The 114,499-nt window shown below is 45.4% G+C and overlaps 1 protein-coding gene across 1 annotated transcript; it reads right to left on the bottom strand.

Moving 5' to 3' along the window:
* Window positions 1-11,063: 11,063 nt before the first annotated feature.
* Window positions 11,064-74,128, bottom strand: SYT6 (synaptotagmin 6). The gene is made up of 7 exons (XM_039912741.1): window positions 74,019-74,128; window positions 58,491-58,751; window positions 52,703-53,261; window positions 26,322-26,442; window positions 20,547-20,718; window positions 19,697-19,847; window positions 11,064-12,370 (listed from the first exon to the last, which is right to left on the bottom strand). The coding sequence occupies exons 1-7, from the start codon at window positions 74,126-74,128 to the stop codon at window positions 12,299-12,301; spliced, it is 1,446 nt and encodes a 481-aa protein (XP_039768675.1). The 3' UTR covers window positions 11,064-12,298.
* Window positions 74,129-114,499: the final 40,371 nt, after the last annotated feature.

Below are 114,499 nucleotides of genomic sequence, written 5' to 3'. Positions count from 1 at the left end.
TTTACAAGATGAGGTAACTGAGGCACAGAGAAGTGAAGTGACTTGCCCATGGTCACACAGCTGACAAGTGGCAGGGCTGGGATTCGAACCCATGACCTCTGACTCCCAAGCCCGGGCTCTTTCCACTGAACCACACTGGTTCTCTGGATGCTTAAGTTCTCCTGTTTTGGGAGGAGTATTAACTTTATCGTACCACTAATGGTCTATTTAGTAGATTCCTGCCAAAATTGTGCACACATATGCATAACTGTTGTTAGTGATCTGTGAAGACACCATTGACAAGGAAATCACCATATGAGGCAGGAGGCGTTGAAAAGGCTAATGAAGGACCACAGTTCTTACTGCATTTGGTAAACAGATTACTCCTTGCTGTGTTTTCATGATTATTGTTTGCAGTACCTGATGCTGGTTTTACTTTTGCCTCCTTGTCTCCTCATCCTTTCTGCTTGAAAAGAACTAAAATTTAACTGTGGTGAATCGTAGTAATCTGTTGCAACTGATTCTCGGATTTCAGCTGGGGTGCAAGCACAATCTGAGACTTTGTTATACTGTATTCTTAGAATGGATCTTTGACAACTCCTTGCTTTCAGTTTTCCCAGTGTCCGCTCATCATTTAGCAGTTGTTTGAGCATCTTGCTGCTATCCTAGAACGAGTCGTCTACAATCGATGCTTAGAATTCCTTAACTCCCATTCTCTCTTAGACCCCCTCCAATCTGGCTTCCGTCCCCTCCTCTCTACCGAGACTGCTCTCTCTAAGGTAACCCATGACCTCCTTCTTGCCAAATCCAATGGCTCCTACTCCTTTCTGATCCTCCTTGACCTCTCTGCTGCCTTTGACACTGTCGACCATCCCCTCCTCCTCCATACCTTATCTCACCTTGGCTTCACGGACTCCGTCCTCTCCTGGTTCTCCTCTTACCTCTCTGGCCGGTCATTCTCGGTCTCCTTCGCTGGAGCCTCCTCCCCTCACATCCTTTAACTGTTGGAGTTCCTCAAGGGTCAGTTCTTGGTCCTCTTCTGTTCTCTATTTACACTCACTCCCTCGGTGAACTCATTCGCTCTCACGGCTTTGACTACCATCTCTACGCAGATGACACGCAGATCTACATCTCCGCCCCGTCCTCTCCCCCTCCCTTCAGGCTCGCATCTCCTCCTGCCTCCGGGACATCTCCACCTGGATGTCGGCCCGCCACCTAAAACTCGACATGAGCAAGACTGAGCTCCTCATCTTCCCTCCCAAACCCGGTCCTCTCCCAGACTTCTCTATCACCGTGGATGGCACGACCATCCTTCCTGTCTCTCAGGCCCGCGATCTCGATGTCATCCTTGACTCGTCTCTCTCGTTCACCCCACGTATCCTATCCGTTACCGAGACCTGCCGGTTTCACCTCTACAATATCGCCAAGATCCGCCCTTTCCTCTCCACCCAAACGGCTACCTTACTGCTACGGGCTCTCATTATATCCCGGCTAGACTACTGTGTCAGCCTTCTCTCTGACCTCCCTTCCTCCTCTCTTGCCCCGCTCCAGTCTATTCTTCACTCCGCTGCCCGGCTCATCTTCCTGCAGAAACGATCTTGGCATGTCACTCCCCTTCTTAAACAACTCCAGTGGTTGCCTATCGACCTCCGCTCCAAACAAAAACTCCTCACTCTAGGCTTCAAGGCTCTACATCACCTTGCCCCTTTCTACCTCTCCTCCCTTCTCTCTTTCTACCGCCCACCCTGCACGCTCCGCTCCTCTGCCGCCCACCTCCTCGCCGTCCTTTGGTCTCGCCTATCCCGCCGTCGACCCCTGGGCCATGTCCTCCCACGGTCCTGGAACGCCCTCCCTCCTCACCTCCGCCAAACTGATTCTGTTCCCCTCTTCAAAACCCTACTTAAAACTCACCTCCTCCAAGAGGCCTTCCCAGACTGAGCTCCTCTTCTCCCTCTACTCCCTCTACCACCCCCCTTCACCTCTCCGCAGTTAAACCCTCTTTTTCCCCTTTCCCTCTGCTCCTCCCCCTCCCCCTTCCCATCCCTTCAGCACTGTACTCGTCCGCTCAACTGTATATATTTCCATTACCCTATTTATTTTGTTAATGAAATGTACATCGCTTTGATTCTATTTAGTTGCCATTGTTTTTATGAGATGTTCTTCCCCTTGACTCTATTTATTGCCATTGTTCTTGTCTGTCCATCTCCCCGATTAGACTGTAAGCCCGTCAAACGGCAGGGACTGTCTCTATCTGTTGCCGACTTGTTCATTCCAAGCACTTAGTACAGTGCTCTGCACATAGTAAGCGCTCATTAAATACTATTGAATGAATGAATGAATATCCATTCTCCTCACAGGCCCAGACCAGTTGGGTTGAGGTAAGCATAGCTTCAATCCTAGGAATCTGATTTTGTTCTAGGACTTTGCTGCTTGTGATCCTGTCTTATTATTTAATGTGGGGTACAATCTATACGTGATAGAGAAGGAACTGTTTTAAGGAGTTGGATGGGGCATCTGTGAGGAGTCTAGGTCTCATAGATATAAAATAGGTTAGTCAGCACCACAGCTTTGAAGGTCTTTTGTTTAGCCTGGAACCTAATACCATGCTGCCAACAGTTTTTTCTTTAAATTATTTTTTATGGTACCTGTTAAGCGCTTACTATGTGTCAAACGCTGTTCTAAGTGCTGGGGTAGATACAAGTTAATTAGGTTGAACACAGTCCCAGTTCTGCATGGGTCTCCCAGTTTAAGTAGGAGGGAGAATAGGAAAACTGAAGCACAGAGAAGTTGTGACTTGCCCTAGGTCACACAGCAAGCAATTCTCGGAACCAGGTTTAGAACTTGGGTCTTTCTGACTCCCAGGCCCATTCTCTCTCCAATAGGCCATTCCGCTTTCTCTTCTATGTATATCAATTATTGAATGCCTTTCTTTAGTACTTTTTCTGCTGCTCCAAATCTGTTGAGTCGGAAGTTTCTTAAAGGAGTGGAAGCATATTTTAACACCTGAATCCATGTTTCTTGTTGAGTCCTGCATCAGTATTAATCTTTCATCATCACAGTTCATCATTATTGGGACATATGTGCTCATGATCGTGGCAAACTACTTTCATTTCAAAGACAGAATTCAGATGGTCACATGTCTCTGGGCAGATTTAGAAGTCCCCCTATTAGTGAATGCAAACCCCACGCTAGGCCATCCCAAAGGAGGTGTTTCCATTATCTTGGGGAGCTGTCCTTCTTCTGGTAATCTAGTCATTCTTAGTTTGGGATGTCAACTCCATTCTGGATTAATTCATGTACCACAGGAACTGTTCATATATGTCAGTGATTATTTTTGCCTTCCACACATTAAACTGTGAGCCTTCTAATCCCCGAGGGGCAGGGATCATGTCTAATTCCCACCTGTGTATTCACTACCAGCCCTTAGTCAATCAATAGATCAATTATAATAATAACTGTGGAATTTGTTAAGCTCTTACTGTGCACCGGGCACTGTACTAAGTGCTGGGGTGGATATAAGCAAATCAGATTGGACACGGTTCTGTCCCCCATGGGGCTCACAATCTCAATCCCCATTTTACAGATGAGGTAACTGAGGCCCAGAGAAGTGAAGTGACTTGTCCAAGGTCACACAGCAGACAAGTAGCAGAGCTGGAATTAGAACCTGTGTCCTTCTGACTCCTAAGCCTGTGCTCTATCCACTACGCTATGCTGCTTCTCTACAGTATGCTGCTTGATATTGATTCAGTACATACTGTGTGCTGAGCACTGTACTAAAAGCTTGGGAAAGTAAAATATTGCAGAGTTGGAAGACACATTCCCCACCCACAAGGAGCTGACAGTCTGTGGGTGAAACAGACATTAAAATAAATTGCAGATAAGTACAAGAGTGCTGTGAACTGAGAGTGGGGTGACTATCCATTGGTTAAATGGTACAGATCCAAGTGCAGAGGTGATGCAGACCGGACTGTAAACTCGTTACAGGCAGGGAACAGGTCTGCTAATTCTCTTGTATTGTACTCTCCTTAGTACAGCACTTAGTAAGTGTTCAGTAAATACAATTGATTGATTGAGAGGGAATAGGGGAAATAAGGGTTTAGTTGGGGAAGGCCTCTTGAAGGAGATATTTTCATAAGGCTTTGAAGATGGGGAGAATGGTAGTCTGTCATATATCTAGTTATCGTGATTATGTTGTCTTGTTTTTGTCCGTCTGTCTCCCCCAGTTAGACTGTAAGCCTGTCATTGGGCAGGGACTGTCTCTATGTGTTGCCGAATTGTACATTCCAAGCGCTTAGTACAGTGCTCTGCACATAGTAAGCACTCAATAAATACTATTGAATGAATGAATGAAGGGGGAGGGAGCTCTAGGCCAGAGACAGGACATGGACAAAGACTTGGTGCTATTTAGTACAGGGCTCTTGCACAAAGTAAGTGCTGAGTAGCTACTATTAGTATTTAAATGATCTCCAGGTAATCTGAAAGAGTTAATGCTTCTTTCAGAGTACCCAACTCACTAGCATGGACTAGCCTTATATATCGGGAGCCCTGGGCTCAATATTATTAATAACAAAGATCTAATTTAGCAACTTGCTTTTTTGCTGTGTTTTCATCAGTCATTTACTCGTTCAGGCATGTTGCTAGTCTGCTGTCATCTCTAATCGGCTTTCTCTCTGTAAGTCATTTAACAGTTGGGTAACCTGAGTTTCACTGAACCCTGTGTTGAGCTGACTTGTGACCTCATAACTAGGCACAAGTATTAATAAGCTGGGTTGCTAGGCAATGACAACTTCTGCAAGCTGCTGTCCCCTTGGTTTCTTATTGTAATCTTGAATGCAGACCTGCAGGAATGTGTAGCTTCCAAATGACTCACTTCTCATGCTGAAACAGCATAGGTTAGTGGTTCCAGCTTGGGCCTGGGAGTCAGAAGGACCTGGGTTCTAATTCCGGTTCTGCCTGGGAGTCAGAAGACCTGTGTCACCTTGGGTAAATCACTTAACTTCTCTGGGCCTCAGTTACCTCATCTGTATAGAGGGGATTAAGAGTATGAACCCCATGTGGGACAGGGACTGTGTCCAACCTGATCAGCCTGTATTTACCCCAGAGTTTAGAACAGTGCTTGGTACATGGTAAACACTTAACAAGAACCATTGTTTAATAAATGTTTAATTTATTATTCCAAGTAGTGTGTGAGCAGCAGGAAATTTCTATTAGGTTAAAATGTATTTTTGTTAGAAGGCATTTGCAAAGTATTTCTGCTTTCAGGAAATTGGCTTTGGGACCCAAAGAGGGAAGTGTTATCCTGTGAGACAAAAACTTTACTCTCTGCAGGTGTGAAGTTATATATGCCTCTGCCTTAAGGGAGCCTGGATTTAGAAGGAGCTATTTGTTTAATAGCTAAGGAAACATCCAATTCTTGTGACTTTGATGACATTGGGAGACACACATTTTATAATACACAAGTGTGTGCTTAGCCATATGGGAAACAACTGTTACTCAGGAAGAAAAAAAGAAACAAGCCCTCCTGTGGTCCATATGATTGAAGGAAAATGATATCTGTAGGAAACAAAGATTAAAGATAGAATGTTTGCTCATGTCCCATGTGTGTTCTGACTACAAAGTTTCAGGTTCATAAAATGACAAGAGAAATGGGCAAGAGGCAGAGACCAAATAGTACTGCACCTTCTGGCAGTTTTGGGAGTGGGAAGAGCCAAAGTAATGTTGACTGATGGCAATTTAAAATTTGCTGAAGTCAGTAATTGGCGAAGACAAAACCCTGCATTACTAGCTGGCAGGATGAAAGAGGGGACTGGAAGGCAAAAGATCACCTTTAAAAAAAAGACCAAGCTCAACTGGGTAAAGAGAACAGGAAAGCCTGTAAAGAACATTAGGGTAGGTACAGAAGGAAATCAGAGAGACCAAAGGGGAGTTTAAAGAAAGCTGTCAATGGCTACATTCCTTGGAGGAGATACCTGATGATTCTAAAGAGCACTCAGGGATAGAAAGTGGATGACTGAAAGGCTCAAATAATGTTTTAGCTTTGGTTCTTATTAGGGCAAATGTTGTGAGATCATCACACTAGAACTGTAGTAGACTGGGGTCAGGGGAATTGGTTCAGAGTGATTACCACATCAGATGTTTTGGACCTAAATGAATAAACTAGATGTGAACAAATAACTGAGATTGGATGGCTTCCACTCTAGAGTTCTGAAGAAATTTAGATAGAAAGTAATGGAACTCCTGAAGAGAGAATATAACCTATTATTAGAAGCAGCCACCATATCAGAGAATTTTCAGATTTCAATGTAACTCTAAAAGAAGAGTTCCAGAGTTGATTCTGAGAATAATAGAATACTGGTTTCGTTTCCCTTTTGGAAAATTAATAAAATTTTAACTTTTTTAGTATCCTCAAGCATTTTTCCTACTACAGGATGTGTTACCCTGGGTCCTTTCTGTAAGGGAAGGGGTTTAATAAGTACGTGCATAGAGAGAAACCAATAGATATACAGAGTCAGGTTTTTTTTTAAGATGTTTAAGTATTTACTATGTGCCGGGCACTGTACTAAACTCTGGTGTAGAGACAAGCACATCAGATTGGACACAGTCCCTGCCCTGCAGAAGGCTCACAGTCTCAATCCCCATTTTACAGATGAGGTATCTGAGGAACAGAGAAGGTAAGTGACTTGCCCAAGGTCACACAGCAGGTTAGTGGTGGAGCTGGGATTGGAACAGAGGTCCTTCTGCCTTTTAGTCCTAGGTTCTATCCACTAGGCCACGCTCCTTCTCAGTTCTGCTACAATGCATGTTTTCATTAGAAGATTTAGATATTGTCTAATAATCAGGGAACTCTCTTCCCACAGCTTGAACAGCTTGAACCCATTATGATAAAATGATCAAAGAGCTAGTGTCGGTAATAAGTGGTGCAAGAAAGGAATGGTTGCTTCTGTGTACTCTATGCAAAGCATTTCTTTATGGAGAAGCAGCGTGGCTCAGTGGAAAGAGCATGGGCTTTGGAGCCAGCGGTCATGGGTTCGAATCCCAGCTCTGCCACTTGTCAGCTGTGTGACTGTGGGCAAGTCACAACTTCTCTGTGCCTCAGTTACCTCATCTATAAAATGGGGATTAAGACTGTGAGCCCCACGTGGGACAACCTGATTCCCCTGTGTCTACCCCAGTGCTTAGAACAGTGCTCTGCACATAGTAAGCGTTTAACAAATACCAACATTATTATTATTATTGTCATATTTTTTCAATTTTACAGTATTTAGCGGGATAAAATGAGTGGCAAGGATATAACGTGATCGATGCAAAAATAATTTAGGCATTTATATTGAAAAATGTTGGTTATGGTGGTATCTTCAAACCATTTGCATCCTAACTCATTAATTTCCATTAAGTTATTTGCTACTAGTCAATGTTCTCAAAGCACAAGATTCTTTGAGAACACAACTACCATATTTTCACAGAAATTCTTGTATCTAGATTTTTAAAAGAATTGTGATGGGTTCTATTCTGCAGGTTTTATAAATGGAGTCGTCACAGGATTAGAGAAAATGCTTGGTCACTGATAGAAAAATGGCAAGCAGGAAACAAAGGTTAAGGATAAAATGGGGCTTTTCAGAAAAGAGAAGTGTACATTGGGGTGCCCCAAGGACCGGGTTAGAACCAATTTTGTTTAACATCTTCATAAATTATCTGGAAGAGCCAAGTCTGTAATGAAATATCAAAGTTCGCAGATGAAACTTGGCCCTGCTGAAGGTTAAGCTGCAGGAAGACCTCATAAAGCTGAAAGACTAGGCTGAAAAATGGCAAATGAGTTTCATTGCAAGAAAGTGCAGTGGCATGCACCTGAGGGAAAATAATCCAAAATACGCTGCATGAATTTCAGTTAGGAGCTATGAGTTCCAGCTCAGGAAAGATTTCAATGTCAAGGTTGACTTTTTTTTTTTCTAGTATTGTTCCAAAGTAAAGGGGCAGTCATTAAAGGCCATCCAAATTCTAGTCATCATAAGGAAAGGGATAGAAAACAAAGCAACAGATATAGTTTTGTTACTGTATAAAACTATGGCTTTCCTGCACATAGACTGTGTCATGCATAATTCCCTTTCCATTCCACTAACCACTCCTGATCAGTTTCTTTGGCTGGTCTTTCTTTTCCTCACCTCCCCACTTACAATGCTCAGTTTGTCCTCTATTCTTCTTGCTCTATTTTCCTTTCTGGAAGATCTTCTCCCACTCACATGTTTTCAGTAACATCCAAGGCAGATGACTCCCAAAATCTACATCTCCAACTCTATCCACTCAATTTATAATTTTTCATTTCCTCCTGTTGCTGGAATATCTTCACCTGGGACCTTAAACTCAATTTGTCAAAAACTGAGCTCATCTTCCCTCCTAAATCACCCCCGTTCATAACTTAACCATTACTGTCCAAACACCAACCATCCTTCCAATCCCAGAAATTTATAACCTCAGTGTCATCGTCGATTTCTTTCTTCCTACACTGAATATGCCTGCCCTTTTCTCTGCAGCCTCAATGTCTTGTCTTAGGCCTTTGAGTCATTTCCGACCCATAGTGACATCATGGGCACATCTTCCCCAGAGCACTCTGCTCTCCGTCTGCAATCATTCTGGTAGTTTATCCATAGAGTTTCTTTGTAAAAATATGAAAGTGGTTTACCACTGCCACCTTCTGAGCGGTAAACTAGAGTCTCCGCCCTCGACTCTCTTCTATGCTGCTGCTGCCCAGATGGGCAGATTGCCTTCCACTAGCTAGTCACTACCCAAGATAGGAATGGAATGGGTAGGCCTCTGCTTGACTCTCCCTCCAATAGCCGAGACTGGTAGAGTACTGAAAACTCTCCAGGTGCGGCGCTGAGCGGGGGCAGCCTTATTACCACCACCCAAATTCCAGCCCTTTCGATCTCCTGGATCAGTTACCCTAATAGCCTCCTTACCTGCCTTTCTGCCTCTAGCCTCTCCTACATACCACTGCACATAGCATCTTTATAAACACAATTCTAGACATATCACTGCTGTCCTCAAAACCTCCAATAGCTACCTATTTCTACTCACCTGAAAGAAAAATCCCAACTGTTAATATTAAGGTTCCCTACCAGCTATCTCTCTTACTTATCTTCTCTTTTCTTCCACTACATCCCAATTCACATGCTTCATTCTTTCAGCGTTAGCCTGTCTCACTTGCAGCTCTCTCATTTCTGATCCACTCCTCGTACTTTCCTCCCTGAATAGAACTCCTCTCACCCAAAGCCCTCCTTCATTTTAGCCACCTCCTCCAAGAAACATACTTAGAACAAAATCCCCACCTTTTGGGGGGGAGGGCACCCAATAGTCATTTTAGCACTTTAAACAAATCGTACTTATGCTTACATGCAATAGTATGCTTAATATATGTTTGTATATATACTATGCACATATTTTCACATATATCTCATAATGTGTAATATTAATGCATATGCATATACTCTGCATGTATAATATGTTTAAAAGTGCTAAAAATATAACTGTTTATTAGTTAATTCATTGAGACTTTAATAATTTGCATCTCTCTCATTTTCTTGCCTAATGCATATTTGGCATTCTGTTTCTGCTTGTCTCCTTTGTTATATTGTAAACTCCTTGGGCATCAGGCCTGGGATTTTTATTATTGCATATTTCCCAAGCACCTAGAGTGTCCATAAGCACTGTACACAGTAAGACGTTCAATTTAATGCTGTGGATATTGAGGATGAAATTCTTGTCATTGCATCTTAAGGGTATAATAGAGAGCTGGAAAAGGTCTAGGAAAGGGCAATCATGATGAGATGGATGGAAAAGTTTCCACATGAGGATTGATTAAAAGGATTAAGATCTTTTATTCTGGAAAGAAAAAGGCCAAGAAGGATGTGAAAAATATGGACAGGGCAGACCCAAAATTGTTGCCTACTATATTCCACAAGGGGAGAGGAAGCACTCATTGAAGCTTGAAAGTGGTTGGTTCAAAATAAAATGAAACATTTCTTAATATATTAGGTGTACTCTCCCAAGTGCTTAGCATAGAGCACTGCACAGAGGAAGCGCTCAACTGATTGATTAGTAAATATGTGAAGTTTATTACCACAGGAAGTTGTGCAGGCGTAATACCAGTAGATTCCTGAAAAGCTTTGAGAAATTTATGGAAGGGAGGATTGCAGTGAAGTGCTAGTAGTGAAACGAGAAGACTCATGGAGGATTTCAAATAGATTCGTAGGTTTTCGGTCCATAAATTATTAGTGAGAAAAGTTAAGGATGTTGGATGAAACATCCGTAACCATTAGGATGAAGGCGAAGGAAGAAGACTATCAGGTGGTTCCCCTGAACATCTGGTTGCAATTGGAAGAGACTAAATTCAGGATTGGGTGGATCAATCCAGGTATAGTATCGTGCCTGGTCAAATCCTGTGAACATTGAAATTCTCAATTTAGAAATAAAGCCATCTTGATTGGATAGGATAAAAGGGACCATGTTACCTCTACTACCGTTTCATGTGAAAGAAAAGAATGTTGGTATACTAAAGAACCAGAATACTCTTTTTTCTAAAAAAAGATTAAACCCATCTCCTTCCCACAAGGGTGTAGGTTTGAATTGGTAAGTGTCAGTCTCTGAAATCAGGGTGGAAATTTTCGGAAAACTAGTGATGAGAACCTCTGAGGCTAACATACAGTTGGGAGTCTCTGAGAACGGGTTGAATTAGTTTAAGTTCAAAAGGTTCAAAATGAGTTCCTCTCTGATATGAAGTCTTAGGAATGGAGAACATTGCCATCAGTGATTTCCGCAGGCTCGGCTGCCAGTGATTTCTACGGGCTCCCATTCCATGTAAATCCAGGTTTTACTTTATTTTAGTTGCCATTCCTATAGCATATGGTTTGTATAAAGAATAAGACACAAGGTTGATGAATGGGTTTTATGTATTTATCCTTTTGGGGGACTTCATTTGACTTGTCTCCATCAAGTCATCCTTACAAGGTCCTGGAGGTCAGCCCAGGTCAGTTATGCGGTGGTATAGAAATTAATGTCTAATGTGCCCACTGATGTCATTCAAACTGATATTGACAGAATGGCCTTGGTTTATTGGGAGCAAAATTCATTACTGCATTAATTTGAATCAACATAAATGTGCCATGGTGATACAGAGGAATATCAGTTTTTCAACTGAATTTGGCTTCAAGTAAAGACCTAAAGGAAAACTACTAACACTGAAACAAATAACACTACTTAGCAATATACAGAACTAAATGTGTAAGATGAAAATTACCCAAAAGTCCAGTTGAAATAGGTTAGCTGACTTAGTGCCAATGGAGAAGACAGTTCTTATACAGCTGGAGGGACCAAAGCACCACCTGGAACCTGAAACTTATGGAAGTAGCAAAACTTCAATTTTCAAAAATGAGCATTTTATCTGGGTTTACGTTTTATTATTTTCTGCTTTCTTCAAACAGATGGTGACCCCTCAGGGAAATTAAAAAAATATATTATTTAGAATCCATTTTGTTCATCTGCACTATGCCTCACTTTCTTTGTAATTAGGGAGATTTCCAAAACAGAGTTCTTGTTTTCAAACAAATGTGACCAATAATTGTCAAGATCCAGAGAACATATGGTATATATTGAGTTTCAGCAGAATCATTTCTGAAGAGAGTGTTTTAGTTTCCATGAGGAGCCGACACATCTTTAATTCATGAGAAAAGCAAATTAGGGGCACCCTGCACAACCATCTGAATGCTCAAGAACACTTCGAAGTTGCTGTGAATTCAAAGTTTGTACACGAGTCTGTGAATCTTCCTTCATTTATCACATGGGCAATGTGGCCAAGTGTCACGATTAGCCTAATAAAGACCTTCTCATATATACCATTCCCAAAGGACTCTAAAGCTGTAGCCACAGACCAATTCCATTTTCTTCTCCTGGTGGTTTGAGCTTTGTGGAGGTTTAGAAGAGCTGAAACTTGTCCACTTCCACAGAAAATACTGCTATTTTATACTATATTTTAAAGAACAAAAATCTGGGGTTTCCATCCACCATTTCTTCTTCTTCTGGACAGCAGATCCATAAAAGTGAAAACCACAAAAACATCACCTTGGGAGACAGAAAAGACTAAGACAAATCTGACCACACGACAAGTTTCTCTGCCTGGACCAGCGCAGGAACAGTGAAGACTCTGGAGCAAGTGACTTTCTGTAGCTGCTGCTGTTGTTGCTGCTGCTGAGCAGCCCTGTAGTTAGACTGCAGAACAAGTGCAAAAATAACATTGCTTAGTCCTATTTGTTTTCCACCATTGTGCATCTCACGGTGTTGGAGGTGGTTTCGGAGATGGGCACGATCCCTGGCTGTCAAAGCTTGCAGCTCGGCCCTGCCACTGAAAAGAAGAGAGAGAGCAGTGTGATTCTGGGAACAATGAGGTCTTAGATTTCAGCCTCCAAAAGAACATCTCATTCCATGCATTGAATTCACCTTTCCCAGCTTCTCATAAGCTGCACTGAGTTTTGCTGAAGGCCATGCACAGAAATAAGTAAATAGATTAACAGTTCCCATTTTAGAATTCTCAGTTTGGAGATCCTGGTTTATTGCAGAGATAATTCAATCCCTCTTTATGGTTTTGCTTTTCGTTTCTAATGTGGAGGACTATTTTTGTGGTGGTTGGTTTTAATGATGGAGTACTGCAGAGTACGCCAGCTATTCTTGCAGCCTGGAAATCCGATTATACTAGTAGTGGAAGGCAGCAAGTGGTGTGGGCTCTGATTATTGAAAACCCTTGGTCATGAATTATTAGCAATTTGTCTGGGAGCTGTTAGTTCTTCTCAAAACTAATATTTCTCTAGCTGCGAGCCACTCTTCCCTCTCTGATTTATCCTACTTCATTACATTTGAATGTGCAGAGTTATACATTCCACAGGGACAGTGGGTCAGGGAAGGGTGGTGAGCCTGCCACAGGCTCCAAAACCTAGGAAGTACTCCCTCCCGTCTCATTTCGCGTCTCAAACCCCCTCTCTTCTTCTGCCAAACTAACGAGGACACGTCTTCCCTCGAGAGATGCCTCCCTTACTCATATTGCACTTACTTACTCTAGGCCCTCTTCCCCATGATGGAGGGTGGAGTGTAATGGAGGGGGAGGGATTGGGAAATGGGATTGGAGAGAGGAGATGGCTGTTTTTCAAATGAAAAATCAGATTATGGCAGTGATGAAAAGCAGCGTGGTTTTCCTCTCCTTGGAGGGCCCCGTGGAATAGAAATTCAGGGAGAAGACCATCACAGGCAACATTGTAACCAATGTACTCCCTGTCAGGTCCTCCCCACACAGAGTCAGCTTGGGTGAAGAGGAATCCCTGCTGCCTAGCTGGAAAACCTGCTTTTCCCCTTTCCCACAGTTTCCTGGAGATGCCGAGGACTGTGAAATCAAGCCGTCACTTTGAGTGGTGTCCATTTTCCTGGCCAGGTTCTCTTAAGTCATAATCTCCTTTTGATCCAGTCATCTCTCGGGAAGACCTAGGGATGGCCTAAGGAGACATCTTGCTTACCCCAGCTAAACTGAGCAACAAGCAGTGTGGCACAGAGGGAACGGATGGAAATCTCAGCATCTGGGGAGCAGAGACTCAGAACCAGTAAAACCTGTTATTCCTCTCTGCTAAGAACAACAGATATATCCATTTGACATCTATTGCCCCTCAGAGGACCACCAGCACCCATGCATCAGTATGAGTTTTTCCCAGGCTACCCAGCATCATCAATACAAATAAATGGAAAGTTTCTTGCAATGCCGATGTGCTGTGCAGATCCCAAATCACCACCACCCAACTCAACTATTCCAGAGGAATTGAGGTAGGCTGGGATGCAGACAATCTCAGCTGCCATCAGCACTTTAATAAGAGTAATTTGTGCATTTCCCAGCTGTGGATTCTGGTTTCAGAAAGTACTGATAACAACTGAGTAATCATTTTAGCTCTGAAATTGGTTGTCAGGTTCATCCTTGAACTCTTGGTTCCAAACCAGTGGTACTTACTCCTAACTCCAGATGACAGTCTCTTTGCTTGCAGCATCCACATGAATGAAATCACAATCGAGGGTTTCCCTGCTGAAATATTTTAAATAAATAAATGTCTGGTTGCTAATGGCCAAAAGCGTCTATGGTAAAATCGGACTTACATGTTAACCAGAAGGTGAAAAGGGATTTCTACCCTTTCCTTCAAACACATTTCAGAATTTCTACTTGCTCTGTTTCTCCTTTTGTCTGTAAAAGGTACACTGTAATTTCAGATTTCTCCCAGGGGTAAGATTGCCACTTAAACAACTTGATTGATACGTCAAACTAGAGATAGGAAACTACAGAGACTTCAAGGAACCTTCTATACAGTAAGGTAGAAGTCATACTGGGTTCAATTGTTTGTCTAGGACAAATGGGGAAAATCCCCTGACTCCCTTGCTATTTCCTGATTATCCACATAGAAATAAACACACAGGGGAGTCCATTTTTGTCATCACTGTCAAAACAAACAATGCAAGGAGGATCTTCAAAGAGTACTAGAGAGGGGGCCAGAAGCAGATGCTGACTGGCAACAGAATTATTGTTCAGGGTGATCACATTAGGTGACCCTTCATGATCTTGAAATTATCTTGAAATGGGACACATGTTCCTGAGAAAAATCACTGAAGCTTGACTCTCTCTGATAAGATGCCTCAACGAAGCCAATTGGCCAATCTAAGCACTTGGTATTGAGACTTAATTAACATACTAGAGCTGGAAATGTGCAGACATGGTTAGGAGCATTGATGACAGCTGCCAAAGAAGAGCTCTAGCTGTGATTCAATTAATTTTTATTCATAAACATACCTAATGGAGAAAATGTCTTTTTCCAGTCATTTTTTTTCTTTCTGCAACATCCTTTTAAACCCCAAACAAGAGAGCAAGGGTTATGCCCTTTGCTTTTACTAGAAAAAAATAATCATCATAGCACTATTTATACAGAACTTTTCTTCTGAAAAAGTTGAGTGCTTTATAAATATTATCTCACTCATCTCTCTCTGATTTAGGGAACAAATGCTGTTTCTGCACTTCACAGGTTGGGAACTGGGAATGTTTCTTTTCTTAAGATCTCATAGTAAATGGGAAGGAGACTAGAATTAGACCCAGGAATCTAGGCTGCCCTCATGGTTTATTTCACTTTGCCTTTCATTTTCCCCTCACCCAGAGATAACACATACCTAGATCTTACTTTCTGCCAATTGTGTCAGAGGTACATATTTGTTTTCATGGCATGATTTTTGCATCTAGTTTAATAGCACTACCAAGAAGAAAGACTGCCCCAACCCCAAACCTTAGTAAACACTGCCATGTTTATGGAGCACATGAATATTCAAAAGTGTCTGCTGTGGCAGAAATCTTGCAGGTATATAGGTTGAGTGTACCTGCCACCCATTTCATCATGGGTACTGCTGACTAAGTAAAGACTGGGTGAGAAAGTAGGGAGATGTTAAGGAATCTATAGCTTTGATCATATTAGGTGAAATTAAAAGTTTGTGACCATCAAAAATATTCTAACTCTGCCTTAACCATCAAAATTATGATAACTAAGACATACTCTGTGTGGGAAAATCATTTTTATTTATCTTTACAGTACTCTTGGCTATTATACTATTCAAGGAAAATCACAATAATTTTGCTGTCAGTAACTATTTAAATTATGTTGTTATGAGTTCAATGCTGCATACTCTGTTTAAAATTCACTGTTACAGTAAGTTCCCTGTTCAAATAAGTTACATGTGTATGATGCTAATGAACTACTGATATAGATATGGCTGGAAGCACAATGTCATGGAAGTGCCAGGGGAAAGAATGCAAGGATGGTCGATTTGAAATGGCCAGTGGGTGGCATGAGGCATTGCCACCAAATACTCTGATTATTATAAGCAGAGTACCGTGGCAACCAAAATGGTATGAAAAGTATTTGGAATGAAATACGTACACTCAACTTGGGCTGGGTTTTCTCCAGGTCTCTGAAAGAGATTCCATTACTATTATTATTAGTATTATTGTTATTATTGTTACTAAGAGGAGTCACCCTCCAGGTGGTACCAGTTATGGGGTGCAGTGGGTCTTTTACACAAAAAAATTGTATCATATGTTTAGGAGTGAAATGGGAGGATTCTCCCCCTGGTTCACTGGTGTGTCTCTACAGCCACTATTAGAAGCTCCTGGTCCTCTTTGATTATATGGAAGTGCATCACACTATGTAAACTCCAAAGGGTTATTGCTTCTTATTATCCCAATGGGCCCTTTAGGTGCTTTTTTGCAAGGTACTTCAATTGCCAGAAGTGTAGGAGGAACACTTATAATATGCATCAGTAAAATTCTATACTGCTAAGAAGAACTTGATTTTTCAGCTTCTTGACAGATAGATACTGATGTGAATTGGGCAGAAATATAGGTGGGATGATTGGGATGAAGGGGAGAAAGTTCAGAAGTTGAGTATTAGAAGACAGAATAGAAAACCCACAGATTATGAATCACTGTCATTTAAAAATTTTTTTTAGTTTTTCTGTATTCTTTTATTTCCCTCAAAGTTCAACTCCAATGGTCCTACTTTTAATGAGGTTATGTTCACCTTGAAAGGCAGGGACTGGGAGAACTGAGCCTCCCTGATCTCAGCACTGCTGAACTACCCATCCAACTTGAACCTTCTGGGTTATCACTCTCCAGTGCTTTCTGGCCAGAATCTGATCAGATGACCGATGTTGGGTTAGAGGCAAGCTACTCAGAATTTGTATACAAGAAAGTTACATTAAGAAGAAGCTATGAAGGTCATTTAACCTATTTGCTTGCTTTCCTGTAGGATATACTGAAAATATATCAATCTTATCCCATTCCATGAGATCCATCACCAGGGAAGAAAATTTCCTAACCTCCCTTCAGGACTTTTTCTGACATGACTGGTATAGCAATACATATGTGTATTTTTTACACCCATTCCTGCCGAGTTAGGTTGCAAAAGCAGAAACATGTAAGAGAACTAAGGAAGAATTTTTAATATGAGAGAAAGCCTTCTCATCAATGAAGAACTAAGACAACGGTCTGCAAAGACTCTGCTACAAAAGCCAACAAAAAGCAGAAACTGAAGTATTTGCATGAGAAGTTTTTGCACCTATAACCTTACTCCCTAATGGAAATCTGAATGGCCCCAAAGGGAAGGAAGAAGCTTTACCAATTAAGAGTCCTCTACCAAGTGAGGAAAAATCAATTAGTTTCCTGCCCACATGTTTTTTCCCTATTGGTCTAACTTGCCTGGCAGTTACCTGGATTACCCACTTTCACTGATATGCTTAGTTCTCCTAACACATTTTTTTGCCACATACTTTTGACAGGAAGCAGTGGCAAAATTAGAACACATTCTTCCAGCAATGTGCATCTGTGCAAGTAAAGACATCATGCCTTTTGGAAGAAACAACATGTGCATAGGTTCAGCTTTGGACATGGGGGTAAGTTTCCCTTATGCAAGAATGCAACCCCTGCATTTGTAGGAGAACTGAATGTCCATGGTTTTCTGGTTTTCTGCAAGTGACACTTTAGGTCAAATAATTGAAGTGGACCACACACACAACAGAGAGGGATCTCTCTGCCTTGTGGTTCCAGGCAGATGGGGTGAGGGACTGGGAGGAAGTTACTCTGTTGTTGGTTTTTTTTATGGCATTTGTTAAGTGCTTACTATGTGCCAGGCACTGTACTATGCTCTGGGGTAGATTCAAGGTTGGACAAAGTCCATGTCCCACATGAGGCTTACATTCTTAATCCCCATTTTACAGAGGAGATAACTGAGGCATAGCAAAGTGAAGTGACTTTCCCAAAGGCATACAAGAGATGAGTGGCAGAGCTGGGATTAGAAGTAAGGTCCTTATGACTCCTAGTCCTGTGCTCTATCCGTAAACCAAAAATTTTCTGATAAACCCTGCACAGCTAGCCAGAGACTTACCAGTTCTGAAGCCTAATCGAAATCAGGCAAGCAGGGTTGAAGGAGCTGGCCACCCTGTTGAGGAGAGGGGGCCCTCTTGTCCCTGATACAGTCTCAGTTCATTTCTGCTGCACCAATTTCCCTAGGTTTCAGCCTCCCAACTACTACTGTTAGAATCTGATTCCACAGAAAGGCTCTGGGCCACTGGGGCTTGCTGTCTTGCATTTTTGTCCTAAAGGGATCCAAGAAAGGGCATTTTCTATCAGGAATCTTACTTTTCCTTTATCTGTCTCTGTCGTGAAGCTCAGCCAATGAAACACTTAGGCAACTGGTGTCATTTCACTCTAAGAACTTCATCTGAATAGAAACGGGATTTCCACCCTGGGACTTTACTCCTAGATAGCATAGATTTTAGGACGAGTGCAGATAAAATGGCAATCCTGGGTGTGGCAGAGAAAGGGGGACATAAAGGAGCTGGGGGAAGCCTATTTTTAATCTCTGCATCGGCATGTTCTGCAACCTATGTCCCGCCCCGAGGTTGAATTTCCCACCCATGGGCCATCTTTTTCATGGAGTGGCCTCAAGGAGTTCTGCTCATACGAGTTCTCCTCAAGATGAGCAATAGCACAGGAAGCTTTGTAAAAGGTTCTCAGGACCCAGTGCAGCTGGGCCATCAGTCCAGCAATCACAGGATCTTTCTCACTTCCTAGTGGAAAAAACTATGAGTTGCTTTCCAGTTTCAGCCCTACTGGCCTTTATGCAGGTAACTTCCTACCCTTTGACTTTTTGAGCTCTCCCTCAGCTATTGTTTTCCATTCCTGAAACCAGTGATGGAAATTTCAAAAAGCATTTCTAATAACATCAGCAGCCCCAAGGGTAAGTGAGAAGCAGGGTGGCTCAGGGGATAGTGCAGAGGCCCGAGAGTCAGATGGATCTGGGTTCTAATCCTGGCTCTGCCACTTATCCGCTGTGTGACCTTGGGCAAGTCACAATTTCTCTGTGCCTCACTTCCCTCACCTAGAAAATAGGGATTAAGACTGTGAGACCTATGTGGGACAGGGACTGTGTCCAAACCAATTACTTTGCGTCTACCCCAGTGCTTAGTTCAGTGTCTGGAATATAGTAATCACTTAAGAAATACCACAGTTATTATTAAATACTCCTCCTGCTCCAGTGGTGAAAGGACTTTCCGGGGTGGAGGAGGGCCAGCCAGCCATTGAAGATGACTTCAGGCACACAGCCCGGGATCTTGAGACAAAGTAAAGTGGCAGAGGCAAACAAGAGAAGCAGCGTCGCTCAGTGGAAAGAGCCCAGGCTTGGGAATCAGAGGTCGTGGGTTCTAATCCCCGCTCTGCCACTTGTCACCTGTGTGACTTTGGACAAGTCACTTAACTTCTCTGGGCCTCAGTTACCTCAACTGTAAAACAGGTATGAAGATTGAGCCTCACGTGGGACAACCTGATTACCTTATATCTACACAGCGCTTAGAACAGTGCTTGGCATATAGTAAGCGCTTAACAAATACCATCACTATTATAGAGATGTCTCAGGCTGGGGGACGGGGATGACCATTCCTGGACTTGTTCTTATACCGAGATGAGGTCCAACCAGTTTTGGCTAATTTCCAGCACTGGGTGAAAGATTTATTCCTTGAATCCAAGTAAAAGCTTACTGCCATTCTCAAGCCAGTTCAGCCATGCACAACACATGCGGCCCAGGTGGGGGACAGGACCGGCCACACCCACCTCTTTGAAGGATTTCTTTACCTCTACCAGGGAGTGCCAATGAGCAATTGGTTTCCTCGGGTAGGCCAACATCTCATTCCAGTGGTCCCTTCCCAGGCCTTCGGCATTGATCCCTACTCGGCAGACACCTATAATCTCATTGTGGCCTACTCTGGAAAGGAGACAGAGAATCACAACATTGGTAATCGTGTCAGCTCCCGGTGGGCGAGGGTTAGGTCTTTTTAAATTACTGGAGAACTGCGGTGCTCCTTGCATAAAAGGGAATCCAACAGATGCTAGTCTAAATTTTAAATTCTGAAGACGGTAATTCAACTTGGTTGAAGGAGAAACCGAGATGCTAGTGAGGTTTAGGGCTTTGCTCCACCGAACCAAATTTTCTTGAGCTTGAAATTGGACTTTCAATCTCTCTGGAATCTTTCTAGCTCAAGAGGAACGGGAGAGGCACAGAGCCACAACAGGAAGTATTTAAGTAAAACATCTTTGGAATTATTCTGAATCTCAAATACGGCTTGGGGGTTGGAAATTGCCTTGAATTTGGGATCAAGTCTGTTTATACTTGAGCTTAACTTGGTTCACTGGTCTATTCACTGCTTAAAGAGACTAATATTGCTTGGACTATTTGCAGGAGATGCATAAACTTTTAAAATGACACTTTCTGGGCCCTCTGACCTTGGGTTTCAGAAAGCCTGGAAGTTCTCTTCTAAAGTGTCTGTGCAATACACTTAACCTCTGGGAAGAAGCTTATTTTTTCAAGTTCGAATGACCCCAGGGTTCCTAGAGTCCAGAAGGGGAAAAGCTATGCCAAGTGGAGATTTTTCTCTTTTCCTATCTCTCTAGGGCTGACACCTACCGATCATAATCCATAACGGAGATAAGTAGGCTGACTTGGTCCATGTTCTCTGGTGGAATGTCAAAGATAATTGCCTCATTGTAGGTTGGATTAAGTGTATTCTTCTTTATCGTTGTTTTCTTCTTCTTTAGTCTTCGCCCATCACAGAGCAGAGATACTTTCACGTAAGGATCTGTGAGGGAGAGAAGGTGGAGGGTAGTGGCTCTTTTAAAGCAGATGTTCATGAAACACTGCAGCGAAAGATTGAACACAAGCTCTCCTGCCCCTCTTCAGTACTGCACCGGAGGTTAGGAAGAAATGGCACCACCTTGCATTTCTATAGGACTCTTCTCCAAGGGTCCTCAGCTTTTAAACAAATATGGTCTCTCATTCTCAGAATCCAGGGGTTAAAATTTTTCAGACTTTTACTAGGGAGGAAACCGACAAAATGACTTGCTCAGGGTCAAAATGAGAATTGGTGGGGGAATCAGAAGTCTTGATTCCTAGCCCCGTGTTCTTCTAGCTCACATTGCTTACTAGGCCCAAGAGAGTAGGTAAACTGAATAAAGTTACTTGGTTCCTTTCACCTACTTGGATTCCTGTCCTCTGGGGTTTCTGCCAACATCATTAACCAACGGATTTTAGTTGAGAGGTATAAATAGAACACATTTAAGCCTAACATTGGAATGAAATGAACAGAAACAATCGGGGAACTCTTTCTGTCCCCTAGCGGACAGCATAATTATGGGGCTCATTGTCCCTTGGAGAAAAGAGATGAAAAAGCCTGTTCTCATCTTCCCTGGAAGTCTCTCCTGGCCCCTAAAGAGGTGGTTGAATGGTGGGCAGTGGGAAGTTTGACTGACAAATGCACGATTCAAGGCAGTCTGAGCATCTTCCTTCCTAATGATCATCACCACTTCCAGCCTGCCTCTCCTTCCCCAAGTCACTCATTAGTTCTTCATAATGATATTCCAGAAACATCTGATCCTTGAAATTTTCTTTGCAGCCAAATGAAGGAATCTATTGTGCCTTTCCACACAGGTGTCTGTGTCACCTTCCTAATTATTGTTTATATTCTGCAGCACAGGAAACAGGGGAGCGACATATATGATAACAGCTTTTAAGAAGCAGATGTCCTGAAACACCTTTTTTAGAAACTGGGATGCACATTAGATCGGGAAGTCCACTGCTCAGCTAGTCCTCCTGAGACTTGAAATCTAGGCCTTTGATTTTGTTGCTCATTAATATTCCACTCCCAAATACTCCAATTTTCACTTTTCCCCAAGGAACCATTCGATTAGGGGACTGAGTGCAAATCTCCAATAAAAAATGAGGGCGGGAACTGCAATCAATCAATGGTATTTACTGAGAATTGCTGTGTGCAGAGAACTATACTAAACACTTAGGAAAGTATAGTACTATACAGTTGGTAGACACGATTCCTGCCCACGAAGAGCTCACAGCCTACGGGGGCAGACAGACAAAATAAATTAAAGAGAGGGGAGTTAGTAGAGTATAAGGAGTGCCAACTAGGAACATATTTCTGATCAGAAAGCATGTATCCTTAAAGACATTTCCATAAAGTTTTACTTACAACTTTGCAGTGGCAGATATTTTTTTAAGTCAGGAAAACCTAACCTGAGGAGAGCAGGCTACAGTGAAGAAGCTGCTGAACGGCCCTGTGGTTGTCCACCTGGAAAGTTTTGATGGCAGAGGAGAGACTAGGAGAATGGAATCTTGATTAAAGGGATTGAGCCCAGCAGCTCTGACAACTGAAGAAGGTAGAATGAATATTCTCTGACTCAACAGGCTCTGGCCCCTTACAAGACCTCCTGCCCAGTGTCCCGGGCCAGGCCTTCTTTCTTGCAGAGCAGACCTAGCCCCAGCTCTGTTCCAGCCTTCATTCAGTAGCCTGGAGCAGCTCAATTTATCAGGGGAGGAGCAGTTCATCTTAGTGGAGTGTGCCCAGCACTGAGAATCAAGAGAAGTGGGTTCTAATCCCAGCTCAGCCAGTGGCCAAATGTGTCATCTGCCACTGTGTCATAAGTCACTTAACTTCTCTAGGCCTCAGTTTCCTCATCTGTAAAAGGAGCATAAAAATAGACTGCGAGCTTTGTAAGGAGCAGAGATTGTGTCTGATCTCCTAACTTTGAATCTACCCGGCTGTTTAGCATCTTGTATGTGCTTAATAAATGCAATAATAATAAGGATTACCCAAATCACACTGCCAAGTTTCTGCAGGCTTGAGGTTCCTTAGTCCTGTCTGAGTCACTCCCCACTGCCAGCCTTACCCTCTCCTCCTTTGCTTTCCCACAGTCCAAAACAAAAGCAAGGGGCCAACGTATAGTGCTGATTTTCTGTCTGGCAGTAACTGAGAAACTTCTCCACGTCTGTAGAAATGAAGCGGAGACATGACTTTTTTTATGCCTGCTATGGGAAAGTGGCTGAGAACTATCTTGCTAGTTGAGGATGATCCATTGTGATGGCCCTCGCCCCCAGAGATAACTCCTGCCAATGAACAGAAATCCCAGCCTCACAGAGAGAGATATGGGCATTGAACAAGCTGTTTATCGCAATCAGATAGACAGGGAAAAACCTGAGTGTGTCTTAAAGTGCGGAGTGATTAGAAGGCCTTTGTGGCAGGGCTGGATTTATCCGCCTTATCAATAGCTCTTTGCTACACCCAAGTTTCCTGTTTTCTTTGTGGAAGCAGTAATTTATGTGACTCTCGGGATTTAGTGAGTGATACGTGGGCCTCTTTTAGGGCTGTTTTTTTCTACTCAGGGCAAGGGGAGCAAGAACAATCCCATTATCAAAAGTCCATGTCAGAGGAATTGACACTGACACATCACTCTAATAGTAAAATCAAATCTCAGCATTTTGCTTATCTCAGTCTTTCTAGGGGACAAAATCTTGATTCTCTTGCCCAGTAACAAAGGCATCCAACCTTCAGGGAAGTTCAAACCCAAGTGGAAGAGCAGTGTTTAGTATCCTCTTTTTGCAGACTGACATTTTTGTGGCAAAAATTCCAATTCCTATAAAGAGATTGGAGCAATATTTTAAGAATCAAACAAATTGAACCCCAGAGGCTTAGTAAAAGAATAAGGTGGGAAGAAAAGACAACTTCATAAACAAAACAAAACCCTTCAGATTTGGAACTGATTTCATGGGATTTTTTTATTTTTTATTTGTGTCAATTCTGCACCAATTTAAATTAAGGAAGATGATTTAAAGATTTATGCATCAAAACTCTATTTCCCTGACTAGTTTCAACAGCCTGTGGTTAATTTTGATAGTGAAATTAAATATTCATTATGTGTATTTTGTGGAAGTAATTTCAGTCTCCAAGGGTTTTTGGGACATGGAGAGGGTTAAATTCCAAGTCTAACTTTTAAAAGCACAATAAATAGAATGGGCAATGGGAGAAGAATTGGAACCATCGTTTTTCTGCCTAAATCAGGGGCAGAGTTTGGCAAGCTGCCTTGGAAGTGTGAGCACAGTACAGAGAAGAGACAATGGAGACCGCTGCAAAATCACGGACTGATTCAACACACAATAAATACTTACCACTACTAAGCTGCCTTTCTATGAAAACCACAATTTTCAGGGCCTACCTCATTTCCTTTCAAAGGCATTAGGCTATTCCTGGACAAAGATAGGGTCAGTTGGACTGTTCTTTCTTAATTATGTCTGAGATGGTATTAAACAATTTTCTTGTACGATGCAAACCACTTTGCACCTATTTGCCCTTAAGGGGTAGTGAAGACCCAAAGGGAATTCTCAGTTCCATCCCAAATCAGAGGCCTCTCTTGGCTTCATTGTATTCCTCTATCAAAGAAGAGACTTATTGCTTAGGCAGAATGAGAGAGGGAGACTGAGAAAACCAAAGATAAACAGCGAAGCCTAGTGAAAAGACCTTGGGCCTGAGAGTCTATAGACCTGGGTTCTAATTCAGCTTACTGCGTGACCTTGGGCAAGTCACTTAACTTCTCTAAGCCTCAATTTCCTCATCTATAAAATGGGGATCAAATACCTATTCTTAGATTGTGAGCCCCCTGAAAGAGAGGGACCATGTCTAATTCCTATCTGGGTATTCTCTCTGTTCACAGTAAGTGCTTAATAAATATGATTACTACTGTTACTTTGAGTGTGGGTCCCATGTGGGACAGGGACCGTATCTGATCTGATTGTATTGTATCTACTTCAGGGTTTTGTAAAACATTTGGCATATGTGCTTAACAAATACCACAATTATTATTATTATTATATTTGGAGAAAGCTATTTATTATGTGGCAGCTCAGAGGAACCTTCCACCTCCATTTACCACATTCTAATCCTCTATTCTGAAAAACCTGGATGTGGAAAGGAAACCCAAATGGTGACTACTCTGGTGATGACCAAGGAGACAAAATTTCTGCCTTTCCTAGTTAGTCCTGGCTGATTTCTTACTGATTGCTCCTTAGAGACCTTCTGAGAATCAGTCAATCAATCAGTTGTATTTATTGAGCATCTACTGTGTGCCGAGCACTATACTAAGCACTTGGGAGAGTATGACATAACAATACAGCAGGGTTGGTAGACACATTCCTTGCCCACAACCGATTACAGTCTAGAGGGGGAGACAGGCATTAATGTAAGTAATTCAATTACAGATATGTACATAAGTGCTGTGGAGTTGCTGGGGTGGTGAATGAAGGGAGCAAATCAGGGTGATGCAGAAGGGAGTGGGAGAAGAGGAAATGAGGGCTTAGGGAAGGCCTCTTGGCAGAGATGTGCCTTCAATAATGCTTTGAAAGTGGGAAGAGTAATTTTCTATTGGATATGAAGAGGGAGGCTGTTCCAGGCCAGAGCCAGGACAAGGGCGAAAGGTCAAGGGTCAGATAGAAGTGATAGAGGTGCAGTGAGTAGGTTGTAGTAGGAGAGTAGTGAGGTAGGTGGGGGCAAGTTGATTGCTTTAAAGCACTTAATCATTTACCATTGGGTAAGAAGTTTCTGTTTGATGTGGAGATGGATGGATGAACTCCTGGAGTTCTCAAGGAGGGGGGAAACATGGTCTGAACATTTTTGTAGAAAAATGATTTGGGCAGCAGAGTGAAGTATGGGCTGGAATGGGATAGGACAGGAGGCAGGGAAGTCAGCAAGTAGGCTGATACATTAATCAAGGCGGGATAGGATAAGTGCTCAGATTAATGGGGTAGCTGTTTGGATGGAGAGGAAAGAGCGGATTTTAGTGACACTTTGGGGGTTGAACCAACAGGATTTATTGATAGATTGAATACACTGGGTTGAAAGAGAGATAGTCAGTGATAACGCCAAGGCTATGGGCTTGTGAGACAGGAAGGATGGTAGTACCATCTACAGTGATGGGTAAACCACAAGGAGGACAGGGTTTGGATAGGAAGACAAATTCTGTTTTGGACATGTTAAGTTTGAGGTGATGGTAGGACACTCAAGTAGAGATGTCCTGAAGGCAGGAGGAAATGTGAGATTGAACCAAGTGTCCAGGGAGGCCTAATTCAGTTGTTTTAAAACAGAGTTGCCTTTGGGTAGCTAGGTGGGTTTAGGTCTGTAAATACACATGCAAAAATCTATAAGCAGAACTTCCTTCATGCCCCAGATTTACAGAAAATCCCCTCCCCTTTGCCACCTCCTCATTCCTTCTTCCATATCCACCCTCTATAATCACTGTCTGTCTTCCTTTTTATGCCCAGGTGAACATGACTCCTGATATCATAAGTAACATGAGTGGGTGAAGGCAGAAGGAACAAAATTTAAAAAGGCAGTGAGACTCAAACCTGAGTAGCCTGTGATGTCCATAGCTTTGAGGTTCCGACACTTAATCACAGTAAGGGTGAGGCGACCTGCAGTTGGTAGATAGCAGAGGGAGAACATGATTTCTCCCAGATCCACACTTTCCTGAAATATAACAAAAAACACTGGATCAGGGCTAGAGCAAGCACTAGGCAAACCCCCATTTTCCCCTTTCATCTTTCTGGAAACTCATTATTTATCATTAACTTCTTGCTTCCCACCAATCTCTTATCTACCACAGACACTCTGTGTATAACTCTTACCTCCTAAAACTTTCCCTCTTTCCTTGTTTATATTAATGTCTGCCTCTTCCGCTAGACTGTAAGAGAAGCAGCATGGCCTAATGGAAAAACCATGGGCCTGGGAGTCTGAGGATCTGGGTTCTAATCCCAGCTGCACTACTTGTATGTATTTAACTTCTCTGTGCCTCAGTTACCTCAACTATAAAATAGGGATTAAGACTGTGAGCCCTATGAGGGACAGGGAGTGTGTCCAAACTGATTAGTTTATATTTACCCCAGGGCTTAGTACAGTACTTGGCATAGAGTAAGCACTTAACAAATACCATAAAAAAATGTTCATGGTGAACAGAGAACATGTCTACAAACTCTTTACTCTCCCAAACACTTAGTACAGTGCTCTGCACACAGTAAACACTCAATTAATACCATTGATGGACAAATTTATTCTCCAAATGCATTGAAACCACCCAACTTGCAGTCCTTGAGAATGGAGAAAGAGGGAAGTAACTCTCCACATGGCTATGGCATTGTTGACGCATTCTCTGCTATCCAGAATTCTGATGGTATTTCTTTAACTCTGACCCCTTCATAAATCCTGTAATAGTGAGTACAAGTATTTTCCAAATGCTTACTGTGGGTAAAGCACTGTTAAGTGCTGAGGTAGGTACACTACGAGCAATTGGACCCAATTCCTTTCCCACATGGACCTCACAGTCTAGGTATGAGGGAAAAAAGATATTGAATCCTCATTTTAAAGATAAGAAAACAGGCCCAGAGAAGTTAAGTGATTTGCCCCAAATCATACAGCAGGCAAGCGGCAGAGGTGGTATTAGAACCCAAGCTCTCTGACCCCCGGTTCCGTGTTTCCTCCATTAGGCCATGCTGCCTGGTGAAACCAATCCACAAGCAGATGTCCAGCCTTCCCCTTGAGGGGCAGAATTACATGGGTGCCCAGGCTCAAGTTCCAGGAGAAAACTTCAGAGATTGCCTTTGTTTAGGGAGGCCGTCTTTGGGTCTAGATGCCTTCCCGTGAGGTCCCTTGTCTGGGGGAGGAGCAGTTGTAATAAATCTCAATGTTCCAGACTTTCTGCTTGAGAAGGAAATCACAGAGACCACGGCAATGCAAGAACTTCAATTCCCTAAAACTTTTCTGGGCCCAGTCTTGGAGTAGAACCTGGGGGGTAAGGGTTAGCATGGATCTTGCTCATCAGACCTGGCTATTTCTTGCTGGTAACCTCTTACCTTTCCTAGCAGATCCAGCCAGTAGGCCAAGGCTCAAGAACAGATATTCAAGGCTTCAGAAATATTGCTCTCAGCCTTTACGGCCTCCAGTCCTGAAGGTTCTGCCAGCTCCTGCCTCTATCCTCCTCTACCATCTCCCTGACTGCTCTCCTCTAGGTGGCACTGGCCCCTTCCCTTTGGTTCACCTCCTACAGTCTCTTCATCATTCCCCCAGCTGATTGAATCACCCAGGGCAGACACAGGCAGGTTCGTGGGCATTCATGGGAGGGCTAGGTCATGAATCCAATTGCCATTCTGATATAATATGCAAAACCGAAGCTCAGGATCCCCCTGCTGAGAGCAAATCCTGCTCTGACCAGCTGGTATTCCAGCATAGAGGGCCCAGAGAATTCAGTGGGCACTAAGCAGAAAGCATATTCGTGCCCATTTTCCTTCCCTCCCCCGACAGAATAGTAATAATAATAATGATAATGTTGGTATTTGTTAAGAGCTTACTGTGTGCCGAGCACTGTTCTAAGCACTGGGGTAGATACAGGGTAATCAGATTGTCCCACGTGAGGCTCACAGTTAACCCCCATTTTACAGATGAGGTAACTGAGGCACAGAGAACTAAAGTGACTTGCCCACAGTCACACAGCTGACAAGTGGCAGCGCCGGGATTCGAACTCATGATCTCTGACTCCCAAGCCCGTGATCTTTCCACTGAGCCACGCTGCTTCTGAAGCATCAGAAGGGGGTATGCATGAGTTTAGGTTGGGAAAAAAGTACATTTCAAAGTGCTATTCAGATTCTACCATACCTCTCTTTTCCCAACAACCCGCTCTAATGAAGGAATGGAGAAAGGGGCCATGCCCCTAGAGAACCAGAGTCATGTTGGCTTTGTTAGAGACTCCGAGCGCTATCATCTCTGAACGGTCTGACTGTTTTTGGCATTGTTTACAGATGTGTTGGTCCCTGAGTACTGCCTCCAAGATTCCGAGACTACCCTGGGTCTGCCTGAACTAGTTCCTGAGGATAATTTCCACCAGGGAGAAACAAATCCTGAGTGGCAGACACCCCTTGCTTCATGAAAGCCTCTTCCCCTCCAGTCATAGAAGGACTTCAGGGTCTAGAGATGGGGTAGTAGATTCCATGAAAAAAACTGCTTAACTGCCACTTTTCTGCAACAATCCTAAGAGAAGTTCCACTGTGACATAGCTTTAATTAGACATCACTCCCACACTCTGCATCAGTAATCATATTTGATTCATTTCTTATCCAAGGACTCAGGCAGATTCACGCCAAGTTAGCTATTCATGACTCTGTGTAAGTGGACAGGATACTGCTACCTCAAACATGAAGGCAGCCAGAGGAAGCCACTATTCGTTTTAGGAATATAAATAATCTCGTTCTAAGTAAATAAGAAGGAGGCTAAATAACCCAGAAAGTCAACATTTCCTGATAGGCCACTTTCTCACCCCAGAAAGTCTTTAGTATCATTTTTAAATCGTTCTACCCTTCTGGCCCTAAAACCTCTGACTTTCTGTCTTATAGATGTTTCTGCTTAATAACTCTCTGCAGGATTCCTTACCACACTAGCCTCTTTTTCCAGAAAGTTTCAATCTACCCAAATTCTGTGTTCTCTTGGTCTGTTCACCATCCTTTTATTCTGGAAGCAGCATGGCTCAGTGGAAAAGAGCCTGGGCTTCGGAGTCAGAGGTCATGAGTTCGATTCCCGGCTCTGCCACTTGTCAGCTGTGTGACTTTGGGCAAGTCACTTAACTTCTCGGTGCCTCAGTTACCTCATCTGTAAAATGGGGATTAACTGTGAGGCTCATGTGGGACAACCTGATTACCCTGTATTTACCCCAGCACTTAGAACAGTGCTCTGCACATAGTAAGCGCTTAACAAATACCAACATTATTAATTAGACTTGTTCTAGATGCTTTACTTTAATAAGAGCAAGCATTACAGAGGCTACATGGCATCACATCAGATCACTGCCTTTGTCTTTTACCTGGCTTCTGGAGTAGGCTGCTTCAGGACTGACTACCAGCTGGTAATTAGTTCCCCAGACCTGGAGTGGTGACTTGGGAACAGAAATCAGCTTTATATTCTTGGCTCTCCTGCTCTATCTTCTATTTTCCTGCTCTCTACTACACCCAGACCGCACACTTCACTCCTCTAGTGCCAACTTACTCTCTGTACCTCAATCTTGTCTATTTGGCCACTGATCTCTCGCCCACATCCTGCCTTTGGCCTGGAATGCCCTCCCTCTTCATATCCAACAGACAACTATTCTCCCCACCTTCAAAGCCTTACTGAAGGCACATTTCCTCTGAGAGGCCTCCTCTGACTAAGCCCTTGTTTCCTCTTCTCCCACTCCCTTCTGCATCACCTTGATTTGCTTCCTTTATTCACCGCCCCTTCACTCCCTCAGCACTTACGTACATATCCATGATTTATTTATATTGTCTGTCTCCCCCTCTACACTGTAAAGTCGTTGTGTTATATTGTACTCTCCCAAGTGCTTAATACAGTCCTTTGCACACAGTAAGTGGTCAATAAATTTGATTGATTCATTGGTTGATTGGCCGGCTAAGGGTGTAGAACAGGAGCTGTTTAGGAGGATATATGTTACTCAGAGCAAGGACTGGGTCTCTGTGCCCTTTCCCTTGGAAATCCTTAAGCATATTGTGTGCAAAGAGGAGCACCCAGTTATGCGGCAAAAAACAGAAACACTTTCATGCATAGGTTGGCCACTCTATCATCAGAACATCAAGCCTTTTACTGGACTTCTGAGTGTCCCAGCATGGTTATTCACTTGCTCTCCTCTGACTCAACAAAAATAATTTGGTTAAATGCTCTTTGACATAATGAACATGGATAACTGGTCTCAAGAAAAGCAGGCTCTCCAAATGAAAAAAGGTAGAAATGTAGACATCTCATGCTATCTCACACAAACTGAATGTATTCACCATCCTAGCTGGTGTGTTTTTGTGGGTGATGAACTCAACAGGTTACAGCTTCCCTTGTGCCCTATCCTATTTACAAAGACTCTTCTCTGAGTAGCTAAAATATTGTCACAGAATTCTGTGACCTAAGCAGCATGCTGACCAATGAGACAGTGTTAGACAAGAAAGTGGAATATTGAATCAAGAAGGCCAGCATATCCTTTGGGAAACTATCAAACAGAATTTGGTTGCATTGTGGTAACAGGCTTCGGGACAAATTCAAAATCTACAGAGCTGTAGCGGTGTCCAACCTCGTCTCCAGGTCTGAGACTTGGACTCTGCACAGGGGTCACAATGTCATTTATGGGCTATTCTCAACATCAAATGCCAAGACAGGATCACAAACAGTGAAGTTCTGGAAAAAAGCCTGTCTCCTAACATTACATACATGCTCATCTCAACCCACCTGTGTTGGGTGGGAACCATGAGAAGAAGCTACAACAGCAGAATACCCAAACAGCTACAACAGGGAGAACTGAAATTGGGAAACCAAGAGTAAGGAGGATAGAAGAAATGTTTTAAGGACATAGTAACACAGAGCCTCAGATTTTGCTACTTCCCAGCTTAAAACTAGGAATCAAATGCCAAGGCTAGACCAGGATGATCCACTCCTATTAAGAAATGAACGACTCTTTTTGAGAAAAGGCTTTGGAAAGAGCAAGAGACAAGAAGACAGAAGAGAAAGCAGACCTGAGTGCTGCCAACATCAAACCTGGTAACACAATGAGGGACGGCCATTTTGTGCTCAAAATCTTGCTGGGACTGTGGGTTCTGCATTGGCCTTTTCAGTGTCTCTCTCTCTCACCCACACGCACACACTCATAGGTGAATTTCACTATCAGTGGCTTCTTTGAATATAAAGGGCATAATATTATATTATTACTTGCCCCATTGAAAAACATCAGTGGAAAATGATCATTTTCCAACTTTGGGGTTCACACAGAGGGAATTCTGATCCTTCCCTCCTTCTGAAAAAAGCCCTTCTGATAACTTAATCATGAAGTTGGTTGTCTATATCTCCCATTATCAGCCAGCAAATGGCCTTTCCACTTTTAAGTAAGCCACAACCAACAAAAATCAACTGTTTGGCCAGGAGGAGCATTATGACAGGGCAGAAGAGATATCAAAGTTAGACCACAGAGTGAAATTCTCTGTTTGGCTCCGGCTCTCCCAGTGCCTTATGGACCACTCCACTCTTGGAATCAGGGACAAGTGCTGTTTCAGCCACCCTTGTTTTTCAGGATGAGTTTGAGTGAAGGCTGACATTAGCTCCATCAGGCTTGGATGGGGTTTGGTTTCTTCCTGGCTTCTTGGACCACTAGGCCCTCGGGTTTTCTGCAGGGTGTGTGGAGGTGTTTTTTGTTTTAAGAGGGGTGTGGCTGTGTGATACCTTGGGCTTTGTGTTTCGAGCCCTGGATATGTAGAATTCATTTCGTGCTCTGCATCTGCTGCCGTAGCGTTCTCCCTCAAATGTTTCCACCCCGAGGGTTTGCAGCTTTATGAATAAATGATAACCTGGAAAGAGGTGTCTTAAGTGATGCTCTAATAAACTCCAGCTCTGTTGACTCCCGCAGGGGTGAAGAGCTCTGAAAAGTCTGGCGAGAGCCCTCAAGGATGAGAAGGTACCATGCCTGCTGACTGTTGACGTTGGAGAGCGTTTCCGTGGTTGGGCTCAGTTCTGGCCGACTAGTCAAGAGATGAAGCCAATCAGCAGGAGGCAAGGCAAGTCTTCTATCTCAGCTTCTCCAGGGAAACAGACGGCTTTATTTAGGAAAATTTTCCTGTGAATGTGACCTTGAAAAGAGGCTGGGTGTATCATCTGTACCGTTACTTTTGGGCAAATACCTATGAGTCAGAATCACCAGATTTCTTTCCCAAAGTGGGTGGGTGGGAGGGACAAGTTTCAGTATTTTTTAGTAAGATGAGAACAAGGTCACAAAGACTGAGCAGGGCCAAAAAACCCAACCATAAGGGGCAAAGGGGAAGGAGAGAGGGAGGAAGGAAAAGAGGAAGAGAGAAAGAAAGGAAGAGAAAGAGAGAGGGGAGAGGGAGATATTCCAGGAAGAGAAAGTAGGTAGCAGAGTTGGTAGGTTAGCCTAGAGTCAGCCCTCTCACTGACCATCTTTATTGAAAAGAGAAAAAGGGAGTAAGAAGCACACGAATGAAGTTAACAATTAAGAATCCATCTTCATTTCCTGCTCTAAATTGCCATGCAGCGAGGCTGTCAGGCAACTCATGAGCTCCATTAGGGAGGGAATGGATGTCTCAGTGGGTCAGATGTGAACTCTTCTTCCATCTGTGCATGAACTGTGGGAGCTGAGTATCTGGGGGTAAGAGGGGCCATGGCCCAGGGGAGTGAAGTCCACATCTCCTCTTGTGACCCCACTGAGGAATCAAACAGAATGACCTTAACTGGGAACAGTTGTCCCTGCGAGAGTCCAACAGTCAGGGTCTTCTTTGGGGCATTAACACCAGGCTCCAGGACAGCTGACTGTAGGTTTCTCATTTCTGCCTCCTCTTTTCCATATGTTCTGCCTGTATTCCTCAAACCTTACCTACTTCAGTGAATCCTCGGGCTAATGGGTGCCTGGCATCCTTTGCCCAAGACATAATTGAGTCTGGAAAGAGCCAGGGGAAATCCACAGCCTTGGGGCTGGCTAGCTCAGCAAATGGCCAAGTGGTGACCCCTCCAGTTGTGAGGGCAGGAGGGTGGGATAAAGTGAGCAACCCCAGGCTGCTCTGGGAAGAAGCCCAAAGGAATTTCTGCGACTCAGGTCAGCTCTCAGATCTATGCAGAGTGCTGAGACTCATATGCCTAGACTCAGCTGGAGAGTTGAGAAGTCCCAAGCTTGAGGCTATCCAGTGAAAGCACTTAGTACAGTGCTCTGCATAAGGTAAGGGCTCAATAAATATGACTGTCTGACTGAAAAAGGCCCCTCTGCTTCCGATCAGAGTTACCTGGGCAGTCAATAGTGACAGCAGACCTATCTCCATCGTTTTCACACGTAGGATCCCATAAACTCTGAAGAAGAAACCACTGGGGTTTGCAGTATTTAAGAGTCTCCCAGTCCTCAAATAATAGAGACAAATTGATGGTGTCAGGAGTATTACAGATTGCGAGAATATCCATCTGTTGCTCACTCAAATCTCCCCTGTACCAGCACACTGGTCTCAGGCTGTCATATCTCAGGAAGAGTGCCTGTTATGTCATCATCTCACTAAGTGCTAAATTGCTCAAAAGGACAGTGCTGTGTGGGAGAGAGAGAAGGGAGGAAGGCAGGTTGGGGGAGAATCATCAGCTTGGAAGGTCTTACCCCTTGAAACAGCAAAGATGAACAGCTCCTGCCTATTTCTGACACGCTTAAGGATAGTGAAAGGCTTCACTGATCAGGGTAAAGCCCCTTTCTTCACTCTCCTATTCTCTCCTCCCTACCCTGTCTGCTCCATCCCCACAGGGAGAAGAGAAGAATCTCATATTCATTGAAATTCCATTTATGGTGCTATTACTACTATTATTATTGTTATATATATTAAGCACTTACTATTTCCCAAACACTGTTCTGGGGTAGATACAAGGTTATCAGGTTAGACACAGACCCTGACCCATATGGGGCTCATAGTCTAGGTGGGAGGGAGTAGGGTTTAATATCATTTTACAGATGAAGAAACTGAGGCACAGAGAAGTCAAGTGACTTGTCCAATGTCACATAGCAGACAAAGGTCAGAGGCAGAATTCAAACCCAGGTCCCCTGATCCCAGGCCCATGCTCTTTCCATTAGGCCGCAGTGCTGTGTAAAGAGGATGATTTTCCATTGACTGTTGGAGATTGTTTTTCCTTGCTGCTACTTTCCTTCTCTTACCAAGTGTTTGCTTTTTTCCTGCAACACCTCTGGTTAGAAGGAAAATGGCACTTTCCAGTTTACTCCTATCTTTATCGAGGTAGGGTGGGAAGTGGATGTCTGAACGGAGGGGACTCCATGGTCCATCCTTGGAATCCCATGACAGTAAGGTCCTTCAAGAGGTCATTTCATCTATCTGCTTTGGAGGTGGACTACACACAATACCCTCCCCCAACCTCCCAGTAATCCCTCAACCATTCACTGTTCAATGTGTTCCAGTATCTCCCAACCCTGTCGGGAATTTCTTCTTATCAACTAACTTAAATCCAGTCTGCTGCTGCATAATGCCATTCCCTGTAGGACTGCCTCAGAAGAGTCAGAAAGGCACTAATAGCCTGTATAATATCCTTACAGGTTGTTATTAGGTCTCCCATCCATCTCTCCAGGCTGAATGAGCTCAGTTTCTTTGGCTTTCCAAACCTGTTAATTATCCTTGCACGATTTCTCTAGAGCCTCTGGCCCCGGACACAAATGCTAGTTCAGCAGGGAGGTGCAGGAGCTTGTCTGTCAGTGCAGAGAGGGGAGAGGTTTGCTGCCCTAGGGACCCAGCGCCTAGATGGAGCAGACAAAATGTCTTCCCCAGGGAGCCAAGAAGAAGGTGTCCCAATTGTGGAGTCTAAAGCAGAAACAGGTCCATTCCATTCATGGACAAATCTGCAGCTGGTGCTGGTTGACTCGTGCAGGACTGGATTTGGCATTCTGTCAGCTACCGGCTGAGTTCTGACATGAAAAGTGTGTGTTGGGGATACACACGGAATGTGGGAGTCCCTGCTGGGCCTCAGAGGGGTCCATCATCATCATGCTGGGAGAATTGTTTCCCCTTTCCAGCCTGTGACCCATTTCTCCCTCCCTCACTGCTCACCAAGGAACAAAATGATGAAACACCAAATTAACACCATTATTATTACTCCTTCAGAAATTATATACTGTGCACTCTGGCAATGCCAACTAATGTCTCCCACTACTGAGCAGGTGACACTAATGGTAATTTTCTTCCATCCAAGTATGAATACAAAGCAGCGGAAACAAACAGAATGAGAGCTTGGGCTCGGATTAAGCCTATGGAGAGAGAAGGAGCCCCATATCTAGAAACCTCTTTTCCTTTTCCTCTGTCGTGTTGACGGATTGGTCCTAGATTCCTACTGGCTTAGGAATTTGACTCTGTCCCCTACATCTTTTATAGATCTCTCTTGGGTATCGTTCTTCCATCTTCCTTCCTTCCCTAACAGGACAGCCAGCTTTACTTTAATCAGAGCTTCATTCTCTCAGACTTGGCCTCTCCCTTCCCCCTTTTCCATTTCTCTCTCTTCCCCAACACAAATCTTTCTCTCGCAATAATAATAATAATAATGATAATAATAGAGAAGCAGCGTGGCTCACTGGAAAGAGCACGGGCTTTGGAGTCAGAGGTCATGGGTTCGAACCCCGGCTCTACCACTTGTCAGCTGTGTGACTTTGGGCAAGTCACTTAACTTCTCGGTGCCTCAGTTACCTCATCTGTAAAATGGGGATTAAGACTGTGAGCCCCACGTGGGACAACCTGATTCCCCTGTGTCTACCCCAGCGCTTAGAACAGTGCTCGGCACATAGTAAGCGCTTAACAAATACCAACATAATAGTGGAATTTGCCAAACACTGAAGGCAAGGTATTCAGGGACAGGGCTTACATTTTAAGTATGAGGGAGATGGGGGAACTGGGGCACAAAAAAAGTTAAGTGACTTGCCCATGGTCACACAAGGCCTTCGGGCTCCTGAGCCTGTGCTCTTTCCATTAGGCCTTTCTGAGGAAATATTACCGCGAGGATAACTGTAGCATTCTAGTCAAAACAGAAAGACTGCTCCCCCCCATCCCACACAGCCGGCCTCCCCTTTCCTTTAGGTTGCCTCTGGCCCCTTCTTTCTGCATCCTCCAGGTACCAGGTCTGAACCAGAAAGTTATTCGTCTGTCCCATTTGTCTGCTTAATATATCCCTTGACCCCAATCTACTCCCTTCAAGCAGCCGCCACCTCCTGCCCCCAGGAATATCCCATCTCTGCACTGTTACCCCAAGCTCCGATCGCACCCCCATCATGACACATTCTTGAACTCTGAAGATGCTCCTCTCAACTACTCAGTCCTCCTCACTTTCCCATCACTGTTGATGGCACCACCATTCTCCCTGTCTCATAAACCTGTAACCTGGGTATTATCCTTGACTCCTCTCTCTCATTCCACCCACATATTTAAGGCATCACTAAATCCTGTCCATTCTATCTTAGCATCACCAAAATCCACCCCTTCCTCTCCATCCAAAATACTATCACATTAATGCGAGCATTTATCCTATCCGACCTTGGTTATTGCACCAACCTCCTTGCTGACCTCTCTGCCTCCTCTTTCCACTCCAGTCCATACTCCATTCTGCTGCCTGAATCATTTTCCTTCAAAAATATTTAGACCATGTTTCCTCACTCCTCAAGAAACTCCAGTGATTGCCCATCCACTTCCAAATCAAGCAAAAACTCCTCATCATTGGCTTTAAAGCACTTAATCTCCTTGCCCCTTTCTACCTCGCCTCACTGCTCTCCTACTACAACTCAGACCGCCCACTTCTCTTCTCTGGTGCTAACCTATCACTGTACCTCAATCTCATCTTTCTTGCCACCGACCTCTCGCCTACCTATCTCTGGCCTGGAACACCCTCCCTCCTCATATAAGATAGATAATTGCTCTCCCCCAATTCAAAGCCTTATTGAAGGCACATCTCCTTCAGGAAGCCTTCTCTGACTGAGCCCTCCTCTTCTCTTCTCCCACTTGCTCTCTCATTCATCTTCTCTCTCTTTCCCACAGCACTATGTCTATATCTGTAATTTATTTATCTGTTAATTTATTTATACTGATGTTTGTCTCCCCCTCTAGACGGTGAGCTTGTTGTGGGCAGGGAATGTGTCTGATGTTATATTGTACTCTCCCAAGCGCTTAGTACAGTGCTTTGCACACAGTAAGTGCTCAATAAATACAATTGAATGAATGAATGAACCCGAGTATCAGAGTTCCTACAGAGAGAAGATTCAAGCTAGGAGAGAGCTACTTTAGGGTTTTCTTGGCCTCCTTTTTGTCAGATTTTGTATTGTGCAGAATAAAAATTCATCAGTTTTTAACCGAGAAGAAACCATTATAGAAAGGAAAATGTGTTTCTGGAGTCATTTGTATAGCGTCATTTGACCAGTGGGTCTCCGGCTGGGCTTTCTTTGTCACTGGATCTCAGTTTAGCCCTTAACACAGACAGATGGGCAGCTTGCTAGCTCTTGACTCCCCATCCCCCCCAAACTTTCTTAGTCTTGCTATGGGGATAGAAGACCTGCAGCTTCACTTCCCAGCCTAGGACCCCACCATTGCCGATTGGGATGCACTCTGATCACCAATGGGACAGGAGGCTTGTCCGGGGCCTGGAGCCAGGCCACTCCATATTAGGAAAACAAACATTGGGCTTTATCCAGTTCACTTCCAATTGCTTGTTGGTTTCTCCAAGATGCCTGATGCCTTGCCAGTGGGGGAGTCCAATGGTGCCAGTCTCTATGCCTCACACATTCCAAGTAGCAGGATTTAGGCAGAGTTGTCTTGGGGCCCTTTGGCAGGAAACCCAGTTTCCCACTGGCTCTTGTCTTGGCTCACAAAAGTTGACCGTGGCTGGAAAGAACCATTTCTGATGGTAGAGCTGTAGTGATGAACTTGGGGGCTCAGACCAGGCCTGGGCAGAAGAGTTGAGTCTTTGCTATTGAGGAGCTCTAGAAAGTCCCTGAAACCTCCCTCAAGATGTGACAGGAGGCTAAGTGATGGCTCTCCTCTCCCTAGAGAGGTCACAGGAATTAATCTTTCACTGCTTCAAAATACCTGGGACATCTGAACCATGTGGTGATGGCAAACACTAAAATGAGATGTCTAAATAGTCAGGCTCCAGCCTGGATATCATACTCTTAGAGAAGCAGCATTGGCCTGGGAGTTAGAAGGACCTAGGTTCTAAACCCAACTCTGCCACTTGTCTGCTATGTGACCTCGGGCAAGTCACTTTACTTCTCTGGACACCAGTAACCTCATCTGTAAAATGGGGATTAAGACTCTGAGCCCCATGTGGGACAGGGATTGGGTCCAACCTGATTTGCTTGTATCTACCCCAGCACTTACAACAGTGCTTGGCACATAGTAAACATTTAACAAATACTATTATTATTATTACTCTCCCAGATAGCCTTGGGCATATTTTCCCCTCTTTCTCTGGATCTCAGTTTTCCTTTCTGCAAAAAGAGCACAGTTATCTCAGAATTTCCTCTCTTCCTGCTCTGAGAGAATAAACACAATGCTGTAGAACTACAGAGTGGTGACATCATTAATGATATCAACTGCAAAGAGCAGTTGACCCTTCAGCTTTCTACCCTGACCTCTTTCTAGTCTAGGAGGGGCTACCCTTTTGGAAGCTGTCCTCCCCGCTCTTCACAAATGTGGTTTCTTGGGGGTGTTAAAAACTGTTGCTCACTGTTGAAATCTTCTTAAGGGAATGGGATAGAAAGTGGACAGAAATGGCTGTCTAGCTACCGAACAGTGCTGTGTACACTTTAAGCGCTCAGTATATACCAATGATCGATTAATCCAAATTACTTTATATCCAGGTTTCCGCTGAGGTTGGAGCATTCAGTCTGATAGAATCAGTATGGTTTAACAGGAAGAGCTAGTAATAAGGACTTAGGACTCTATCATATTTCAAAAAACCACCACTTCCACTTCACTCTTACTACCACCTCTTTGGCTCAAACTCACCTCCTGATTGAATTACTCTAAGACCCTCCTCCTTTACTGATCTCCCTGCCTCTTGTCACTCTCCATTCACTCATCCAGCTGTATTACTTTTCTCTAATGCAAATTAGACTACAACTCTCTCTTCCTAAATAACCTCTAATGGCTAACCATTTCGTCTAGTAAAAACCAAAAACTTCTGGCCACTGACTTCAAGGTTCTCCACCAGTTGTCTCCCTCTTACTTAACTGTTCTCTTCTCCTGCTACATCCTAGCATGCATTCTTTGCCCTGTCCAATATAATCTTCTCACAGAACTTGACTTGCAATTCTCCCATCTCCAACGCATTGCACACTTTTTTTTCCCTGCATGCAATGCCTATCCTAGTCAATAGTATTTGATTGACTAGGATTGACTAGTATTGACTACTAGTCAATAGTATTGAGAAGCAGCATGGCTCACTGGAAAGAGCACGGGCTTTGGAGTCAGAGGTCATGGGTTCGAACCCCGGATCTGCCACTTGCCAGCTGTGTGACTTTGGGCAAGTCACTTCACTTCTCGGTGCCTCAGTTCCCTCATCTGTAAAATGGGGATTAAGACTGTGAGCCCCACGTGGGACAACCTGATTCCCCTATGTCTACCCCAGCGCTTAGAACAGTGCTCGGCACATAGTAAGCGCTTAACAAATACCAACATTATTATAGTATTTAAGAAGCACGAGATTTGTGCAGAGCATTGTACTAAGTGGGTGGGAGAGTACAATACATTCAGTAGACACTCACTGTTCCATCAACCCTGCATCCCCTCACCTCCAAAGCTTTTCTAAAACCCACCTACTCCTGAAGGTGTTCATTGATTATCCTCTTCTTCCCTTTCCTGGTTAGAACTTCCCACCATCCCCTCCCGCATTTCCACATATTCATTTAGCTGCATGCTTGTATTTTTTATTTGCATTTTTCCTCTTATTTTTACTTACTGTATATTTTCCAATTTGTACCTGCTTGCCTCCCTGCTTAGACTCTTGGCTCCTTAAATGGGCAGGATTTTTCACTTCTACTGTGCTCCCTAAGTGCCTAGTACAACACTCTGCAGGCAGTAGGCTCTCAATGAATGTAGTTGTTTACCATGATTAGAGCTAGATTTTTTGTGGGCAAATTCAAATCTATAAATTTGTTCTCTCCACTGGAAACAACAGAGGAAGCACCTCTGTAGGGGGAAAGGAGAAGAATTTCCCTTGGGTAGAGAGAGAATAGGAGAAGTAGGGAACACTGAAAATTTCAGAGATGCTCTGGGAATTCTCCCTCCAAAAGAGAGCTGGGTGGCTGTGTGGCTCTGAGTGGGAGATGATTTTTGTATCTAAAAGAGAATTAATGGATGGACTATAGGGTTTAAGAGAAGGCTGCTCCCCTTCAGCTAAACTACCTCTCCACTCCTTCTCATGGCACCCCTCTCCCTGTGCCCCCCCCCCCAAAAAAAGCAGTGATCCTTCTAGGTGTCACTGCTTCCTTCAATATGAGTGGCCTTCATTGAGGCTTCATTTTTGTAATAGTATTTGTTATGCTCTTACTAAGTGTCAAGCGCTATTCTAAGTTCTGCGGTAGGTACACATTAATCAGGCTGCTTTCCACTTTGATTTGGTCCTGTCTCCTTCACGTAATGTTTTTCTCTCTCAAGCGGGAGGCCCCTAATTGGGAATTGAGGAATCTTTTTATGTGGCTTCACTTGAGCTATTTTCTTCTGCTAGAGGGTGTCACGGTATGTGGTCTTATTTGTCATCACAGAAGCTCTGAGTAAACCAAGCTATGAGGAGGGAGTGGGCCGAATTCTGGCAGACCTTCACTCTAGGTCTCAATTTCCCTATCAAGGTAGTGGCACCTCCCACAGAGCCATTATGAAGACCTCTGGGCTGGGGACAGACTGGAATGCTCTGTTCCTGCTAAGCAGCACCAGACACTCCCCTTTCTGACCAAAGCCCCAATTCAGATCCATTAGCACAGCGGGCATCGCTCACACCCTAAAACCTCTCTGAATTCTAGAGAGCGGAAGGAGCCTGAAAAGTCAGCAAAGAATCAAGAATGCAAAAAAGGCAACAAAAGTTGAGTGTCTTAACATTTCTCAGACAAAAAGGACTTCTGAAAATAACACCAATTCCACTGGAAGATTCCCAATCAATCAAATTGATTAAGCATTTAGATTAGCAGAGCACTGTACTAAGCACTTGGGAGAGTACAAGAGAATTAGAAGACATATTACCTACCCCTAATGGGCTTGATAGGCCCTGGTCTAGAGAGGAAAATTATTTGGGGGGACGTGGGAGCAGTATTTCAGAAGAGGAGCATGAAGGATGGAAGCAACCTGTGCTTTCTGCCACCAGGCTGGGCTGCTCAGTGCCTCAGTGGCCATGCCCCTCCTCCAACCATCCCCTCATACCTCCCCAGCCTACTCAACAAGGCTCCTAATCCTCCCTTTCCCTCTCAGGAGCGAGAGCCCAAACCCTCTGTCAAGGAGAACTTGGAGCTGTTAAACCTCACTGATTGGAAAGAGAGGAGGCCAAGTGAAAATAAATATCTCGTGGCTTGAATGAATCTTCCTCCTTCCTTGTGGCAATATTCAGGGGTGCACCCAGGTGGGTGGGCAGTTGGCATTCCAGTCAGAGAACAGAGGGTGAGAGCAGCTGGCAAGACAAACTCCTGAATGGAACAAGAAGATCCAGAAGGAGCGCTAAAGGGAGTGGAAATGTTTTATTCAAGGAGAAAAGAAAACTGAGTTGGTGCTTTCCCTTTCTCAGTTTCTGTGGGCCTTTCTGGGAGGAAATGGGCATGTGCTGCAGAGTGAGGGATGGGGCCAGAGAACAGGAAGGACTTTCTTCCCTGAGCAAGGGAGGAGACTCCTGTTTAGGAGGACTTATTGGAAAGGGAGAGTCTTCTCCGGTTTAGGCTTGCCTGGGAGTGAGGAAGGGCAAAATCATTCCTGAGAGCAACCAGGAAGTGAGACCTAAGGGGTCCATGTTCAGAAATAAGGAGTTTCCTCCTCACCCTTGTCAGTCCCTCTTCTGCCACTTCTACCTAGGGACAGCAATGGGGCAGGGGATGGGTGCCATACTCTTTCTCCAGGACTGAGGGAGCCGGTGGTGGGCAGGAGGAGGGAAAGTTGTGCTGAGCCAGCCAGGCTCTGGAGGGCAGTTGAGGGTCTTTTCATAGTCTTGCCCATAGCCAAATCACTTCAGCTACACTGTCTAGACCCCCAGGAAGCTTGTGGTAAGAGCCAAATTTGAACACCATTTAGAATGTTGGAAAAAAATCGGGCGGGAGTCTGGAAACTATTCTGCCTCAGCAGTGATGCATGGCCATGCTGTAGTTTATTTTTATTGTTGATTTGCTGTTTTGCTAAAGTTTGGATGTTTAGTATTGAATTTGCCCCATGTGACTGCCACCTCTATAGATCGAGAGCCTCCTGAGGGCTAGAAAACTGTCATAATCTATCTAACTCCTTGTAATTTTTTTCCAAGCCTTAGAACAATGTTCTACTCATTATAACGGCTTTGTAAATGACAGAGTAAGTGAGCCATGAGTCAAGGTAACTGTACTTATTTCTTTCAGTTGCAGTTTGCACCCTTCAAACAATACAAACGTATTGCAACCCAGTAAGGCATGACCACCGTGGCTCAGAACTGAGCTTGTCTTAGGAGCGGCAGAGTTAAGTAAGAGAGACCAAGCATTTTTTTTTTAAAGGAGTCAGGAAGAAAAGGTTTGAATGGAGTTCACTATGAAAAACTAGGTAAGAAGCATGAGAGAAAAAAATCATAAATCATGACTTGAAGGGCTACAATAAGCTTTATGCTTTTGAGCACCAAAATGCTAAATCTGCCCCTGACAAAGCTAGTGGTAGAACAGCCAGATAGCAGAACTTGCCCAAGGCTTAGATCATCTGTTTTGTCTCATTTTATATCCTTGTGCCCAAGGAAAAGAAAATTCCAAGTAAACCTTCCACACCCCATTTTTAATCTCTAATGTTTCACTTCAAATGGCCCAGGAAAGAACTGACACTGCCTCGGACTTATTCTGCAATAATAAAAGCATTAAAAATTCATTGCGAATGAATACATGTGTCAATAAATAATCGTAAGAGCAAAAATGTGGCTACGGCGATAAGTGATTAGGATATATGCAGGGCCAGATGGACCATGCAAGGCAAACTGTCTGCAATACTGCCAGAATATGATTAAGTGGCCACATTTTTCTACATTAAGTTGTTGATGCTAAAAATCCATAAAAAACATTTTTGCAACTCCACCAGGACTGGCATAAACCCTGGAACTCCACTGCCCTACTGACTCTATGCAGGTCATAAATATCTACATCTGGGGGAAAGATTCTGTTGGGCGTTCCAGGAATTTTGATCAACTTTGACTCCTTCTTCCTTAGATTTCTCAAGAGTAATCCTTTATCAGCTTGCACTGTCACAGACAGCTAATAGGTCTTAGTGGATCATTATTTTGGAGAGGAAACAAAAGACAGAGCATTGGAAACTCAGTTCTTTGTTCAATATCTTTTGCTATTTTTCTTTATTCCACACATTTAACCTAACTGATCAATCAGTCAGTAGTTATTTATTGAGCTCCTGCTGTATGCAGAGCACTGTGCTAAGTACTTGGAAGAGTGGTAGTAAACAACATGATCCTTGCCCTGAAAGAGCCTTGATTCTATTTATTGTGATTATGTTGTCTTGTTTTTGTCCGTCTGTCTCCCCCGATTAGACTGTTAGCATGTCATTGGGCAGGGACTGTCTCTATCTGTTGCCAAATTGTATATTCCAAGCGCTTAGTACAGTGCTCTGCACATAGTAAGCGCTCAATAAATACTATTGAATGAATGAATGAACACTTCACTGCATTCTCAGGGCTCCGAGTCCCTATTCTCCTTGGCTGGTTTTCGGTATTCAGAATGAAATCTTTGTTCTATACGACTTTAATTCAATGCCACCCCTTCCATGCTGGGTTCGGAGGGACAGCTCTTTGAAAAAAAAATGACTGGGCAAGTCAACACAAGGTGAGGTTTCTTGACCTTTGCTGGTATTTCTCAATATACTAAATGAAGCAAGGAGTTCATTACAAGAACCCATCAATCAGTGGTATTTATTGGGAGCTTACTATGTTCAGAGCACTGCGCACTCAAAGATTGCCTTCAGAACACAGCTACACAGGAACTGTCGTAACACCACCTGGGCTCTACATCTGGGTGGGTTTCTATTCCAGGCACAGTTATGCACAAGAGCCCCGCCAATCTGAATTGTGTTTAATCCAGAGCACACCGTGTGGTTCCTCCCTACAAAATGAGTCTAGAATAACCATGAGAGTGTCCTCTGGGGATGCTTGATTCCTTCCACTGTGACAAAAAGATCTTTCTCTAGGAGAAAATCTTGCTGTGAGTTACCAAGAGATGGAAGCAGCAAGACAAGCATATGTGTTCAGGGCAAGGAAAAAAATGTGTAAAGAATCCCAGGGTTAGAGGAATAGATTTTTGTTGATGCGTGAGATTGTTGCCAAATGATGTCCCATCCGTTCTCTTGTAAAGAAAAGATTAGATATTTATATCATTTAGAGGCCCAGAATACTAATGAGAACTGTATTAGCATGGGTGCACAGCACGGTCTTCACTAGACCAGCCAGTAATCTCTAAATCATTCCAAACCGAGAGGGAGAAAGTGGCGAGCAGATGCAGTCTGAGTACAACCTGCAGGATTCTTGCAGGCTTTCACTGGGGAGCCTGCCCGGCTGCAAGGTATTTTGACACCTGGAGGGTGAGGAGTTGAGGGGAGGGGATCCAGAATAGGGAGGTCTCCAGGGATCGCTGGCCTGATCCTTCTTTGTAGCTCTAGGGTCACAGCCAATATCTTACTGCAAAAATTAAACTCAGAAGCCATGAGGATGGTTACAGTGGTTATTAAGTTCTATATGAAGGGCCTGAAAGTGTACAGTTTTAACCTAGGTGAAAAACTTTGATGGCAAATGGAACCTGTCTCCTGTGTCATCCGTTAGAGACCCTATTAGAACTCTGCCTATTGGAAGGAGTTTTCCTTTTTTCCCCTCTCTGGAATTTTTTTTGGCTAAATCCTTCCTATTAAATACTAGACAGTTGGACTTATTGGGCAAAATGGAGTTGCTTCCAAGTGTGATCACTGACAGCACCTGCCTAGATGGCACTGCATCTGAGCTTAGGCTCTTGGAAGAGGTGGGTTTCACTGAGGATTATTCTCTGCAATAAGCTATCCAGGGAACTGAGCCTTCACTGAGGCAAACCAGGACTTCGTTCAGACTGCTAGCAGCTCTGGCTCCTTCTTTGGCTGCCTAGAGCACAAATGGCTTGCATCCCAGTTCTTACCAGATAAGGGGATTGTGGGTGATAGTCATAGTACTCATTAATCATCCAGAAAAGCTGCTCTTTGTTTCAGTGTATCCAGTCTGACCAAGAAATGTCTCCATTTACCTTTCACCTCACTTATTCATTCATTCAGTTGTATTTATTGAGCACTTACTGTGCTGGAAGAGTACAATATAAGTATAAACAGACACATTGCCTTCCCATAATAAACAGTTTTCCTTCCCTCAACTTGTCATAAAGCAGAGATCTGTACTGCCCCAAGATTCCAATTGATTGACTCCACATTTTCCCAATCCCAGCCATGTATTGGTGGGTTAGATGAGCTGGTGGCCTCCATCTGGACCCTCAGTCCAGGGGCTGGCCTCAAACTGCTCCCAGCTGTGGCACCTACCCTCCCCCTCTGGGTGAGGGATGATGATGATATTTGTTGAGCGCTTACTCTGTGCCGGGCATTGTACTAAGCTCTTGGGTGGGTACAAGCAGATCAAGTTGGATACAGTCCCTATCCCATATGGGGCTCTCAGAGGACCTGGGTCAAATAGAAAAACAGGGAATAGACTCTAAAGGACTAGAGAAAAAAACAAACATCCAAGGAAGGCAAACAGGGTATCAGGCAGTTACAACACTGAGGTAATCAAGGAAACCCTGCCTCCCTCTGCCTGCTTGATCCCAGCCCATGGACTCAGGGGCCGAGGGCAGGCGGTTGGGCAGGCGGTGGCAGGTCCGGGTGCAGTAGCGATTGTTCATTCAGACACGGTAGAGGTTTGGGACCAGTTTTCCTTCATACATTATTCAGAGCAGCTGGCTAAGGCAGCCTGGCCTGCAGGCGCAAAAAGAAATGTTCTCTGGAAGGGATAAACCACCAGGAATGGAGCCCAGTTCTACCCTCCTGGGACTTTGCCCTCTTTCAGATAACTTTTTCCCCCTTTCATTCTGGCTCCAGGGTCTGTCCACAAGAGCCCAAATGTGTTCCTGAGGGAACTGGCAACTAAAGCACTGGAAACTGTGTTTCTGTGGCAATCTGCCAAGGGGTGGATGAGGAGAAAAAAGAAGGGTCACATAAGCATACCGGGGTCCCAGATTATGAGCATATGGTTTAAAACAATTTCAGAATGGCACAAGCTATGCCTTCCTGGTCTTTAACAGCTATGCTCTCAGCCCAGAGATTTCGAAGATGTCATTTACAGTTCCTGGTCAATGGGGTTTTGAGTGATTTGAGAGCAGTGTGGCTTAGTGATTCCCAACTCTTGGTCAGTTAGCTGATAAGTTACTCCTCTGAGATGACACATGAAGTAGTAGTTCAGCTGCTGTGGGCTATTTGCCTCTGCTTGTTCTTTCCCCTCCAGCTTTCACACTGATCTCACATGTCAATTTCCACCACAGCCAAGCGTCTCCCCCAAGATCACTTACTTCCTTTCTATAACTGGATGAGTCACCTCTTGCCTACCCAAACAGGGGGAAGGCAGAAAACAGTAGCCCAATCTGGAGACCCTGTGCTGGGGTCAATCAATCAATCAATAGCATTTATTGAGCACTTGTTTGCAGAGCACTGTGTTAAGTGCTTGAGAGGATACAATATAACAGAGTTGGTAGACACATTCCCCGCCCACAAGGAGTCTACAGTCTAGAGTGGGGAACTGCCTTGTGTCTGCTGCTAGGTACCTGAGCACTAAGGACCCTGAAAAAAATACGCATCCTCCAAAAGCCATCAGAGAATGAAGACTTCACTGGGAATAATGTCACGGTTTGGAAAAAAGGCCAACCCAGGCGCCACCATTCAAAGACCAAGAAAACTGGGGCTGAGTTTGTATGACAGTCCTGAAATAAAGAGCTTCCACATTCTTCCCGACAAGCGAATCTCATTTTTGGCCTCCACATTCTGTTCCAGTAGTGCAGTGATCAGTAAATCAGTCAGTGATTGAGCAACTGTACTAAGCACTTGGGAAAGGAAAACACAACCCCTGACTACAAGGAGCTTAGAGTCTTCAAGGGGAGACAGTAAAACAAAGTACAGATAGGGGAAAGAGTAGAATATAAAGATATATTTTTAAGTGTTGCGGCCCCTACATTTTCCCAGCGGGCAAGGCAGTGGATGTTAGTTAGCCTGAGTGAACATCTCTATCAGATAACAGAGGAATAGAGGTGTTCTGCCCTTGGTCTAGAATCTCCCTTTTAGGTCAAAATGCCCTCCTTGAGCCACAGGCTGTGCCCATCTTCCTGAGAGGGAGAATCAACTCCCATTTAGCTCAGCCTCACTGGACACCGGTCGAAGCTGGAAGATGGTGAAGTTCATTAGCGCTTCCACGGTGCTGAATATTTATGGGGCCAATTATGACTCCCGTTCCCTTGCTACAAAGCAGGATTAGCAGGAGAATTAGTGGTGTGTATTGAGGCCTGAGGGCTCCGTGGCAATAACTACAAGATTACGGAGATGTTAGCAAACCCGGGTGACGGCTGCTCCATTACAGTGATAAATCTAGAGCTTTATATAGAAATAATAAGACTGTACTTGGGGAGGGCGAGGCAGAGTGGGAGCAGCAACCATTATCTTAGCAAACAAAAGCACGGAGAAGGAGGCGAGAGAAGCTAGGAAAACCTACAGGTGATCTTCCTTAGGAGAAACAGAAACAAATCGCCTGGAAAGCATTTGTACGGAAGGGTTGGAGTCCCCTGATCTGGTTGTGTTTAAAGGGATAGATGACTGTCTCTCTGGCCTAGTTAGGCAGAATCTATTGAAAATCCTCCTAGGCCAGGGGCTTTATGAGTCAGTGGGAGGGGAGGCAGGTTCATCTCATCTTTGGTGCACACAGAGATGCTCCAATTATTTAATTTCTCCATTGAATGTTACCAGAGATTCATGGAGGGAAGACGCTCAGGAGTTTTTAGGAGCTCAGCTACTTCAGGGGCCAGTGAGCCCTGTGCAGGGACTGGAAACCAGTCTCGACATGGCAGTGATCCAAAGGCCCTCTCAAATCTTCTCTGAGGGCAAAGCATGACCCCACCAACACTGTAGTACCATCCCAGGCCGGGCCCAGGACAGAACTTCTCTGGGGAACCATCCCCCTATCTGCCTCTCGGGGATCGGCAAGTGGTTCCTGGGATCTTATGTCCCCTTGCCTAACTCATAAGGTGCTGCTCCTGCCTTCAGATAGACTTACTCCAGAGTGAAAGGATCTGCCAAAGTCCAAGGAAAGGGAGTCATGTGCATCTGGAGTTAATAAAAGCATTAAAAAGTACCACCCAGCCCAGTATTCTGTCTCTGACAGGGTTAACCAGTGTGGTATAGAGAAACAGTGTGACGGTTGCCCTCCTTGACATCCAATCACATGATTAAGGCATGTTCCATCTAATAAGGCTAACACTTCCCTCTAATAACCTATTATGGTACTCCCATCCATGAATTTATCCCACCTTTTCTTGAACCTATTGATATTTTTGGTCTTCACAATTTTCTGAGATTATTCCATATGCTTACCTCTCATTATGTGAAGGAGTGTTTCCTTTTATTTGACTTGAATCTACCAAGCTCAAGCTTCAGTAGGCACCTCCTAGGATTTGGTCAACAGTATTTGTAGTGTTCATCCTTTTTTACACCTTAAAACCTCACCCTTCTGATCATAAGGTAGTGAAGGACATAAATGTAAATCAGGGATGAGGCCTCTAAAATAGAAATACGGAAGGGGCAAATACCTCAAGTTCCTCAGTTCCCTGGGAGAGTGAATACCCATGAAATCTAAGCTTTGCCTAGCCCAAGACTCTCCGGTCATTTGGAAACAATACTGGGACAAGTGATGCTCTTGCAGGTCTGGAGAAGTTGGCCCCTTTTCTTGAAAGGATTAAGAGACCACATCTCCCCTTCTCCAGTCTCCTCCGGTGTCTGTTCCAATGTGAGAATGTCATCACTCCCCCTTACTTGTGAAGTAATCATAACGGGATGCATCTGCCTTTGGAGATTGGAAGGCAAAAACAGCAACAGATGTAAATTTCAGAGTGATTTATCGACAAGTATTCTCAGACTCCAGGGGAAGCTCTCAACTTGTTTCCCTCCTCCTTGCGTCTCTCATCCACCTCACCTCCAAGGGGACTTGACAATTGCCGCTGTGGCTATCCAGGAGTTGGAAGGTACAGATTCAGACTCTCTCCCTGCTCCCCTGAGGAGCCTTAATAGAACCTCCACATGTGATCTGTGGGTGGTTCCAGCCAACATTACCCGCCAGAGTTAGATGGCTGGCAGCTGGTCCAGCAGAAAAACTGATTGACCTCCAGCTTCCAGAGGCAGGGCCGTGGCTGTCCCTCCTCCTCCTCATGATCCTCCCACAAGCCAAGCCAGGGCACATTCCCCTGCCTTTTCTCCCAGCCTGAAGATAGGCAGTACTGCTCTCTGGCTACCCAGCTGCTGCAGCATTATAAATAGTTATGGGGGGGAACAAACTACTGAGCTTGACTGGAATCTGTCCTAAGAGACCCTGTCTTTGGCAGCAAGAGAGCTGTCTACGGGATCCGGTCCCCGATTCCTCTCTTAGATGCTTCCTAATCTTGATGGGTGTGCTACATTGGCCGGAAAGCTATGGATTTTTCAATGCATCACAGTTGCCCCGGCCCTGACCCCAAACCCAGCTTGGATCAGGTCTCTGTCCACTCCCCAAAGGACTATGACTGTAAGCTCCAGACTATAAGCTCCTTATGCATAGGGAATGTGTCTGTTGTATTGTAACCTAGCACAGGGCTGTAAGATCACCCTCTGGGCTGTAAGCTCACCGTGGTCAGGGAGCGTGCCTACCAACTCTGTTATATTTTTTACTCTCCCAAGTGCTTAGTACAGCACCCTGCACACAGTAAGTACTCAATACAATGGACTCAAGCACTTAGAAAACACTCATATATCACCAACTGATTACCAAAGCTTATCAAAGCCCCAAACCAGCCGAGCACTGAGCTGGACAAAGGCAGATAGAGGATGCCTTGGGAAGCAAAGGGAAACCTAGCAATGGCTGAATCAGATCTTTTTATGGTATTTGTTAAGCGCTCACTATGTGCCAGGCATCGTACTAAGTGCTGGGGTAGATACAAGCTAATCAGGTTGTTCACAGTCCACGTCACACATGGGCTCACAGTCTTAATCCCCATTTTACAGATGAGATAACCGAGGTATAGAGAAGTGAAGTAACTTGCCCCAGATCCCACAGCAGATAAGTGGCGGAGTCAGGATTAGAACCCAGGACCTTCTGATTCTCAGGTCCATGCTCTACAATTAGGCTCTGCTGCTTCTCAGCTATTGCTTTGCCAGGACTAGTCCAATCTTGTAAGGGCCCCGAAGAGCTTTTGAGAATTCTTCTCACGGTGGTACATCCCTGTAGACTGTAAACTCCTTGAAGGCAGGGATCGTGTCTACCGATGCTATTGTATAGTATTTTCCCAAGAACTTAATACAGTGCTCTGGACACTGTAAGGGCTCAATTAATACCTTTGATTGATTGATTGATCCTTGTTTCGTGCTCTTACAGGGAAAATTTAATTAGCCATTCAATATCGTACTCTCTCAAGTACTTAGTACAGTGCTTTGCACTCAGTAAGTGCTCAATAAATATGACTGAACAGTTCCCCCCCATTCCCCTGCAAGTATTGTTTCAAATATTGGGGTCGGAGGGTGGAGAACCCAGGATTGTGATGTCCTACATGTGAGAATTTGAACTGTTAGAAAGTGCAGGGGCATGTGACCCCCATCTCCATGCTGCCCGCAGGATGCCATCCCTCTCTGCAGGACAAAGAACATGAGAATCTGCCCACACACTGATAACAAAGTTCAAGAGGAAAACTCATTGGAGGGAACTTCAAAGGTCCTTCTGAAATCCAAAACTTTTACCACCTTCGACTTGAGACCAAGAACAGAGAGGTGCCAGGACTGCCCTCTTCCAGGAGGCTAATTAGCAAACCAATCAATCAACCAGCCATTATTCAAGATGTCTCAGGAGATCCTTCACTGGCTAACTACTCCTGGGGAATTCTCAAATAGTCATTTGTGAAGAAGCACACCAAGCCATTCCCCTGACTGGATTTCCATCCCCCACAAATCTGAGAGACCCAAGGGCTCCCCATCTTCAGAGCTCTTCTGAAATCTCATCTCCCCCAAGAGGCCTTCCTTGATTAATTTCTAATCTTCCCTGGTCATGTCTCCCAAGTCAGCCCTTCTGCACTACCTAAGCACATGTGAACTCACAACCTCCTGTAGAACTTAAAGACAAATTTTACACGGCCCATTAAGCACTACTTGAGCCTTTAGTTATCGGTAACATATTTTAGGATCTCTCTCCCTTGCTAGAATGTAAGCTCCTTGACAGCAGGAACTATGTCAACTGAGTCTACTATGCTCTCCCAAGCACTTAGTACAGTGCTCCACACCTCTGGAGGTGCTTAATAAGTACTACTGCTCATTTGAAAGCAGAATATACCCAAGACAGTGGCCCTGAAAGGATTAACCATCATTCACGCTTTAAAACTAATGAAAAGCATTTGAGGGGAGGAGGTGGGAGGTGGAACATTTGAGACCTGCATCAGCCCCTTGCTTAGAATACTACCAGCTCCTGCTGGTAGTAAATGGACAAGGATTATTTAGTACATTTTACAGATGGGGAGCCTGAGGTCTGGGAGGGGAGTAGCCTCAGGGCAGGCAGCACAGTGAGGTAGAACCAGAGCCACTAGGAAAAGGATTCAGAACCCCAAGGTAGGGGCCATTCCTTTAATTTCCTAGCTCTCCCTGTTCTGTCACAAAGCCACAAAGATGGGGAGAAAGAGGAGGTGGGGGCAGAAGGCTGGGGGTGGGGCGGAGGTGCTACTCACACTGGTGGCATACTGTATGTCCTTCCAGATGGAGGTTTCACGGGACAGGTCAGAGGCCTCAAAGAGGTTGTCCAGAATGACCTCGCCGATCATGTCATGACGCGAGAAGCGGTCAAAGTCGAAGACGCTCAGGTGCAGCTTGCGGTCGACCAGCTCCTCGTAGGGCACGGGGAAGTGGAAGTTCTCGTCGAACGTGGGGTTCAGCGTCTTACGGTGGACACGGGTCTGGAACTTGCACTTGCGGTCAGGCAGGAGGTAGATCTTGACATAGGGGTCCGAGCTGCCGCAGAAATCTTTGGCCGGAAGGTCGAATGCCTTCAGGATGCACACAATGAGGGTCTCGTTCTCATAGTCGTATTTGAGGCTGAAGTTGATCTTCCCACAGGTCTTGGCCGCCTCATTCTTGGCTTCATCAGCATCCACCGACTTCTGCTTGTAGAGCTCGGGCTTGATCCGGCCGATGCTGGTGGGCTGCTCGGCCACGGGTGGGGGGTCGTTGCCGTAGTCCACGCTGGACACGTGCATCTGCCGGGGTAGGTGGCGCTTGAAGGAGATGTGCCTGTGGGAGGGGAGGAGAGAGTATTCAACCTGGCCTGAGGGGAAAGAAGAATGGGGCAGGGGATGAGGGGATGGATGTAGGTGGCCGCAACCCAGATTTGCGCCCCTCCCTGCTGCCAGCCCCAAGGATGAAGCTGAAGGACCAGGCCAATCCCACTGGATTGTAAACTCATTAAGGGCAGGGATCAGGCCTACAAACTCTGTTGTATTGTACTCTCCCAAGGGTTTAGTACAGTGCTCTGCACACTCTAAGTACTCAATAATTACCAGGGAAGGATCGATTAAGGCCTCCACATGTGGGACTAGAAAAATGGCTGGAGACAGACCTCCTGGGGTAACAGCAGAATGACAAAGGGGTCATATGCCAAGCACTGTTTTATGCGCTGAGGTAGATACAACTTAATCAGGTTGGACTCAGGCACTGTCCCTTTTCCATTTGAAGGAACTGAGGCACAGAGAAGTGAAGTGACTTGCCCAAGCTCACACAGCAGACACATAGCATAATGACAAAGGGGTGGCACATAGTCCAAGGGGTCAAGGGATTCTCTGATTGAAGGGGTGGTCTTGGTCTGCCCAGACCCTTCCGGGTCAAGCTTGTTCTTGGGAGAGAGGGGCCAGGATCAATTCATCTCATTGAGAGATAACAGAGGCAAGACCCATCTAGTCAGTGGGGATGCCTGGGCTGCACAAAGTCCCCCTAAACTTTCCATGAAGCACCCCCTCCTCACACAGAGAAGCAGCGTGGCTCACTGGAAAGAGCATGGGCTTTGGAGTCAGAGGTCATGGGTTCGAACCCCGGCTCTACCACTTGTCAGCTGTGTGACTTTGGACAAGTCACTTAACTTCTCGGTGCCTCAGTTACCTCATCTGTAAAATGGGGATTAAGACTGTGAGCCCCACGTGGGACAACCTGATTCCCCTGTGTCTACCCCAGCGCTTAGAACAGTGCTCGGCACATAGTAAGTGCTTAACAAATACCAACATTATTATTACATCCCCCTCAACCCTCTCCTCCTGCCCCCTTCTCCAGAGGGCAGGTAGCCCAGACCATTTCAGTCAGGTGGAAACCACAAATAATAATGTTGGTATTTGTTAAGCGCTTACTATATGCAGAGCACTGTTCTAAGCACTGGGGTAGATACAGGGTAATCAGGTTATCCCACGTGAGGCTCATGGTGTTCATCCCCATTTTACAGATGAGGTAACTGAGGCACAGAGAAGTTGTGACTTGCCCACAGTCACACAGCTGACAAGTGGCAGAGCCGGGATTCGAACCCATGACATCTGACTCCCAAGCCTGGGCTCTTTCCACTGAGCCACGCTGCTTCCCATACCAGAAGGAGCTGGAGAAGCAGAGGGGGATGGGTCATCCTGGGTTGTTGAGTAGTGATTTCCCATCTGAGCTGCAATAGTCAATTAAAGGACCTGAGCCCACCAGACTCGGCACAGTTTCACCTGCATGGTACCAGGTTTCCGCACTGTGATGAACTCAACACTTTTTCTACGTGCTGACAGACAGATGCAGTGCGGCCATAGAATGTCTGGTACAGAGTAGGTGAGGGAGGCCATAGGGTCAAGGAGAGATGAATTTGAAAATCTGACCTAGTTCACTGGTTCAGAGACCAGAATGATTCTACTGGAGGCAGAGACCAACACAGGAGATAAATCAGGGAAACCTGCCCTGAGGCATAGTGAGAAACATTGCATTTGCTAAAGAGTGCAACGTTCTGGAGGGAGTTAAAGGGCCTCTTCTTTGCCAGTAGAGAGGGAATTGGGCCACTTCTTAGGCTGTGGGAGTTGAGTTCACTCACCAACAGCAGTTCCCCCAACCCTTGTCAGGGATGTCAAAACCCAGCTAGAAGGAGTGTTAGAAAGAGGAAATAACAATAATAATAATAATAATAATAATAATAATGCTGGTATTTGTTAAGCTCTTACTGTGTACTGAGCACTGTTCTAAGTGCTGGGGTAGATACAAGGTAATCAGGTTGCCCCACGTGAGGCTCACAGTCTTAATCCCCATTTTACAAATGAGGTACCTGAGTCGCTGAAAAGTTAAGTGACTTGCCCAAAGTCACACAGCTGACAGGTGGTGGAGCCAGGATTAGAACCCATGACCTCTGACTCCTAAGCCTGTGCTCTTTCCACTGAGTCACACAAGGTATTGGGAGGGAGGGAGGGAGGGAGGGAGGGAGAGCTCCATGGTCTTCTGGGATTGGAGGAGCAGAGTGAAATGTGCAGGCTGGGCTGTAGTAGAGTTTCATTCACTCGTATTTATTAAGTGCTTACTGTGTGCAAAGCATTGTACTAAGCACTTGGGAGAGTACAATACAACAACAAAGAGACACATTCCCTGCCCACAATGAGCTCACAGACTGGAGATGAGCTCACAGTCTGGAAATCAGTGAGGTGAGGTAGGATGGGGGGTGAGCTGATCGAGTGCTTTAAAGCCGATGCTAAGGAGTTTCTGCTTGATGTGGAAGTAGATGATGCTGAAGTGGATGGGCAGTCATTGGAGGGAGGTTTTTGAGGAGTGGAAAGACATAATAATAATTATTATGGTTTGTTAAGCACTTACTATGTGTGAGCTACTCTACTAAACTCTGGGCATTGTACTAAGAACTGGATAATTACAGTGCCTATTAAGCGCTTATTATGTGCCAAGCACTGTTTTAGGCGCTGGGGTAGATACATGTTAATCAGGTTGGACTCAGTCACTGTCCCTTATGGAGTTCACACTCTAAAGTATCATTTTCCAGTTGAGGGAACTGAGGCACAGAGAAGTGAAGTGACTTGCCCAAGGTCACACAGCACACATGTGGCAGATCCGGGATTAGGACTCAGATCCTTCTGACTCCCAGGCCCATACTCTATCCACTAAGCCACGGTAGAAAAATGATCCCTGCTGCAGATTAAATTATGGTCTGGAGTGGGGAGAGACAGGAGGAAGGGAGGTCAGAGTGGAGATAGGTGCAGTCAAGATTGGACAGGATAATAACAAACAGTCCACCACGCTCTCCATATTCAAAGCCCTACTAAAATCAAGCAGCATGGCTCAGTGGAAAGAGGTGGAGCTTGGGAGTCAGAGGTCATGGGTTCTAATCCCGGCTCTGCCGCTTGTCAGCTGTGTGACCTTGGGCAAGTCACTTAATTTCTCTGTGCCTCAGTTACCTCATCTGTAAAATGGGGATGAAGGTTGTGAGACCTACATGGGACACCCTAATTACCTTGTATCTACCCCAGCGCTTAGAACAGTGCTTGGCACATGGTAAGCGCTTAACAAATACCAACATTATTATTATTATTATTATTATTATATCTCTTCTAAGGAGATTTCCCTGACTCATCTCTCTGCCTTATTCTCTCTCCCTTCTTTGTCACTTAGGCATTTGATTGTGTACCCATTAGCACTTTGATAATGACTACACCCCCAGTGCTGTTGGGGCTGAGGGTATAGTCAGTATCAAAGTACATATGTACTTTGTACATAGTAATTAATCAGTATTCATATTATGCATTTATTGTGTGCACAGTACTGTACGAGGCATTTGGGAGTGTACAGTATAACAGAGTTGGTGGTCCCATTTCCTGCCCATGGTATTTGTATTTGTTAAGCGCTTACTATGTGCAGAGCACTGTTCTAAGCGCTGGGGTAGACACAAGGGAATCAGGTTGTCCCACGTGGGGCTCACAGTCTTAATCCCCATTTTACAGATGAGGTAACTGAGGCACAGAGAAGTGAAGTGACTTGCCCACAGTCACACAGCTGACAAGTGGCAGAGCTGGGATTCGAACCCATGACCTCTGACTCCAAAGCCCGTGCTCTTTCCACTGAGCCACGCTGCTTCTCTATAATAATGAGCTTACACTCTGCTCTTCCCCATCTGTAATTTATTTTAATGTTTGTCTCCCTAACTAGACTCTAAGCTTCTTGAGAGCAAGAATCATGACTGCTAACTGCATTGTATTGTACTCTCCCAAGAGCTTAGTAAAGTGCCCCGTATAGAGTAAGCACTCAACAAATGCCAGGGTTGACTGACTGACCGATCAGATGCCAGGATATCTGGTTGATGGTAAAAACAGGGAGTCGGGGCATTCATCACTCTGAGATTGGCCTCTCCCAGCCTGACCCTGGGCTGGAGTTTCCTGTGGCAGAATTTTAGGGAGTCACATGGGCCTTTTCTGGGTGTTGGCCCTTTCTACCCACCTCCCTGCTTGGGCATTACATGTGCCAGAGACACAGAAGCAAATAACTGGGGGAATAGAAGGGGTGTTGGGAGGGGGTGAGTTGGTTTGGCTGTGTATGCACAAAAATCCTCTCTCACCCCCTCCTATAGGACTCCTTCCTGGTGGTCCCATGCCTCTTGTCACTTTTCTCCTGAGTCCAAACTCCACAAAGAGATCAGAGACCCCAGATATCATCTTGTTCATTCTCCTGCTTCATTCATTCATTCAATCGATGTTATTGAGCGCTTACTGAATACAGAGCACTGTACTAAGTGCTTGGAAAGTACAATTCGGCAACAGATAGAGACAATCCCTACCCAACAACTGGTTCACAGTTTAGTTACTTAACCCAAACAAGGAGTTTATGGGAAACAACTGCCACAAAGGAGGTTCTGGCACTTTCTTCCCAGTCCCCAGTGACTCTAAATCCTCTTAGTAAGGAAGTTCTTTTTTTTCTTGGTATTTGTTAAGCACTTACTTTGTGCCAGACTCTGTACTAAGCACTGGAGTCGACACAAGCTAATCAGCTTTGCTATGGTCCATGTCCCACATGGGACTCACAGTTTTAATTCCCATTTTACACCTAAGGTAACTGAGGCAAAGAGAAGTTAATTTATTTGCCCAGAGTCACACAGCAGATAACTGGTGGAGCCAGGATTAGAATCCAGGACCTTCAGACTCCTAGGCCTGTGCTCTATCCACTAGGTCATGCTACTTCTCTTCTTCTAACTCCAGTCCTTCCTGTTCCATTTGCATTCCAAGTTATCTTGTTCTTCCCTTTAGTGGAACTGCAGAGGAACTCTATTTCAGTAACTGACTCTGAGGTGAGAGCCTGAACAGATGCTTGATAAGGAGAATCTGGCTTGGCATTTATGGGTACTAAAGGGAGCTAACTACAGTATTCTGAACCCAGTAAGTTCTCAATAAATGCCATTAATTGACTAACTAAAGGAGACGTAGTGAGCTCTAAACATCACGGAGAGAAAGTCAGAGTCGGTCATACCTGGTGGACGAGGCTGGCTCTGTGGTTTGACGCTGCAGCCGTGTGTGCCGCATAATATGGTCCTTGACGGACATTTGTACCTCAGCCGGGATATCTGGGGATGTGTGGCTGATTTTCACAGCTGCCTCCAGGAAACCCATGGTTGCCGGGTCCTTCAGTTTGTCTGCCATGATGTCTATAGGGCCGGTGGTGGCGGCTCTCTGGAGGTCAGCAGGGTCAGCGGTCAAGACACTCTTGTTCCTCCCAGGGCATCCAACACAGCTTCCAAAAAAGAAAGAGAAAAACTACCACCAGGGCCAGCCCACACGCAATAACTACCATGGCAAGGAGGCTGACAGAGACATTTACCGGGGCGGGAGTGGGGAGCCAGGAGAGCCACGGGCAAAGAGACAAAGCAGGGGCAGCATATGGGGGTGCAGGGAGTAGGAGGGACACGAGAAGAGTACGGAGGGAGAAGAGAATAGAGTGATTGTGAGAAAGCCACCAAGTCAAAGGAAAGGTGTTTTTCTTATAGAAAACAAATCAACAAATGCAGATGGATTTTGTGGCTGGAGGCTGCAGCCTGGAGCCTCTTCCCTCTCTTCCTCCCTCCCTGGAAGAGGGCACTTACAAGCAACTTCAGTAGAAGGGGCCTGAGCTAAAATGGAGAAACCTATCCAGGGGAAGTTGTCAGCTTTTGCAGAAAGGATATTGGGGCATCTGTCACTTGGAAACATTCATTACTGATTCTCCCAATCCAAAATGGTCCCTAAAGTCCTAGGGTGACTGCCAACCCTTAAATGGGCCCGGCAGAGAATAGTGAAAAGCAACGTGGCCTAGTGGAAAGAGCATGAGTTGGGGTCTTAATCTTGGCTCTGTCATTTGTCTGCTCTGTGACCTTGGGTGAGTCACTTTAGTTCCCTGAGCCTCAGTTTCCTCCTTTGTAAAAATGAGATTCAATAACCCTCAAACTCCAGGTCTTCCAGATGTCTGACCACATCATTAATAAGCCAATTAACTATATTCACTCTTTATCACTCAATCACTCCCCATCGGTCTGAAAAAGCTTATGAGCTTTCCCAAGTGCCGAGCACTCTAGAGAGGGGCTTATGCACGGAGAAGAGAGCCCGTTGACTACAAAGCCCTAAAAACAAATCCTAAATATCTCTACAGTAGTTAATTTACAGGATGAGGTGTTAATACGATGCCGCTACTGTAAACAGCACCAAAATCATTACTGTGAGATTATTACAAAATTGAGAGTTATTGTATTAAGATAATAATATCATGGCAATATCAGGCATTAGGGTTGGTGGGGAGTAAAGTCTCTGTCAGCCCAGCCTTCTTCCAGGTGGGGCGTCAGGCTAATGGAAACGGGTTCTAGATTTCATTTTCCCTAAGGTATAGAAGATTGTAAGAAAATCTGTTAAAAAGTAAAAATATCAGTTAAACGATACCCTTATTAGACATTTGGGGATTTCTAGACACTTCACATCTGTTCTTCATTACAGCTGTTCCGCAGACATTCCCTGGAATACAAATGGCATTAAAATACAAGGCATTTCTAGGGCCTCTCTTCCCTTTCATCCAGCATCTTATTTGGCTCTGGTAATAATTAGAGTTTTAATAAGAAAGGTGAATGGGGTGAGGGGGACAGTATATGAAGAGATGCTTTACATTTTTCCTCTTAACAAAAATGTGAATTCAGAAACAAGAGGAATTGAAAAAAAAGAAAACCAGTTAATCCATGCAGTCATTCTGAATTCTCTTCACATGACCTGAGGCTGTTGCCTCCTTCTCTGTTTTCTGATTAGAGAAGGTAGGAAGTATGGATTATTGGAAAAGAGCCCTCAGTATGCAATATTAGCAATAGAAACTGGGGCTGCGTATGACCCAACCTGCAGCAGAGGGGTTTTGTTGCTTGACCCTGAATGATCAGGGAGAAATCTGCTTAAAAATGGAGTTCTGTCTATCTCCACTACCATATTTTGTTATGAGGAAAACTACTTGTTCTCCTCACTGTCTGGGGAAATGCCTGCCCCAGGACCAAGGAGACCTCTCTTCCACTTTCCTTGCCTTTGCTCATAAACTTCCAGGAAAAGGGAGGGTGGGGAAGAATTATCTGTCCGGGGCTTTGGAATGCCCCTCAGGCATGCTGCCTCTCAGCCCTGGCAGGGGGCATCTTCCCTTGGGGCAAATGTAGATCAGGAAACCAAACTATGACTTTTTCATCCCAGGAGTTGGAGATCGGAGGGAACTGGAGACCGTGTAAGAGGAATGAATGGGGATCATGCTCATGATCCAGATGTCTGCACTTCCCCAGGTTCCCAGAAGTCATTGCCTAGATGAGACCAGCTATGCTAGAGCCCAGGGAGGGGTTGTGTGCTAGGCACTTAGTACAGTGCTCTGCACACAGTTAGCACTCAAAGAATATGACTGAATGAATGATATACCGATTGAATAAATGAACTGGGAAGTGTGCGGTGCCTGTTTTAGGAAATAACACCTTGGCTAATTGCTGTTTGTACTCAGAACCTCCACAGAGACTCAGATGCCACAGGCACGATGCAACAAGAAGCTTAGGAAATTGCTGTCATCGGAGCTTGCGGTCTTCTTGGGTCGTGGCCTTAGCTCTGACCTGGTCTTCCTGGGATTTAGAGCAAGGAGGCTGGCCAGCTCAATCTCCAGACCTTCCACAGATCCCTGTGCTGCTTGGGGTAAGATGATTCTCTGGGATTCTTCTTCTCCCCAAACATTTTTGTTCCTTGACACTCCCTCCCCGTCTTCCCCCTGCCCTCCTCTCCCCCTCTGGCAAGAAGAGGATATTTTGAGAATTGAATCTAGATGACAGGGCTCTGCCAAACACCTGAACCCTGCATTGATGACTCCAGTCTCCAGTGCCTTCAAAGAGGGAAGAAACAGATGGAGTCACCAAGTAACCACCCCAGTGTCTGGCATATAGTAAGTGCTAAACGAATACCATTATTATTAAGATGAACAGCTGAGGTAGCAAGGCCAAAGCGTGTCGAGTCAGAGGTCAGGCTGAGCAGCCCCTGTAATCAGTAGCACACAGTGTCACAACTTGGGAACAGGAGGTGACAATTAAAAGATAGGGGTGGGGGGTGGTGAAAGGCAGCTTACGAGCCATGTTCTGCCACAATATCGAGCCCTCTGATGAGCTCTGTCTTCTATATCTCTGAGGTATGGATTTTCATCATGAATGGGGAGAATCAGCATAACCTAGGCCTGGGAGTCAGAAGGACCTGGGTTCTAATCCTGATCCTTCACTTGTCTACTGTGTGTCCTTGGGCAAGTCACTTCAGTTTTCGGTACCTCAGTTACCTCATCAGTAAAATGAGGATTAATACTCTGAGCCCCATGTGGGATAGGGTCTGTGCCCAATCTGATTAGCTTGTATCTACCCAAGCCCTTAAAACAGTGCTCGGCACATATCAGCACTTACTAGTTATTAAATACCATTAAAAAATTGTATCCATTGAGCACTGTGCACAGAGCACTGTATTTAGCACTTGGATTTTCCCAAGCCTTCTCCATGTGCTTTGTTTGGTAAGGGGCATAAAACCTGGGAGCAGGTGAGCAACCTTCATTGCCGAAGAGCGTGGCTCAATGGAAAGAGCCTGGGCTTCGGAGTCAGAGGTCATGGGTTCGACTCCCAGCTCTGCCACTTGTCAGCTGTGTGACTGTGGGCAAGTCACTTCACTTCTCTGTGCCTCAGTTACCTCATCTGTAAAATGGGGATTAACTGTGAGCCTCACGTGGGACAACCTGATTACCCTGTATCTACCCCAGCGCTTAGAACGGTGTTCTGCACATAATAAGCACTTATCAAATACCAACATTATTAGAAGAGAGGTCCCTGTCCTCCAACTATGAGAGCTGGAAAAGAAAAGGTCCTTTCTGGAGGCAAGGAGATGAACAGGATGACCCCAGCAAAGGAGCCTGGACCAAAATGGAAGTTTCCTTGACTCTGGTGCTTTTTTCACTTTCTTTTCTGAGCCAAGTGAAAGGACTGTCCTTGCAGTGAGGGGAGTTTGAGGTTCTGTTCCTGAGCAGAATTCCCCTCTGTTGTGAAGGGTATGTGGGTTAAATTAAGCTCTGTAGGACTGCATGGGGAGTGGGTAACGAACACTCAGATCACCATAATATCCTGATTTAAAAAACCTCTTCTTCGTCTGCCCCTAGAACCTGACCTTGCACGAACTAAGAGTGGCCAGAAACGGAGTTGAGGAGGAAACCTGTACGAGGGAGTGGGGAGTGAAGACGACATGTGAAAGAAAGCAAAATTAGAAATTTGAAACCAGGGAGGGAGGACAAGAGGTTAAACTGTCTGTCCAATATTTAATGCTTATAAAATTAAAGTGATGGGAGCAGAGGAAGATGGGAAGGCATCAGATTGTGAGTTAATTCCTCATTTCCTGCTGCCTCCCTATTAAAGGCCTCATGAACTCAGGGCTAGGGGGCTCTGTCAGCCGTGGAACTGTTTTATCCTGAACAGGGTTGATGGGAAGGCAGAGGCGATGGCTTCTTTTTCCCATTCTAGGCCATAGCCTGGCCAGATTACGAGCTGGTCCCAATAATCAGACTTGGCTGGCATTCCAAAGGCACAAAACTCTCTAGCGTGAGGAAAATCTTGTATGGCTCTGACCCAGGTATCTCTGGGGATAAGCAGCGGAGTTGGCTGGAGGAGGGAGGCAGAAAAGGATGGGAAGGTGTCAGATTGTGAGTCAATTCCTCAAGTGCTTCGGTCTTTATCACTCCAAGTCTCCTCAGGTCCCGCATCCACAGGGCCAATATCCAACCTCTCTTTTTCATTGAGGATCTGAATATCATTTCTAAGCCCCCTCTCCTCGAGGATGTGTCATCGCTATTACCGTCTCCCTCCGAACCTTCCCCTCCGAACATGCATTCACTGCTACCCTAACTTTTGGTAAAGGGGCGCCCCCCCCCCCCCCCCGACTTTGCCCCTCTCCCCAGGGCAGAGCTAAACATTTGGGGGTGGGCGGAACCCACCTCCTCTACTGAAATCCAATTCAACATGTTGCTGAGACATTTTTATATATTTTCTAGGTCCCTCCCGAGGTGTACAACCATACGGGGGCATTCCCAGAAAGCAAGGGGCTGTCTATAGGGTGGGCTGTGCCCTAAACTAGGACACTGCAGCAGGAAATTGTTGGGGTCTGGGGTCTCCTCATTCACCCCGGGGAATAATGGCCAATGCTTAATTAACTATCAAGGACTTATCTCCCATCCTGACACTTCATTACTGGGCCCCAGAGCCCCAGCTCCCCTCAGCTCCCATTATTCCCCCAGCCGCATTAGCTATTCATCCTGGGCTTTTATCTCCGCTATTGTAACAACATTTCTTTAAACCAGCTTCCAAGGCAGGAAAATCCATTCCGTTACTGTATAAGGCCTTTCCCATTAACAGATCATAATTGAAAAGATAAAACTGAAGAGGAGGGGAAGCAAAAGGAACAGGGCATTTCCCTACCTAAACACAGGTCAGGGGCTGGCTAGCAGGGCCAGGGGCTGGCTAGCAGGGCTAGGGGCTGCAGAGACCCTCAGCTGCAGAGAAAACTCATCCACTGCAGTGCTGCTGCTGATGCCACTGCAGAGCGCCTTTTGCACACACATATATCCACACACACTCACACAGAGCCCCCCACAGAGACACGCATTCAGAAGATACACAAATACACATACCTGTCCACAGACACATGGACCTTTCCAAGGATGCTCAGTCACAGTTAAAAGGTCCACGAACCCTCTTTACAGAAAGAAATCCATATACATGGGTACACACAAGTCCCCCAAAGTATATTATCCATAGTGGCACATTCGGTACCAGTTAGACTAGATGGTCGGACTCAAGAACATCAGGGAACAGGAGGGAGAAGTTTGGTAGTCAGCTTTACATTCATGCCAGCCCTGCCCACCTGCCGGAGGCAAATTAAAAATAATAATAACAATGATAATTGTGGTATTTGTTAAGCGCTTATTATATGTCAGTCACTTTACTAAGCACTGGAGTAGATAAGAGATAATTGGCTTGGACACAGTCCCTGTCCCACATATGGCTCACTGTCTCAATCCTCAATTTACAGATGAGGTAACAAGCCCAGAGAAGTTAAGTAACTTGCATAAGGTCACACAGCAGACAAGTAGTGGAACCGGGATTAGAAACCACATCCTTCTTATTCTCCGACCTGTACTCTATGCACTAGACCACACTGATTCTCTGATTGGGTTCTCCTGTGAGATCTCGGGGTGCTATTTTTCCTGTGGATGTTCTTTATTCTTCAAACGAGTTCCTCTAGACTGTAAGCTCCTTACGGACAGTGAGAGTTCCTACCAACCCTGTTGTATTATATTCTCCAGCGCTTAGAACAGTGCTTAGCACATAGTAAGCACTTAAATACCATCATCAACATCCTACAGTAAATGCTCAGTAAATATCACTGATTGACTGATTGAAACTTGAGGCTCTACTAATAACTCACACCTTAGACCCCTGAATTCACTTTTGTCATTTCGAATTAGAGTGAGTTTTTCACTAGTATTTTAGAGAAATGTTTAAATAACACTTTCAAACGATTTGAACCAATATGGATTGCAGGGCATGGAGAGAGAAGTGGTTTTATTAAAATTCCCCAAAGGTTTGGGATTGGCCCACAGAGGATTTGCCTAGAATAAATCCAGTGTAAGAAATAGAAGTTGCAGTTTGGGACTCATCAGACTTCTCCCGTGCTGAAGTTGGACCAATGCTCCTTCCTCTATCCTGGCTCTGATCTGTATCTGAGATTCCAGTTCCAGCTTCCTGGATACCTTGTCCCCTTTCTTTTTCTCTTTATTGTTCAGGGAGCACAAAAGGAGCCTCTCCTGTCCAGGGGAGGAGACGAATATCCACCCCCGCCCCCACGTCTCAGTTAAAGATGATCAAAGCTATCATCATAAATATTTTCCATCACTCTGGCCTTCTCTGTTGCTGCCTCTCCACATCCATATGATTCCACCTCTTTTTCTCCCTTTGGCTCTATTTCTTTTTCAGGATAAAGGCAGCTAACAGACACTTCCCCTTTTCTCTCATCCTCTCCCCCAGACTCCTTCCCTTTCATTCATGGTACTTTCATTTTGTGGGGTTTGAAAAAAAAATGGGTAAATCTAAAACCACAAGTGTTTACTGACTGATTGAAAGAGCAGTCAAAACTGAAAATCTGAAATGGCAGTGCTCAAAGACAATGGAAAAATAGGTAACAATCAGCCTCTCCCTTTTGGTTCTTCTATACCTACCTCTCCCACTAGAGTGAGCTAGAGACTCTGAATGGTCCTAAAGAGAATCCAAGCATAGACCCTCAGATGCCAAGGGTTTCTGACCCACCTTCTAGAAAGACTGCCCAATTACTAGGAACATGGGGAGGAGAGGTAGACTCTCTTAAGAAGCAGCATGGCTCAGTGGAAAGAGCCCGGGCTTTGGGAGTCAGAGGTCATGGGTTCAAATCCCGGCTCTGACACTTGTCAGCTGTGTGACTGGGCAAGTCACTTAACTTCTCAGTGCCTCGGTTACCTCATCTGTAAAATGGGGATTAACTGTGAGTCTCATGTGGGACAACCTGATTATCCTGTATCTACCCCAGTGCTTAGAACAGAGCTCTGCACATAGTAAGCACTTAACAAATACCAACATTATTATTAAGAGGAAGGGAGTCTGACGTAGGGAGGTCCTACCTGCAGAGGCATTCTCTGTTTGGGTACCAACTTCAGATTAGGAGGCTTTGGGACACAGGAAAGATTAAAGCAGTTTCTTTTCAACCACTGTGCTCTCTGCTTTCTTACAGACATCCACGGTCTTGGAGATATTCTCTAAACAGGCCCGATCTCAATATTCCGGCTTCCTTTTCAGGCCCTGGCTGGAAATGAAGTTTCCCCAAGAAAGTAGGGAAAGGGCAGAAAAGAACTTGGGTTATCTGCCAGGAATGACTTGGGAAGAGACTACCTGCATGTCAGAGATGGTCTCTGACAGACCAAACTTGAGGGTAGTGAATGGGCTTAGGTTCAGGGCCTGAGAACAGGGAACAAAATATTTGGGATATAGTTGAAACAAGGAGGGAAAGCGGATGCAGGAAAGAGCCTGAAAGAACATGGAGCTTGGAGAAATGGGAACTTGGGTTGAAAAAGGTTGTTGCTTAGGTAATAAAGGCTCTGTTTGTCAGTCTGGCTGGGAATCCATTAGGAGAATCTGTGTAATTGAAAATTCAAGTTTGGGGGAATTGGGTGTTTAGTTCCTTTCACTTCCCCCATGATTTCGGCTACTATGGCCAAGGCATGAATGGGGATAATTAGCAGAGTCCAAACAGAGAAGGAATTAATGCTCCTGACAAAGCCATGATGAGAACAACCTCTTTCCCAGGAAATAATACTAGGCTAATTACAGCAACATGGAGCTTTATTACTCTGCGGCCGATTTCAAAATCATTAAGAAGATTCATAGATAAATCTGAGCCTAATGTATGGTTATGTTAATCTGGTTTTGGCTCTAAATTAGTAATTATTATCATTATCATCCTCTTGCCAAGCAGTTGAAATTACCCTGGCACCTCAGGAGCCCCTCTGAAGTTACAGTGGCGGTTAAATGTTGGGATCAACAGGAAGCACTGATGACCAGAGAGACTTAGGCCCGAAGATGGGGAGAGGAGGAAAGCCAGAGTTCATCTCGAGTGGTGATTTGAAATTGTAGCTGGGCCAGCTGGGGTGGTTGGTGCCAGTAGAGAGCAAGCGAAGATTTGTCAAGGCTATTCAGAAAGAGGACATTAGTGGTGAGTCTATCACCAGGACATTATAGTTATTGCTATTGTTCTTGTCTGTCCGTCTCCCCCAGTTAGACTGTAAGCCCATCAAAGGGCAGGGACTGTCTCTATCTGTTACCGATTTGTACCTTCCAAGCGCTTAGTACAGTGCTCTGCACATAGTAAGCGCTCAATAAATACTGTTGAATGAATGAATGAATGAATAGTTAGTGATGGAGTCTCCCGGCATCAACAACAGCCGCGCCTTAGACCAGTGACAAAGACTTTGAGGCAGAGAACCTGCAGGAAGGAATGGAGTAGATGCCGCTCATGCTCACTCGTTCCCCCTGAGGCAGTGGGTGCAACACATTCCAAAATACATACAAAAATTTGACCAAAGAAACCCATTTATGGCCAAAGTGAACACAAGAGAGTGCCGATGCTGCGGTGTAGTGATGCACACCAGCAGGGGATTATCATAGGCAACTGCCACTTTTGGGGTCTTCACTGCCTACCCAAACCAGCTATTTTCAGGATTTCTGATGAATCTATTCACCACGAGAGACCTCCCCTCCTCCACCCCGGCTACTGGCTCAGAAACCTTCATGGCTGATAGCATAAAGCTGTGTAATAAATGATCAGGAGTCAACCCCCAAAAGTCAATAATCAAAAGGCAATCATCGAATGCTATGTAACTGATTGTCAGTACTACCAATCATCGATATCTAAACCTCATCTCTAGTCTAATCTCAGTGCTCTTACTTAGCACTGGCCTCGACATATGAACCCCTTACCCTTAAGAGAACTCTCATGGTTGAGGTTTTCAGTGGGATGATTGTAATCTTTGGAAATGTCAAGGATTAAAATTTATGGATTGCTGCTTGGATTTCAGGAGCTGAATTTTAGTGATTTGGGGCTTGCTAAAAGCAAGTTGAGAGTAAGATTAGGATCTCCAAGTTTAGAAAAAATCCCAAATGCTGTCCTCAAGATACTCTCCCCCTTGAGCTGGGAATTGGACCCACACATCAATCTCTTCCTTCACTCTTTCAGAGATGCCCTATTTCTAGGTCCTGACTAGATGCAGCATGGACCCAGGCTTAGAGTCCTCTGATTCCACCCTATTGTGATTACTCTTGTCCCCTAGGGTAATGGCCTCAACCACAGAGGAAACTGGTCAGAGCCTGAAGCCGTGCAAATCCCCCCTCCCCACCCAAACCACACCTCCCCTCCAATTTCCTGCCAAAGGGCAGTCAACTCCAAGGACTCTATGAAAAGGAACTGGAAGGGAGTTTTTCTCTACTTGGATTCTCAGAAGGACTTCGATCTTAAGAATATCCTTACCCTCAAATCCGAGGTGGCCTCCACCACACTGCATCTTGTGACTTCTACAACAGCTGGCTTCTGGGTCCAGGGCCCTGGCCTCCTGGGACTTTTGGAGTCAGAAGCCCCCCCCCCCCCCCCCCCCAGGGCCTTGGAGCTGGCTGAACTTTAGTTATTGCTGATGCTTAACGAACCAGAATCTCCTCGCTTAAACAAACTCTCGGGGTATCTCAAGCTGGTGAGAAAGATGGGAGGGTGATCAAAAAGTTATAAAAGCATATGGATGAGAGATAGGTACCCAGGTTTATCAATTAAATGTCTGAGATTAAATGTGCTATTTCACACCCATGTCTTCATCAGGGAAGCTCTGGGGGCCTACCAAGCATCCAGTTCAAAGTCACGGGGTGAATCGGAGGATGCTTTGAGAGTAAACAAATGAATGAAAACAAACCTCTCATCACCACTGAATCTGTGTGAAGTCTTACTTGATTTCTATCCCTGATCCGGGGGAGTGCAAAGCTGCAGCTGGACTCGCTCTATGCAGCTGGCCTCAACCTTCCCGGGCCACCACTGGGACCCCGACCTCTTACTCTGGGCTCAGACTCTCATCCCTGAGACCTTTGAGGGACAGGACCCTGTCTAGTTCCCACCTGCAACCTTTGATTCGGTACTCTGCACCCCATTAGCTCTTAGTAAATACTATTCCTACTACTCGCTCAGAGGTCTGCATCCACCTTCAAAGCATTACTAAGGTCACATCTCCTCCAAAAGGACTTCCTTGATTAAATCTTCTTTTCCCCGGTTTCCTGTCCCTTCTGAGTCATTTATGCACTTCAATCTGAGCCCTCTGGATGTTTGATATTTACCCCATCCCTGACCACACAGCACTTCTCTACATATCGTTAAGTTAGGTATTATAAGCTACATATTTATTCATATTAATGCCTGTCTTCCCCCTAGACTGTGAGCTCATTATGGGCAGAGAATGTGACTGTGAATTCTGTTGTAGTGTACTCTCCCAAGTGCTTAAACAGGGCTCTGGACATAGTAAGCCCTCAGTCAATATGACTGATGACTGATGATGAGGGAGGGAGAGGAGAGAGAGGGGCAGCTCTGAAAAATGGATTTTGGCTGATGGTAATTTTCTTGGACAAAATGGTGAGGTCAAGTACTGTGTGCTCTGCACACAGTAAGCGCTCAATGAGTACGGTTGAATGAATGAATGAAACCTACTTGTAGAGTTTGGTTCTTTAAATGACATGGTTTAAATTGCAGCAGAAGGGATTTAGGTAAGGTAATGCCCTCAAATTTCTGATTGTACACTCCCAAAGTGCTTAGTGCAGTGTTCTGCCCACAGTAAGTATTCGATTTATACCACTGATTGATTGTGAGGGATGTGCAATTTTAAAGTAATGGAAAGAAGGCTCTCTGCCTGGGATGGTTTATTCAGAATCAGAGGGTTGGACCAGATAGCCTCTCGAGTGCTCTTTCAGTTCTGGGATTCTAATATGAAGACTTCATTGCCCCTCATTATCAGTTGCATTTCCCTGAGGTGTAGGCATCTCTCTGGAGTCTCATGAAATTGCCAGCCTAGGGAACAAGGGGAGGATTGAGGTGGGGAGCTCCTGTCAAGTCCATTTTATCCATAAAAACCTTAACAAAATCAACTGAAGAATCCTCTGGCCAGACATCTGCACAATGGCTGGGTTCAGGTGGTAGCAAGTGCGAGCCTGGGAACAAGTACACCTGGGTTCCACTGAACCTCCTGATTCAGCTATCTCTCCTGGGACCTTTGCTGTCAACTCCTCCCCACCACTCCCTAAATTGGGGCCTACCCTTATGACCAAGAGAGGGGAGAGGGAATGTCCTGAATCTGACCACTATCCAGCCATCCAGTCCCCAGCTACCTTCTGCCCAACTCCTCCGACTTTGAGCCCTTGCATTATCCTGCCCCCACGGCTGTCGCCTCAGGGGTCCCCGAGGCTGGTGACTCAGCCACCAAACTTCCCAGAGGGTAAGAACTCCAGCTTCTTTTTCTGAGTCAGAGAAGAATCTGATTCCCACAGATGAGGCCTGGGAAGTTCCAAGGGGCCATGGGGAGAAGCAGCGGACAGGACATCCTAAAGGAAGAAGGGTGGGCAGGGGCCAGTGGAAGGATGCTACTCCCAGTCAGAGGACTTTGCAGCACCAGCCCTAGAAATGATAAATCCTGCTGGAGTCCAACACGCTTGTAAATAAAGAGGTGGGGAATACCGATATAAAATCCATAATCCCTAGTTATCGGCCCAACACCTCCTCCAGCCCATAGCATCAAAACCGCATTCCCTCCTACTAGCCCAGGGGAGACACACGGGGACTGACCCTGGGACCTACGGGCTGGTGACTGTCGCAAGGTTGGATCAGGGCCACTCATCAGAAGCCAGGAGCGGGACTGGCAGCGTGGCCAAGTCTTAGGAGGGAAACAGGCCGGCTCCGCACCGAGAGGACCCCATCGCGGCCCGCTCACCCCATCCTAGTCCGATAGGTTGGAGTGCTGATGGACGAGGGGTGGGAGAAGCATGTTTGGTCATCCTGATAGAGGGATTCGGACAAACCCATTTGGCTTGGCTTCAGACACTGTCCCTCTGGGTGGGATCTAAGCCGAGAGCTCTCTGGATGGAGATGAAGAACCTGCAACCTCCCTGCTTTAGCGTCTCGCTCTTTGTAAGTTCTTCCTAACATCTGACCTTAGTCCTGCCTGGTGCAGGATCAGTTTATTTCTTCCCATCGGGTCTTAGAGGAAACGGGGGGGCACCCCCTAAATCACTCCTCAGGGACACCACGAAGGTGTGGAAGTTGGCTTGCGGCCCTCCCTATTCCATGACCCCCGCTCCAGAGTGGAGTCCACGCTCATCTTCGACTTGACTCGGGGTTCAGAATCAGAAGCATTTTCCCTCCCTCTCTGACTCCGGACCGCTGGGACACAAATGGATCCCTTCTCCCTGCCTATCTCCAGCCACCTGGTCGCCTCTGTGCCTCGATTTCCCCGTGAGGGGAAGGGACAGCGGGTGGACTGAGAGGGGAAAGCTCTAGAGCACCCCAGGGCAGTGTTGGCTTTCAGGATAATAATGATGACGGTATCAGTTAAGCGCTTACTATGTGCCAAGCACTGTTCTAAGCGCTGGTCTGCCGCCATCTCCTCCACGGTGTCAGGGGTGTGTTACTTTGGCGGGGGGGGGGAGGAGAGAGAAGACCCCCGGCCGGCCCTTCCCTCCCCTGAGGCCTCTGGCAGACAGGGAAACGTGCGGATCTCGTCGGGACAGGACCACCATCACCCCCCTCCCCCCCGAACACACACACACACACACACACAAACACCCTGTCGTAGACATAGACGGACACGCAGACGACAGACACGGGCACGCGTGGATCCCGCTTCACCACGCGGGCAGACACTGGCACCCGGCCGAGGAGGCAACATCTGCAGACCTCGGGCGGAGTGCCCGGGGCCCCCGTACCCCCATTTAAACGCGCCCCCACCCCCCATGTCGCGACACCCTCATCGCCCCGGGGAGAGTCGGGGGCGGGGGGGGCGGGTCCGTCTTACCCGGCTCGGCTCCGGCCCCTGGGACCCCGAATCCGCGACGTCCAGAGGTGGGAGGCCGGCAGGAGGAGGAGGAGGAGGAGAGGAGGAAGAGGAGGCAGAGACGGGTCCGGAAAGTGGCAGCCTGGGGAGCCACTGAGTCCCCGCACCGGCCCCGAGTCCGAGCGAGTCAGGGACCGAAAGAGAGAGAGAAGAGACAGAGGAGAGAGGGAGAGACAGAGACAGAGACAGAGAGAGAGGAGAGAGAGGGACAGATAGGCAGAGAGCCACCCAGCGTGTTATAGACTGAGGGAGAGAGGGGAGGGGAGAGGGATGGGGAGAGGAGGGATGGAGGGAGGGGAGGGAGGGAGAGGGGGGAGATGAGGAGGGGAGGGAGGGAGGGGGAGGGGAGGGAGGGAGATGGGGAGGGGAGTCCCCCGCAGGGACAGACAGACACACTAGAGACACTCCAAGACAAGGCTTCTCTCCTCCATCCACCTTCTCGCCCTCCCCACCCCCAACCCCCCGCAGAGACAGAGACACACCAGAGACACTCCAAGACAAGGCTTCTCTCCTCCATCCACCTTCTTGCACCCCCCCCCCCCCCCAACTTCCCGCAGAGACAGAGACACACCAGAGACACTCCAAGACAAGGCTTCTCTCCTCCATCCACCTTCTTGCACTCCCCCGGCTCCCTCTCCCCCAGTTGCCCTGGGCCGTCAAAGCGGGCAGGGGGAGAGGAAGGGGCCAACCGAGGCTCATAGAGCTCCCCCGCCCCCATCCCAGAGAGCCTCCATATCCCCAACTGAACCCAGGAGACCCGGGGCTCCCCCTCCCTGAGCGTCTCCCTCTCCGGAGAGCCCAGAAGGCGAACCCCCAGGGGATCCGGTCTCCTCTCCGCCTCGTGCTGACCGAGGCCGGATTCGAACCCAGGTGCCGGTTGGGGAGCGGCGCCGCCCCCTCCCCGGGGAAGGGAGGCTCGGTTGGCAAAGTTACGGGGCAACTCAGGATGGGGGCTGGAGGGGGCCGGGGGTGGGGGGCTCCAGGGTCCCCCGAGCACTGCAAGTTGGGAGGAGAGACGGGGGTCCCGTTACCTGGCTGGTGACTGTGAGCCCGTCGTTGGGCAGGGGTGGTCTCTATCTTTTGCCGAATTGTCCATTCCAAGAGCTTAGGACAGTGCTCTGCACGTAGTAAGCGCTCAATAAATACGATTGAATGAATGAATGAATGGGCGCTGGGGCTCGCCTGGGGGGGACAGGTCCTTGGGGCCAGTCCTGGGGGGAGGGGCGGCCCCCTACAGAGCGCGGCCAGGAGCCCCAGGACCTCCCTATACCGCGGCCCCTCCGAGCCCCCTCCTCTCCTCCCCTCCTTATCGCCGGGCCGGGCTCCCTAGAGTTCCCTCCTTCCGCAGACCCGTCCCCCCTTCCCATCTCAACTTTTAATCGCTGGGCTCCGGGGGCTCCCCATTTCCCCTCCAATTACTTCTGGGGACCTTAAGACCACGGGCCGAGGTCGGAGCCGGGGACAGCAGAGAGTCGGGCGGACCTTTCCCCATCCCCTCCTCTGCCCCCTGGGAGAGGGAACCCTGGCCAGGCCTGGCCCTGACCCCTTTGTCCGCTTCCTGGCTTCCGCGGAAGTGGGGCACAGGGTGGGAGCGCGGATCGAGAAGGGAGAGGGAGGGCTGGAGGCTTTCAGCCAGGAGCAGAGGGTTGGAGGACCCCACCGAAGGCCAACGTCGTTGGTTTAACAACCACAAGGGGAGACCTGCTCTGTCCACCCCAGTGAAGGTAGAGCAACAGGGAAAAGACTGATGTGGCAGCTGGAGGGGTGGGAATTAAGTAATCAGCTCTCTATAGCACCTACATGGCAAGGGTGAGAGGCGGAGACCCTGACCTCCTTACTGCCCGGTATGGACAGCACCGCCCAGGCCAAGCATCCTCCCGACCGGCCCAGCAGCGCGCACACGTTGCCATGGCAACCGGAGGCAGCCACTGCCGCTCCACATCAATGGAAAGAAAAAGTTGCCAGAGGATCTTGGGGATAGAGCCCCCTTCCCCTTTCCACCCAGCCAACCCCCTCGAGCACAGATCTACCTCTTTCCCCAGGAGGGGGTCTTATAAGTACAGAGAGATGGTGAGGGGGTCATTTAGAGGAAAGGGACCCCCTCTCTTGCTCAGAAGTTCCTCGAGCCCGGTTGAGGTTAAAGGAGGGGCATTCAGTGTCTTTATGGAGAGGGGGAAGCCTAGTCATGGGTGAGGAGAGTCCTCCAAGAAAGGAAAGGACCCTCAGAGTCCAATGTGGAAGTAGAATGGTAGGTCGTACTCGTCCCCCCGCCCCCCCCCCCCCCCCCCGCCTCTTCGCTCCGACAAGGACCCGGACAAGCTGGCATTTCAGCACGGGCCTGAGAGTCAGAAGGTCATGGGTTGTATGACCCGATGCAAGTCACTTCACTTCTCTGGGCCTCAGTTACCTCATCTGTAAAATGGGGATTAAGAATATGAGACCTATGTGGGACAGAAACTGTACCCAACCTGATTAACTTGTATCTACCCCAGCGCTGAGAACAGTGTTTGGCCCATAGTTAGTGCTTAAAAAATACCATCTTCTAGACTGTAAGCCCAGTGTGGGCAGGGATGTCTCTATTGCTGAATAGTACTTTCCAAGCGCTTAGTACAGTGCTCTGCACAGAGTAAGTGCTCAAAAAATATGATTGAATGAATGATTGAGGGTTTGGTCCAAATAGCGGGAGATGCTTCTGCTCTTTAATTCCTCTCATGTTACCACCCCTCAACTGAGGCCTTGAAATTCTGGTTTTCCTGGATCACTCAAATAACAGGACGAGCTCTGGATCTGGACCTCTCCACTGACTATCAGTCTTCCCCATTTCTCCTTCTTTCCCAGTTAACCCAAGTGCCCAATCACTTGTTTCAGTAAAGATCTCAGGGATTAATGGAAGAGGAAGCCCAAGACAGCATGGCACAGGTCCATACCTGCCTCCTCCCCTCAAAGGTCCCAGCTGGGAGGAATAGCTGTGAGAACATGTGTGTTAGGGAGAGCTACTAAACACACATTCGAACTCCCCTCACAGATTCAAATAGTCCCACATTATTATCTTAAATTGTGAAGGCTAAAGGAATGCATCATTTCCTCCAGTTCCAACCATGAAATCACCTCTGAGACCCCATTTTTCTAGGAAGGATGGCAAGAAGGATGAAAATTATGTATTTCAAAATCACTGAATTCAGAAAATTTTCCTCTAAGGATCACTTGACTCTTTAGCTTCATGCAGAAAGAGAACCATTCTAGGAGTCAGAAGATCTGGGTTCTAATTCTAGCTCTGCCACTTGCCTGCTGTGTCACCTTGGGCAAGTCATTTAACTTCTCTGTCCCTCAGCTTTCCCATCTACAAAATGGGAATTCAAAACCTGTCATCCCTCTTGGTTAGATTACAAGTCCCATTTAGGGCAGAGACTCTACCTGTCCTGATTTACATATATCTTCCCCAGCACTTAGAACAGTACATGACAAATACCATAATTACGTGAAGCTGTGAGAGTCATGGCTCAGGCCAAAGACAGAAGGCTAGAGTGGGCTTAGATCTACAGATAGTTCAGAATAGGGCAACCAAAGTAATTCCAGGATGGAGAGGCTTTCAGATGAGAAGAGACAAAAATAATAAGACTCTTTGGCCTGGGATGACACAGGTTAAGAGGAGTCCTGATTTAAGCCTGCAAAATCATAAAAGTGGTAGTAAATGAGGCCAACCCGGAATCACTGTTCACCAAATCCTTTGATGACAGGGCAAGGAGAAACCCACTGAAGACTGGTTAAAAACAAATGAAATCCTTACACCACAGATGGTAGACATAGGGAATTCATTATCACAAGAAATGGTGCAGGTCAAAAATCAGCAAGTTCATGAAGGGTTTGGATAAATGCATGGGCAAGTACCCAGGGATGGTAGGGATGTAGAAGGAAAAGTTTATAATGCTAAACAGTACCTTCCTTAACACGTTAAGAAGAATTAAGTCACAGAGTTCCTCCAAACATCCTGTTGCTACTGTCAGAGACAGAATCCTGGGCTGGGTTGATTGGGCCTAGCAATAGCATTGCTTAGTTTCTACGAGTGTGTGGAGGGGGATGGAAAAGAAAAGGCTTGATATTGCCGTTGTGACTTGAGAACATGTGAGAGCTCAGCTCCCTGGAGACTTTTGACAGAAAATCCCATTCTGAGCTGACAGCATAGAAAAGAGGACATTTTTATTAGTTTCACAGGTTTCGGCCCCAACTTTTAACACAGAAACAACAAACCCAAGGCTGTTCATTATTTTAACTATTTTGTGGGGTAGGGAGGAGTCTATTCTTTTACCCTGATTAATGCCAGACAGATCTAACCCGGGAAGGTGATGTTGACATTCACATTGATTTCCTATCCTAGCAGGCAACATGGGACAACAGAAGCTATGGATCCTTTCACTGGTACCAAAACACAGTGCGGGAGGGCCCAGGCAAAGCTATTCCTGAAAGAACCTATTCACTATACCCCGATCTCATCTACCTTGCCACAGCCCCCTAGCCCCTTGTCCTCCCTCTGGCCTGGAACTCCCTCCTTTTTCCTAGCTGACAGACCACCTCCCTCCCCACCTTCAAAGCTCTACTACAATCACATCTCTTCCCAGAGACCATCCTAAACAAAGCCCTCACTCCCTCTCCTTTCTGCCTTACCCATGCACTTGGATCTCAGTTCCCATTTTACAGGTGAGGTAACAGGCACAGAGAAGTAAAGTGACTTGCCCCAGGTCACACAGCAGACAGGTGGCAGAGTCAGTATTAGAACCCATAACCTTCTGACTCCCAGGCCCATGCTCGCACAGAGAAGTAAAGTGACTTGCCCCAGGTCACACAGCAGACAAGCGGCAGAGTCAGTATTAGAACCCATAACTTTCTGACTCCCAGGCCCATGCTCTATCCACTGCATCATGCTGCTTCTCCAAAATCTGTCTCCCCATCTAGGCTGTAAACTCCTTGTAGGCAGGGAGCATGTCTACCAAATCTATTGTTTTATATTCTCTCAAGTGCTCAGTACAGAGCTCCACACACAGTAAGCACTTAATAAATACCATAGATTGATTGACTGAACCCCTTACACACTTGATATTCAACCCCCACAACCACCAAGCCCACCATACTTATCTATATATCGATTTTCCCTAGCTGTAAATCATTTACATGCCCAGAATGCAAGCTCTTGCCTTTGGGCATGGATCACATCTGTGAAGTCTACTTTACTCTGAAGCACCTAATACAATGCTCAACACACACAGTAAGCATTCAATAAATACCTTTGATTGACTGATTGATTGAGAACAAAGGTTTGCAGGTGCTGAGAAATTTATCTTCTGGGATGAATCCTGTTGACTGAACCTACCTTGAATTGAGGAAAGAACAGGAAAAAATGAACTGAAACTCAGAGAGGGGGCATCAGAAAGTCTTCCAGATGTCAAGGCAGGATGGATCCTTGAGGAAAGCCATGGAGCCTCTTCCCCTAGAAGAACAGGAGAGACTCCCTCTCTGTGGACAGACCAGCTGAAATGAAGATCAAAAGTCCAGGAAGTGAGAGTGTGGAACAGGGACTATGTCCAACCCGATTTGCTTGTATCCACCTCAATGCTTAGTACAGTGCCTGGCACGTACACTTAACAAATACCACAATTATTAGAAAGGCTGGTGGGTTAAAGGAGAGGTGAGGGAGGAAGGGGAAAGGGAAACTTGAGGGAAGATAGGAAAATAGAAAAAATCAGGAGAGAGGCGATGAGAGAAGGAATGGGAGTTGGGGGGAAGCAGGGTGATGAGAGGCACACACATGCTTCCGCAGCCATTTTAAGCTTCTTGTGAGCAGGGAATGTGTCCACCAACTCTGTTGTATTGTACTCTCCAAAGCACTTAATACAGTGGGCTGCACAAAGTAAGTGCGCAATAAATGTAATTGATGCCTTCTCCATTGCTCCGCCTCTACTCCCTCCCTCTGCTCTACCCCCTTCCTGGCCCCACAGCACTTGTGTATGTTTGTACATATTCATTATTCTATTTATTTTAATGGTGTATATAGATCTGTAATTCTATTTATCTATTTTGATGCTATGGATGCCTGTCTACTTGTTTTGTTTTGTTGTCTGTCCCCTTTCTAGACTGTGAGCCCATTGTTGGTTATGGATTGTCTCTATCTGTTGCTGAATTGTATGTTCCAACCGCTTAGTACAGTGCTCTGCACACAGTAAACGCTCAATAAATATGATTGAATGAATGAATGCCAGCTGGCTCTGGCAAGCATGCAGGATAGGGCAGTTGCTCAAAGCAGTCAAGACAGCCTTGGGTGAGTGGGACCATGCTGGGCAGTATCTCCAATGAATGACCATTGGGTTGACTCCAGGGGCCAGGAGCCTGAGTCCTGCTGGCCTGGAGCTTGTATCACCCAAGACCCTTGCATGGGTCCAGAATTTATAGAAGCAGTTGAAACCACCATTTCCATCTTCCTCCAGCCCACTATTCCCCTCCTGCAGCCTACCTTCACGACCATTCTCAAGTGCATCCCAGGAACCTTTGGTAGGTGGAAGAGATCCCAAAATGTTGGATCTCTCCCAGTGAAATTTGGGGATGTTTGGTCATGTCAACCTGAAAGCAGAAGTAATAATAATAATAATAATAACACTGTAGTTTTTAAGTGCTTACTCTGTGCCAAACACTGAACTAATCTCTGGGATAGACATAAGATCATCAGGTCCCACATGGGGTTTACAGTCTAAGTGGGAGGGAGAACAGGAGTTGAATCACCATTTTGCAGAAGAGGGAACTTAGGCACAGAGAAGTCAAGTAATTTGCCCAAGATCATACAACAGACAAGTGCCAGAGCCGGGATTAGAACCCAGGTCCTCTGATTCCCAGGCCCAGGCTCTTTCCACTTGACCATGTTGCAGAGATGGATGACTTCAAGAGGGTCCATTCTTGGTGTGGGAGATGGGTAGCTTCAGGGAAGGAGAATTTCACTGTCCCTTTGTGCAGAGGGGGTTAATAGATCATAAAATCGCAAACTGCAAGGGACTTCAAAAATCACTCTGATCCGGGCAGGTTGATGTTTAACTATTCAGAATAATTGAATTGTAAAATCTAGTTTCAGAAGAGAATCCCCAGGATCTGGAAAAGTGGGAGTGGGATAGTAAGGGTCAGCCACTTTCTGGATCTTCTACTTCCAGAGCTTGGTTTTAAGCCTGGTGATCTAAATATAGGATGCTAGGCATTAAGGTTATTATCATTGTTGTATTATTATTTTTTTATTATTATTATTGTGACTAACATAATAATATAAATGGTACCTGTTAAGTACATACTATATGTCAAACACTGCACTAAGCACTGGGGTAGATACAAGATAATCAGATAGTACATAGTCCCCATCCCACATGGGGCTCACAGTCTTAGAATAAGGGAGAAGTCTTGAGTCCCCATTTTACAGATGAGGAAACAGACACAGAGAAGTAAAGTGATTTGTTAGAGGTCATTCTTGATTATGGCTTGAAGCTGTGCCATGTTCTGTGGTACAAAGAGTTGGGTGAATTTTTCTGGTATAGAGGCGGGTATATCATTGAAAGGAAGTCCAGCCAGCTTCCCATCTTAAAGATAAACGTAAATCTGGGAGAGCTCGCTTGCTCCTTCCAGTCCTCAGCCCCTGGGGAAAACATGCTGACCATCAAGGCAGCAAAGATGCCCGTGTTCCTGTTAGAAATGTATTTTATTTTCAGCACTGGTTATAGCCAAAATGTGTAGTGAAATCAATCAATGATATTGAATGTATACTAGGTGCAGAGCACTGTACTAAAGGCTTGGGAAAGTACAATACGACAGAATTACTAGAGTCGTTCTCTCCCCTCTGAATGTACTGTGTGATGAAATGTGTATAATATCACAATTATTATTATTATTATCTTAAATCTAAGATATTTTGAGTAAAATTTGAGGTGACGGTACACCCAGGGAACTCCTGATGCAGATTTAAGAATACTTTAGAGAGAAAGCTCCCTTTATTCATATTTGACACCTGGGAAAATTGGTAGAAAATTGGTCTGGAAACATAAATGTGTAAGACCTCCCACTTGTGTGCTGTGTGACCTTGGGCAAGTCACTTAACTTCTCTGTGCCTGAGTTACCCCATTTTTAAAATGGGGATTAAGACTGTGAGCCCAGTGTGGGACATGGACTCTGTCAAACCCGTTTATCTTGTATCTACCCTAGCGCTTCTTATAGTGGCTGGCACATAAGTAAGCGCTTAAATTCGATTAAAAAAAAAAAGACCTCACTTTCTCTGTCTCTGAAGCCGGTTAGCGGCAGAAGCCCAAAAACAGAGCAATAGGGCTGGACCTGGAACCCCGGTCCAGCCTGAGGGGAAGAAAGAGTGGGAGGCCAAGGTTTATTTCCTGCTCCCCATTAACATGGTAATTGGAAATGGCTCCAGAGATGATTCACTGTTCCAAGGGAAGAGAAGGGCCGACTATGATCTGGGTCTTTTGCAGCAGGCAGCCAGCATCAACAACCATCTGTGTCTGTCTGATCCGGTACCTGTGGCCTGGCAGGCAAACCTTTGATGTGCAGATGTCCCAATTCCTTCCTTCCTTCCCCTCTCCCCCTCCTCACTGCCATCAACCCTAGCAGTGGGGACTTAGAGTGGGTAGGTTCAGAGAGAGAGCAGGGGAGCATCTGAGAAGGCCCTACTACCCCAGTGAAGAGAGAGCCAAATCCCCCCAGGAACAGCCAGAAGAAAGGGGGAAAATAATATAATAAAGTATTTTTTAAAAATTTTATTTTAAAATGATAAAGCAACAGAGAGGTATTTCCCAGCTGTTTCAGAAGAGCATAAATGCAGAGGGGTTAACGTGCCAGGAGAAGAGTTTGCTTTGCCTCCCCTACTGCAGGCTGGAGATTCCTCAAGCCTATCCACAGGACCTTTTCCCATTGGGTGGAGCAGCCCAATGAGGGCTCTACCCAAAGTAAGCATTCAATAAATATCATTGATAGATTGACATTTTATCCTCCTTTTACAGATGAAGAACTGAAGCACAGAGAAATTAAGACCTGCCTGGGTCACACAGCAATCCAGTGACAAAACAGAAAATAGAACTCAATTCTCCTGACTCCCAGACCCCTGCTTTTTCTAGTAGGCCACTCTGTGTCACACAGATAGCACTTAAACCCTAATCCTCTCCCACCATCTTGGATCCCACCCAGGATCTATGGATTATAGACTTCCTTCAATCTTCCTTCTCTCTCTATTTGAGGGAACTTTCTGATGGCTGGGACCATGTCTGTTCTCTAATATCTGTACCCTAAGACCCACTTGGCCTAGTGAAATGAGCACTGGCCTGGGAGTCAGGGAACCTATGTTCTAATCCTGACTCTGTGTGACCTTCTCTGTTCCTCAGTTTCCCCATCCATAAAATGGGGATTCAATACCTCTTCCTGATCCTATTTAGACTGTAAGCCCTATGTAGGACAGAGTCTGTGCCCAATCTGCTCATACTGCATCTAGCTGAGCAGTTGGCATAGTGCTTGATATAAACACTTAGCAAATATCACAATTATCATTTCTTGACTTTTCAACTCCCAACTACTATACCTTAAAGCTGCCCTGTGAGGTGCCTCGTCCCTTTCCCCATCCCCACAGGGCCTACAGATGGACAGACCCTTTTTTCTAGGGTGCTAGGCCTGCTCACTGCACCAGTCAGTCAATCAATCAGTGGCATTTATGGAGCACTTACCATGTGCCAAGCCCTTGGGAGAGTCTAACATAATAGAATTGATAAACATGTTCTCTGCTCTACAGTCTAGAGGGGGAGACAGACATTAAAATAAATTTTGGATATGTCCATAAGTGCTGAGAGTGGGCTGACTATCAAGTGGCTTAAAGGGGTAGAGAGCCAAATGTAAGTCCAAGAAACCCATCCTGTAGCCACTGAGGACAGGTGAGAACTTCTGTCAACAGCTTATATAGGGCTTGGATGACATGCAATAAGCCCATGCTTTCAACCTCTGGCATGCCCCTCACCAAGCAGAATTGGAGTGGTGATGGTGGGACTTGAGTGTCAGAGAACAGGAAGATTGGTCCTTGCCTGGAGCTCCTCTGATTTTTTTTTCATGGCATTTGTTAAGAGCTTACTATGTGCCAGTCACTGTAACTAAAAGCTGGGGTAGATACAAGTACTCAGGTTGGACACAAGTACCATAGGGGCTCACAGTATTAATCCCCATTTGACCAATGAGGTAACTGAGGTACAGGGAAGTGACTTGCCCAAGATCACATAGAAGCAAATGACACAGCAGGGATTAGAACCCAGGTCCTTCTGACCCCCAGGTCAGAGATCTATCCACCAGGCCAAGCTGCTTCTCTTATCTCTGCTCCTCTGCTGCTTCACTGATCTCAATGAAGCCCGAATATGGGCAGAAAGGTTTATCCGGCCAAAGCAATGAAAGTGGTGGGAATAATACTCAGGCTAATCACCCTGAACGAATGTTTCATCAGAACTGAGAAAAGGATATCTTGGGTAATGGGGTTGGCGGGCAGATGCGTTCGACTCAGAACTCAGACAAATTAAATAAGCCTAGGTGTTTCGAGGTTAAAATCACATTTCAAGGAACAGGCAGAAGAAAGACCAACACGACGCTTTTCTTCATGACATTTGTAAAGCACTTACTATGTGCCAGGCACTGTACCAAATGTTGGGGTAGGTGCAATTAATCAGATTGGACATAGTCCCTGTCCCACATGGGGTTCACCATCTTAACCCTCATTTTACAGATGAGGTAACTGAGGCATAGAGAAGCCAAGTTGACTTGCCCAAGACAAACACACCAGAACAAGTGGCAGAGCCGGGATTAGAACCCAAGCCTGTGCTCTTTCCACTAGGCCACGATGCTTCTGTGCTTTTCTGTGCCCTGCCCTAGGGGAAATGAGCATGTTTTAGAATCAATATTCATGTGAAGCACTAATAGTCCCCTTGTTCTGGAAATGGATCCTCAAGCCCCTGCCTTTTATGATCTTGTTTTGGGCCTCAATCTCTGACAGAAAAGGCAGCATAGATTTTGGGGCTAGAGCAGAATGTACTTGAACAAAGTGATGCTTTTTCCTCCAGCCGAGGAAAAACAGGTGTCACAACAAGGGAGTCAGACAATGTCTTGGTTCCTCTTCCAAATTATTTTAAATAGTTACTTCACTACCAACAATTATAAAATTCCCAAAGAAATCCTGTGGGGTTTTATTTTGCCTGGAAATTAATGAGGAGTGGAGTCTTACTGACATCCAAATCCTGGCATGCAAAGAAACAAGACATGATGCTCCATCTCACTCATGGTGGAAAGATGAATGTGGGGGAGGGAGAGAAAGAACGAAAGGGAGCAAGAGCTTGTATGTGTGGGTGGGGGGAGCCCAGAGACAGGGACCCACTCTACCCTATAACCAATCATATTTATTGAGCACTTACTGTGCTCAGAGCACTGATTGTACTAAGCACTTGGGAGAGTACAATATAAAATAGTTGGTAGACGTGTTACCTGCCCACATGGAGTTTACAGTCTAGAGGGGGAGACAGACATTAAAATAAATTATGGATATCTATGTAAGTGCATATGTAAATCCAAGCACAAAGGTGATGCGGAAGGGAGTGGGAAAAGAGAAAATGAGGGCTTAGTCATGGAAGACCTCTTGTGGGAGATGTGCCTTCAGTAAGGCTTTGAAGGTGGGGAGAGTGATGATCTGTCAGATAGGAAGGGGGAGAGAGTTCCAGGCCAGAAGCAGGATTTGGGCAATATTGGGTGGTGTGGCTCAGTGGAAAGAGCACAGGCTTCAGAGTCAGAGGGCATGGGCTCGAATCCCGGCTCTGCCACTTGTCAGCTGTGTGACTGTGGGCGAGTCACTTCACTTCGCTGTGCCTCAGTGACCTCATCTGTAAAATGGGGATTAAGACTGTGAGCCCCACGTGGGACTACCTGATTCCCCTGTGTCTACCCCAGCGCTTAGAACAGTGCTCTGCACATAGTAAGCGCTTAACAAATACCAACATTATTATTATTATTATTAGACAAGATGGAAGTACAGTGAGTAGGTTCATTCACTCATTCATTCGATAGTATTTATCAATAACTTACTGTGTGCAGGGTATTGTACTGAATGCTTGGGATAGCATTAAAGTGAAACTGCTGGGTTGTAGTAGGAAATCAGTGAAGGAAGATATGAGGGGGCAAGGTGCTAGAGTGTTCCAAAGCCAATGGTAAGGACCTTCTGTTTGATGGGGAGCTGGATGGACAACCACTGAGGTCATTAAGGAGTGGGGAAACATGACCTGAATGGGTTTTTAGAAAAATGACCCAGGCAGCAGAGGGAAGTATGGACTGGAGTGGGAAGGGACAGGAGGAAGGGAGATCAGGGAGGAGGCTGATGAAGTAGGCAAGGTAGAATAAGATTGGATCAGTATAGTAGCAGTTCAGAAGGAGAAGGAAGGGCAAATTTAAGTGATTGTTGTGAAGGTAGAACTGACAGGATTTGGTGACAGATTGAATATGTGGGTTGAATGAGAGTGACGAGTCGAGGATAATGACAAGGTTACAGGCTTGTGTGACAAGGAGGATGGTGGTCCTGTCTACAATGATGGGAAAGTCATGGGGAGGACAGGGTTTGCGTGGGAAGATGAGGAATTCTGTTTTAGACATGTTTAATTTGAGGTGTTGGCAGGACATCCAAGTGAAGATGTCCTGGAGGCAAAAGGAAACACAAGACTACAGAGAAGGAGAAAGATCAGGGCTGATGTAGATTTGGGAATCATCCCCATAGAGATGGTAGTTGATGCCCTGGAATGGAAAGAGTTCTTCAAGGGAGTGGGTGTAGATGGAGAATAAAAAGAAACCCAGAACTGAGCCCTGAGGGACTCCCACATTTAGGGGGTCAGATGCAGAGGGGGAACCCACGAAAGAGACTGAGAATGAGTGATCAGACAGATAGAGTCAGAAGGATGGTGACAGTAAAGCCAAGATCAGAAAATGTTTCCAGGAGATGGGGGGTGGTCCACAGCTGAGAGGTAGAAGAGGATTCTTTGGAGTAGAAGACTTTGGATTTAGCAAGAAGGAGATCATTGGTTACCTCTGAGAGGGTAGTTTCTGTGGAGTGAAGGGAGCAGAAGCCAGATTGGAGTGGGTCAAGGGGAGAGTGGGAGGAGAGGAAGTGGAGGCAACAAGAGGTTGGAGAGGAATGGTGAGAGGGAGATGAGGTAATAAATGGAGGGAGCCTGGGGTCAAGGAAGGGCCTTTTTTTTTTTTAGGATAGGGGAGAGATAAGCAAGTTTGAAACCAGTAGGGAAGAAGTCACTGGAGAGTGAATAGTTAAAGATGGTGGTCATCTTTAGAGAAAATTTCCCTCTAAAAGCTTCCCTATCACCTCCCAGACTAAGACAGGCAGGGCTGGCTGTCCCTCAGAGAGGGGAATGTTATGCCTATGTGTGCAGGACAATCCTACAAGCCACATCTCCCCAACTTAAATTCATTTTCCTGAAAAATATTTCTTTCTTCAGCCCTACTCCTTACACTCTGCATCTGCCTTCGGCAGCAACCTCTTCCCTTGATTCCCACCCTCCGAGGGAGCCTAGAAGGAATTGTTAGCTCCTTGATTATAGGGATCGGGTCTACCAACTCTTTTGTATTCTCACAGCACTCAGTACAGTGCTCTGCACAGAGTAGGTGCTCAATAAATTCCCTCACTTGATGGAAAATACATCCCAAGTCCCTCAGTGTAGCTCTTTCCTTTCCCCAAGTTTCTCTTTCTGCGAGTTCCCTGAATGCTGGCTCTATCCAAAGTACTGGCTGACGCACTGAAGATTTGGTGTAACTCAGCATCCTAATCTTTGTCCTTTTAATAATTGTGGCATTTTTTAAGCGCTTACTATGTTTCAGGCACTAAGCACTGGGTTGGATACAAGCCAATTAGGTAAGACACAGTCCATGTCCCACATGGGGTTCACAGTCTTCATCCCCATTTTACAAATGAAATAACAGGCACAGAGAAATGAAATGACTTGCTCAAGGTCACATGGCAGGCAAGTGGAGGAGCCAGGATTAAAACCCAGGTCCTAGGTCCTTCTGATCCCCCAGGCAGAAGCTCTGTTCACTAGTCCACACTGCTTGCAAGTGCCTACCCTGCACTATATGCTGGGCAATGGACACATTAGCAATCAATAAATGAGTGGTATTTGTGGAGTGTATACTATGGGCAGAGCACTGGACTAAGTGCTTGGGAGAGTATAACAGTTAGCAGGCACTTTCCCTGCCTATAACAGGCTTACAGTCTAGACGGGGAGAAAGACTTTAACATTTATAATTTATAATATGCAATTTAAAGATACATACATAGGTGCTGTGGGGTTGAAGGAGGGGTGACTATCAAATGCCTAAAGGTCACAGATCCAAGTACATAGATGATGCAGAAGAGAGAGGGAGCTGGGGAAAAGAGGGATTAATGGGGGAAGGCCTTTTGGAGATGTGACCTCAATAATGCTTTGAAGTTGGAGAGAGTGGGTGGCCTGGTGTATATGGAGGGGGAGGGAGTTCCAAGATCGGAGACTGTGGGAAAAGGGTCGGTGGCAAGATAGATAAGATTGGGGCTCAGTGAGTAAGCTGGCATTAGAGGACAGAAGTGTGCAGGCTGGGCTGCAGTGAGGTGAGGTAGGATAGGGCCAGCTGATTGAGTGCTTTAAAACTGATGGTAAGGAGTTTCTGTTTGATGTGGAGGTGGGCAGCCATTGGAGATACTTGAAGAGTGGGGAGATATGGACTGAACTTTTTTTTAGAAAAAAGATCCACTCAGCCATTTGAAATATGGATTGGAGTGGGAAGAGACAGGAGGCAGGAAGATCAGCAAGGAAGGAGATGCAGAAGTCAAGGTAGGATACGATCACTGCTTGGATCAGCATGGTAGCAGTTTGCACAAAGGGTGCTTTTTAGCAATGTTCTGAAGGTTAGAACTGACAAGATTTAATGACAGATTGAATATGAGGGTGGAATGAGAGAGAAGAGACAAGGACAATGCCAAGGCTTGTGAGATAGGGAGGATAGTGGCCTCATCTACTGGGTGAGGACAGGGTTTGGGTGGGAAGATAAGGAGTTCAGTTTGGGACATGTTTAATTTAAGGTGTCAGGGGTACATCCAGGTAGAGATGCCCTGAAGGCAGGATGAAATGTGTCTTTGTAGGGAAAGGGAGAGGTCAGAGCTGGAGATGTAAATCTGGGAATCATCTGCATCAGGATGGTAGTTGAAGCCATGGGAGCAAATGAGCTCTCCAAGGGAGTGGGTGTAGATGGAGAATAGAAGGGGATCTAGAACTGAGCCCTGAGGGACTCCCACTGTCAGAGGATGAGACAGAGGAACCAGCAAACGAAACTGGAAAGGAACAGTCAGAAAGACAGGAAATCCAAAAAAGGATAATGTCAGTGAAGCCAAAGTTGGAAAAAGTTTCTAGGAGAAGAGGGTGCTCTAGTCTAAGGTAGTTGAAAGGTCTATGGAGGAATCATAGCCCTCAGCTGGATAAGTTGGGCAAAGGTGATAAGGGTCTACAGGTCTTATGTCCTAGAGTCTAATATTCTAGTACAAAGTAAGCACTCAATAAATACCATTGATTGGTTGATTGTTTTGGAAAATACAAGTTGAGATTTGGTTGGGAGGCTAACTTCATTCATCATGCCCTTATCTTAGGTTGGGAAGGGAAACGATCATTTCTCCCTGTGCTACACACTCTACTATCAGGGTTGTCTTCCTGGAAGGAATATAATTGACATCTCCTGTAGTGCATTTGGATTTTGACTCAGAATCCAGTCCAGGTGAGTGCCCTTAATGTCCCCTGAGTGTATTGGGGTTTCCAGGGTATGGTCCCTCTCTCGACCCTTGTGATAGAGTCAGAACCGTGGACAAGACTCAGAGACTCTGTGACTATGTGGGATGAAAATTTGCCAAATACCAGAGGAATCCAGGCAAATGAGCTCATGAGGAGCCTAAATGAGGAGTGTGTTTATACTTATATAAACAAAAATAGTTATACAGGGCTCTTCCCTGTGTTTATGGCAGACTGTCATTTTGTTATTTTTTACCACTCCCCTCATTCTGGTCGAAACCCGAAGAACAAAGCATGTTGTTTTGGTTTTGCAGAGAATGAAATAACATACAATGGTACAAATAGCTAAAACCTCTGATGCAGGGAAATCAATATTTTGCTTACAGTGTGTCAGAAAATTTACATCTAAACAGAAGCCAAGGAGCCCTTTTGGAGTGGAATGGGCTGCTTTAGTTTTGAAACGTGGTGGCAGAGTTGAGAATTAACACATAATTTCTTATTGTTCCTATATCCATCCCACACAGCCATCAGATGTGTTCTGCATTGTCTCGCTAATACGGCTTTCTCCCTAGACCTATGGTTTCCCTGTTAAGGAGAGAAAATGCATCTACACTCTGACATTTCTGGACATGGCAGGCATAAATGGACCGTGGGCTATTATGCCTGAGTCAATAACTTAATTCAATTTGGAAGAAGGCAGAGACAGAGTGAGGAGAAAGGGAAAGAGAGAGGGGGGAGGGAAGGGAGATAGAAAGATGGCTGAGGGAGGGGGAGAGAGAGGGAAAGAAAGGGAGGAATGGAGAGAGAGACCAAGGAAGAGAGAGAGGGAGGGAGGAAAAGAAAGGGAGGGAGTTCTTATTGTGTTGACACCCTTAGCTAATTCAAGGACACACTGTGCAGGAAGGAAAGCTCAACTGAAAGTGACAAAGGGGACTGATACTTGCAGGTCACCTGAGGTCAGGTTAACTGGGTGGGTGAGAGAGTACCGGTGTCAGTGATAAGGGCTTAGAGCATCTGCCAGGCTCTGGGGTCTTGGAATACCCAGACACAAAAATCTTTAAAACTGAGAGCTTAATTCCCTTCTTAGGAGTTTAACCAGCAGCAGCATAATGCCCATGGGAAGGTTGCATTTAGCGGTTAGGACCAAAAATTGTTCAGAAATTAATTTTCATGTTCCCTGACCGCCCCTGATACTCAATGCCTCAGTCTGAGGAGCCCCACAGGGGCCGGGCCAGAGGTGGAAGTTGTTCAAAACTTCCTGGTACAGATTTGGACCTTTCCATTTAACCTCAGCCACACTCACTACACTCCCCTCCGCCCACCAGCTGCACATTCACCCACCAACCGCCTACCCCATCCTGCCCCAGGAGAACCAGGGGGACTGATCAATCGATAGCATTTACTGAGAACTTACTGTGTGCAAAGCACTGTACTAAGTGCTTGGGAGAGTACGGTACAAGACGGATGAGGTCTTTAATCCAGTGGACAGACAACTCAGCCTGTGCTGAGCTAAAATCTGGCTCTCTTGCAGATTGGGTAATCAGCTCCTGAAAAAGTGACCATAAACAATGCTGCAATTCTGACCCCTCCTCAGCCTGGCTTGGCTGTGTGGGGGAGAGGATCTATGTGAGCAGAGGCATCCCCAGAAATGGCACCACTGAGTCGGTTCATTCCATACCTATTGTAACAAGAGCCTCGCTAGGGCCAAGACTTGGCATCCACCAGGAAAGAGGGATGTCAGAGCAGCCTGAGCAGTTTCTGCCATACAAAAATATTTTTCTTTCTTTTTAAAAAAATAAAAGAAGCAGTGCTAGATATATTATGTGGGAAGTATTATTCCTTATGACATGAACTGATGTGCATATTGTCCTTCCGAATTATATAATAGGATCTCTCCTTTTCCTATGAGCATTAAACTGTGCACATACATGTTATTTCATCTCATCTAATGGGTCTCAAAAGGATGTATAGAGGTTTCCATGGGGACAGATGATCAGCTGCTCTGAGGCAGAGGAGCGAAGACTGCCTGCTTCCTTGTCCTTAGGCAGTCATTTCCAGAGAGACCAGAGAGACCTGGAAGCATCTGTCCCAGAACGTCCCACCTCCATCTGCAATTGTTCTCGTAGTGTATCCATAGAGTTTTCTTGCTAAAAATACAGAAGTGGTTTACCTTTGCCTTCTTCCATGCAGTAAACTTGAGTCTCCACCCTCGACTCTCTCCGGTGCAGCTGCTGCCCAGCGTGGGTAAGTTTTGACTTGCAGCAGACTGCCTTCCTCTCTGTAGCCACTGCCCAAGCTAGGAATGGAATGGGTATACCGCTGCTTGACTCTTCCTCCTATAGCTGAGACTGGTAGAGTACTGGAAACTCTCCAAGAGCGACCCTGAGCAGGGAACCTGCTCTTTATAGAGCATGGATTGCGATTGCACCTCTACACCAGTACCATCTTCCAGACCCAGTCGCTCACAGGTGAACCTCAGCCAAACTCTGCTTGGAGCCTACTGAGGTTGAGGTCTCTCCAGCTGCCCCTGCATCAAGATCACCTTCCTTTCCGTGACTTAGCATGCTGTGCCCCATAATCTTTAGCATCCATCACGACATCATCCTCCAGGATCCCCCTTGAGGGACGAAGCAAAATAATTCCATTAGTCAAAATACATCATCCCACATATTAGTAATGCCTCCCAAAAGGTCACTGTGTGGAGGAGAGCTCAACCAGCACAACAGGGATGCTCAGTACTTTGTTCAGACCCCATGAATCACAACCTTCCACTGCTACCCGAATACAGGAGGCATCTTGAAACTATTCTAGAGACAGGCTCCGAGACAAGCTCCTGGGCAGAGAGTCTCCTGGGATAATAATAATACTACTACTAATAATAATTGTGGCATTTGTTAAGCACTTACTATGTGCCAGGCACTATACTAAGAGCTTGGGTGGATACAAGCAAATCGGGTTGGACACAGTCCTTGTCCCAGGTGGGGCTTGCAGTCTCAATCCCCATTTTACAGATGAGATAATGGAGGCCCAGGGAAGTGAAGTGACTTATCCAAAGTCAGACAGCAGACAGGTGGCAGAACTGAGATTAGAACCCACAACCTCCTGACTCTCAGGCCCGTGCTTTATCCACTATGCTTTGCTGCTTCTAGGTGAGCAAGCATTTGTCCGAAACACAGCAGCTGGACTTCTATACATCCACCCTAACTCTCCAATTATATATGGACACAGGTGGACAAGGGATTCATGGATAATTTTTTATGATATTTTGTAATCGCTTACTATGTGCCAGGCACTGTACTAAGTGCTGGGGTAGATTCAAGCTAAATAGGTTGGACACAGTCCATGTCCCACATGGGGCAAACAGTCTTAATCCCCATTTTACAGACTTGCCCAAGGTCACACAGCAGACAAGTGGCAGAACCAGGATTAGAAGGCAAATCCTTTTGACTCCCACACCTCTACTCTATCTACTAAACCACCACAGGTAATCCAAAATCCTCATTTTAAGCCAATAGCTTCAAGCTTGAAGCAGTGAGATGACTAGAAGGTAGAGCAGATGTTGCAAGGGGGAGATGAAGCAAGCATCTGCCTCACCTCAAAACTGGATTATCAGGTCCTGAGTAAGTGACCATAAACTGTCACATCTATGTCCCCTCCTCTCGGCCTGAGCTAGGCTGCTTGGCTGGGAGGGGGATCTACATTGAGCAGAGACGTAGACCAGAAATGGCAACACGGAGGCAGAAATCCCTTTCTTCCAGCAGAGCACATGTGCCCTATGAAAGACAGCTTTTTGAGGCTGGAATCCTTTCCTGGAATCCTTCTTCTTCTAACTCCTATAGTGCCTCTATCTCGTGCCCTGGAGGAGTTTGGAAGCAATACACTATATTGCGGGGAGCAGTATGGCCTAATGGCAAGAGCATGGACTTGGGAGTCAGAGGATGTGGGTTTTAATCTCGGCTCTACCACTTGTCTGCTATGTGACCTGGGGCAATTCACTTCAATTCTCGACGCCTCAGTTACCTCATCTGTACAGTGGAGATGTACATGTTGTACTATGTCCAACCCGATTATCTTGTAGCTACCCCAGTGCTTAGAACAGTGCTTGGTACACAGTAGGTGCTTAACAAATACCATCATCATTATTTTCTGGAAGAAAATTGCACCACAAGGAAATCTTGCAAGGCTAGGAATCTCGAGAGTGCCCCAGAACTATGTACAGTTCCTAGCACATAGTAAGCCCTTAATAAATGGCATAATTACTATTATTATTGCCCACCGTTAATGGATCAATCACTGGCCCGTAATATGGGCATAACACTGTACTAAATCTGCTTAAGAGTATAGTCTCAGTCTGATCTCCTATTGGGTGGACCTCTTTTGGAGACATCTGGGTTTTTTTCTTTCAGTAAAGACCAAGTGTCCTGTTCATCTTCCTCTCGGGCAAGTCTGTTTTCAAGTAAAGTTGGCAATATCTCCTCTGGGAGACTTGTACTGCCAAGCAGGAAGAACCATTTCCAGCTCCTGGCACCTTCATACCGAGCCATCCCTATGTCTATGTAATACCTAACATTAAACAGTGAATGGTCAACTATCAATACATCCACTGGAGACATTTAGAACCATAAACAGTCCAGTAATCAACACTAAAAGGTGGTCGATTGAGGTGTAAATATCTGATTTTGTAGCTCTGGACACACATCCAGTGGGAATGATCTTTGATCTGGGAATCAGGAAACCAGGGCTCCAGTCTCCACTCTGAAATTAGCCCCCTGTGTGAGCTCTGGCAAGTCACTTCAATCTCCCTGGACCTCAGTTTTGTCATGTGTAAAATGAAGATAATTCCTTCCTTGGAGGAGGGTAGTGAGGATAAAATGAAATAATTAACAAGAAAGACCTTTAGAAAATAAAAAAGTAGTACAAATTCAAGGTTTTCTTATGATGAAATCTTGGCTCAGAAGAGAGGAACAATTTGGAAGTGGAAAACAACAGTTTTGGGTCACCCTGCAGGAACTCCACTACATGAAGATTGGAAATGTGGCCTTATATTCTCCTCCTCTCACTTCTTTTTAGTATAAGTGCCAAGGATAGTCAATAACTGTTCCACAGTTTACAAGGCACATTTAATATTTTTTTCAGTTTTCCTTACAAAGGTGTTTGCTTATCAGCTGTACATTATCTTATTTTTTTTTTCCTCTATTGCCTGCTCCTAATCTGCTTTCGCCTACTCTCTTCAAAGTCTTGTCTCCTCTTCTTCACTCCCAATCTCCCCCTCCATTTCCTTTACCCTCCTGTAATGCCCTTTCCAATAAATTAGAATGCATTTCCAAAAGATCTTAAATGGAAGAAAGAGAAGGAAGGAAGGGACTAGAGGGGGAGGAGAGGGAGAAAGGGAAAGGAAGGCAGAAAGAGGGAGGAAGGAAGACAGGGAGAAAGGGAAGGTGTAGAAGGAAAAAGTAATATAGGAATGGCAAACAGTTTGATAAGGGACTAAGGTGAATAGAGGGTAGGTATTCCTTCCTACAAAACCACCCTTATCATGGCCAGAAACTGATCTTTCATGATAGCATTTCTTGGAGTCCTTTCTCTCTACTGTCAGTTCCGCAAAGAATGTCCCACCTTTTGGGGAGGAGCTGGTAATTATCATGACTATCATTAGTCAAACTGTTTGCCTCTCCTTCCCCTTTATTAGCATATTTTTGAAATATACTCTCATTTTGTTTTTAATGCTATTGCTGGAGGGGGAAAGAAGGAGTGAGGAGAAAAAGTGATGGGGGATAGATTGTTGCAGGAAGGTACTGGAAGAGAGGAAAAAAGAGAAAAGAAGGGGCAAAGGAAGGGACAAGGGGAGGTGAAGAAGAGGAAGTAGGGGCAAAAAACGGGAGAGGAGAGAAGGCGGGAGAGGGGGAGAGAGGGTGTTCAGAGGGAAAGGGCCAAGAACTTTTTAATATAACTTGGAAACACTGAAGAGTATCTTCCTCATCACTAATGAGAAGGACTAGAGGTTGTCAAGTCCAGTGAAGACATCTATTGGAACTTAAATTGGGAAGGAGAGACTAGTCCAGTCTCCCATCCCATCCCTCTACGCACAACCTTGGGATGTTACATAGCATCCTTGAGCAGTGCACACTAATTAGGGGGTTTGGCAGGGGTTGGCCAGGGATGGGACAGCTGGACCTTTCAATTCATTTCAATCATATTTATTGATTGCTCACTGTGTGCAGAACACTGTACTAAGCCCTTGGGAGAACAATATAACACTAAGCAGACATATTCCCTACCCCTACAGTCAAGAGGGGGAGACAAACATTAAAATAAATAAGTAAATTACAGATCCATACATAAGTGCTGTGGGGCTGGGAAGATGGGATTAAAGAAGGAGTTATTAAAGAAGGGAGTGAGAAAAAAAAAGGAGGGCTTAGTCAGTGAAAGCCTGTTGGAGGAGATGTGCCTTCAACAAGGCTTTGAAGCAGGGGAGAGTAATTGTCTGTTGGACTTGAGGAGTGAGGGTGTTCCAGGCCAGAGGCAGGTCATGGGTGAGGGATCCGTGGCAAGACAGACGAGATAGAGGTATATTGAGAAGTTTAGCGTTAGAGGAGTGAAGTGTGTGGACTGGGTTGGAGTAGGAGAGTAGCGAGGTAAGGTAGGAGAGGGCAAGGTGATTGAGTGCTTTACAGCCAATGGTGAGGAACACGGTCCTTGGGATTCTGCCATCAGAGCATCAGCTCCTACTTCTCACCATGCCTAAAAGGGGCTCACTGGTGAATGGCCAAGCACACAGTAGTGTAAATAACTCTCCACCAATACACACAAACACGCATAAGGATTCTGCACTTGGAACTGATTCAGGCCTGCTCCTTAGGAAAACAAGAGTGAAATGGGAAAGAGTCTGGTTTTTTTATGGTATCTGTATAGCACTTATGCCTCAAACACCATTCTAAGCTCAGGGGTAGATAGCCATGAGAAGCAGCATGGCTCAGTGGAAAGAGCACGGGCTTGGGAGTCAGAGGTCATGGGTTCTAATTCCGGCTCTGCCACTTGTCAGCTGGGTGACTTTGGGCAAGTCACTTCACTTCTCTGTGCCTCAGTTCCCTCATCTGCAAAATGGGGATGAAGACTGTGAGCCCTACGTGGGAGAACCTGATTACTTTGTATCTCCCCCAGTGCTTAGAACAGTGCTTGGCACATAGTAAGCGCTTAACAAATACTATCATTATTATTATATAAGTTAATCAGATGGGACACAATCCCATGGGGCTCACAGTATAAGTAGGAGGAAGAAGAGGTTTTGAATACCTATTCTGCAGTTGAGGAAACACACAGAGAAGCAAAATGACTTCTCCAAAGTCATACAGCAGGAAAGTAGCAGAAATGGGATTAGAGCCCAGCTTCTCTAGCTTCCAGATCTGTGCTTTATCCACTAGATTTCCCTCTTCAGTACTCCTGAGGGTACACTCTTGACCCCTTCGAAGCCCTGGATGGGAGAGTGTCTCAGATCTGAAGTCTACATAATACATTTACCAGGGTTTTACAAACATCAGCTTCAACTATCACCTCCATGAGGATGATACCCAAATCTACATTTCTCCCCTGTTCTCTCTCCCTCCTGGCTCACATCTCCTCCTGCCTTCAGGAAATCTCCACCTGGATGTCCTCCCGCCACCTAAAACTCAACATGTCTAAGACTGAGCTCCCCATCTTCCTTCCCAAACCTTATCCTCTCCCTGACTTTCCCGTCACCGTGAATGGCACTACCATCCTCACAAGCCCGCAATTTTGGTGTCATCCTTGACTCCACCCTCTCATTCACCCCACATATCCAATCTGTCACCAAAATCTGCCAGTCTCACCTTTACAACATCGTCAAGATCCGCCCTTTCCTCTCCATCCAAATCACTACCTTGTTAGTACAATCACTTCTCATATCCTGATTGGATTACTACATCAGCATCCTGTCTGATCTTCCAACCTTCTGTTTCTCCCCACTTCAGTCTATATTCCACTCTGCTGCCCAGATTATATTTCTACAGAAACACTCTGGGCATGACACCACCCCCCTCAAAAATCTCCAGTGGTTACCTACAACTTCCACATCAAGCAAAAACTCCTCACTCTTGGCTTCAAAGCTCTCCATCACCTTGCCCCCTCCTACCTCCCCCCCTTCTCTCCTTCTACAGTCCACCCCATACACTCCACTCCTCTGGTGCTAACCTTCTCACTGTGCCTTGTTCTCGCCTGTCCCACCTTCGACGTCTGACCCATGTCCTACCTCAGGCCTGGAATGCCCTCCCCCCTCACATCTGCCAAACTAGCACACTTCCTCCCTTCAAAGTCCTAGTGAAGGTTCACCTCCTCCAGGAGGCCTTCTCAGACTGAGTCCCCTTATTCCTCTTTTTCTCTGCTCTTTCTCCTCTCCCCATTAGCCCCCCTCCCCATCCACAGCACTTGTGTACATAATTATTTTATTAATAGTGTATATAACTCTAATTCTATTTATTTACATTGATGCTACTGATGCCTGTTGACTTGTTTTGATGTCTGTCTCCCCACTTCTAGACTGTGAGCCCATTGTTGGGTAGGGATTGTCTCTATTTGTTGCTGAATTGTACTTTCCAAGCACTCAGTACAGTTCTCTCCACACAGTAAGCGCTCAATAAATGTAATTGAATGAGCGACTGAATCAGCTAATTCAAGAGAAACAAAAATACTACTTTTTAAATGGTATTTGTGAAGAGTTTACTATGTGTCAATCACTGTGCTAAGCACTGAGGTAGATACAAGTTAAACAAGTTGGACACAGTTCTTGTCCCACCTTGGGAGTCACAGTCCAAGTAGGAGAGAGAACAGAAATTGAATCCCCATTTTGCAGATGAGATAACTGAGGCACTGAAAAGTTGAGTGACTTGGCCAAAATCACACAGCAGGCAAATGGTAGAGCCAGGGTTGGAACCCCGGGTCCTCTGACTCCCTGGCCTGTGCTCTTTCCACCTGGTCACGCTGCTTCTCCATCCGTGCTCCATTCCAGCCTGTGTGCCATCTTTGGCTTATCTCTTTTTTTTGTTCTAAGCTTTATCTCAAAAGGCATTTGCCTCCTGCTGCTATGTTTGCTAATAACGTCTTGGATTGCCTGCTTGATTACCTTGATTTTTCACTCATTACTGTGAAGAAAGCGAGTGCAATTATTAAGCACTGATTATAAAAATCTTCTGTAACCTGACCAAATGTTCCAGTCAGAAGCAGGAGAGTTTTTTAGGCGGGCTAATTATCTCACAGATAACTTATATTAGCATGTCTACAGTCTTTTGCCAAGATTTCATATTTCAGAGAGATAAAAACCAAGCTGTCTCCTTCAGATTCTCCAAATCTAATGTTTTCCTGCTTCTGTGAATAGTCCTGGTTTTCAGAGCAATTGGAGCCCCTCCTGTGACAGAACTGACCCATTTTTCTGATGACTGAAGTTATCAACATGTTGATTTGGGATCCTTACACATGTCCACGATGGGAAGGTGGCCATGATTGGTTGCTTAAAGTTAAATTTCAGATGGTTTGTCACTCCCATCCTCCTCCTCACATTCCTAGGGAACCTTTTGAGTGCAGGTCACTATTTGTACTAAGTGCTTGGGAGAGTAAGTACAACAGGAGACAGCCACATCTCTCCTGCCCTCAGGGAACTTATAACTTATTGGGAGAGGCAAAAGAAAAAATACTTGGAGGTAGCAAAAACCGGAGGAAGAACAGGGTTGGAGCCAAAAGCAGTTCAAGCCCACATACTTCACCCTAGGTTCGTGTCTCTCAGAACCAGTGAGCCAACCTGTCAGCAGGGAGGATGTAGATGCCCTAGGGCCCGAGTTGGAGACCTCCCCCACCAATTTAAATAGTGTGGGTTCTTTAGGGACCCTTAGGGAAACGTTCTCTACCCCCTTCCCTCCCCGCCAGGGCCAATAGATATCATCTTGTCCATCTGGAGCCCCAGCCCCCACACCCCTTCCCTGGGCTGACTCAGAGCCCTATAGCCTGTGGTCTGCGTCAGCAGAGAGGCTGCCAGGGTAAAAGCTTGTGCATCCGTCCCCATAAATGAGCCCAAATGCCGTTGGGTAGTGGCATGCCAAAGAAAGCCGGTGGGGGTTCCCATCTAAGAGGAGATGGCTGGGTTCCTGAGAGTGCAGAGAATAGGGGTGGGGGAGCAAACCTGAGACAGACTGCTCTCCGCTTGCTGCCTGTGTCTCCATATGCTTGCCATTTGCCTTTAAATATTTGATACTTTAGCACAGGTCTATTTGTTTGTTTCCACTTTTCTTGTCTGGAGGCAGCTGGGTCCCCACTCCCCGGCTGCCCCCCACCCCATCCCCATGTGGAGGAGCTTGGTGGAATGCCCTGGTCAGCGGTGGCTGCCCACCCCCACAAGACAACATGGCATAAATACAGCTGAGGGATCGCCTCTCTTTAACAGGGTCTTGGCCAAGTCAAAGGAGATCTATTCTGTCCTAATCCTTGTTGACCCTTTGACTGGCCCTTGACATTGGAAACCATTCTTGTTTCACAGATACCCTTTCCACTAACAAGACACTCTCCTCGTTCTCTTCCTTCCTCTCTTATCACTTCTCCTCAGTCTTCTTTGGCTGGCTCCTCTTCTACCCATTCTCCCCTAACAGTGAGTCCCCTAACAGTGAGTTTTCCAAAACTGACCTCTCACCTGCCCAATAGTCTCACATTTCCTTCTGCCTTCAGGGCAGGCCTACTGGTGCCTTCGTTTGGTTGGGTTAAGCTATTTATAAAACACTTAGTATTTGCCATGTACAGTGCAAAGCACTCGGACAGATAGAAGATACTCAGATACGATACAGTCCTATCCTTCCTCCGATTTATAGGTTAAGAAGTAGAGAGAGCAGATCTCTTATCCTCATTTTACAGATGAGGAAACAGGTATGGAAAGGTTAAGTCACGTGCCATATATATTATATTTTAATAAGGTTCTATTATATATCTATATAGATATAGATTTTTTTTTTAGTCAGTGTGACCTTGGGCACATCACTTCACTTCTCTGTGCCTAAGTTACCTTATCTGTAAAATAAGATTTTATAATCCATAAAGTGTAAGATTGTGAGCCCCACATGGGACATGGACTGTGTCCAACTTAATTAGCTTCTATCTACCCAAGCACTTAGGACAGTGCCTGGCAGATAGTAAGTGCTTAAATACAAAAAAAAAATTATAGAGCCTTATTAAAGTTACATCTTCTCCAAGAGGCCTCTCCTAAGCCCTCATTTCCCCTTCTCCCTCTTGCTTCTGCAAAGCCCTTGCATGTGGATATGTACCTTTTATTCACCCCACTCTCAGCCCCACAGTACTTATGTACATATCTGTAATTTATTTTATTGTGTCTCCCCACCAAGATTGTAGGTTCCTTGTGGGCAGTGATATTATCTACCAACTCAGTTATAGTGTACTCTAAGCACTTAGTATAGTACATGGTATAGTACACTTACTTAGGTACACGGTAGGTGCCCAGTAAATAGTATTGATTAAGATCACTCAGCAAGCCAATGGCAGAGGTGTTATTGAAGCACAGGTCTCCAGCCCTCCAAGGAGACAGAGGACGTTTGCTCACCGATTTGTGGGGAAGCTGCCCTTTTTGCATTATTTCACAGGAGGATAGGGAGCACCAGATCCTCTAGTCAGCTCTTAACTTCCTCCCTTGGCAATGCCTCATTGGATGTCAGCCATCTGGAGGCTCTGCCTAGAAACCTGGCATCCTGGGAATTTTCCTGGCCTTTGGGTGGAGAAGTCTGATCCAGGTAATTTGACACAGTGTGGAAGCTGTTTCTGGGGTGTCTGTAATGTCCTGGGGGATCAATCTATCAATCAACAGGATTTATCAAGTGCTTACTGGGGGCAGAGCACTGTACTAAGCACTTGGCTGAATACAACAGAGTTGATCAACATTCTCTGCCTACAGTGAGCTTACGATCTAGAGGAGGAGACCGACATTAACATAAATAATTTATCGATATGTACATAAGCTCAGTGGGGCTGAGGGTGGGTGAATACCAAATGCCCAAAGGGCGAAGATCCAAGTGTGATGTGGTCTTCCATTAGTGAGCCCAGAAATGGGAAGCTGCTCTAAGAACAGTGTGAGCATGGCCATTCAGGTTAAAAGAGAGTGGCTGGTGACATCTTGATCTTATTTAGTTTGGAAAGAAGGAAAGAGAAACTGGGGGGTTTGTTCTAGGGATGGCCTCATATTCAAGGAATTTTAAGGAAAAGGAGGGAACCCCCCCCCCCACACACACACGCGCTACTGTGGGCTCACGCTGAATAGAGGGGTCCTGGAAGAGAAAGGGCAAAGAAACCAAGTCATATAATTTCCTCGAGTTGTTTGTGCAAACCAGAGATTTGAGTTTCTCAATTTTCCTGCAGAGAGGAAAACATGACCTTGCTACCTGGAGAAAGTGCTGCGTCTATGAAATATAAAAATTATCAATCGAGTTCAATTCAGAAAGGAAGGTTCCAAGGAAAAAGTAATCCACAGGCCTGAATTCAGAGGAAGGCACAAGGACTTTCAGACAATGCCAACACTACCGAGACTTTTTGTTCTTCCTCTCCAGAAGTGTAGCAAGTCCCTGGATCCTAGGAGGAGCAAATCAAGGAGATGGGGCAGTGTTCAGTTGCAAGTAGAACTCCTCTTTAGAGCATGTGGAACAGCTGAAAAGCAACACGGTCTAGTGGAAAGAGCAGGGGTCTGGGAGCCAGAGGCTCCAATCGTGGCTGCATCACTTATCTGCTGTGTGACCTTGGGCAAATCACTTCACTTCTCTGTGCCTCAGTTACCTCATCTGTGAAATGAGGATTAAGACTGTGAGCCTTATATAGAATGGGGACTGTGTCCAACCTGACTATTCTGTACCTACCCCAGCATTTAGTACGGTGCCTGTTACATAGTAAGCACTCACCAAATACCATAAAAAACAAACAAGAAAAAGCTCTTAGCTGGATTCTGATGGAAATGCAGAGATTCCATTTCAGAACACCCATGCCCTCCCTTTTGCTGCAGTGAGCCAACTAAGTAGAGAACTTTGAACAAAGGGGATAGGAGATGGGTTAAGTTTGATGGTTTAAGTTTTAAGTTTAGGAAGGTGAAAGTAGGAGTAAGCACTCAAAGGCCGGGAGTGGAAGGTGATAGACTATTAGAGTTTGGTGTTTTGTGGCCTTCTTGTGAACAACTCTTTGACTATTATTATTTAAGTGCTTACTGTGTGTCAAGCTCTGTTCCTAGCTCTGGGGTAGATATAGATGAATCAGGTTGGGTGCAGTCCCTGTCCCATATGGGGCTCACAGTGTAAGGAGGAGGGAGAACAGGTATTGAATTCTCATTTTACAGATGAGGAAACTGAGGCACAGAGAAGTGAAGTCACTTGTCCTAGGGTACACAGCAGGTAAGTGGAAGTGCCAGGATATGAACTCAGGTCCTCTGATTTCCAACCCCACAGTCTTTTCAATAGAAGCAGCAGTTAGTGAATAGATGGTACCTGATTCTCCAGTGCCCGCGATAACTATAAGATGGGAGCCAGTGTCCCTTAACTGCAATCTACCTAGGGAATCTCAAAGAGCAGGGTTCGGGTTTGTTGTTTTTTCATACATTCTATTGTGAGGATTAGCCCACAGGATTAGAAGATGATGAATGAAGCCCAGTAATCTAAACATATTCACATGATAAAATCACAAGCATTCCTGGAAAAGGTCAAAACAAGTTACTTAGAAGATCATGACTGCAAAGGCAGGAGTTTGCTGTAACGACAGGAGAAATTTTGCAATGTCAGGACTCTGCCCTCTTAATGAAAGGAAATCAGATAAAATAGCAAAGTTAATTAAAGTAATAAACCTGGAAAGACCCTGGCAAAACTCTAAATTCTAAATCTTTGATTTCAAAGGAATTAAAACAACAAATTCTACATATTCTACTGTGGGCAGCCCTGCTGGACACTGACCGAACCATCCCTTGAACCCAAACCCCGGGCCTCCTGAGGTGACCCCCTGACTGTGCACATCCTAAAGGGGCCAGGAGTGAGCTTCACCCTCCTCTACAGAGATCCCGCCCCTCAGAAATGCCTCAAAGCAGCCTATATAGGAACTGCACGGTAGGACCCAGAGATGCGTGGTATCTGGCCAGTGAAGAGATGAGCAGCAAATGGGAGAGAAAGCAGCATGGCTTAGTGGCCAGAGCAAGGGGCTGGGAGTCAGAGGACCTCGGTTCTAATCTCAGCTCTGACACTTATCTGCTGTGTGATCTTGAGCAAGTCATTTCACTTTTTCTGTGCCTCAGTTACCTCATTGCAAAATGCGGATTCAATACCCCTTCTCCCTCCAACTTAAAATGCAAGCCCCATGAGGGACCTGCTTATCTTGTATTTACCCCAGTGCTGGGTACAGGTCTTGGCACATAACTTAACAAAGACCTCAATTCTTATTATTGCTACAGAAGGTCCTTTTTGCTTGAAACAAGGGCTTTCCAAAGAACAGGCATTATGTCCTTTAGGGGAAGCAAACTTGTAAATAAACCCAGCCTCCCTCTTAGATTCTTGGGAATGTGTAAGCAGCTCTTCCCAGGTATAACATTTCATTTAAAGGGCCAGGAAAATGGGTAGGCCATAGAATCCTTCTCTCCATAAACTAATTCAGCTTCAGGGCTAGTAGAAGTTCAGATTCATCCCCAAAACAATTCCTTGTTCTCTAGTGCACAGGCTTACCAAGATTCAGAAAACAAGGGAATCAATGCTTACATCTTTAAAAGTTTTTCCCCAAGACAAAAAGTACTCATTTATTATGATCCGTCAAGCGCTTCTGTGCTTGGAGTGTCTGCTGGGACTACTGACTGTTTTCTCAGATAAAATTTCTGATAATAGCATTAAGTCATTACAGAGCAATTAACTCTGCTAATGGGGGAAGTGTTGATTTTTTCCCTCCCTCTACTTCCCTTCTTTTTCCTGCATTCACTTCCCTCCCAACTACTTCTAAATATCTGTCTACCACAGAAAGTCCCTTCGATGAAAGTCCAGGCCCAGTCCTGTTTACCCTAGCTAAATCTGAGTCTGTTTGCCAAACAGAACCAGGGGTATAGAAAAGGAGCAGAGAAGAGGTGAGAGAGAAATCAAGAGCTCCTTCAAAAGTTGTACCTTGGCATTTAAAGGTAATCCCCGGGGAAGGCTACAGAAAAGCAGAACAGAAGGAGCTTAGTGAAACCTAGGAAAAGGAGGGGACCTGAAGAGGAGGGAGGGTAGGAAGGAGGGAGAAGAGAGAGGGAGGGAAGGAAGGGGAATGAAGAAGGAAACTAATGAAAGATATTGGGGTGTTGGGTATCAGGGTTGGAGGAGGAAGGCAGCAGGGGGAAGGAAAAGAAAGAAAGAAGGGCTTTCTTTGAATGCTTCCACCTCAAAGGGAGTAAAAAGAACTGAGACCAGTTGATTCTGACTAAAAACAATACCCTGCTACCTGTTTTCTGATTGTTGGCTGAACTTTGCCCAACCCTCATTTCTCTCCCAGCCTTTCCCCCCTCTTCTCTCCTTCTCCCACCTCCTTTCTTCCCATTCTCTTCCTCTTCCAAAGGATTACAGGTAATAGGATGTGGGTGTGAGGCATTTGTTTAGGCTGCCGGGTGAGCACAAATTGGGCATCAACTGAGCCTGTTGGAAAAACATTTTGTTCCATTGTGAGTAATTTCCCCCTACACAAACACACACACACACACACCCTTGGTATTTTTTTTTAGCAATGTTCCTGAAACAACTGAAAATACTTCAGAAATAGAGATCTGCTCTGGATGTAGTCCCTCAAAAGTGGTTCTTAGACTTAAGAAACCTTATAGGAAAAGAAGGCCATTTTTCTGAGATTGCAGCTGTATGGAGCCAAGTGGTGGAGTAGATACATGGAGCCCCATCAAAGGCTCAGCATGAAAAATCAACTTTTTTGGTGCCAGATGAGGGCTTGCCAAAGACATCTGTGAAGAGAACACATACAGCATCTAGTGGCCAGACTGGGAGTCCAATGCAATATGGCTTTCCAAACAAGTGTGCTAGGAGAGGGACGTGAGCTTGGCTCTCTATATGGGTGATTTCCAGAGGCAGGAGAAGGGGACAGGTTGAACCAGGACACTGTCCTTTGTTGATGCTCATGGATGGACAGTGTTAGGAGTCTCCAAAAACAGACACCAATCGCTTGCCCTTACACACACCATGATAAGTGAGGTCCTTGTGGGCTGGGATCCCCACATCTACCAACTCTCTTGTGTTGAACTTTCCCAACCGCTTAGTACAGTGTTCTACAAATGGTAGGAGCTCAATAAATACCAATGATTGATACAACAGATCCAGACAGCAGCAAGCCACTTATGACCTTCAAGGTCCCGTATCCTCCATGAATTGATGAGGTAGCATAGTCAGGTGAGGAACTCAGGAGGCCCGGCTCCTTTGGAAGATGACTGAAGAAGCTTGAAGGATATGGGGGTCAAAAGGCAAATCCATGAGAGACTGAATGACACCAACTAGGAGAGCCCAGTCCAGAGACATAAGTACACTCAGCTCATGGAGATCAAACACATCAGAGACAGGGGTTTCCTTTGTTCTCTTTCCAGCTAGCCAGACGTGCATCTGACATGGGGGAACTACACCACTTCTGAATTGCTCTGGGTAGAAGGTATCATTTAATATGAAATATGCAGCAGCTGGATGCTGCAACCATCAGCAAATATCCCCTATTGCAGATGAGAGGATGCACTGATTTATGGGTCTCAATAAGACGCAAGGGTGGTACTCTCAGCCCTCTTCTTAGAAGGGGCACCCCACGGTAATATATTAAGTGGAAGGAAGTCTGCAGCTGAGAGATTGGTGGGAGTAATTTACTTCCGTGGCTACTCCCCCTCTAGATTGTAAGCTCCCCTAGGGCAGAGATCATGTCCACTAATGGTACTGTACTCTCCCAGATGTCTAGTACAGTGTCCAAATGGCTAGTAGAGGAGACACTCTGGAAATGCTGCTGATTTACTGAAAGGACACCATTCCAGGCTGGCTACCTGAGGTCTTCCCTCATAAGTACTTTCAGCTGCTGTTGTGCTGACTGCACATTTGTGGGAGACAGATATTGTGTGGGATTAGCACAGCTGATCTCAGAGGGCTGCAGGCACAGCTGAACACAGCTCTCTTAGTATGCCCAGAAAAGCCTGCAGATTATATGGGCCCAAATTCCTTAGGGTTCTGACTCAAAGTAAAGACCGTAATGGAACCCAGTTACAAATCAAACATATTCACTGAACGCTTACTGTGTACAAAGCACTGTACTAAGTGCTTGGGAGAGGACAATATAACAGGGTCGGTAGACACGTTCTCTGCCCTCTGCAAGCAGCTTTCTCGTCTCACCAGCTCTGCTCTGGTCAGAGCTTGATTCATCTCAGTGGGGTGTAAAATGAACATGTGGGTTGTCATCAAATAAAAACAAATGTTACTGAAATGATCCTACCCTGATCTAGCAGCCATGAGATCTGTCAGTCAAACGGACCAGTTACAGGCTCCGGATGACTTTCTCTCCATCTTCTGAGTGATGTGCCATGCTCCTTCACACAGCTGTGGGCACTCTCCAAATGATGCACACTTTGCCTGCTCCATCGAGCTGATTAAACCTCAAGTCGGGCAGCAATCTATCTTCATTTGGGAGCCACTATTTCCACCTAGAGAGAAAAATGGCAGGGTAAATGCTTCAGCATTTGGAGGTGTGATGGGCCTGACTCCTCCAGCAATCTTGAAGTGGCAGTTGTGGAGATACAGGGTGGGGCGATGAGAAAATAATTGGGGAAGGCCTCAATAAATCAATCATATTTATTGAACGCTTACTGTGTGCAGAACACTGCACTAAGAAGTTGGGAGAGTACAATGTAACATAATTGGTAGATATACTCCCTGCGCACAAGGAGTTCACAATCTTGGGGAAGATGTGATATCAGAAGGACTTTATAGATGGTGAGAGCAGTGATGTGTCAAATGTGAAACTGATGGGCATCCTAGACAGGAGGGAGGGCATGTGAGCAAGAGGTCAGCGGTGGGAGAGAGGACAATGAAGTAGAGTGAGTAGGCAGGCATCATGAAGAGCAGGAAGTGAAACAACTCCACCTGAAGTAGGGACAGGGCCCTAACATTGACACATTTTCTTTCATTTATCAGTCCAAAAGGAAGCCTGTTTTCAGGGCATCTTTCTTCAATAATCAGATCTTCCTTTCTCTTCACCTTCTTTGCAGAAGTTTAGAAGAGTGAATTCATTCATTCAATCGTATTTATTGAGCACTTACTGTGTGCAGAGCACTGTACTAAGTGAATGCTATTGGACACATCATGGATTACAAAGTTAAGGAATAGGGACTGGAATGTGATAACAGTAGTTGGAAAAATACTTCAGATTTTATTTTGGAAAGTGCAATCTTACAAAAAAAATCACCTGATTAAATAAATCTAAAATACAAGCCCATAAAAATTGTGGTAAATGCTGGAGTGGAAACAAGCAAATTGTGGTGGACACAGTCCTTGTCTCAAATTGGACTCACAGATTTAATCCCCTTTTTACAGATGAGGTAATTAAAGCACGGAGAAGTTAAAATGACTTGCCCAAGGTCACACAGCAGACAAGTGGCAGAGGCAGGATTAGAACCCAGGTCCTTCTGAATCCCAGGCCAGTGCTCTAACCACTAAGCAATGCTGACTCCCAGGCCTGTACTCTGTCTATGAGGCCACACAGCCCATGGCTAGCAAATCACTGAGGCTAAAGGAGGGGTGGAAATTCCATGGTCAAGGAAGTTAGATACATTTGCGAAGAAAAAGTCCAGTAATTTTATCCTCATCAATAGTGTTTACTAAGCACCTATGGTGTGCAAAGCACCAGTGCTTAATTTGTAATGAAAGAGGGCCCCAGAGCTCAAGCTATTATCTAATTTCACATTTTAAAACAGTAATGACTATATGCACGGTAGCGTTCTTATCAATATATTGCTGCCACACATTCAGTCTTAGTAAACTTATTTGAAAAAAGCAGCCTGCTAGTATAGTAGGAATATGAGATGGATAACATTTACAATACTTACAAATTGAAATTGTAGTTTACTTCCACAACCAAAGCATTCCACAACCAAAGCACAAGACTCGGAAGTGCTATGGTTATGAAAGGCCACTCATGGAAGTGCCAGGCCCCTACAAAATTCTATACCAGGTGCTGGAGAGTGGGCATGCCATGCTTATCACACCTCCAAAGTGGAGAGTAAGAGCAGCCTCAGAAGTATTCTCACCTTATGGCTAAAAAGAAAGAGAGCCCTAATTCAGTCAGGGCATGTAAGACCCAGAAAAAGGCACTGTGTCTGGAACTTTGTGAAGAGCAGTAAAAACAATTAGGCAAAAGGAAGATTAACTTGTGACTTTGATTCAAAGAGAGAAGCACCTGAAGGCTGGGGATAAAGTGATTTAGGAGGGATAAAATAACAACTTATAAATAATGCCCCTGGAGGGGGAGAAGATAAATGTATTTTACCTACTAGAAGTGGAGTATGAGGGTGAATTGAAGGATGAAATATTAAATGGAAAACATATCTTGACATCAGAGAAAACTTTTGGACTATGAATTCCCTTAGTTGATGGAATGGGGTAATTTACAACTGGACTGGGCTGATGGTTAGGTTTTGGCAGGGGCAGGTTCAGTGACCTCACAGGCCTATTTCGTCTCTAATTTTTTTTAAGATTCTTTCTCCTGAAATTGGTAAATCCAATCATTCCCAAAACAGCTGTGTTCACCAGGAGGGCATTTTCATTATTCATTGTTCTAAGCTGAATCCAAAAAAAAAAAGTCCTTTGTTTCTATTAATAATTGGGTTATTAAGTGCTTACTGCCTACTAAACACTGGAAGGCAAAGTAATCAGGTCCCACATGGGGCTCACATTTTAGGTAGGAGGGAGACCAAGTATTGAATCCCCATTTTGCAGATGAGGGAACTGTGGCACAGAAAAGTTTTAAGTGACTTGCCCAAGGTCACCAGCAGAAAAGTGGGAGAGACGCGATTAAAAGTCATTTAAATTTTCATCCAAATTTCTTGAATTTGAATTTGGCTACTCTGAAGGTGCCATGATGACTTTGTGTTGCCTAAAATAATCACATGCCTGGGATCCTCATTTGCATTTTCACAATCTTGCCACCTTGACTTCAACACACTGTACTAGCTGCTGGCCTCATGATGGTGTGCATGAGACTGTGAGCCTGTTGTTGGGCAGGGATCGTCTCTATCTGTTGCCGAATTGTACATTCCAAGCGCTTAGTACAGTGCTCTGCACACAATAAGGGCTCAATAAATACAACAATGAATGAATGAGGGACGTGAGTCTCACTACTACCTACTTAGAGTCCCATATTCTCCGGTGTGATGCATGAGAACTGCCTGGCAGGAAGCAGCCAGCACAAGTGATCAGGCCTAGGAATAGCCTGGCAACAGAGAAAAAGCATGGTCCAGTGGTTAGAGCACGGGCCCGGTATTCAGAAGGACCTGGGTTCTAATACTGACTCTGCCATTGGTTTGCTGTGTAACCTTGGGCAAGTTACTTCACTTCTCTGAGCCTCAGTTACCTTATCTGTAAATTGGGGATTAAGACTGTGAGCCCCATGTAGGACATGAACTGTGACCAACCTACTTTCCTTGTATCTATCCCAGCGCTTAAAACAGTGTCTAGCACATAAGTGTTTAACAAGCACAATTTTTTTTAAAAAACAGAAAGCCAAGAGACCCCCCCACACACCCAGTGAAATCAATGGACAAGTGTCTGACCCTTCAAACATCCTGAAACCCAGAAAAACCCAGTCAGGGCTAATGGGGCAAGATTTCTCAGCACCTGGTCCCTGATTTCAGGGAGTAGACCTGTGACTTCCTTTCACCCAGCTAAGAGTCTCTCTCCCTTGAACATTATTGCTAGGGCATTACTGTACACAGGCAGGCTAAGGTGATTGTAGACATTAAAAATTGTTTTTGGGGTTGAAGGGCCTGGTAATTAAGCTTAAGAAATTGTTTTGAGGAGCTTTTCATAAATTATGAATCCCGACCTTTCAGAGCTTAATTATTCCTGCTGTGAGGAAGTAGGGAGACCACCTTGCCTCCAGCTCTACAGGCTTCATTAGGCCCCAGTTGGTGGGGCAGAGATTATCTCTGCAGTAAGCAGGGTCGGAGAACTTCGACTGCTTTCATCTGCACCAGGCAGTCCCTTTCTCCCTTAAGAAATGTGGTCTCTCCTTCTGCACCAGAAACCTCTCTCTGTGTGAAGCCCTTACCTCAGGTTGGACTCTGGACCCCTTTTAGGTTCTCTTAATCCTCTTAACCTTTGGATAATCGGTTAATCTCCCATTTAAGTGTTATTGACTTCATCTTTGGTTTCTTTTATTTATTCATTTGGACCTTGGGTATGGTTTTTAATATGTCTGTGCCATTTCGTCTTGGTTAAACACCAAGCCTAACAGTGAAACTGTAGCTTATAATTAAGAGATCATGTTGACGGCCTAGAGAGAGCACTGCCCTGGCTGCTTGACCACGGAGTTTATTAAAAACAAGCATGGAGGGAAAGCCTAGGGACTTATTTTTAGTCTAGGAGTTGCTGATCTTCGCTCATTAAAGGATGTATAAGTCTCCCAGTAGATGAGCTCTCTTTCATGCTCGGCCATAGAAAGTACTAGGGACATGGTGATGGAAGAACCATGAGCTCAGAGAGCAGACTGCTGTATTAACTCTGAATCCTTAGACAGAGATCTTATTGTTATAGAGTTTCCACACTGTTGTGCAAAGGAAGCATTCACCCACTGCAGGGGAGAAAGAGAGACTTCTAAATGGCTGTTATTGACTATTTCTTGAGCACAAGACACTGCAAGGTGCTTGGACCAGTAAGACAGACACCTTTTGAGAGAGCCCAAGGAGCCAAGAGGGTTATGGTCCATTTCCAGTACTAGGGAGAAGCCCCATGCTCTCTATTCCTCAGTTTTTTATCATTACCATCAGCACCTATTGTGGGCTTTCTCAATCAATCAATAATTACTGTGTGCAGAACACTGTACTAAGAGCTTGGGAGAGTACAGTAGAGTTAGCAGACATGATCTCTGCCTCAAGGAGTTTCCAATCTAGGGGAAGAGACAGAAATGAAAACAAATTAGGTAATAGGAAGTAATAGAGATAAGATGTGTACATAAGTGCTTAGGTGACACTGTAGGGCTGAAGTGATATTTGGAGGATATAAAGTAGGGAGATTAGAGATTACTCTTGAAGACCTAGTGGGGGCATGTGATTTCAGAAGTACTTTGAAGATGGGCCATTGGCCTATTGTGAGATCTTTGGTGAATCACTTAACTTTTCTATGTCTCGGTTTATTCATCTGGAAAGTGGGGATGACACCTGCTCTAATTACCTCAGACTGTGAACCCAAGATGGAACAAGAATTTATTCTAAGATTATTTTATATCTAACTCAGCATTTAGCACAGAGCATTGGACACATAGTAAGGGCTTAGTAGATATAACTAAAACCAAAGGATTTAATTAATTCAATCATTTTTTACTGAGTGTGTAGAGCACTGTACTAAGTGTTTGGGAAAGAAAAATACAGCAATAAAAAGATAATCCCTGCCCAGTGTCTGGTAGGGGGTTGTGGGGTAGACAAACATCAATATAAATAAATAAAATTACAGATATATACACAAGTGCTGCAGAGGGAGAAGAGGAGGGAAGAGCAAAGGGAGAAAAACAGGGCGATACAGAGAAAAAGTGGGGCTTAGTCTGGGAAGGCCTCATAGATATATGCCTTCAGGAAGGCTTTGAACAGGGGGAGAGTAACTGTCTGGCAGATTTGAGGAGGGAGGGCATTCTAGGCCAGAGGTAGGACATGGGCCAGGAGTCGGCAGCAAGGCAGGCACGATTGAGGCACAGTGAGAAGGTTAGCACCAGAGGAGCGAAGCGTGCGGGCTGGGTTGTAGAAGGAGTAAAGTGAGACTAGGAGACAGACTGAATGTGGGAGGTGAAAGACAGTGAGGAGTCTGAGCTGGCACCAAGATTATGAGCTTCTGGGAAATGGCGGATAATAATATTGTTGACCATGATGGAAGAAGTAGAGTAAGGAGTAGGTTTAGGAGGGAGGATAAGGAGTTTAGTTTTGCCATATCAAGTTTAAGGGGTTGGTGGGTCATCCATTCATGTAAATAATATATCTATAAATTATATACCATAAATTGTATTGCCTGTCTCTCCCTCTAGTCTCTACAGTCATCGTGGGCAGGGAACATGTCTACCAACTCTGTTGTACTCTCCCAAGTGCTTAGCACAGTTCTCTGCATGAAGTACGCACTCAATAAAAGCCACACTGATGTTGATGATGATGATAGAGAGACTAGGACAAGGGGGATAGCTGAATCCAGGAGAATGAATGTAGACTGAGAAGAGTAAAGGATCAAGAACAGAGCCTTATATTACATCCATAGCTAAAGGGTAATGGATAGAACAAAAGCCAGGAAAGGAGTGATCAGAGAGAACCAGGAAAGACTGCTGTCAGTGAAACCAAGGCCAAAGAAAGTTTCTAGGAGGATGGGGTCCTCAACCCTGTCAAAGGTGTTTGAGAAGGATTACCATAGTGGGTAGCTCACTGTACCTTCACAAAAGGAGGTCATTGGAGACCTGACTGAGCACGATTTCTGTAGCAAAGGATGAACAAAAAAGCATTCAGTAATTGAAAAGAGTCGCTAGCAGAGAAGAAAATTTAATGTGTTTAATAATTTTGGCTATGAATGATGAGAGGGTGATAAACTGGATAGTGAGGAGGAGTCAAGAGAAGACTTTATAAGGAAGTGAGATTAGGACCCACTAGAAGGCAGAGAAGATGATGCCATGGGAGAACAAGGGGTTGAAAATAGCTGGAAGAGAAGGGAGAAGAGAATATTTGACAAGAACAAATATTTCTGGGTGGTGAAAAAGGGTAGAGGGTTCTTGTCATAGGTAGAGGTGTTAGATTTTAAGACCACTGGGAAATCACCTCTTGAGAGACTGCTAGGAAGGAGGAGAATGTGGAAGTGGTGTCAAGACAGAACATGTCACACCAACTGTTACATTATATTCTCCTCAGTGTTTAGTACATTGCTCTGAACACAGTAAGTGCTCAATAAAACCACTGACTGACTGATTGAGAGCTTTGCCCAGGTGAGAGGGCCCTTGGAAAAATTCACATTCTGTGTTCTCGGCACCCCTTTGGTGCAAAGCTCTCAAAATACCCTTGCTTTATAGGGATAAGAAGAATTGAAATAGTTGTGTATGCAACTCAATTCAGCCCTCTACTGAAGCTTATCCAGAATGGATTTAGCTTGGGCTGAGCAGCTACTGCCTGTTTCTCATTAGCTCAAACTTCCATCCAAAATATTACCACTGTCAGAGCAGAGGAATTGGGCTGTAGATCAATACTGCAGGCTGAAATGACTGCTGAGCTTGACAAGCCAAACACACAGCTGGAAAGCACCGTCTCTCTTGCTGAGCAATTTCCAAGTCCACCTGCATACCTGCTTGGAGAATCCCTAGAAATACTGCCCACACCTGTGCCTCTTCCAGCACAGTCCCTGATTTAGTCAAGACTGATAAAGGATTGTCTCTCAGCTACTATAATAATAGTATTTATTAAGCTCTTACTGTGTGCCGAGCACTGTAAGCACTGGGAGAAAATACACAGGTGAGAGTTAAACCCAGTACCTGTTCGGCATGGGGCTCACAAACTAAAGAATAACTGTGGTATTTGTTAACCCTTTACTATGTGCCACGTACTATATTAAGCACTGGGATAAATACAAAATAACCCGATTGGAGATAAAGTCCCACAGGGCAGTCACAGTCTAAGGAGGAGGGAGAACAGGTACTGAATCTCCAATTTACAGATGAGGAAACTGAGGCCTAGAGAAGTTAAGTAACTTACCCTAGGTCGCACAATAGGCAGGTGGAGGAGCTGACATTAGAACCCATTTCTTCCGACTCCCAGGACAGTGTTCTTTTCATTAAACCATACTGCTTCTCCAGAAAATGATTCCTATCCCATTAACTCAGTCTCAATGTCTGCCCATTTCCCTTCACATTACACAACAACTCCTTGCCATTGGCTCCAATGTTCTCCATGAGATAGCTCTCCAGGTCTCTTCACCAGAGACTCCACAGTTTTCATTCCTTACTCCTCTTAAACTCACCTAACTACACCTCACTCTTGACACTCCTGTTTCTGACCCCTTACTCAGAATGTTCCTCTGATCTGAGCCTATCCCTGACCCACCCCACTAAATTTACTAGACCACAGTTCTCCTCTTATTCCAAATCCTCCTAAAATCCCACCTCCTCCAGGAAGCCTTTAACTCACAACACTCTAGGCAAGTCAGCTCAACCCCACCCTTGTCTTATGATGTTGAGTAATCTCTGACCCATAGCGACGCCATAGACCCATCTCTCCCAGAGTGTTCCACCTCCATCTGCAATCATTCTGGTAGTGTATCCATGGTTTTCTTGGTAAAAATATGGAAGTGGTTTACCATTGCCTCCTTCCAAGCAGTAAGCTTGAGTCTCCACCCTCGACTCTCTCCCAAGCTACTGCTGCCCAGCACAGGGGAATTTTGACCTGTAGCAGATCACCTTTCACTCACTAGCCACTGGCCAAGCTAGGACTGGAATGGGTATGCCTCTGACGCTCTCCCATAGTCGAGACCGGTAGAGTACTAGAAACTCTTCAGGTGTGATCCTGCGAAGGATAACCCCATCATTAGCACATATATTTTATGGTCATCATCAATTTTGTATATGCATATTCTAGTGAATAGCCAATTATTCAGTACTCAACCTGACCTAGTTAGGCTTCTTATTATATCTTCGTTCTTCCTCCTGTTCCTTGTAAATAATTTTGTCTGTCTCCCCTAGTTTATTGTAAGGACCCTGATGGCAGGGAACATGTGTTTTGCTTCTGTTGTACTTTCCTAAACATTTTGTCTATTGCTTTGTATCAGATAGGTACTCAAATATGGTAATGGACTGATTCATTGCTAATCCTCAATCGGGAAGTATTTCTCTCTGTCTAGTTTGGTATTGTATAGTCTTGTGGTTACCACATGCTTCATACAGTGCTCTGTACACAGTAAGTGCTCAATAAATACCACTAGTTGATTGACAGTTGCTCAAAGCCCATTGGGCAATATTTCCTAGCTCTAGAAGGATCTGAACATCACTTTTCTTTGACTCTCAGAGGGCATGAGCCAAGTGGCCATGCAGTGAAACTCTCCTCACGAGCTCTCATTCCAAGCCAGCTCCATCCAATTTCTGCTTGGGACTTTGCAGCAGTTTTGCATTAGAATTATCATCCTCTTGGGGACAGTCTTA

This window comes from Ornithorhynchus anatinus, chromosome 7 (genome assembly GCF_004115215.2).
Source record: "Ornithorhynchus anatinus isolate Pmale09 chromosome 7, mOrnAna1.pri.v4, whole genome shotgun sequence".
NCBI lineage: Eukaryota > Metazoa > Chordata > Mammalia > Monotremata > Ornithorhynchidae > Ornithorhynchus > Ornithorhynchus anatinus.
This window is presented reverse-complemented; position numbering and strand designations above follow the sequence as displayed.

What these genes read in the sequence shown, in the direction of transcription:
- SYT6 (XM_039912741.1), bottom strand. Translation starts at nt 74,128, where the DNA reads ATGGCAACGTGTGCGCGCTGCTGGGCCGGTCGGGAGGATGCTTGGCCT. An exon ending in CCGCCTCTCACCCTTGCCAT is followed by an intron (nt 58,752 to 74,018) that starts GTAGGTGCTATA and finishes CTTTTTTGGAAG; the next exon opens with CTGTGTTGGATGCCCTGGGA. An exon ending in GGACATCACAGGCTACTCAG is followed by an intron (nt 20,719 to 26,321) that starts GTTTGAGTCTCA and finishes TCTCCCTCACAG; the next exon opens with ATCCTTACGTGAAAGTATCT.